The sequence below is a fragment of the Anopheles marshallii genome, chromosome 2 (genome assembly GCF_943734725.1).
Source record: "Anopheles marshallii chromosome 2, idAnoMarsDA_429_01, whole genome shotgun sequence".
Taxonomy (NCBI): domain Eukaryota; kingdom Metazoa; phylum Arthropoda; class Insecta; order Diptera; family Culicidae; genus Anopheles; species Anopheles marshallii.
The window spans coordinates 67,643,839-67,765,939 of NC_071326.1; the positions used below are offsets into that span (position 1 = coordinate 67,643,839).

Sequence of the window (122,101 nt, forward strand, 5' to 3'; positions counted from 1 at the left end):
GGATCCGCTGTTTGCAACCGAATTCCAGCACAACTCCATCTCGTCAGTCCGCCCGAGCGTACGCCGGCGTGTTTGCGCGTGTGTGTGTGTGTGTGAACGGGCGATGCGCACATAATAATAACAATAAAGAGAAAGACACAAAAAACGCAACATAAAACAATCATCAGTCGTTTCAGTGACGGCGTTGTAAAGTTTTTGCTGCCGCTGATACTGTGGCTGCTGCTGCTGCTGCGTTAAAGTGCGTCGGTTTTCGGCCAGTGTGTACCCGTCCCCTAAGTCCCTTCACCCTTCACTCACCCCTCCCCGGGCCACCTTCTCCTCCCGCCCGTACCAAGCGCAAATGATTAATGGCTCCGATAAAGCGCACAAGAAGCAATGATCTTTCGATTCTTTGCTCCGCTTTACCACACCCGGACAACGTTCGCGAGTCGGCCGGTTGTAATATTAAAGCCTCGCACTCGCACCCGATTCGTCCTTTTTGGGCCGGATTTTAACTGCCAACGCGGTCCGTGCGTCCTAAAAGTTTTGCCGATGTTTGCGCCACATTATATTCCTCTCCGCGTGTGCGTGTTTTTTCTGTTCGTTTCCATCAAAATGAGGCCGAGTGTGAATGCAATTTGCAGTCACATTGTTGGGGCCCGGGCATATGGCATGGGGGTCCATTTATGTTAGGAGCTAGATCTTGGAATGCACCGGAAGGGGGGGACGGGGTTGGTAGCGTACGACCGCGGGAAGAGTAGAAAAGGAAAGGAGGTTTTGTGGTGAAGAAATAAAAGAAGTGCGTTCCACGATGCATTTCAGCGGCGTTCTGTACCGCTGGACCGTAACAAATGTTTGAATCCGTGACCGTGTCCGGGTGCGAAACTCCTGGAGGTATGCAAGCTCGTACACCACCACTGCAGTGGAAGGCTGTTGCGATTTGGCATGACCTACTCAATAATTAAGGTCAAGCAATTTAACGAAAGCAGCGGCGAAAGGGAAGAACCACCTTGGAGCGCACGGGTAGATCCTCACCGTCGTCACGAATTTAGCCTCCAGGCTGGCGGGGAGACAAAATGTTACAGCAGAAACATTCAATGCCGCATCGACTGTCCGTACGCATTACCAACGGCATAGTTTCACACTTTTCCCGATGGGTCAAGGTTAAGCGACCACCGAATTTGAGGTCATTTAAAACGCTGATTGTCGCCACCGTGCGTGGATTGGGCAGAAATTCCCGATCACAATCGGCGAAAAAAAAAAAGACACAAACCGAAGGCAGGGAACTCGCAATAAACATCGAAAGCAGAAGCAGTAAGAAGAGGCACCGAAAAGTAGTCAGCACAAATACCTGTCAGCGTAGTGAAGAAATTTATATCCCGACTAACACCCGTGCAGTTTCTCTGTTCCCCCCCCCCCCTTCATAAATGTGTGTGTGGAGGTCCATTGGAGTGAAAAAAAGCGACATCGAAATAAATCTTGACTGGTCCTGCCGTGTGTAGTACCACGCAGCACGATCGGCTGAAACGGAACGACCTAAATTCGTAATCTTGCCGGGGAGTTGTAAATGAAGAAAGCTCGCTTGTACGCGAAGGGAACCGAAGGGGAAAAAAGGGGAAGGGGGGGAAGGGAGAGAGGGGTTGAGACCTGGTTGAGACGACTCCCTTCTCACACATACACACCACCGGGGTTCCGACACTCGGCAAAAAGGGATTGAATTGTGCTTGCGCCCATCATTGGCATCGGTGGCGTTGACTTTAGACATTCGTCAGCGAAAAATATTTCTATTTCCCCACCGCTGTGTGTGTGTTTCGTTTCAACGCAAACGGAAGAGAAGCTCCCGCAGGCAGACGACGCCCGAGGGCATGAAACAAGTTTCCCGACGCTACCAAACACACACTCGCAACATCCCAAACGACTCCCTGTGGCATCGGTGGTGCTTTCTTCGATCGACCAGCGAGGAGGGCATCTGTGCCTCAGACTCCGGGCGCCTACTGTGGGTGAGTGTTTAAGGTTCGATTTCCGAAGAGATTTCCCCATTAAATGACGCGAACGCGAATGGGGAATGGCGCACAGGGCGACGGCGCGTTTTCGTTGAGTGAAGTTGGCTCCACTCCATGGTCGAATGTCGCCAATGGGAAGGGCGTCGAGAGGCTTAGAAGATCACAAAGTACCCCGCTTGCAGTGTGAGCTGACCGAATGAGTTAAAACACCGGGGTGGGCTGAGAGCTTGAAGAAGCTATTTCTATAAATCGTTCGGTAGAGGTTGGCAGCATTCAATTTTCTTTGCCTCTTGGACCTGTGGAAGCTCAGCTGTAGAAGTATTGCTTTCAATTCTCGGGCTTGCGAATTAAGATGGCTTTCTATGTGCCTCGACTACAGACACTCCGACGCGTCGCGAACCTGTGCAACCTGTGGTGTCGTTTAGAGAGGGACCCTTAGACAAGCGGCACTCAAGGCATCACGGACTGTGAGGAGTAGGACAGTATCAATCTCCAATTTCACAGAGTTATTGTAGGTGCCAGACCTTTAATTTCCGGATCGAGTTGAATTGTTTGCAGCAGAAAATCTTAAGGACATCCTGCAGAGTTTTCTGCAGACGATGCTCCATCAATGTGATTGTCAAAATATTGCACACTGTTTGACACTGGGCAATGTATTAAGATACCCGGTAAATGCCATTCTACTCTGGAAATAGCAGTGAGAGTTATCAGACGACGACGTATCACCGTTGCTGTCCCAATTGGCAACTAATTCGAGGCATTCGGAGGTTGAAGGTTCCGCACAAAATATGGCTTCCATTAGGGTGAACTCGACGGTAGTGCCAGAACCACCATCTGGTCGTTAAAAATGTATTCAAACGAAGTCGGAAAACAAGAACCCCCTAAAGAAAAAATCAATCTACCACGCAAAGAAGGCTCATTAAATCGATTATGTTCCATTCCATTTCGCACCGTAACGTTGGCACTTTGATTAACTGACCTTTTCGGAACGTGGGGTTTTTTTTTTGGAAGCTGTGCATATATGTTACCAGCGTGATAGCACCTCCACTACTGGAATCTTCCATTATGCACGGGTTCCGTTTTGCGGTGCGAAAACGCATAACATTGTTTCTGAATAAATATCATAAATTAAGCCATCGCGCGCGCCTCCTCGTGGTGTGTTTTTCCCTTTTGGACGAGTTCGCCAGGAAAGTCCAGAAGCGACAACCCCCGGGTGTAAACCCACCTTCGCCCGGCCTCAACTCGGGTGTTCGCCATTTTAGACTTTGGTTACCAAAAAAAAAATCCACCCTACTTTGGTGAAGGAAGTGTGCTTTGACAGCCACATAATGGCCACTCGTCAGTAGCACACGGTGCACTGCCAACGGGGTGCCCTGACCCGCTAGCGATAATGGTGCTGTGGCGGTGGAGTGTAGCCGTGTGCCCTACTGTGAACATGCACGAAAACTCCCGATGGGGGGAGCCGATCTTCTGTGCACCAGCAGTTTCTTAACAATTGTACCAGCACGTGTCCGCATATGTAACGCGAGCTTCAACTCCGCCATGCCAGCCGAATAAATCCCATGGCGAGATAAGTTAGGGGGAGGGATCCCCTTTGCACCCAGATGCAGTGGCTGTGCCTTTCGACCACGGACCCGAATTGCTCACCGTAATTGGACGTACGGGGTGATTGGGCATCCCCGGTACGGTTGGGTTGGGTGCAGATTTATTCCACGAATCCAACGGTTGCCATTTTTGGCGATCATGATCCCGCCGGGTGATGATGTGCGGACCCAAATGACGTAGCGCGGCCGACGCACTGCTGGCTTTTCGGGGACGCACTACGTATGTACTGGGCTTTGTTGTATATTTCCAACACCGTCCAGGGTGCTGGGACCGTCGGACAACCGCATGCAGATGACCAATCACAACAGCAAAAGGAGAAGATCTGCGCTCCTGCTGCAGGAGTTGGAACGCAAGCATGAAACCTTACACACACCCGAGCCACCCCTCCCAGTGGGGAGTGAAGGGCCGCGCGTTCGCCAAAATACAGTTATTCTTACGGGAAATGTAATGAAAGAGAAATTCGATAAAAGAAGGCATGACCGTTTCGGAATTTACATTATTTGCTGCTGCTGCTGCTGCTGCTGCTGACCGATGTACTGCGCGATGGTTGCGTACGGTGATTTGTGGTGCTTCTGTGCCTTTTTTTTTGCCATACGTTTCAAGGTGCTACACAAAGGAAGGCTCCTGACGACGGGGATGCATTCGGCACGCATACGGTACAAGTGCGAGGTGCGCAACGATTCTTTCATTTTCGGCCACATTCTTCCATTTTCGGCTGCGATGGGTGAGCGTCGAGGTGGCGAGGCCGTTGCAGATTTCGTGCTCCCCATTATTTATGGTTGCATGACCGATGTCCATTGGCGGCAGTGTATCATGCAGCGAGTGTTACCGGTAGGCAGTAAACATTTGATTTTTATGATGCACAGTGTCATAATGCCATAAGCGGCGATCGGTACGATCGGGAGTTCGTTACCGTGTATCAGCTGCAACCAAAAGTGTCCTGTTCGAAACCGCTTGGACATTCGCAACCGGTTGTGATTGTGAGAGATTGTGCACAGAGAAATGAAAAGCGATTTGAGTAGCACCCAGTTCCAGGAGCATAAAACCGCGTAGAAACATTCTAAACTCCCAGGGCTCCCAACACAGGAAGGCTCACTCGGTATGGGAAGGTCATTCGATAAGCTAATTGCTTAATAGGCCTATCGGAGGGTAATCGGCTTTTTAGATACAAACACTGCACGCCACTGCCGTACAGGGGGTTCCCAATTCCATGCCAATTCTGCTCACCAGGGGTCGTAAGTCTAACGCTTTTAAAAGCGCTTCTTACCGAGAAGCATGGACGCTTAAGATGCTGGCGGCATGCTAGGCAACTAGCTACAGCACACAGTAGCTCCCATCGTGGCGTAAACTTATCGACAGTGTGCGTGGGAGCCGTGACGCGATTGTGACTTGCTCGGTACACGGGGATATCGTTTCCAGTGTTTTATTGACTGGAAGGACGTGAAGGGCAGGAAGAATGAACGACCACTTGGCGCATTTGTTCGATGGCCGTCAATATTTGCACCGCGTCATGGTCCTTAATTGTGCGGCGGAAACGGTACCTTTTGGGTACCGTAATATCTCCACACATACACACACACGCGCATACCAGCAGTGTCCTGGCTGTGAAGCAGGAGACACCGTTGCGACACGTTGCAAGTCAAAATAAAGGTTTCAAAATTCAAACAAACACGTGTCTCGTAAAAAAAAAACGCCACTTCTGACAGTTCGTACACCAATGCCCGATTGACGAATCACGTCTGGTCGCTTGAATAGCTGGATCGCCCGTTGGATGACTGCTACAAATTGCTGCAGCATAAAAGACAAGGTCCTCCACTGCTTTGGTGCGCGCACCAAAACAGACCCGGGAGAGCCACGGTGTGCAATGAATACGCTTCCCCGGGCAGGATGAAGCGAACGGTTGGACCAGTGGTTCGGTTTCGTGTGGGCCAAGCGTTTTTCGCGTTCTTTTACTTTCATTAAACAACGCAGCATCGTCTTTTGTTCTGCGGACACGAGAAGAAGGCGAACGCGTTCGGTTAATAATTACGGTCAATAAATTATTAAAGTGATTGTGTCCAATTTTGGACACTCTTTGTTTTGCGGGTAGCTGCGCATCATCGGGAACCGCCACAGTGACATGTGCGGACCGTCACATTTGAAAGCAACGTACGTACGACTGTATATGGGCTCGTCGAACGTTAAGACACGACATCCCGCAAATGTGCATTCAAAACAATCGAGCAAAATGGTTATGGGTCTCCCATAAGGGAGGGAACGAATCAGAATCCGAGCCTCCCCGGGGGCAATTAAGGGTGGCGAAACGAGAATGGTCCGGCTATTGGTGGTGATCCCGACCACTGCTCCACCGTGAGGTAAGGGATACGTAATTTTCATAATTATTTACGACCTGATGGTATTGCAGCCGTATCGTTTACCACTGCTTGGTTGTGATTTGTGCGCAAAAGCGAGCGTTTCACTTTCCAAATATTGTGCAATCACGCACCGGGCGCTCGGGGCCTGCAGAATAGCAAACATTTGAATATCCGCTGAGGCGTAATGGAGCAAATTTGAATAGTGAATCGGTCATCTGGAACCGGGGTACGCCTGACTGACCCACTTCTGCGTGGGTTTTCCTAGCCCCGAGAACCCACCCGGCAAGGGTGAGCGCCTAGCGGTATCACGCAATGTCGATAAGACGCGGGACTCCCGAGACTCCGCATTAATGCAACGCTAATTATATGCCACGCCCGGCACAATCCGCACGGCGACCGGTACATCCTGGGGAAGGGCACGCAGGTCCCAGGCCCGGATGGACGATTCGAACAACGTACATCGAAGCGGTTATGGAATTAATTTTCCCCCGAACAACAGCTCGGCAGTCGATCCCTTCGGAGCCTTTGCCTTTGATGTATCCACCCCCGGACATCCCGGCCGAGTGGACGAACCCGTGGGGGGAAGTCGTACAACATGTTGGCCAGGGTGTCGACTATTATTTACCCAGCGAGACAGTTATGTTAGTGCTTCAACCTCCATTGTGTGTGCGCTCTGTGACCGCTGGTCGTGGAGTCTGCGTTTCGGGCTCATGGAAGACATCGATTCTACCCGGTCGTTGGGGGGGATGGACCCTCTTGTTGGGTGCATAATTGCAATACTGTAGGTGCAGTTGGTAATGTATGGACATGCTCGTTACCTTTGCCGTTTCTATCTTTGATACCCAATTCTAGAATACATCACGCAGAACGGACGGGCAGAGCTTTCTCATCGCTAAGCACATCGCGGATGGAAAACAATAGCAGTGGCAATGGGAGACAGATAATATAGGCCGCCGGGCGAGGTTTAATTATTTGCTATTGAAGTACGGCCGGAGTGCCCTTGTTGGGAAATTTGCACATACGAAGGCTCTAGAATTCCCGTGGGAGATACAAAGTTAAAACTGCGGCCGATAAGGCTAAAGCTGTTGCACTACATTTGGACCACAGCTAAATTTGTTGGTCATTATCATACACCATAAACATGGCGAACCACACCAGCAATATATGCAGAACTTTCGAGCTCGAACGCGTCTGTACACGGTGGTTTAAATTTATTTTCACTCAAATCGCTATCAGCTCTAATGCTGCCATTAGTTGCCCCCGGGGTCAATACACTCGCCAACATCACCACCATAAATAGCATCTCCCGAAGGGAGCGAATACTGGCATGGAGGTGCGCGTGGCTTCTATGCGGTAATGGAGAAAAATTGTTATCATCAGCGCAGGCGATAGCAGGGGTAAGGAGTTTCGGTGCTTTAGTCAGTGACACCCACACGGAGTCCGTTGGTTGAAATGGTTACGGTGGTGCGCCCGGTCAATGTACCACAGGGTGCGCAACTTATGGTCAGGCGCTCCTGCTAGACCCGGACCCTGGGTGCGCCTGCAGAGCCCTTGAATGTGGTTCCGTACGGCAGAGCCACCATGAATAATCGGACGCAGCGCTGATGTGCAATGTTTCTTCACAAACACTTTCCCTGCTCCACCCTTCCAGGTCCCGCTGCTCCGTCATCACCCACCTAGCGGAGGCTTTTGTTTACTTGTTCGATATTTTTCACTCCACCAAGAATTTTCCCTGCGGCCCTTTAGCATCTTCGCGTCCCCATCCTTTAAACCCCCCCCTCTCCCCCTCCCCCCTTCGCTTCTTCCACCCTACAATAAAAAGGTCTTTGACAAGATGGTGGATAAGTACGGTTCAAGCCCGCTTCAAGCAAACAACCGATCGGACGATGCAAACGCGCTTTGGAAGACAAAAGGGCCTAGCGGTTGGAACACCTGGGGTTCCCTACTGCAGCCCAGACCCAAAACGGCCTGGTTGGATTATGGTGGCACGTTTGCAACCAGCCGTCCGGCACGGGGTGAAGTTTGTTTTAACCGCCAGACTGGTATCGTTTTTCCACTTCAGTGAACGATTTTTTTTTTGTTGTCGTCTTGAACTTGGATGCTTGTTTGGCTGTTCGGATGTGGCCGGTGCCGTCGTCAGAAATCGAACTACACTTTGTTTGGTTATCGCAACTTACCAGCCACCAGACCTGGGGACGGGATTTCTTCGGACGCATCTTTATTGCTCGCAATTGCTCGGTGGTAGCGCTCGGCCGTGGAGAGCCCCAGCAAGGCAATGGGAGGCAACATCGTTGCAGACGTGGATTTGTTCGAAAAAGCCGAAAAAGGGGTTGGCCGGATCGGTTCGTCCAGCACAGGACGGGACGAATTTACGAACTTCAGACAAGGCACGGGAGTACCGAAACCGGCGTACGCCAATTTTTCGCTCGTTCAGCCGTGGCTCGCTGTGGAAGGCTTTCCATCTACGGCGCATCGACATCATCTTCATCACCATTTCCGTTTGCCGTTCAGGTGGAGTGGTGGGGCCCGTTAAAACCCCCCCCAACGGGGTTTGTTTCGCGTACCGTACTTTTGCTTTTTGCTCCGTCCCGATGCGCTCGCTGCGGACAGTTTTTTGCTGCTGACAGCATGTCTCGTGTTTCTGTTGTGCCGATTGCTTGATATGGTTATGGCAGCAAAATGCTATATTGCGCGCGCGCAGAATTAACGCGCAAAACTGCTATTGCGTTGTATACTGCGTTGCTAGTAGAAGGAGTTCCATCAGCATGGCTCAGTACGTTTGATACGCTTGCAGTGTTGAGATTTTTGGAGCAAACCACCAACTTGCTTGTGACTTACCCCAAGAGTCCCCGGAAGATCCCATTTACCCGGGCGCAACATATCAGTGGGCATGCATATTTTGGACCCCAATTTAGGACGTCCCACACGTGCACCAATATTTACCAGATAATATTGTCACAGATTACACTATAACGATGATGGTCAACGTCTGTAGGTAGCATTTCGCCCCGGCCGCAAGACTTAATTAAATCCCTTTTGCGTTAATAAATTCGTTCCATTTCCTGCTATTCGCGACGTACTCGGATTTTATGTTAGCGTTTCGGATTCGCACCGTGCGTGGGTGCGCGAATGCTGCGATGGTCGCGCCATTGGGCGACTCGGTTCTAATGAGACAATCATTAGCCCCGATCGAAGCGTAAAAGGAGAAAAAGGAATATGCTGTGCGCAAGGGATGTAGGGTAGCGTTCGACCTCCCGGAAGGAGTCTAATGAGTTCAAAGACTCTTCAATGTTTACCCCCGGGAATGGAATGGAACTCCTACGGCCGTACCAGCTGGAATCCCTGCCGTGGGTCGTTCTCGGCATCGTGCAACGCTTTGCTAAACACCGATCATTCGATCCGTTCGGTGATAGTGACTTTCGCTTCGCTCCATTTGTCAAAATTGCCTGACAGCCCCCCTTCCCCCTCCCCTTTTGGCCGGTCTCCTAAGGAAGACCTAGAAAACGAAGATATCTTAGACGGTTTTGCGAATGTGTGATGACGAATGTACGATTTCAATTTGTTCGAGGTGGCGGATCGATATGCAAATGAGTGTTGCACTAGTTTGACACGTGCTTTTAAACCGTTTCCACCTCGTTCAAGTGGGCTTTGGGCTCGACTCTTTGCCCGGGGAGAGTCTGATTTTCTGAGCTTGTCGCGGAGTAACGGGATACACAGAGGGGTTTTTTTTCGCACCAGCAATCGAAAGTTTAGCACCCGAGCAGTAAAGCTATAAAAAGGAAAGTCCGATAACGTGGGGCTTCAGGACTGAAATAACCGCAAAAATGTACCACTTTCCATCGGTCCCTGAGCCGCATTTGAGGATCACTCGAACACTTCCCGAAGCAAACGTTTATCACAGGGGGAGCTTGTACAAAATAGTACAAAATTATAGCACGATAGAGCTGTCAGGTGGGCAAGAAAAAAGTTACCTTCAAAGATCCCCCCTAAAGCGTATTTTGCTCCTGATATAGATCAGCCTGCAATTTCCCCTGCTTATAGACAACTCTGTGCCAAACTGTGAAAAAAACGCAAAGATAAATCGATCCTGAAGATCCCTCCGTGCAATAGACAATGCGCGGCGACATGCCCAGCCAGCTAGGCAATAAGGGTCCGATAAGGCGCCGGCACAACCGAGCGAAATGGCTTCCGATGCTCGCTAATCGCTCAGGTGTACGGCGCTGCGTCGTACATAGTCCGGTTGTACTTTCACTGCCATTGCCATTATCCATCGTGGAAGGAAGACAACAACAAAAAAAACGGTGAGGCTACCCATCAACTAGCTGTCGGTTACGGGCGCACTATATCACGTCCGCCAAAGGAAAACTACATTAGCGCACAGCGCTAATAACGGCACCGGCGGACGGGTTTTGTGGCTGCTGCTCTACATATTTGGTAGCACCGCCAGTTTCGTGGCAGCTAATGGGTGCCTCGGAGTGGCTTTACTTTTACTTTTTTGTTGTTTTTGGTTCGCCCATACAATTTTCAACTCGCGCACAAGACAACGCAACCGTACAGGCAAGTGTTTGGTGTACTTAGTGGTGCTAAAAGCTGAAAGCTTCTCTTGAACTTTAAAACAACTCGCATAAAGCTATAAACGAACGTAAGATGCGGTTATGTGGTTCGCAAATATATCACGAAGAAATTATTGGAGCGATAGGACACGGAGTAGTGACGTGCACAATGATGCAGAATGCATGAATGATTAAAATCTTTCTAGGGAGTAAGTTATTTCAAATCTCCAAGAAGAATATTCATAAGAACTCACTCATAAAGAATTGAATCAATCAAAATAATTAAGATTTAACTCTTTCTGGCGACCTTCAACTCTCCGGGTGGTCGTTAATGAGTTACACCGTTACCGAGTGAGTTACCGTGAAGAATTAAGCCGCGAGTTAACTCAGGATCTTGAAGAGTGAGTTTAAGAGCTAAATCTACATTCATAACTCTTTAACTCGGTATTAAAACCTTAAAATGAAATAAAATTCCCATCTCTAATACGGGTGCACCATGAATCAACAGTCACCATAGTCACCATCGCGTCGCTTAGTATCTCCCAAGGAGGAGTCGCAGTTGCACAGCACCGCACACAGTCGGACGCAATTTGTTCGGACGACCCATTCCGAGTCATGCGCAAAGGCCGAGCGTGCATGTAAATTTTCACAATTTATCACTCCCGTCAGAACTACTGGTATCGCCATGTAGCAGTCTGCGCATGTTATGTTCTTCCCTATTGCCCAGTCCTATCCCTCTTCCGGATCCTCACCCTACGGACGGTCTCTTTCACGGACGGACCGTTTGTGCTGTGCAAATACAACTCACTTAAGCGCAAGAACTTAAACTGGTATTTATCATAGAAGAAAACACACTCCACCCTGCTTAATGTAACTACCCGTGCACCATAACATCGCATTTTATGAACTGGTTCTAGTCCAATTCTCGTCCACCGTTTGCCCATTTGGAAGGTCTCTCGTCTAGAATGATCATTATGCACCCGGCGGGGCCCGGCTGCGGCGGTGCACATTCCCATCGGGTGGCGAAGGAGAGTGTTTGAATCGTCGTTACCGGGCCAGGCGCCCGCTCTGCACACAATAATCTATTCGCCAGTGACGCGCGAGTGGGTTCCCGCGGGACACACCGGGGTTGGGTATGCAAATTTATACACGATCGTGAGTGACGTTTGCAGCGTGTGCCGATTGGTCGAAACCGACTTCCTGGCAGTACGGTTTGGAGGGTTTGTACAGACTTTTCTCGAGAGCCGGGCTTGAGCCTTCGTGGAACCGTCTCCGTCTTTGCTGGAGTGGAATCGAGTGATGTACATATCTGATAAAATGTTGCATTTTGTGTACTCCCTTTTTTTTCTACCACCACCACACAAGAAAAAGGGGCATTCTTTCTTAGCGCCTGACTGTGCAGCGTACCATAATTAAAAAGAGATTAAAATCTATTTTTCTGCTCACCGACTCTCGGTGGCGTCGAGATTTGGGTGCAGTTGCGGCATGAAGATGATGCATAATTTTGTTGCAAAGCCAGTGCCTGTCCGGAGATGCATAAAGAAATCCATTTTTAGCTAAAAAAAACACTCTGAAACTAACTCAGTGAGATAATCGGCACCTCGGCAAGAGTCGATATCTGACGTTCCTTCCACCTCATCGGTTGGAACTGGGGAACATAAAGCGGGAAACAGATACCACTATGCGAGAGATTGAGAGAGAGACCTGATTAGGGAAATAAGCAGCAAACCAATAAAACCCCACAAACCCGTCCATTAGTGTGTGCGTCTCGCGCGGACGTCTTTCAAACTTCACTCCACTTCACGCTGCCCTCGTTCGCACCAGCAGAAAGATGTTAAAGATTTGATTTTCTTAATTTTTTATTATTATCATAAAACGCCACTCAACGGTGACTGTGGATGCTGGCAGACTGGAGCTAGCCAATAAAACGTACCGGGACGCGATCGAAGATCGATCGTAGCCGATCGGCCGGACTGATTCGACGGTCGTACGGGCTGATGCAGTTTATTGATGTGCAAGCAGCGGGCAGGTGCAGGCGGAAAGCGGTGGTGGAATAGGAAACAGGAACAGACAGTTGAGAAACGTTCCCATCCTGCCGTTGCGGATCACATCACCCGATTGGTGATGGCGGTTTTTGGAATGGATCGCAATCGAACGATCGTCCCAAACGGTGTATGGCACATCGAACCACTCACATCACTCGCGCAGTAATCCGACTCGGGCCGAGCTGGAGGTACGCGCCGGGAATGGGTCTGGCAGTCTACACAAACGTCACTTCCGCCAGCGAACGCTTAAAGATTAATTCATCATGATAAACATTCTTTCTTGTAGCTGCCCGCTGACGTACGGCTCAAGCGGTCCAAGTCTCGCACGTTTTACGCACCTAGACGCAAGCTTCGTCTTGGAGCATCCGACCCGATTGGATCGTTCGGAACCATCCGGCAAAAGATTCGATCCGCAAAAGGGCGATAATCTTGTGCGTGTGCGGAACGATTCTGCCAAGGGCAAGTAATTAAGCACATGCAGACAAGTCGCCGGCCGAACGAGGCCGGCTTAGTCAGCGGTCAGGCCATCTCGACCCATCGAGAGACACTTTCGCAGTTCGGCATGGACGCACATTTGATTTATCAATCACAGCGCTGCGCTGCGGATGCGATGGACGGGCGCGGGAATTGAAATATCACATGCTGCCCGGTGCAGGAATGCCGAGCATGCGCATAGTTTCGCCCATCCCATCCCGTCCAGTCGATCAGCAGTCGAACTCGATTATGTGTACGGTTGCGCTGCCCGTCCGCAACCCGAGCCACCACACACACAATCGGGGACGGATAAGTCTTTGAGGCGTTTGTTTTTTTTTTTCTATCTCTCCTGAATTATTTGCTCTTCCTCTTCGTACCGTCTGCCGGGCAAAACCGTGGCCAACTTCTTCCGTAAGACGGTGGTTGCGTCTGCAGCGAAGCCTTCTTAACCGTTTCTGCAAGTTCGCATGTCTGCCCACTACTGCTGTTTCAGTATGTCCCGCTTCCGATGGCACGATATGCACGAGTCGATGCGATTAAAATGCGTTGGGTGGAAGTTATGTGAAGCGATAAAGGAAGAAGTAAAAACAAAAAATAATACTGTGGACAGCAAACATTCCGATCGTGCACTAAAAGAACGTTGCGTAGGAGACGACGAAACAGTGGCGGTTTTTGTTAAAAGGGATGGTAGAATGCTATTAACATATGCGATATGTTGTTTGATATTAGAGTTATAGTTTAGTTAAAAACACATAAATTCACTTCAAATTAAACCTGCAGCATCACGATGAGGCGTGTAAATTGAAACTATCCGTTTTTAATAGGATGTCATCTTATCTCGTAAGCGGGATTAGTTATTCGAGGGAAACGGGGACATAACCGCGGATGATGAATGGTTCGCCAGCATAAGCGTATTTAAATAAACCTCCCTCCCGGAACTATCCCAACACACCAACACACATGTACAATGTAAGTTCATGATTGTTCGATCCGACAGAACTCGACCGTAAATCATACACAAAGCACTCAGTTTCGGACTATGGGCAGGAGGATAGCCCTAAAAAGCCCATCTATCAAGATCGCCTATTAATGAGCTAGGATCATAAAGGGGATTATAGCTGCTTACCGTACAGCATAGCGTGAGAGGCATTAAACATTCAGTTAGCACCCCCGCAACGCCTGTGCCGTGTGGTGTCGAGTCTCCGTCCGATCTTCCATAAACCGTTTGCATCACTTTGCTCTTCCACACCACCGAACCGACCACCGGACGGCATTTGCCACGCACTTCTCTATTAACGGGGCTGGTATTTGATTAATTCTCATTCAAACCGCTGCACAATGTTGCAGTTTAGTGGCTGCACTGTCATGCCCTTCTTCGTACGATCCGAGGTACAGTGTCGTGGGGGGGGACGTAAACTGAATTCAATCGTCCATCGCGACACGTCGCACATTGAAAGCCTCCGGGGCGAACGGTCAACCGATCTGATACGACGGTTCGGTGCAGGTTTCCTAGACGTGGTGGACGACGCTCGCGAACGCTACAATGTGTGTTGCGTGCCGACGGTCTGGCAAAGCATCATCAACTGACGTGGACACATCGCAGTACTGACGGACGGAATGCGGACCATGCCCGGCTGGACAACGCCTACGGATGCCAATCTTGGTGCGATCAATGCTTAAGGAAGGTATCGAACCGCTTGCCTTGCCATCGATATGTCAGCACACGGACAAAAGGGTGCTGAATTTCGTTGCGAGAACTTTACTTCGGTGCTACAGTTTAGTGTGCTGACAGGTTAACAAAGACGCCAAGCAATATCCACATACTGGGAAGAAACTGGACTTGTTAAACCCGTGGTGCTAAAGAGAGATCTTCAACTCAGAACATAACATTCCTTTAATCGATAAAGTAAGTTATATGTATGTTTCCTATTCCTATTCCTAAGCTTCAGCATAATGAGGACCCTTTGAAACCTCCGAAGTTCTTGGGATTCTGATAGTCGAAACCCAACGACACTACTTATCTGCTATGTGTAGCATCTCCATAGTCCCAGCGTGCATATATGAGCTTCAGATATATGAGTCTTCGTTAAAATAGTAGACGCAGTACTCTTTAATGCCTTCAGCCTGAAAACCCTAGCTGTGAGAATCAGACAATAAGTGTCGGAAAGCTGCATAATGCGTCATTCATCTGTAATATCCCAGGAATTCCTGAATCTCCATCTGAAAGATCCAGAAAAAATCCACCAAAAACCAAATTATTAGTAGTCTTTCAGAGTGGTTGCGATGTCTGACAAGTAAGTCAGTCACCTGAGATGCTGGAAGTTGTCCAAAGCGCCCTTAGAATCATGTCGTGTCTGTTATTTGCAAAGTTCCTAATGTACCTAGTGACGTGACTGAAAAAAATCCCACATATCCAGAGATTCTCAAGACATATTAGTGCCAGTCAGGCATCTTAAGTATGAATAAATGCACATCAGTAAGTAAACTTATCGCATAATAATTCCCAATTTCCCATGCCATAAAGGTGGCGAAAAAACATGAAACGTTTGCGATATCTAATGAACCGTTCTTTAAAGAGCACAGCAGCGATCTTCCTTCTGGCGGAACATCGTCCATTCCAGGTGCGAAACTATGTGTGCCGCATTTCATTTACGAAACGGTTCCTCACCTTACGTGACACAGTAGAAGATGAGTGTACGAGCGTCTGTACGAAACACGGTACCACGCATTCCTACCGACGTCAATAGGAACAACAACAAAAAAAACTGGTTCACGCAATCACTTCCGCCGCACGCTCAGTTTAAACAGGCACAGCATCACGCGCTGGTGTGATTACTCAATGGGGAAATGTATCATATTTGCTGAATGTTGGTGGAAATGGAAATGGAAACCCCAATTGCACACACCATTCCGACACGATCGGGGGTGAAGTGTTTCTTCGTTCGGGTTCGGAGTTTGTTTTGCCTTTTTTTGCAGCAGCAGAGCAATAGCGGTGAACCTTGGAGGAAACAATGGCAACATTACCATGCGTGTACCGTACCGTCCGTGCAGCTTCATCCGCAGTGACTCTCGTTAGATACGGATAATGTAGTTTTGATGAGGTACAGCTCGGCGGTACGTGGACCAGTTGCGATGAGCGATCGGATCGCTTGTTATGTTTGATCAGTTCAACACTACGAGGCAGTCAATTAATGGCGCGTGCGCTGCTTATGCAACTGGTGCCGTGGCCGAAGAGGTCACCAACGGAAGAAAACGGTGTCAGCGGACGCGGCTAACGTTGTTTTCCTCGCGCCTTTAATACCTTTTTAATATCACCACCTAGCCCAATGTCCGGTGGGATGTGTTAAAAAGTGTGTTTTAGGCTTTGGTTGAGCTCGTATCGTGTCTAATTCCGCTCCAGTTGTTCAACCTGTCAGACGCAGACGGCAGAGGGCGCGGACACAAGCGTGGAGTGAAGTGTGTAAAAAAAACATTTGACGAGTCACATAAAATCGCACATCCTCCCGAGCGGATGAAAGTCCGCTAGACGTGCCGTAGCACGTGAACAAATCACCCTTTGCTAATCCAAAAGCATTAAGGTAAGGGCGTCAAACGAGAATTCTCCGGACTCTGGAGCAACACTACACAAGACACACAACAGCTATAGCAACGAAAAAAAAGGGCAAAAACCCACCGAAGAAAGATAGAAACAGTGATCAGTTCACCTAATGGCCGTGCTTGTGCTGTTCGGATGGCTTGGGTACGCAACGGCACGGTGCGTGTGTCCGCAGGACTGCGCACTGCGTACAGACTCCGGGGAGGAACCAGACCGCCTCGGGGGCCTACCCGTCCCATACCAGAAGGGTTGGGGAGAAAAATCTAATTTGCCTCTGAGTGGCACACGGCAATAAACATCGGTCCACGGTTCGTGCGCCTGGCTGTGTTGCGAGCGCTTTCCGTTCGTTCTGAGCCGTACGGGACCGAGATGCACGAGCCACAAACAGTATCACAAATCTTTCGCCACCTCCAGGAAAGTGGTCTGCAGGGCGGCTGCTGGTTCGCACGGGGTGCCTCCGTACGCCGCGCAAAAGTGGCCACGCAAGCGCGACAACTGTAATTGACTGGGGGCATTGATTTTCTACTTTATCGAGATTCCGAGCTGCTGATGTGTTGCTGCTTTCCCATCCCCACCCCCCTCCCACCCCTTCCGAGACGCCGTTAGATTGGGACGTGGACAACAAACATTAGGCGCGAGCGAGGCGTTCTGCCCGGTGGGTGAAAGCGAGCAGCAGGAAAACCGGAGCTTACCATACCAAAGCCGCGACGTAATTAGTACCTCACGTTCGAGGCACGCATCTACCGCGGTCTAGCGCTCCAGTGGTAGCCGCGCAAAGCGATTCAACCATTTGCGCATCGGAATGCACAGAAACGAGCACTAATAGAATAAAAACCTGCAAACGTTTGCCCTCGTTGGGTGGAACGTTTGCGGGCAGCGGGATGGAGCAACCGTGACGCACGCACGGTCAACCCGAATGCGACGACATTCTTGTCCAGTTGTGCGTGTGCTAACGCCCCGTCCGCCGTGGAATAGGTTCTTAGGTTCGCTATCGTATCGCCTAGAAACGGCACATTGGTCCAACCATCATCTTCCACCTTGCAACTTTCACCACCACCGGTTGCCAGCGTTGTCACTGGCAGCGCAGAGCCGCACCGAGAAAATCCGATTATAGCTCGTTTACATATAATGCGGTGTGGAATCGGTGTTGCTCGCTTGTTTCCGTGACCGGTGCTGAAGTCACAAATCGCTCAACGGGACGCCGGACGACTGGCGACAACGGCTTGGAGATGATTGAACCACAGCCTCCTATCACGTGCAGATCGCGCCCGATCGATGCGGGCTTCGATTTGCGCTTTGCTTGTTCTGCGGCAAACGGTCTTATGTCTAAGTCCGTTTGGTGGTCGCTTCCAAGTTTCCCAGCCCGACGCTAATCCTATCAATGCGAGGCGCGTACTGCTCGCGTTGCATGCTTTCACCCGTGTTACGGCAGTTGTCGTTTGTCCGCGAACGAGCTACCGTTTAGCACGAGGCTACCGTCTTTAGCATACGGCCGAAGCGTTTCGGCCGTCTAAATGGATTAGGGAGGTTTATTTCTCAATTTGGAACCACTGCGGCTGGACCGGCTTTTTTTTTTTTAATGGAGCTAGCTACCGGTTTTAGTTTTTGGGTGGGTCTAGTGGATATATCCTGGATCTGCCTCTGTCGCTAGGTGTAATAAGCAGCAGAATAGCCGTAGTGTCATAAGCGCTTCAGCTATGCGAGGGTTATGATGTTTGGGAGATTATTCGACGTGGAGTTCCAGCTCACCAAAAAACTGCTGCTTGGCGGGGTGAGTAGGGTAACACGAGCTTTACACATTGCCATCATCAAGACACCAAACAGGGCTCGGTCCGCTTGGTGTTCCTAGCCCAGCTCATCTGCACCATAACGAGTTCCATTTATTCATCCGCCTGTCAGCCCCGCATCGGTACGGTCGTCACCCAGGGGAAGTATGCAGATTTTTATCGAAACCGATATAAATTGCCCGCGACTTTGTGGGTAATGATGGTCGTTCGGGCGGGCGAGTGATCTATGCGCACCGTCCTCCGACGGTGCAATTTGAGCTGCACCGGATGGGACCGTTGGTGTGGAGTTACAGATACAGACCCCAGACCCCGGTGCACGCTGAATGCCAAACGCTGTTTCTTCGCTTTGGCCATCAAAGACAGACGTCTCCGTTATGAATGGTATCATTGTGCGGTTAGTTTGTGCAAGGCGATGGACTGCAATAGAATTCTAAGAAGCTGCGTCATCAAATTCCCCCCCTTAATCATGTCAGCCTTGTACGGCTATATTAATCAGCTCTCGAAACAACACATCGACACATCCATTGGATTTGCCAAGCACAATTATTGCCCACAGCATATCGATAATCGATATCAACACACAACCTTCATCGTACGATGCCCGTCTAAACCGATCGTGTGGATAATTAGTGCGGGCAACAGCAATCAACACAACACACACACCCTATCTAGCGGCCAGATCGCAACGAGTCGTGTACCAAAAAAAAAAAAAACAAAGTAGAGCTGCGTGCAAATCTGTCCCCAAACAAGGGATGCAAAATTTATGTAACCCAGCAGATTCGAGATACCGAACCGCATGCGGTATGTTGACCTGCTTATGTTTTTTTTTCTGCTGCTGCTGTTGATTTTAATGTCGTTAGATCTACTCTCGTGCCTGGTGCGGTCGAAACGGTCTGTGAATGGAGATCCATTAAAACCAACCACCGGGAGTTCGGGCGTGGAATGGTAACGAATTCATTCGCTGGTATGAAGGAAGAAAACAAACTACACCACCTGAAAAACACCTCGCTTACCGACCTAAACACCACTAAATCGTACGTATCGCCGCCGAGGGGAAACGAAGTGAACCTACCTTGGTGAAGGCGCAGCCTGACCGAATGGTCCTCTTCTAGGTCACGGAATGGGTTTTGCTGCCCGTCGGTTTGCGAGATTCGTTCAGGGTGGAACGGAATACACCGGGGCGGTGAGAAAAGAAAAACCAGGGATCTTTGCCAGCTACCTGCTGCCCAGCCGCGCGTATAAACGCTTTCGTAATACGTTAAAATGTTTTAACACCTTTTATGCTTCACCTTAAAGGCACTCACTCCATCACCACTCACTGCAAAACGGACGCGATATGCACAAAATAATGAGTAATAAATGTTGCCAATTAACGTTTGCTCCCCACCACCCCCTCCCCCGTCGCCTCTAATGTGGATTGGCCCTTGCGCGAAGTCGGGAAATCGCTCACACACTCACACTCACGGTACACTGGAGATTCCAGGTTGGGTTGTTTTTACCTTCTTCTAATGCACTGGTAGACATGGATTGGGCAACACTAACAACGCCGACTGGTTCGCCGTACGCACGTGTGTGTTGGAAACTATGTTACGCGATGTCACTCACGGCGTCTCACGGATATTTCACAACGGACGGACGGAAACTAGATTCGGTTTTTTTCGCTGCTGCCTTATTGTGTTCACTGCGCATCAACTGAGCTGGCAAATGGGATCGCCAATGTAACGTGTATAAACCGCTTTTTGTCGTTGTTGTTCGCGCTGTAAAAATAGACAACAGATTAAAGGTAGCTGATTAAGGGCCGCTGCCACCGAGCGAGTAACGATGTCACTAAATGTCAACGTTCTGGTGCAGGGGAGTGCACTTGCCGTTAAAGTGGCTATTAACTCGCTTTGCTGGTTCGTTACGGTGCAGCTCTCTATGCGCACAGCACACTCAATTTTCCCACAGCAACAACAACTTCCGTTCGATTGTGCAATCGATGTTTGTACTTGAAATTAGGATCGATTTGAGCTTTTTTGTGTGAGTGTGTTTTCGGTTCGGAACCACCTAGGAATCGTTCATCAGACCTGCAGCTCAAGAAGCGGAGCATTTTTCTTCCGATGGTTGTGTATGTTGTAGGTGTTTTTGCTCCTCGCTTGGTACAGAAAAGCTTTTGGTAACGCAACAAAAGGTTGCATCGGTAAGATGAGCGATCGTTGGGTGGGCGAACGGTGCATGAAAAGCTCAGCACGCAAACAAACGCAAAACAATTCGGAAGAAGAAAAACCCAATGTCAACATGTACACTTCGTGGCTTTAATGCTGTCAATTATTCATTTTGTTGTTGTCGCTTTTTTTTTTGGGGTAAGAAAAAGGTTGCCCTTCGTAGTTAACACCCGAGTACATACACAAACGGCACACACAAACACACACACACACACACACACACACACACACATTGGTTGCCGTTGGTAACGAACTCCTTCCGATGATGCTTTGGTTTGGGTTGCGCTGTGTGTGCTGGCAACGCCGAGAAGTCTCGAGCAAATCGTAGGAACCTCTGAACGAAAGACTTGAGCGGGCGCACAGGCAACGAACCCGAGACTGTTTGTACGCTTCGGTACGGTTTTAAATTTGTTTATCAAACACATGCACCATCTTTTACCTGCTGGTGGCTACGGATAGCGATTGTTTTAAGCCACACGGGTAAAAGTGTTGGAAACGTTAGACATTTCACATTGTTTAGAACCTTTTTTTTCATTATTTTAAACATTTTATTGACGAGACGTGAAGAATATCACTTAAGCACGGTTTCAAGCGACTAAAAATTCTCTACAAAACGTCACAATGTTAACATTACAATTTATGTCCCTTTTTTCCCCTTCACTGTCACTGTTCGACCATCATTAAGCACAATCAATTGAAAGATGCTTTTAAATTTTTTATTCTGTTGTTGCCCTCTTTTCTGGTAGCGCTACATGTACATCATTATCTTGTCACGATGTGTCCCACAAAACGAAACAGAAGCATACACAAAACAAACTAAACCAACCAAGCAACAGCAACAAGTTGATTACAAAAGGAACAGGAGTGTGAAGAATGTAACCCCAAAGGTAAACGCAATTTGACAATTGGCAAAGCGCAACAAAACGAAATCTGCAACAGGTACACCGAGGCAAGGGGCCACTGAACCGGCCAGCACACGGCGGCGAGCTGCATCGACGAAGAAGAAACAGTACTTTCGTGCTAATCAGCCATTTTTGAACACCTTTTGGAAGCGCTCGAATGATGGGTGTTGAATGGAAATGGTGTTCATTTACAACTATTTATTGACTGTTTATCTCGCACGAGCATTGCACGATGCACAGTGATTAATTCTTTTCGAATGAAACACTTTGTTCGGCAAGTAGAAACACTTTTGTGATGTTACATTTCTTAACTGCTAAGCACACAAATAAACACAGCTTACATGACAACCACTGCACTGGAATGATTCGGTTCGTTTGTTTTATTGTTTAATGTGTTTCACTTCTTCACAAACTTTCACAATCTTCAATGCGTTCTAGATCAAGCAAACAAAAAAACCCCTAATGCTTTCCCCCAGTTGGCAGAGCACTTTCCACCGCACAGACAGACACTCCCGACTGGCGCAACGCGTCGAAAAGAACTGTAAGCGATCTCGGTCCCAAGCGCGACTGGATGGAGCGAGCGAGCGGGCCCGCTCAATGTGATCTCGCTGAAGTTTATGCTGCGAGCTCCATTCTGCTCTTGGATTCAGCATATTTTTCCCTCACGATTCGCTCCCGCGCTGCGCTCTCGTTCTGCTCTTGAGCTCTCGCCTGCGCCAGTGTGTACTGTTCATTTCTCCGTTCTGGCTTTTTTGTTTAACAGTTGTGTGTGTGTGTGTTTTTTTTCTTTTATCATCGCAGATTCTTTTTCGAAAATGGTTTTGTCCCGAGCCTTCGAATGGCCAACGAGCCTTGCCTTTGCGATGAGGGTCGCGCCGGCTTGTAAACGAGGGCTTAACCTTTCTCTCCAGCGTTTCGAGCGGTGGTTCGGGTTTTGCCTCATCCCGCGGTTTGCTCGCTCTCGCCAGCTTTAGTGGCCAACATCTTGTGTAAGACATTCCACGAGCGAGGATACACTTACCTGTTCCCTTTTGGCTCTTCCGCAGGAGAACGCAATCTTCCGCATTTTTTGACGCGTTCGTTTCGGGCACTTTGGAATGTTTGTGTAGATGTCGATAAGAAATGTTAAGTTATGCTGCTATCTACTGAATTAAAACATTGTGCTAAAAAGTATTCTTAGTGCAAACTGAATTACACCCCCCTATGTTTAGTATGATGTACAGATATTCAAATTGCATCTATTAATATCAAACATGATCCTGAATTCAGTAGATAAACCCTGGGATATGGGCAGGGGTTTAGCTGATACATCATGCTCATCATTTCAATCCCGCGAGCCCATCGGAGCCTTGGTATTGGTACTGGCAACGGTGTTCAATACGCGGGGACATTAGGCTACGCTCAGCAGCGCACTCGCGAACGGGAACGGCAGGGTTCCATGAAAAACAACCTTCTTCAAAACATTCAAACACCACCACAAACCGGTGGTCAACCGCAGCTTCCTCATCTGCAGCATCCCAAAAAAAAAAAACCCAAAGCACGGTAACGCAAAACCTCAAGCAGAAACCACATCTCAAAAGAGAACATCCGAGGAGAAATGAACCGAACGTGAGAGCCGAACGCTCGGAAACGGTGAGAATTGGACACGAAAGCAACATTAGCCACACACTCGCAACTGGCCAGGCACACAAACCATTTTTCTATTGTGTGTGCGTCGACGCCGGGCACCATCTTTCCCTTGGGCGCGCAAGACCCTTTTGCGCAATTGCGTGTGGTGCGCGTATGCCCTGCGCAAAGTGGTGAAGGATACGCGCCAAATTTTTGCGGCCTGAGTACCGCAAGATCATTGCACACCCGGGGGAGTTTTTTTTTTTTGACATACTTGCGGGCCCAGTTTGCCAACGAAATCCGGTGGACCTTCCCCAAAATGTTGTTTGCCGCTGTGGCAGTTACGATCTCGGGCCGTTTGGTTGACGTTTGCGCCTGCGTACAGCATGGTTTGACCCCCGGTGGTGGAGGGCTACCATTCCGGGCAGGCATTTTCAGGCGACGGGAAAGAAGTGGCGGAACAGCGGCGTTCGAAGATTCTGTTTGGTCTGTGGTTCTTCCAAAACCCTTTTTTTTATTGCTCCTGGGAGAAAGGCATCATCGAACCGACCGGACCGATCGACGGGTGATCGAACCAAAGCAAAGTGTGCTTGTGTTCTTGGGGCTTTTTTTGTTTTGTTTCATCATCGGACGTCCCCTTGCTCTCGTGCGTACGCTTAAAAAAGGGCGAAGCGTAAGGAAAAACGCAACAGAAATGATAACTGTCAATCGTTCCCCGGTGGTGACTCCAGGCCGGGCGGGGAGTTTGCTGAAAATGATACATTCCAAACCGGGCGAGCGAGAAGACGGATCCGGGAAAGGACATTATCATAATGCCAAAATAACTCTGAAAAGTAATATGTCATTTCGCTGAGGAATTGGCCCGTTCCGTCCGGCACCGGACTGCTTCACTGCGCCGTTTCACCGAACGGGGGGGGCCCCCGGGGAAAACGGTTTAGAGGGTTTTGAAATATGACGCTGATAGGGTGGCAGAGGCAAACGATTCCGATTCGCGCAAATATGTTCATTTATTATGCACAGGAAACCGACGCGCACGGTACGCCAACTGCTCGTGCTGCGATAAAAATTGATGATATTAATAGTATCGCTACGTTCGATAGGTGTTCGCCCGAAGTGGAAGATGGAAAAGGCAAAGAGCTTCATAGAGAGTCATAGAGCTTCAATGGCTATAAATAGACAGATATATCCTGGAGCGAACGGACCAAGAATGCTTCCTTCAGAACACTTCACAGTTACTCTTTGTGTGCAATCCGTATGGTCCAAATGAACCACATTGAGCACATAACAAAACCGCAATCAAATCAATAGTGGATCACAAATTTACACAATCCAAAACACAAGAAATATGGTTATCAATTTTTTTTGTTATTCATTCCACGCCACAACGCCAAACTATTCACCAGACTCAGACGACCGGTGCGTGGCATACGGAAGTGGAATGCGCGCATTCCAACACATTCTGGCCGCGAAAGAAAGTATTCGCTCCGGTGCGAATGGCACATGCGTCTGGTTGTTCAAGTATAATCTCTTTCGTCAAAAGCAGCCACGCGCTAGGCGTAGCAGTGGTACGGTCGAAAAGCTGTTGGAAACTGTGACGGCAGCGTGTAAGATAATACGCCTGGCCTGGCTGTTAGTGGCCTTGGGGCGAGTTTTATTGTGAAATTATTCCAAAATTTAGGACAGCTTCTATGAGATCTTCTATGAGAGCTTCTGCGGGAGGTAATGCGCATTTTTACGACTTGGGAATATGGAATGTGGCTGGAATCCATTCTGGAGCTTTGTCGTTTTGTACAATCAAGTATCAATTTGATACAGACTGTTAGGGCAAAAAGTAAAAAAGTTATCTGAGAGCATCTCTCGATTTATTCCAAGGAAAACGATCTCGTCGAAAGAGTATTTCAAATAACTTCCGTGATGTAGAATTGCTTATTCACATGTTTGAATTTCACAAAAGACTAATAAATTATTAAAAACCATAAATTTATCGTAAAGAAAACAACCAAACCATCAAGCGAGAAAATATCACCCTTAGTTACTTACAAATTTCGCAAACATAATTTCACCATTTGTAATCATTTTCACCTCGAATATTTCACCTCACTAGGCACATTGCGGCTGTCAAAATTGTAGCGCTGTCGTGTTGGTTGTCAAGCATGCTTTGCGCACGAACGGCGGCAAAGCTAATCAAAACAAACAATCTGGAAGCTCGGCAAAATTTCTTTGCCACAGATGTTCGTCTTGTTGTTCTAGTTTACATCAGTTGATAAGGAGGTACAGGCCCTATTTGCTTTGTATAATCCATCGTCTTAGGTTATCTGACCCGCTTCAAACCTTTATCAGTGGCTGTCCCAGTTGGAGTGACACTTCAATTCTAATTCATCTCTCGCGAAGCACAGATTGCATTGAAATCCACGAGCCTGCTGTTATTCACGGATTGATACGCAACTTACCACTCACATTCTGTAAAAAAAGTCTTTCTTACGATGAGTCAATCAAGGAAGGTAATTATCGATCTGGATGTCGGTACCGATGATGCATGGGCACTGTGGATGCTGCTGAAGGGTGAAAAATTGTCCGGCTACGAGGTGATCGGAATCACGTGTGTGAACGGTAACACAACCCTGGATAACGTGGTGGAAAACACGCTGACCTTACTGACTGCGATGGGTCGAACGGATGTGCCGGTATTCCGGGGTGCCCAGGAACCACTGATACTTCCGGCAAAGAAGAAAGACGTTAGTAACTTTCACGGAGTAAACGGGCTCGGCGATATTCAGTTCGGGCTCGAGATCAACCGGACACCGTTGCAGCAGGAACATGCAGTTGATGCACTGAAACGCTTGGTTACGCTACACAAAGGACAAGTCGATCTTATCTTCATCGGTCCGCTTACAAATCTGGCGCTCGCTATGAAGCTTCATCCTGGGCTCCTGAAGATGGTTAATCATCTCTACATTATGGGTGGCAATCGGCATGGTGTAGGCAACGTAACGTGGTCGGCTGAGTTTAACTTCCACACCGATCCCGAAGCAGCACAAATCGTTCTTCACAAAGAATACTGCCCGGTCACGATCGTACCGTGGGAAACTTGCCAAAAACACGGGATTCCCATGCAGTGGCGCATGGAAGTGCTCGGCAAAAATGAAACACATCCCGTACTGCGCATACTGAATGCAGTCGAGCAAAAGTTGTACAGTAAACGGACGCATTGGATGCCATGCGATGCATATCTGGTAGCCGCGTACATAGTGCCAGCCTGTGTGGAGAAGGCACAACAGTACTCGGTAGATGTGGAGCTTCACGGTGCGCTGACTCGTGGTCAGATGATATTGAATCACCATCAGCAGGGAGCGGGCCACGTGAATATCATTGACGATATTAACGAGGCACAGTTTAAGGACCTGTGCTTGAAAACGGTAGCATAATGCGAATGAGCAAGATACAATGGGAACTATTGTATCAAATTATATTGTTTTAACAATTCTCGACGTGCCTTTTACATCTAATTCTAACTTAAGAATCAATAACATTTGATGAACATAATAAAACACAGCTGAATGGATTTCATTCCTAATTTCCTTCAGATCAACTTGCCTTGGCGAACATTCATTGAAAAAGGCATAAACAAGTATCCCAAGAATAGGAAAGCGGCCAATAGAAACACTCCATAAATTTTGTGAAATAACGTTAACCATTTTTATTATTTTGAATAAAAGACATTTTTAAATCAGTCAAATGTCAACAATTTTATCCACTTGCGTTCCCCAAATATGTTGACAGCCGACACGTCAAAGATGCAGATGTCAAATAGTGGATGATTTTTTTTCGCCAGCAAATTTGTGTCTGACTCGTCCGGTTTTTTGTATTCCGTATTGTGCATATTTTCGGGATTTAATTTGTGCGACCGAGTGAAAGAGAAATCCTTCCCGGCGACGGTGTCAGTCTCTGCGCGTAGAATTGGTAGAACGCTAGTGTGTGGTGGTGTAAAGTGAACCGCAAAAAATCAGCCCATTTTCCTTCCTCTCGCTGGTTGGTTGCGGTTGTCCCTGTTGACACCGTACGTGTGCACAAAAACACAGCAATCTACGTGCAGAAATGGGTACGTCTGGTTGGCAAGGGGTGTCTGAACGGTGTCTGATAAGAGAGGCCCTAAGTCAAACCTTGGCATGTTGGATTGGTGCACGTCGTTTTGCTCTGCGTCCCCGTTTTGCTTTATTGTCCCCATTTGTTGACACTTTCTCATCGCGCTTTCTTCTCGCAGGTGGACTCTTCAGTTACTTTCGGGGGCTGCTAGGCAGTCGGGAGATGCGGATACTGATTCTTGGTCTGGATGGCGCCGGTAAGACGACAATACTGTACCGATTGCAGGTGGGAGAGGTAGTGACCACAATACCGACGATAGGATTCAACGTGGAACAGGTGACGTACAAAAACCTAAAATTCCAAGTGTGGGACCTAGGAGGACAGACCAGCATACGGTAAGCAGAATGAGCATTGGGTAATTGCAAGCAAAGGCGACGTTAAACATTAATATCCCATCCACACACCTTGTTTACAGACCATATTGGCGCTGTTATTACAGCAATACAGACGCTATCATCTACGTAGTTGATTCCGCAGATAAGGATAGGATAGGCATATCAAAAGATGAGCTACTTTACATGTTAAGGGTAAGGATATAAGTGGTACAGTTTCCTGAACGTATTCAACAAAATGTGTTTGTACCACGTGCACCATAGGAAGACGAACTTGCCGGGGCAATACTGGTGGTGTTGGCCAACAAACAGGACATGGAAGGGTGCATGAGCGTAGCGGAGGTGCATCAAGCGCTCGGGCTGGAAGCGCTGAAAAATCGAACGTTCCAAATATTCAAAACATCCGCCACCAAAGGAGAAGGCCTCGATCAGGCCATGGACTGGCTGTCGAACGCGTTACAGGCGAGAAAATAGCTCCGGCAAATAGCGGTCGTTACGTTCGTTCTTTTCGTTCCGCGTCACGTTCCCCGATACGTTAAGTATGTGTAGTTTCAAGGCGTGGACAGCGCCTACAACGCAAGGTGGGGTTGGGGGAGAGATTTCTGCAGAGTACATTCATAACAACGCTATCGCTTGTCGTACGAGAGCGGCAAAATGGGATTTATCCTTCCATTCGGAACCATTCGTTTCCACTGAGAACGATGTCACGAACACACACCCGGCACGTATCCATTCATTGCCAGACCCCGCATTGTCAGGTCGGAAGGTTCCGTTCTGGGACAACAACCTTAGCATATTTTATAGCTTACATTTGGTCTTATGTGTTATTGCTTTAGTGATTGCTTGACCGTACCCGTTCGATGGTGAGCAACCAATTGCGTCCGGGGTATTGGAGCTTCGTGGAGTTAGCATAGTTAGGGTTGTATACGCTACCCCACCCCCGAAATCGATTCCTTTTTGTGTGCCACAGTGCCAAAGGAATGAAAATATCCTGCAATACACCAGACCAATCGTGTACACATCGCGTACAGTTCCGCATTTTCGTGACAACACACACCTTTCATATGCACGGTATATGCACTCTCCTTCCCACGTCGCGGTGGTGCAAAGCGGAACAACAACAAGGTTCGTTAGATTGAAAAGCATTAATTTTATATTTAAAACTGAAAACATGATGTACCATTAAAACAAATATTATACAAAACGTATTAAGTTCAAGCGAACACACGAGAACAGACTTTATTTCCCGAACGAAACATACGTCCCTTTAAGTCGTCGAAGAAATGTTATTCTGCTGTGGCTTTACCATGCCGGCACACCGAACCGTGCCACACGCTTCTCTTGCGTTTCCAGCTCCATCTTGATCTTCGTGCGCATGTAAAAGATCGGACAGTCGCGACTGGTGCAGATGACCTCCTCATGCAGCGAACCCTGGCACCGCTGACATTCCGTCCACAGGCGGCAAAACCTGTCCTCGAGCGTACGTTGCGCTGCCAGTTCCGTCTGAAAGAGCGTCGCTTCGTTCGGTGCACAGTGCTGACAGAGTGCGCGACCCTCCTGTCCAACCGCCAACAGTGCCTTACATCCCAGGCAAGCATCACGCTTTTTGGTGAATGCTGCCAATGCACCCACCTTCGACGTGACCACGGACCGGGTGCGGGTGTGATCGCCGCGCAGCAGAATCGATTCCGCCTTTTCGCCCAATATTGGCTCAAAAATACGCAGCAACGGTTTCGACAGTTGGTTCTCCAGGTAGTAGTTTGCATCGATCGGTATACAGTTCTCGAGCACATAGATCGGATCTTCCGCTTTCATGTAGGCGGGTGTGTTTTTGGCAGCAGCGATGAGCACGTACGGTACCCGATCGCCCAGCTTGGGTGCGTTGCCGGGATCGCGCTTCTTCATTTTGTTCGCCAGCTCAACGTGCGCCTGCTTCGCGGCGTAATCGCTTTTGGCGAGCTCCTTCGTAATGACCAGCTGTGAGATGTCGATCCGGTTGCAGAGCAGATCGGAGATCGTTTGCTTCGCGTACTCGATAGCACCGTCCGGATTGCGCTCGATCAGTAGCTTCTGGAGGCAGTTGTTCATCAGGTTCGCCACAAGCGGCGAATTGTCTCGCCGTACCGTTTCGATACCTTTGCAATCCATCTTATCGTACTTATCGGGGCGCGTAAAGTAAAGCCCAGCGTAGCGTTTCTTGTTGATCAGCAGGTAAGGGTAGTAAACCTTCTCGAACTCCAGCTTGATCGGTTTAACGAACTTCGCACTGACGTAATCGGCCGCTTCTTTGCCCAGCTCCATGCTACGCTCAAGTGTCTTGACGCCGAAGTTAACCATCACCGAATCGGTATCGCCGTAAATTACGACCGCATCGTTTTCGTACCCATTCTCTACCGTGTAACGCTGCTCAACTTCCTGCTTCGTTTGCTCGATCATCGTTCGCCCGTAAGCCGTTACCGAGCCGGAGATTTCCAGACATGGTAGCTTTCCCACCTGTGCACCGGTGAACCCATAAACGGAGTTGGCCGAAATTTTTAGCGCCAACTGTCGACCATCCAATACTGATCGCTTGAATGGATCCGTTTCGACCTTAAGGTCGGCTTTGGCCCGCTTTCGAGCCGACAGGAGAGATTCAAGAATTTCCGGTAATATACCCTTGCGCACGGACGACTTCACGAACACGTTGTTTGCGGGTGTGTGCGTTAGCTGATCCGGACTAAGCCCCAGTTTGTCCTTCATGTTCGGTTGTACGAGGGTTGTGTAGCAGAGATTGTGTGCCATCATAATACTCGGATACAGGGAGGCGAAATCCAGCGTGGAAATCGGATTGGCATAGTAGCCACGCTTCGGCTCTATAACGGTTGCGCCTTCGTACTGTTCCTCCGACCCAGAGCTTTGATACGATGGAATCAAGTACCCGGCCACTTTCGACTTGCGAAGCAGCTGGCTCATAACCTTAATCTGTTGACCGCGTGTTAAAAGGCACGCAAGTGGGACACCCGTCACACGAGCCATTTCCATGTAGTTCACGATGCACATCAGCTTGTTTAGCAGCCGCAGCGGAAGATACGCATCCTTCAGACAGTACATTGCCAACCGGCGGCGCGTTTGGTCGCTTTCATTCTGCAAATCCGTAATGATGCTGTGATGCACATCCTCCTTCTGTTCCTGCAAGAAATGGTAACTGACCGCGTTCAGCGTGTACGACCGGAGTTTGTAGTCACGCAGCAGCACAAACAGCAAATCGAACGGCACACGACCCTCGAAGTTGACGAACTTGTTCTCCCTTCGACCCATCTGCTTCGACTGTATGACGGTGTCCTTGATGACCGATCGAATGTTGGTGACGCGTCCGAGGTACTCGAACCCTTTCACCTTCAGATGGCTGGCACGGTTCAACAGGTACGGCACATCGAAATTGTTAATGTTGTAACCGGTCAGAATGTCGGGATCAAGTTCGCGCACAAAGCAGGCCCATTTTTCCAACAGTTCCTGCTCCGTTTTGTGGCTAAGAACCTGTGCACCAACAATCGGTGCGCATGAATTCAGTGTAAACACGTTGCGCAGGAACGGTTCCTGTTCGCCCTGTCGTATGACCATGTTGGCGATTTGAATTACCGGATCGTGCTGCGGTTCGGGGAAAATGCCCTTGCGACCGGCACACTCAATATCGAAGCTTAGAATACGGAACGGTGCCACTTTTGCCCATTCGCCTTCGGGTTCGTGCGCGATAAACGCACTGTACGCAACGTCCACCTCAATCTGGCAGCGTGTTTCCGGTGCCGGACGATCTCCTTTGTGTCGATAGCTCCATTTCCCGGCGGGTAATTCGATCCAACTGCATCCGACCACTCCAGTGTCCACCATGAACCGGATGTCGAAATCGATGTTGCTTTCGTACACACGACAGTCCTGAAAATCCATCGACGGCATCATCTGTTCCCTTTCCAGCAATCGCTTGACCGCCGCTAGCAGCTTCGGTAGTGTCACCGTCACACGTATGAACTGGAACAGATCCTCACCGTTGTAGCCCATGATAGATTGCCGTTCGACCAGCTCCACGTCCAGCACCGCTTCCTGCACATTATCCTTGTTCGATCGCATATCGTGCAGGACAGCTTTGTCGAGTGCGGCACGGAACTCTGGCAAGTGCGATTTGGTGAAACTGCGCGGTGCCGCCACGTACAGGTACGGCAGAAATCCGTGCACGTGTGCGCACACCGAATTTCCCTCCATTGTAACACCGAACATTCGCATTATCGGAATCGGACCAATCTGAGCACCGGGCATACCGGCCATCGGCTGCCCGATGTAGTTATCGATATCGATTTGCTGAAAAACGAGCGCATCTTTGGTGGGATCAAGCGGCTCCGGTACCGGACGACTCCACTTGGCACAAGTGTTTTCATTCTCCGGTCCTAGACCTAGACGTGCCGTGTCCGCATCGTCATCGAGATTGGCCAACTCTGCTTCGAAGTAACTTTCAAACTCTTCCTCATCGTCTTCTCCGCTGTTGTTATCGGGACAGTTTACAAGCGAAATTGTATGTCAGTTAGGTGATTCTTTCATGAAATGATTCTTCATGCTTACCGGAACTTTTTCGGTCCACTAGAAGAAGCAGAAGCTTCGTTTGGCTTGGTAAAAGGTTTGCGCTTGGAGTTCATCTAGCCGCCGGCATGCAATGGAGCACCACAATCAAGGGCACTCTTCTGTGGTGGTGCAAGCCGAAAAATTAAACAAAATTAACAAACAAAACACAAGCGCCCTGACTTTACTCACCAATTACACAATAGAAGTAGCCGTTAGAACACCAAACACAGTTGATTTAAGTAGAAATATTACTTTTCAAACCACCGGATCACGGTAGCAAGCGTCGGTTTTACTTTGCGCACAATCCAAATGACACAACTACATTTGGCGGTAAAAAGAACGAATACCCACTGGACAAAACTGTGCGAACAAGCGAGCTGTCAAACCGATCAGCCGTTGCTTTCCTTGTGTGGCTATGTGCGTTACTGCGTGGCTGTGTGTGTATCAACAAAGCATGTCATCGTGTTGTTTGGCGTAAATTGAAAGCTACCCAATATTTCTTTGCTTACTTGAATAATTGTAGTTTATAGTGAAATGAATCTGTCTATAAATTATTTGGTGTGTGTTAACTGTACGAGATACGTCAGTTCGAAAGACCAGACAGCTTGCGCAAGGTGTTTTGATCGACAGGATGCGTAAGTACAATTACTACACGTGTTTACTACTAATGGAGTACGGTTGCGCTGAAATCGTCACAAAATATTGAAACTACCCGTTTTTTTAGATTCGTGGCTTGTTTAGAAGAGTTTGGGAAGCCATGACTTGCCTCGTTGTGGATGCTCCGCCGACGGCCCTTGGTCAAAGGCTTTTTTTTAGGTCTGGCTACTTCCGGTGGTGTATCAATCCCCTTGGAGGCTCTGGTTGTTATTGGAACCGGTATACAGTTTAGAGGTAAATTACTGATAGAAGAAAGTGCTTGTTACAGTTGGACTTGCAATGTTATGAATGTTTCGACGCGAGACGATCCTTTAATCTTTCTTTCTGGTCTTGGCAAAGCCTGACAGTATACAATCTCCAGAAAAAAAACATGAAGTGCTGGAAGAACGAATGCAACTTTTTTTTTTGTAACCGACAAACATTGTAAAGATCAATTGCCGATGAGAGAAGTAGGTTTTATATTTGATATTTATTTGCCGTTTGCTTTTATTTTTGAGCCACACATTACCTCCCGAAGGTATACAAATTATTGCTCCGGTGGTCAATATCTTTTTTTTTTTATTGGTTTCACTGCAGCACTTGCTTGAACCATTCAATGTAAGGCGCCACTCGGTTTACGACGCGCGGTGTGGTGGCGTTGCAGCTGCCGTGACTGTAAACATTCACCAGATATTCGATGTACGAATCTGCATTCGTAGAATAATTCTTCCACACGATCGGACTTCCAGCAGAGTAGCATTGATCGGGCATAAACTCCTTCCTTCCATGACGTATTTGCAAATCATAGTGATACGTTTTGCTCAGATAAAACTGCACCCCGGGGTTCATACAGATCATTTCAGGCTCATCGAATGAACGATTTAAAATAGCTTCACAGTCACTTTTGTACATCGGATGGATAGGATCATATCGTGCAGAAACTGTACAACAGGAGGGGAAAATTATCAACAGTCGGTAATTTCGTACAGTTGTCTACATACCAGCATCATACACCTCCTGCTGCACCGGTGAGTGAGTGACATTTTGCCACAGGCAACCGGGAAAAGCATGTTCCGATGGTTCAACGGCAGATTCCAGCTGCACTATTGCAATGTCATGCTGTTGAGTCGATGCGCTGTACTTTGGATGAATGTCAATATTTTGTATACGAATCCATTTAGAACTTGTCGAAGAACCCAAGCCGCCCAGGTGCACAATGTTGGGAGAAGGAAATTTTTCGGTCAGGCATGATGCGGAAGATACAACGCCACGCGTACTGATCAGGTATCCATAGCAATGGAATTCGGTTCGTGTACCGTTTCGTCGACTAATTCTTACCTAAACGGATATTAAGATTAACAACGGCATACTACTTGATGAAATGCCTACCATGATGTAAATAATAATAATAATGGAATGGAACACAGTTTACTATGCAACTAACGTTCGCATTCTTCTTCATCGGCACAACAACCTCAAGAGATCTAGGCCTGCTGCCATTTCTGATTTTCTATGTCTTTTATATACCCGTGTAGCTGGATAGTCAGTTCTATATCGCATAACGAGTCAAATAAATCGGTACTACTTAACTACTCAATAACTCACCACGTGTGACGAGATGTCCTCTTGCCGGATTGCTCTTAGGTGCTTATAACGCTCTTCACATTGATTGAACTCGTTTTCGATTGCAATGCTCTGCCGTTCCAAGAATTCCTTGGGACAACAACAAACAGTATTATTCGTACAGAAGATGAGCTGTTGCATATTCTGCTGCCGTATGTGAATGGCTGGACATTCTTGTTGAGGTGTGCACGTGCCTTTCGTTCCATCTGCATATACGCATTCGTCCGAGATCTCCAAATCAGCATCAATGTATATGAGAGCATCAAGCCTCGAGCGGGGAAGCAACACCGTTTGAAGCCTCGAGCGGGGAAGCAACACCGTTTCAAGCCACGCTCTATGTGCACTAAGCCGTACAGCGACACCCGGTTCGCCATATCCACAATCGCGTCCGAATAGATTGATACCTTCGATATAGACATATACCAAATCATTCCATTCTATTGGGCTCCCTGGTAATGAGTCGCATGCGCCCGGCACAAGAAATGGTTCATTCCCGTAGCACAAATGCTCGTCGAGCAAACCCCGTGGAAGAGCCTCAGCGTATCGCCGAGCCAGATGACATTGACCCTGCGATTGCTCCCAGACACGAGTCGTAAATGTTGCGTAATTCGATTCTAAGATAGAAAAAGGGTTCTACTTTCAGTTAGAAGCGCTAGAATGCACAGCAATCGACATTGTTACGCACCAGGGAAGCTTTCATTCGTTATCACACGTTGCGCTGCTAGTATCAGTTTTTGGGACAGACTCGATTCCCCATACCACCCGCAGAACGGTGCAATAGGTGCGAAGGTTTTGAGCTTCACGACAGCGATGTTGTTGTAGTACGGATTGAAGGAGCGGTTGTAATGCGGATGTACAATGATTTCCGCAATTTCTAGGTGACTCGAATCTGCCAGAAGGACGTCCGTTGGCCATGATCTGCAGTTGCAAAATGCGGTATTTAATACTGAGCTTATTATTTGGACGATGCCACCTACTCTTCGCGTAACATACACTCCGCCAAAGTCAGCACAACGTTTGGTTCGATCAACGTTCCGGAACAATTCCCATGCCGTCCGTTAAGCGAATAAGGCCATCGGAAATTTACAACGTAGTCACTGCCAACGGGGCTTACGTACTTGTTGTCCCAATTTTCCGTTTCCTGACCATTGTATATGGTCATGGCATCTTCTTTATATTCACGCAGTTCGTAATACCGTGCCGCGCAAACCAGTGGCTTAAATTTAAAGCGAGTAGCTTGTTCTCCATGGCTTTGAAGTGTTTCAATAATCCAATCGCCAAATGAAGACACCTTTACGTACACCCCTGGCGCAGACATACCGCACACCTTTCCGAAGGATGTTACGCCCACTAGGAATGGGATGAGTCTCCAATCCTGGAAGAGCTTCACGTGCAGTGGACCACCGGAGTCTCCCTGGCGTGTTTGATAGATTTCGTAAAACTGTACGGACAATCAATAGTAACAATGCTTACTGGACATGTATCCATCTTTTCATCGCCTGCACATAATTGATGATCCATTAGTCCGTTCCGCAAAGTACGCGTGCCTCGTGCATAGTAAGTGGAGCATTTGTCGTTGCTCATCGGGGCCAGCTCCACCTTCAAAAGCTTGTCTGTGTGGTTCTCACCTTCATTCGGACATTAAAGTATGCTAAGTTAATTACGCATCGATCATGTACTGCATGAGCTCACCGATTCCGGTACTGCCCCAACCTGCTGCCAACAGTTTCGGGAAGCGTATCTCATCGTCCAACCAGAGACAGGTCGGTACAACAACAGCAGACACTCTGTAACACAATTCAACCGGTTGGTGTATCGGTATTTACGAGGATCAAATGATCGTTTCCACTTCCCCACAGTATCTTACGTAACATTTTTCTCTAGCCTCATCAGCGCAATGTCGTAGTAGGTCGAACTGAACTGATGTTTCGGGTGGCGGATGATATCCACGATCTTCAATTCTTGAGCAAAAGCATCATCGTGGTCGCTGTTTATGTTGATATCTCCCAATCGGGCTACATCCGGTGGAATGTTGCTTTGGAAAGGGATGCATAAAATGGAGATCTTCAGTAATCCTTAACATCCCTCGTGCAATACACACTTTTCGTCCACTGCACAATGCGCCACCGTGAGGATAAAGTTTTCCCAGATCAATGAACCTGCACATAACCATCGTGTACTACCTTGACCGGTCCATCCGATGGCGGCTATATGGGCAAATTCACGCAAGTACGCAGGCCTTCCTGCGGAGGGCAGAACTCCACTGAATTGGAATTGTTTGTAGAACCGTAAATCACAATCTGAAAACAGTTTTTTTTTAAAGTTTACTGTGAATCTTAAGCTGATTTTATTACTGCCCGGTACGTACCATCTATCGACGACCTTTCGTGGGGGAGCATCCGTTTTGTGTCACCTGCAGAATCACACAATCACATTGTTTGCACTGAAACTATCTACCTCACGCCCCATCCTTTTTACAGAAGCATACTTACACTTGGCGTATCCAATCGCGATGAAGATCACGAGCAAATTGAACGAGTTCATGACCGAACGGGTGCTTCTTCACGACTGACGGTAATTTTGGGCGACTAAGGCTGTTGAGCGAGTAAGTTATGGCTCGGTGCCAAAAATGATCTCAGATAGCTTGATGCGTCCACTGCTATCTACATCAAAGCTGAAACAACACACTCACATTCAACTACATGGGTCAGGTTACAGGCGGTGTGTTGTTGTTGACCAAGCCCATAGAGAGGCTTAAGTCAGGTAAATGTACCAACTTATCAGTGTCTCTACCAGATACTATCCACTACTAACTGTGAGTGTCAGAGGATTTGAGGAACTTGGTATGTTTGTGTGCGTGTGTGCATAGAATAAGTGACAATCTATACTCGTTAGCGAAAGCGCTCACTACGCGATCGTCATTTCGGTTGCATAATTTTAGGCGTAAAAATCACCTGTTCGCTGCAGAAAAACACTAAAACAGACCGATATCGATATAGTTAATTTTCTAACCAGAATATAGATGACATCTTTCTTTCCATTCGTAGAAATCGCCAAATTCCATCGGTGACAAACTGGTGACAATGTTCGTATTTACATCTACACGAGCGTGATAATCCTTCAACGTGTGGACACCAAAAAGTTGGTGGTTGGTTTGCGAGTATTAAATACGCCAAACAGTCCCTTATGAAACGGCTCACTTCGAAACGGTTCCAAAAACACTTCATCTCCATCCATCCATCACTGTCAAACTGAAGTTTACTGACCATCACCCGTTATCCGGGGCCATCGGAATGCTTAGTTCGAATGACGAGAGGGGGTGAAAGAATGTAACACACATAACTCGACACCAAAAATTATACGATTGAATGTGTAACCCGTGTCCCAGTTCCATACCATTGTAGCCCTCTTTGACGTTGTGCTCGGTCGCGTGGAAAGGATGGAGTAGGATCATAAATTTCCCACTAATTTCCTTTGCCCGAGCGTACAAAGGGTTCCCTTTCTTTGGTCGAAAGACGTTTGATTTGGGCGAATATGTGTGTAAGTGTGATGCAGATTAGTGTGGCTGCGGTTCTCAGTGTTAGGGTTCTTATTGCGTGATTTTGTGAGATCTTATCAACTAAAATAGTTAAACGCACAGGAACAAAAATTCACATGTTCGTTCGGCTTAATCCATTAACTTTCAAGCAAAATTATGGGATTGTTTTTTTTTTAAACATGGTTTAACATACATATTTTTATTTGATAACATTAGAGCGAAGCTATTACTAATGATATAATATTGCACCGCTTGTTTAGGTGTAGAGCGCTACGTTCGAACAGATCTGCAAGCTTCTCCCATTGCATGTGTACGAGAAATAACCTTGTTTTCCAGTATTGGGAAGCAAAACAACTCTGTCCACATCTACTCTAGGCGCCAGAACTAATGGCGTGAATAGCTTGTGTGTATGTGTTTGACGAAGTGTTTTAGGAAATCTTCCCGAAAGGGACAAGATTGATGTGGTGGGTGTGCCTACATTTATGTGTGTTTTTGCGGGGTGTTACATAGTACTTTAGTGTCTGCACGTTTTCGCTTATTGTTATCGGGCTTGTTTCAATAAATAATCTCCTCCACTGCGGCGGCACGGCTTACTTGTCCTGGTTGATTTTAATGAAGTTTATCAACCCGTTGGTGGAGGAATCGTGCGTGGTAGTTTTGTTCGGGTCGGCCAGATCGACCTCGATCGCCTTGGCCAGCTGTTTGCCGAGTTCGACACCCCACTGATCGAACGAGTTCACATCCCAGATGACGCCCTGCGTGAAGATCTTATGCTCGTACATCGCGATCAGCGCACCGAGCACGAACGGTGTCACCTTCTTCACCAGGATCGAGTTGGTCGGCCGGTTGCCGGTGAACACCTTGTGCGGGAGCAGCTTCTCGAGCGCATCCCCGGCCATGCCTGCCTTCTCCAGTTCGGCCCGCGCCTGGTCCGCCGATTTCCCCATCATGAGCGCTTCCGTTTGCGCCAGATAGTTGGCGAGCAGTATCGTGTGCATTGCACCGTCCTCTACCGGATTGTGCGTCTGGACCGGTGCGATAAAATCACACGGAATGAGCCGTGTGCCCTGGAACGAAAACAAAAAACCAAAAAATGCGGTATAAAATCATTAGCACGTGCAAGCAAACCATGTATCATTAAAACGCAATTGTATCATATTGATCCATCATCAAACGCCACGAAACGGTCAACGGCCATGGCAAGCAATGAGGCGAAACACGATTTTATAGCCAGTGACCGATTCGGACGTTAGCGCATTTCGTGGTTGTTTTGGGGCTAGCGGTGATCAATTTGCAGAAAATTTCCATAAGCATAAACACTATCGGGTGCTAGCCATCAAGCGGGCTGAAAGGTCACAACGGAACTCTTTCCCCCTCCTGGGGCGGGGTTATGATAAGGAACTTTATTCAAATCACCAATTCTTCTACCCGCCGAACGAGTGGTTCGCATTGGCACGAAAAGGAGTGTCCCCCGCGCGATTGTGTTTCACTGGTCGCAAAGCAATGGAATCCTCAGCCCACAGCAGAAGGAACCTCTACGGGGGTACCATATTTACAGCCAAACATCGGGGTCACCCTACGTATCGCTTGGTCAATCGATGCTGTTAAAGTTGAAATGTACCGAATTTCCTTTTCTCGGGGGCACTTGTATTTCGTTGAGCCGCTTCTCGCGATATCCTTCCATTACATTGTACGGTGGCGTCGAAGCAACGTGTAATTGCCAGGTGGCATGTGTTTTGGTTCTTAGCAGTACGTGTCCAATTGCGACACACGGTTTGAGCATATGGCGACGCTAAATACAAAGTAAATGTACTACTTTCCTTTTAAAACCGTCACTTACAATAAAGATAAATTTCATTTGATCCGGAATATTGCTATTCTGACCTGAACCGTATGTAACAATAGTACAATAATACTTAATGTCAGGCTTTCCAGAGCTCAAGCGGAGGGTTTTTTGTTTCCTTATTCATTATTCCACTAAATGTTGACTTAGCAATAAGGTCAGGCTGTCCATAATGATGGTGCCTTGAATGCGAGAATGAAAATTTCATCTATTCCAAAGTTTATTCGCTATTTGACATTTTAAATAGCAAAAATCCGTCGACAAGATATCAGGTAAGACAAACATTCGGGCCAGTACATTCTATTCTAGAGCAAAAATTGAAATAATAGCTATAGACGTACGCAACAATAAAGAAGAATCAATTGTATGGATTGAGCTCTATTCGACACAAATAATTAACATATTTTGAGTAAATCGGACCGATAGGACATGATTGTTTAATACCCCTGTCTATGCAAATAACTCTTGAAGCACGAATATTCATTCGTGCACATTACATTCGTGCACAAACATTAGAACCGCTACTCTTACTGTTTTTTTATGTTAGCGTTATATTAGCAATAAAAAGGACAATGTGCTGAACAGCAAAAAAAAATATGAGAAAAGATTAACCCATTGAAAGTTGATTGCTGACCGTGAAAATTTACATCTCACAGCAAGTGAGCCGGAATCGTGATACGGATCCCACCAACAACACCACACTTAATTGCAGCCGGTAGATTTGAGCAAGCCTGTCCACACGCGACCATCCGTCGATGTAGTGGCAATCTTCGCTTCGTCACCGGAAGGAAGGAAACGATAAATTACGCAGCACGCAGGGAAAAAGCAGGTGAAATGCTTGGAAAATTAGTGCTGAAAAATATGCTCACGATGTGCCGCTGCCCTAACGTGTTCCGGTGGCAATCTGTTGCTATTTACACGGGGAGCACAAAAGGGAAACAAAGGTGGACCGAAAGCGAATCAGCACTTAATGATTACGAGTCAATTTTGGGTTCGTTTTCGGTTACAGCAAGTCGTTTGCATACGGCACGAACATTTTTTGGTGGACGGCAAATCATTAAACAAGTTCAAATTATCCTTCCACTCGGGACACTTTTTAATAGCAAAACAAATGAGTCTAGTAATGAAATTAATTAAGGTTATAAAGCTAGCTCATTACCTAAAATTGCGTGCCGTGGTGTACCAGATTGTTTTACGCGACGCACATCATCAATCATTTGATCAAAGGTGAATTTTTTAATGATTAAGATTGAATATTTGCGTCTATACTTGTGCGGCAAAATAATATCGACAAAGCGTTTATAGAGCCTTATCATTATTATATACCAATCGCACTTATTATCAATTGTTTGTATTGCCGCTTGTAATCAATTGCGGAATAGATACTTCATATTTTTCAAGATTGATTAAATTTACTCAAGTAACTTGCTGCTACTTCCTTGCTGTTATAATAATACCTTTTCTGAGCATATTTGTTGTATATTACAAGAGCTAAACAGAGGTAACTTTGAACTCACCTGATGAATCAACTGGTAGAACGCGTGCTGACCGTTGGTACCCGGTTCACCCCACACGATCGGACCGGTTGCAAAATCAACCTTTTCGCCGGCCTTCGTAACACCCTTGCCGTTGCTCTCCATATCGCCCTGCTGGAAGTAGGCCGCAAACCGGTGCAGATACTGATCATACGGCAGCAATGCTTGTGTTTCGGCACCGTAAAAGTTCGAGTACCAAATTCCCATCAGTGCCAAAATCACTGGAGCCTGTTGAAACGTACATTATACAGAAAGGAGAAACAAAATAACAGATCAGTCGATAGCGTTGATGATGCGTGGTCAAAACATCTCATTACATTCTCATTCAACGGTGCAGTCATGAAGTGATTATCCATGTAGTGGGCACCTTCCAGCAGCTTCTCGAAGTTGTCGAACCCGATGGCGAGCGAGATGGAAAGCCCAATGGCGGACCAGAGCGAGTAGCGTCCACCGACCCAGTCCCAGAACTCGAACATGTTCCTGGTGTCGATACCGAATGCGGCCACCTTTTCCTTGTTGGTGGACAATGCCACGAAGTGCTTCGCGACATGCTCCTTCTCAGTGCAACGTTCCAGGAACCAACGCTTGGCGGCCGTCGCGTTAGTGATCGTTTCCTGCGTGGTGAACGTTTTCGACGCGATAATAAACAGCGTCGTCTCCGGATCGAGCTTCTTGAGCGTTTCGGCAATGTGTGTACCGTCCACGTTCGAGACAAAGTGCGACCGGATGCCCTGGTTGTACGGTTTGAGCGCTTCCGACACCATCAGCGGACCGAGATCGGAACCGCCGATGCCGATGTTGACCACGTCGCTAATCTTCTTGTTCGTGTAACCGCGCCACGCACCGCTGTGAATCTGTTCGGTGAACTCCTTCATGTGTTCCAGCACGGCATTCACTTCCGGCATCACATCCTTGCCATCGACCAGGATCGGTTTGTTCGAGCGGTTGCGCAGCGCCACGTGCAGCACGGCCCGGTTCTCCGTCACATTGATCCGTTCGCCGTCGAACATGTCGTTGCGCATCTTCACGACATCGCGCGATTCCGCCAGCTCCAGCAACAGATTCCACGCATCGTCCGTCACCCGGTTCTTCGAGTAGTCGAGCAGGATGTCACCATCGGACGGGGTCGTAAGCTTCAAGCTGCAAGCAGAGTAATGATGCGAAAGAAAGTTCCAAAACGCATTAACATCACACTACCCAACTTTAGTGCGCCTTGCGTTGTGAATGAATGTATCGCGTGAGGTACGTGCCCTCTACAGCGTTATGTCACGTGCATAGGAAAGGTGAATAACTCATTGACAAAAAAAAAAGTTGAAAACATTAATACGAATACGAATATTCGCGTACGTTCAGATGCTGCAACAGTTAGGTAATTCGATCTGGGCCAGTTTAAAACATAAATAATGAAATGAAACGTTCAATCGTTTACCACATAATAATCGATTAGCTGAGAAAAGGTATTGAAATTTTATGAACTAAATAACGGTGCTAGGACTAAATTAACGACGACATGGACATACAAAATAAGTAAATTAATGTATGTCCTTTCATAACCCTTCCAACAAAGTTCCCTAAAACCCAACACTGAATTTATAAAACTGCACTGCAAATAATACAATATCTTAATTAATAGGTTTCCAAATAACTTCATTTAAAATTCATTTAAAGCACATTATTCACTTAAAAAGGAATTAATTATTCCACAAATTATTTTGATATGTAATAGTGTCAATGTCTCCCACCCATGCCGTGAACTGTGCCGTGGTATAAGTTATCATTAGCAATTATCAATACAACCCGGTTGTTTTTCATGAATTAAAAATAGCATCAATACTGCTTACATATCAGCAAAATTTCACAACAGACTATATAAAATATTTGGGAAAAAACTTGAAATAAATATAAAAAGCCAAAAATTAAAAAATGATAAATTGTTTTGGAACATGTGTAACAAGTATAATTATTGATTGGATTAAGCGGGTCTGAAGCCACCATCAATTGATTTGATGGTTGCATGCTTATTGCATGATAATGAAAAACGAACGTAATTTTTATATAATTTGGCTGTAGCAACACTTCACAGATAACAACAGGAACATACACTTTTGGAACATCATCGGCCCTTATCTTGCTTTTTCGAAAAGCGAAAACTAATTAAAAATACAAATGCATTGCGACCATCCGCGCAAGCCGGCAATGGAGTGGCAAAATCCTTCAGCCTTACGTCATATTCCCATAATCTTGCTGTATAAGCTACAGTACGTAACATAAGCGGTAAATTGCGTATAATATGCTCGGTAAAATAAAAGTAAGCAACAGTTTGTAACAAAGTGTACTCTAGGTGATTTGCCAACGATTGAGGTTTCCTTTCACCGACCAACTAGTGGCGTTTGCTTCGTTGGCTGCGTTTGACCGTGTCGTTAGAGATCGCGGAGGTCAAGCGTGGTCCGACATGATCGTGAAGAACGCAACCTTTACCGTTGTGTATGCGTATGTGTAGTGGCAAAAGTACCTCTATCGAGCCACTACAACACACTGCCTATTATTATAAAACACTTACTGGAACTTATCGAAACGGATATCATCTTCGTCGAACAGCTTCTTGATGTTAATCGACGCACCGTTGGCGTTGAAATAATCCTTGATCTGCTGATAGACCGAATCTTTCGATAGCAGCACCCGGTCCGACATTTTGCACTTTCAACTTCACCACGGACTTGCTGTTGGACAGGAGAGGCAGGAAATGCAGCTAAGCACCAACTGAAATAGTACGCACAATTGCACAAAACCGGAATTACACCTGATGGGGCACCGAAAATCGAGCGGGAATTCGGACGCGAATGTAAGCTCGCAGGAAGTTTTGTTTGCACTACCGGAGGGCTCGGCGGTCACTGCTTGTCTGACCACAGGGTTCGCAAAGGACACCAAACTGACCTCAGAGAGCGAGCCAATGGAGCAACGGCTAGGCTGGATTGGATACCGGAGTCGGTCGTGGTCGCAAAAACTCACCTACCTTCTTCGCACGGTCGCGTTGGCCAGCGGTAAATGTCTCAATGTCAAATGAAAAACATTCGTAACTTTGAAGCTGGCTTGAGTTCGGTCTCGTAACAGCAAAGGGAAACATGCGTGGATTCGTATTTGTACTGTTTTCAATCCAGCTTCAAAAAAACGCAAGTGACATTTGGTTTTGTTGTTCTGTTTTTCTACAGTAGAGTCCCGATTATCCGGGCATTGTTTATCTATTGCATTAGCCAGAATAACGAACTGTTTCAAGCAAAATTACCAATATAAAGAACGAGTTTGTACGGTTCAGGTTGAAGTTAATATAACAAATGTTTTGAAAACAAATAATCGATATTTCTGTAGCATAAAAAACCCGTACTTTTTGATGATAAAATTCAAAATGAAGAGCAAAGCGAAACGATACTCTACTGTAGACCAACACGAAACAGAGCGATAGAGAGTGAGAGAGAGAATGATAATCACCAAAGGCAAGTTGCACAGTGAGAAATTTGCTCTCGAAATTGGTAACAAATTTTGCTTTAAATCTCAAGTCCCAACCGGTAAAATATTTGAATTATCAATTTTTTATTTCTTCGGCCACGTGGTTTGGGGAATTTTCAACAAATAACAATTCACATTAATTCAAACAAAAACTCAGTGATATTCCTGTTTTTATGTAAGTGTAAATCGTATCTTATGCTCGCGTGGTTTGGTTGTTCGGGTGAAAGCTTAACTTTTTGTACTCTTTGAGAACGACGTAAAGTTTTTTTTTATAATACATCATGAACTATGAATGTATGTATAAATTAATTGTAATTATTATAATTAATGTATAATTTATAATTTAATGGTGGGAAGCCTGCTCGTACACACGAGAAACGAGAATTGCTAATGGCAGAACTCGCTTTCAAATTGTGTAACACGATGAAGTGTTTAGTGAAGGTGAACAAATCATCCAACAAACACGAGATCAAGGGAAAAGCTCGCTCTTTTTCGATGTTTTGCACGTGATTTGTTTACGTAAAGTTTAAGGAAAAATGTAAACCCCCAAGGGGTGCGATTTGCATGTTCGGTCACAGTTAGGTGAGAATGTTTACAATCGCGTCTCAACCAATGGACGAAATCTGGTCCCTAAATTGCACACTCGATAGTTATTGCTGCTTTGGTCATGTCGGGCGATAACGAAAATTCTGGCAAACTTAAAATGTCCCCAAAAAACCCATTATGGGGTCCCATTCCCGGTGGCGAAGGAAACGAAAAGAAAATCTCACTAGGGTTGAAATGTTTGCCCCAATCGAAAAAGTTAATCCTTTAACTAGCCCATTTCATCACGGCAAACCACCTTCAGGGGGGAAGGGGAGGGGGGGGGGGGGGGTGGTGGGGGGGGGGGGGTGGACATCTTGTGAATTGTTATGAATCTCGCCTTTCTCCCCTTCTTGCCTCCCGTTCGCACCTCCCCGAGGATGGATTTTATTCAACCGAACTGTTCTGTACGGTCTTTTATTAATTACTTTACGTCCGCGATTTACCGCCGAAATGGTAAAATGGCGTGAAGTGCCAACTCGGCCCTCTTCTCGCCGCTTTTGCTGATGTAGCTGTAGCTAATTTATGCGTCTTGATTTCTCAGAAACACGACCCAGCAAGATTTCACCTTTATTTAGGCGGAATTCGGTACATTGTGTTGGTCGGGTGGGAGTTTCCCCGATAATACGAGCTCCTACCATGAAAGGTGACTGCGCTAGGAGCTTAGGAGGTACATTTCATTTCACGCAGCTCACTTTATAAGGCAAAAAAACCCCCATCGATTGACCTTCCCGTACCGTTTCACTCCATCCGATTGCGGTCCATAAAGGCCCGGTCGAATCGCTTCAGCGTCTGTTGAACAGTTACAGCTGTAATGGATCGGTCTTGCGTGTGCGTGCGCGGTTGTACCGACGCCATTGTGCAAATCTTTCGGTCAGTGGTCAGTACTAACCCGCCGGAAGTACGCGTACGGACCGCGTCGACATTTGTCGGCACGGAAATTGGTTCTGGTAACGATTAAAACGGGCAATAATGTTCGCTCGTGTCGTTCCAGCGATCGGCGAGGTTAGGCGCACCTACATCCATCCATCAACCGTCGGCGAAGCGCGAGGTGTGCTTTAGACGACACCAGACGATTTATCGCTTACGGCAGGCAAAGCAGCACTCAACACACAAAAAGGGCACCGCCAGGATTCGCGGGTGCTATCGATTGCGATTGTGCTCTTTTGTAAGTAGTTAACGGATTTGTATAATTTACTGTGTCGTTGCGTCTCGTGCGTCTAGGGCGCTTTCCTTTGCGAGCCAGTGATGTATTTGTCTGCAGTCATAATCAATATGTGTGGTGCAATGATGGCAATAACACTGGAAATGCGTGATGGTGGTGTGGTAATCGATCGTAAACTGTAGTGTATTATTGGTTGCTTATGTCATGAGAATGACACCGAACGATCTAGTCCAACCGGTTGGCTATAGAATTTCCCTTTATCGATCATAAATAATCTTGAAATTATTATAACAAAATTTAATTGATTGGAAGAGATTAATTTATTACTTTGCTCCAATTTGTACCAAGTGACCCTGCAGGATAACAGAAACAAATGTTCGGTGAAAAACTGTTAAAACTTACCAGGCGTCTCCATGTTCTAAATTCATAAACGTCCAATAATCGCGCATGAAAAATTTCTAAGAGGAACTAGGAATATTTAATACGTTTTAAACATACTAAGAATCACGGCTAGCCATGTCATGAGAATGACACCGGACGACCCAGCACGTAAAGTTCTTTTAGGTCGTCCACATGGGCATACATGAGAAGGCTTACTTATCCGGCGCTACAACCGCTTGGCCTACTGCAGGAGTCCTCTAAACCGCTCCGGGTCGAGCGCCTTCGTCTACCAATCCATTATCCCGGCCTTTCCCGGCGGACGCATCCATGCCATCACTCCATCTCAATTTGGACCTACCACACCTTTTCTGTCCATGTGGACAACCTAAAAGGACTTTACGGGCTGGGTCGTCCGGTGTCATTCTCATGACGTGACCAACCCACCGGAGCCTGGTGAGTCTAATCTGCTGTACGACAGTAAGTTCACTGTCATTGTTGTGGCTTTTCCATTGTTCACACATACAGAGCCAATCCTTCTGACCATCTTCCTCTCGAACGCGGCAAAGAGGGGTTCGTCAGTTTTGGACAAAATCCATGTCTCAGAGGAGTAACTTCTATATAGTCCCAGGTTCGGTCGTCGCGACAGGTGTTTTTAATGCAGAAGGTCCCTCAGACTGTAGTATGACCGGTTGGCAGTCAGCACCCTAGCACGGATTTGATCATCATTGTTATTGTCGGTGCTGTTGTGTAAGTTAGGATTTGTTAGCAGGACCGTTGGTGGTCCCACCATCAACAACCCGAGGTTTTCTGCCCCCAGCTTAATCCTTTGGTAAGCATCGGCTACGTAGCAGAGCCGTAAACCAAAGATGTCTACGTCATCAGCGTATGCCTGGATCTGGATTGACTTATGAAGATGGTCCCCGAAGTTTCCAGCTCCGAGTCGCGGCCCTCTCAAGCGTTGGGTTGAAGAGTAGACAAACTAGCCCATCTCCTTGTCGCAGACCCCTGGTGGTAGCAAAGGGTTTCTGAGAGTTTCCATGGCATGTGATGTTGGTCCCCGAAGTTTCCATCTCCGAGTCTCGGATGACCCTCTCTAGCGCTGGGTTGAAAAGTAAACAAGCTAACCCATCTCCTTGCCGCAGACCCCTGGTGGTAGCAAAGGGTTTCTGAGAGTTTCCATGGCATGTGATATTGGTCATTGTCATTCGTACTAACCTGGTAAGTTTGACGGGGATTCCAAAAGAACTCATTGCGTCGAAAAGGTTTTGCCCTGGCTATGCAGTCGTATACGGCCTTGACGTCCAATAAGTGATGGAAGCAGTGTAGCATCGTTCTCCAAAATCTGCCACACGGTGAAGATCTGATCAGTGGTAGATTTTCCTTTTCGGAATCCCCTCTGATAATTTCCAACTATCTTTTTTTTACGAATGGGACAAGTCGATCTTGTAGTATAAGGGAAAATATTTTGCTGGCGGTATTCAGCACCGTAATACCACTGTAATTGCTGCACTCCAGCTTATCTCCCTTCTTGTACATGGGGTAAATGATACCAAGATTCCAATCACAAGGCATCGATTCCCATACGTCCGTAATAATTTGATGAATTTCGTCTTCTAGTGCGGCACCTTCATTTGCGGTTACTACACCGTTGGCGGTGCCAGGTGCCTTGTTATTCTTGAGCCGACGGATGGCCTTTCCGTGTTTCGTCAATGCTAGATGGCAGTATCATGATATCATCTGCTGCTGTGGAACCTCTAGCTGCTGGATCGTTTAATAAATCATCAAAATACTGAGCCCATCGCGACACATTCGATCGATGAATGTTCTTTCGGTGAAAAATATTGAACTCGTTTACTTTTGAACAGCAACGATGTTATTCTTAATTTACACGGTTACACTCTTGTTTGCTCACTTATGTAATATGTTAATAACGGCAATACTTATCTAATCAACGTACTTATAAATAACAAAAACAGGTATCGCTATCTAGAACTGATAGTAAACCTCTAGAATAATCACACACAACACGGCTTATCCAGTGCAGCCACCTGACGCTCAATCAAACTCTAGCTTCCGGAACGTTCCTGCCGTCCCGAACAGATCCTTCTCCTCCGCTAGCGGGTTTGTGGTTCTGCGCCGGCTCTCATCCACACCGAGCGATTCCTCCTCGATCAGGTACGCCCGGTTGTCAACCAGCCTCTGTTCCCATTCGTCCACAAACTGTTGAACCGGGCCGAGCTTTCCGCCCAGCTCGGCCGGAAGTATCGACCTGGGGAAGTACTTGTGCAGCGACTCCAGGCTGGAACCGTGCGATACGATCTAGGATGGAAGAGGGGAAAAATTGATGCCCATTAGATAGACGTCCAACACCCACCCTCGTTGTTTGCGGATGGGAAAATGGTGCCTTATCGCGAACAATGGTTACGCACGCGATACGATGGATGCATCCAGAAGGTAGATACGTACCGTGCGTTTGCGATTCTTCTCCGTCATCAGCCCCTTGAAGATGTTCAGCACGATGTCGAAGCTTTTCGGCGTGTTGATAAAGTGGAATCCCTTCTGGCGCAGGGGTGACGCCTGCTGGTTCAGGATGGACGCTTTGCGCAGGAACGAAAGGTTGAAGTTGAACAGATGGCTGCTGGACGAGTGGCCGAGATCGATGATTGCCGCCTGGCCGCAGATCATCATCTGATCGTCGTCCCGCAGCAGTATGTCACCGATCATCGTAAACACCTTCAGAATGTCCGGGAAGTCACACACGTCACCGTCGAACGCATCGCCCCGTATCAGTATGATCTTCGGATCGTCCGGGTGTACCGTGCTCGGCAAGGGCACCGTTACACTGTGGAAATAGCAACACGAACTCGTTGCAGATGGCTGGCCCATGGTTTTGTTCGGCACGCTCCCCAGAAACCTTACCCCATTTTGATGACCTTCCGGACGAACGGATCGAGCGGATCGCGGTGGCGCATCACCTCCGGCAGTACGGACCGGATCGTGTAGTACGTGTCCAGCTTTTCCTTCACCCGCTCGAGGCTGTGCTTGCAGGAGCGTAAAAACCCAAGCAAAAACTGGTCCTCCAACCGGCCACGGATGTGGCCGGACTGTCTGATCCAGGTCTTTATCATTTCCAGCTCCTGCGCAACGGTGCTTTCCTGTTCGTTCAGTTCGTCCGCCGCTTTGCGCTTGAGACATTCTGCTATCGGACGAACGGTCTGGAAAACCGCAGACGATCAATTAGATCGAACAGATCACACAACTTAACACTTCGCTCACTCCCTTACTTACGATCATCTTTCTATCCGGGACAGCCGGTGCCGCGAACACCTCGCTCGTTAGCGCTTCCACCTTTAAGCTCATCTCTATCGGTTTTTTTGTGTGTTGTTTTCGAACTCTTCAAGCAATGCAAACAGTTGTTACCACACGAGATTTCAGTGCGTTACTGAACGTCTCGCCTGCGCGGACCGTGTTCCATATACGCGTTCCGGCGCGCGAAACATCACACGCATTCGTTTGTGGCTGGGATGTTTTGGGCATTGATCTGATAAGATAGGCGAGCCGGCACTTCTGGAACCGTCCAGCTGTCCACGCCCGTGTGGACGAGTTCCCCCTTTGCCGGTGTCACAGCTAGGTCAGGTGCAGCGAGATACGCCCCGGGAATCTCGGCCATCACCACCACCACGACACGAACCGTACATCGATCCGGTTTCGGTTAAGATAACACACTGCACGATGCACGATTTTGTTTTTGTGTTGGGGTGGCTTGCGCCTTGTGCTTCATGACATGGCAGAGTGTGTTTGCTGACGGCGCAGTTTTCGGCCGATAGACGGAAGTTCGGTAATACATTAATGCGTGGCAAATATTATTTTCGGTGCGATAAAAATACGTTCTAATTTCTTCCATTTTATGAATCACTTATCGCCAGCATATCATGAACAGGTCAAGTTGTGTGTGTGGATAGGGATTCCCAATGCAGAAGGTGTAATTTCATGGCAGGAAGAGGTCTTCATATATGCTAAACGAGTTCCTCCATTCCGGAATGATACACTTCAAACGGACAGTCTCTCCACCAGCTACATAGAACGACCAATATTTACAACAGTGGAAAGTAGGTAAAGATACTTTAAATTAACATCTGCACCGGAGAGTGTACTCGACACTGATAAGGGCTTGATAACACTAACAGGACAGGGTGTGTGATTGAGCATGGTTATGAAATGATTGGAAACAATCATTGCAACTTTCTGCATTGATCTGATTTGATCTTGTTGTTCTTGTGGACCAATGCGCCTGAAGGTATGCAATTAATAACAAAAGGTTCTTTTTTGATACTCTACAGAGTGTTATTTGATAGCAATATGGCCAGTCCGTTATTTTTTTATTTCATTAATTTTTTTGATAACTGGTTTACACTTTTAAGTATAACTTTGAGCTCTAAGACTACATATACTACCAAACACTAAATAATATTGTATAATCAAGACAACGGAGATGCAAACCGCAAGGTGGTAAATAACTAAATAAATTAATTAAGAAATAATTAAACTGAATGTTGTAAATATAATAATAGAAGTAAAAATGCTACAAAAAAATAATGAACAAGAATAAGAATAAGTATGAATTATTGAAATCATATAACATTCGAATTGAGCAGAAAATTTGAAAAATAAGTTCGATTTCCATAACTTTATTTTTTATGCACCCACAAAATGTAAAGCTGCGGGGCCACGAGCAATGAGGTTTCCCTCAATACTCTAAACATCGAGTGAATTGAGTTTTGAGGAAAACCTGGCTCATCTACAGAAGTCTCAAAAAATTTGGAGACTTTTTTGACAGATTTAGCCAGTCAGCAGCTCAAAATGTAAACAAAACCTGTTTTATCTGCCGATTGTATGGCGAACCAATGATGTTTTTTTTTTTATACAAGTACACTTTTTGCGTGCTATTATGAATGTAACTACATTCTGAAAGTGTTTTATGCGTAATTATGGTTGTACAAGCACAATGTTTTGGCGTACGGTATGATGTTTTTATGTCTTCGCAACGGACCTTTTGGAACACTGTGTGACAAAAGTTTGTGAACATGTTTTATAATTGAATTGATACTTTTCAACTTACGATTGTACGATTGAGTAATTAGGCTCCTGTAACTAAGAAAATGATGATTTAGTTTTTAATCCACAAATCACAATTTTTTTACCATATTTTCCCTGAAATTATATCAAAAATATAGTATAAACAAGAAATAAAAATACATGAAAAACATTTTAATCGTCACACACTGTGTGTTAGTCAACGTCAAATCCAGTATGAATTGAGGAAAACCTCAAGAGGCAATGGAGACTTTGGTTTTGAGTGACTTTTTGAGGTGAATGAGTGACTAAGGAGATTTGAGACGCAGTCTCAACGCTCGTGGCCCCGCAGCTTAACATAATAAAGTAATCCACCGAAATCGATTTCAGTTTCAATAAATTTACAAACCGCCATATAAAACGCAATGCCGCATCAACGGTTTGCAATTCAAATCGTTACACGCTTGATTACTCGTGAGCGCCATCTACCGTACGGTAGCGCAAGCGGTACGAAAGCTTCGCCCAGCGCACACGTGGTTATCTTTTGCTAGTCGCAACGGTAACCGAATACAATCGGGGATGACCGTGCAAAATTTGACCGATTTCACTTTTTTTTTAAACCATCCACCAAGATCTGACGCCTTGTAAGGTGCGCTGTTTATCTTATCGGCGCAACCGTAGTAAGATCAATAAATTAATCGCACCCAGCAAAAAAAAAAAAAGGGTGGCGAAGGAGATCGATAATAAAGTTCACCATCCCGTTACCAATCGAGGTGTTGTGCGAACTAAAAGGGAGATCCAGTACAGAGGCCACCATTCCGCAACGCGGACGTTCCTTGCGTTGAGTGTTGGCAAAGTGTGTGTGTGTGTTGTGTGATAAGGAGGGTGTTGATTTGCGGAAGTGTTGCGAAGTTGTTCGAAACAGGTAAGATAAGCGAGATCACCACCCACGAAGAATAGGACGTTGATTTGCATAGGTGCAGTGATCTGGGCAGCTGCCTAAACTTTGCCCCCGAAGGCATGACCTTGAAACCACTGTCCCCTGTACCGGCCACGGTGGCGGTTGGAGCATAATCTTACCGGAGCGATTGTTCCCCTTACGCTTTATATCGCAGCTTATCAGTCCCGTTGCCGATACCTCCCGTCGAAAAAAAAAAAACCGATAATGCCGAACATTAGGCCCCTATCTGCCGAGTTGGCAAAGAAGGCCGCGGACGAGCTGTTCGAGAAGCCGGAACGGATCGAAGAGGATCTGGCCGCGTTGCGGACCTGGTTGGCCAAGAGCCCGTACCTCAAATCCCGCGACGATGATCAATTTCTGATGATGTTTCTGCGCGGTTCCAAGCACAGCCTCGAGCGGGCCAAGGAAAAGCTGGACATGTACTATACGGTACGGACGGCGCTGCCCGAGCTGATGCGGAACCGTGACCCGGAGGAGGCGAAGTTGCTGGAGCTGATCAAGCTGGGTGTGGCCGTCCCGCTGCCAAACACGGTAACGCCCGACGGGCCGCGAATCATCCTGGTGCGCCCGGGTACGTACGATCCGAGCAAGTACACCATCCAGGAGGTGTTCCGGTACAACACCATGATGGCGGATATTATGATGAAGGAGGACGACAATCTGATCGTTGCCGGGCAGGTAAGTGTAGCGCCGTGGGTAGGTGACCGGGCGGCACACTAAACCGTTCTAAACCCTTCTCGGCAGATGGGCATTCTGGATCTTTCCAACTGCACCATGGCCCACTTCCTGCAGTTCAGCCCATCGTTCGTGAAGAAAGCCACCATGTGGAGTCAGGAGGGTTCGCCGCTGCGACAGAAGGGTTTCCACTACGTCAACACACCGAGCGGCTTCGAGGTGGTGTACAATCTGTTCAAGAGCTTCCTCAACGAGAAAAATCGTTCCCGGGTAAGCGGTGGTTTGGTCGTGCGGTCGTGTTACAAATTGCGTGTATCAACACCGCTCTCGTTCTCCGTCTCTTTGCAGCTGTTTGTCCACGGCAGCAATCTGGAGTCACTGTACGAGCACATACCGAAGAGCATGCTGCCGACCGAGTACGGTGGTGAGGCTGGCCCGATTCAGGACATCGTCGACAACTGGGCGAAGAAGATTATCTCCTACAAGGAGTACTTCAAGGAGGAGGATCAGTACGGTACGGAGGAAAAGAAGCGTCCGGGGCGTCCGAAGAATGCGGACAGTCTGTTTGGGCTGGAGGGTTCCTTCCGCAAGCTTGAGGTCGATTAGGCACAACGGAACCACGAATGTGTTACGGTGGAAAATAAAGATGTCCTCTTTTGGAACTGGGTAGCTTAGAAGAGTTTTGACAAAATTTGATGCCGGCTCATGCCATCAGAATGTCACCAAACATTCCGTGATGAGAACTTGTAGTCTGACTTATAGGGGCTGGATTCTTCAAGGATTTTGTGGTTACAATCTGTCAACCAGCTATCTTAATCTTATCAGTGACGGATGCTTTGTCCTACGCCTGTTGGCAGTGTTTTAATGTCCGGACAAAGATATTGGCATTGCTTCCAAAAATAAAGCTGGTAAAATAGACGAGCGGCTTAAAATAGCCCCCCCAATAATACTACAACTAATACAGCCTATCTGTATCCATTGCAGAATAATCAGTTGTCAGACGATGTCGCATCGCGAAATCAATTACAATAAGGCAACTTACAATAGATTGCATGTGTACTGGCCGGTACCGGGAATTCCGATTGCGTTTTTGCAAATAGGAGCGACCTTACCGTGCCGGAGCGGCATGAACGCGCAGAAAGCAAAAACCGCCACATCATGGTTGGATTTTATCATCCCGATAAGATAAGCGGCCTCGCAAACCAACCGTGCAAAGAGTCGCACGTCGCACGGCTCACAATCAATCCGCCAATGGATGTGGGTTAGCTTTCGCTTTGATCACGTTTGCATTGTCCCAGGTACAACGGTTGTCTGAGCGATGGACGACGGCCGCATTGCCACACTTTGTCGAGGTTTGGTACGAGCGTGTGGCCAGAAGATGGCGCTTCGCACGGTTCGAACAACGCGCAACGACGACCGGGAGTAGCACGATAAGTGAGCAAGGTGCGTTCCGGGCTTATCACTTGTAGGAAGTGGAGATATCCCACCCCGCAATGGGTACTGGTCGTTGCGAGCTAGCTGAAAGGCGTCAGTAGCGAACCACCTTCGTTGGGAGCTGCCAGGCCGTGTGTGTGTGTGGGTGTGTTTCAGGGTGTTGTGAAGCTCACCATGGTGAACCTGCGCCCAATATCGGCGCCACTGCACGAGAAGGCAAAGCGCGAACTGAACGAGAAACCCGAACGGATCGATGAAGATCTAGCTGCACTACGGCAATGGTTGGCCCGGACACCGCACATCCGCGCACGGATAGACGACCAGTTTCTGGTGACGTTTCTGCGCGGCTGCAAGTACAGTCTCGAGCGGGCCAAGGAGAAAATCGACATGTTCTACAGTGTGCGCACGGCCATCCCGGAGCTGATGCGCAACCGTGACCCGGACAAGGCCCGGACGCGGGAGATTGTGCGGCTCGGCATTGGGTTGCCGCTACCGTTGACCGACGGTCCCGATGCACCGCGCATCATGCTGATCCGGCCGGGTGTGTACAATCCGAAAGAGTACACGGCCGAGGAGGTGATTAAAGTGAGCACCATGATCAACGACATTCTGATGCTGGAGGACGACAATATGGTGATCGCCGGTCAGGTGAGTGGCCCGCCGGTGTCAACGGAGCACGTACGCCCGCCGTACAATCCCGACGGGAAGCTTCTAGGTGTTCGCAAATCGTTTGGGACGGAATGCGTTGAGTGAGCCTTATCGCGCCCAGTCGCGTGTCGTCAGGTTGGGTGCAGCGAGCGGTGCCACGCCGCTCAGGTGTGTTTGTGTTTTGGTTGGGGGTTTTTGGGGTCTGGTCCGGTGATAAGAGGTTCGCGGTCGCGATGCCAAGTGCGGTTTGTGTTGTTACTCATCGTAAGTGACGTAAGTGACGGATTGTTGTCAACGCGAATGATAACAACAAGCCTTTTTAAGTGCGGAAATCCATTAACGTGTGAAATGAGCTAGGCTGGTTAGTTGGCAACTTACTTCTGGGGGGTGTGTATGTGTGTTCAAGTGCTGGAGATAACATATGAAAGCCACTTCTAAGCCCTTTGGGGAAAGTGTTCTTGAAGCGATCTTCAGAGAGATGTCAGATGATTTCTGTGTTCCGGTGATCCTCGAGCAATGTTGATCAATTTCAGAATTTTACTCGGAGATGTCAACATAATTTAAAATGAGCATTACCTCATTAATTTTTTACAGATCCACATCCACATTCTAGTTTAAAAAAATGTTTAGCATCATTTAGAAAATGACCTCAGGAATTAGAATTAGTATATCATTATTAGAACACGTACTAGTACTAAAGCGCCCACTGTAAACACAAATGTTAGCTAGGACACGAACAAGCGCCACCTGGGGAGATTGGTGCGTACTAACAAGATGTTAGTTGGGAAGTTTCACAGGAAAAGACAAGAACATTGAGGTCTTTGTTCAATGGTCGATGAGACACTCGACTAAACTAGAACAAAAGGACAGGAATTTACGGAACAACAGTTTCGCGATAAAATTGACACACAAACGAGGCGATAGATAGTTCAAAAAAACAATATGAAAACGGTGCCACGTCTGTACCCAAAATAGTTAACGGTAAGAACTCCGACGGAGAGTTTCTGTGCAGTTGTCGCTCGTGGACAAAAGCAGTGGTTAAGTGATTAAGATGTGCAGTTGTGGATCCAACTTCGGTTGAAAGTAATTCGTATCAATGGTGGCCTCAAAAGACTAATAACTGCCCTTGTGTCTGAGTGGTGAAGTTTGCTAGAAGTTTTCCCTAAGAAGTTGCTTTGGAAGTACTTGAATATTAAAGCTCAGCGTGTTAATTGGAGAGTTCTTCAATGAATTTATGTTGTATAAACAATTATTATCAGCTGGTCGAGGATTGCTGATAGACGTAGACATAAACATTACTAACCACTAATCCCGATGGGTCTCAACAATAACGCTTTAACTTATAAAGAGATCACTTACACTATTCCTACTAAACGAGCGTTGTGTTTATCTCCCACTGAAGGTTGGCATTCTCGATCTGGCAAACGTGACTAGTGCCCACTTCCTGCAGTTTACACCGACGTTTGTGAAAAAGATGACCATGATGAGCCAGGAAGGTTCGCCACTGCGCCAGAAGGGGTTCCATTACATCAACACACCGACCGGATTCGAGACCGTTTTCAACATGTTCAAATCATTCATGAGCGAAAAGAACCGATCGCGGGTAAGTGAATTTTCGACCCAATGTCAAGACACTTTTATCCACGCGGAAAATTTCCACTTTTTCCAGCTGTACGTACACGGCAGCAATCTGGAAAAGCTGTACCAACACATACCGAAGCGCCTGCTACCGAAGGAGTACGGTGGGGAAAGCAGCTCGCTGCAGGAGATTACGTCCATCTGGGAGAAAAAGATCCTGTCCTATCGGGAGTACTTCCTGGAGGAGGACCAGTACGGGACGGACGAGCGGAAACGCGTTGGCAAGGCTAAAACGGCCGAATCACTGTTCGGCATGGAGGGTTCGTTCCGCAAGCTGGAGGTGGACTAAAACCATTTGCATACATCTGTGGTGTAATGTTTGGAAGATATTTTGAGTGGACTGAGATTGCTAAACAGTGGAAGATTTGCTTTTTTACTGTTGAGGGAACATAAATAGGAGGAACATTTTGTTGTAAGCTTTTCGATCTGGTTCGATTCGTTTTAGCAGTGGAACAATTAGCTTGAAAATGTGGGAGTTGTACCGTTCTGTGTAGAGTTTAAGAATGAGCTAATGAAAGCTGTGTCGATAATCGAACCTTACCGAACCCAGCAAAAGATGCCCTGTCGAAACTGTTCGGATGGGTGGAAACGCTCCATTCACGCTGTGACTACTAATTGATTTACACCAATACAACCAGCTGCGTCCGGCTGCTTTACTCACACGACCGTGTCACATAAATCCATCCGAAACGATCGTCGAGTTGCGGGGCGTTTGGGAATCTCCACCGAGTCCATCCGTCGTCGGCTTCAGCTGGGATATCTTGGTGTCCTTCGATGGGCTGGTCGGTGGATTGTCGCGCCGCGCCTGACACACGATCCAACTGGACAGGTTGGCCATCTTTTCGTTCGTACCACAGGGAGCTCTCGGTTGCAAGCGACCGCCGATCGTGGCAATGCCGTGTGCGCCATCCTTCCCGCCGTATCCGGGCTTATTGTCGCGCGATCGGCCCTTCCCACCTGAAGGCCGTTTACTCGCAAGGGCCGGAATGCACAACAGTCGGGAGAGGCTTATTTTGCGGAAAGCTTTGCGGAAGTTTTCATTCGTCAGCCCGTAAATCACTGGGTTAAGGGCAGCGTTCAGATACATCAGATAGTGCGATACGTACCACAGCACTAGAAAATCATTACCAATCTGTTGAAAGAAAGATGGTAAAATTTAATAAAATAAATTAAACATCAATCAATAGAAGAGTTCTTAGAGTGTCTTAATCCTTATTTGTCTCAATTACGGATGATATTGTGTGTAGGATAGTTAAATTGCGCCACAGCTTGAAAAAAACGCCTAAAAATATGCAATTCCACAAATTCCATCTTCGCCTGAAGGTATGCAATCACTACGATAATGAACGTTTTTAACAGGTGTCATTAAAAATATGCTTCAGGGTTCAGGGTCGACTGACAAAAGACATTCAATCACGTCAGTGGAAGTAAAGGAAAATGGGCAATAACTGCGTTGGGAAGTTGATATACAGATTAAATTACTGTGTACTTAACAGTATCACACCTACCTGGTTCTGATTGTCGTTCAGATACCGGTTGTAACGAATGAAGACGAGCGTGGTAAATGGAATGCGCAGCAGCACGAACACGATCAACACGATGAACAGTGTTTTGGCGACCTTTCGCTTGTAGGACACCGAGATTGGATGTTCCTTTCTTAGCACGCGCCGCTCGTACCGATCCAGCTTCAAGAAGATGAGACTGTAGCAGCAGAACATAACCAGCAGCGGGAACCAAACGAGCGCACCGATCAGCACGTGCCAGTAGCTCGGCAGAAAGGTCGTGTTTTCCGCGCAGTACGTCTCGAGATAGTTTTTCCACTGACGTTCCCGGTACGCCCGGTACATGCTGAGGGGCAGTGCGAGCAGGAAGCCACCGATCCAGGAGGCAACGATGAGCCCGGCGGCACCGCGCTTGGTGAGCCGCGATCTCGTCGGAAACACGATGGCCGTCAGTCGGTCGTAGCTGATGGCGCACAGACACAGCACGGACGTTATTAGCAACGACCCTAGAAAAAAATGGGTAAGTAAAGTGTTTTATAAAGAGTTCTAAAAACAATTATTAAAATGAGTTTCAAACTTCCGATTTTCCAGTCTGGTATTTGCATGCACTTCCGATCGAATTAACTTACAATCCAATCCTACTCACCCTGAAGAAATCCCTCCGTCTTGCAACCGATTGCACCGAGCACGTAGTTCTGGTAGAAATCGTGAAACACAAACATCAGCGGACAGATGAGCAGTGTGGCCAGGTCGGCCACGGCCAGATTCACTATCAGCAGGTTGGTCGGTGTACGGAGGGCACGTATCTGTACGAGTATGTAGCACAGGATCGCATTACCGAGCAGACCGAACAGTACCAGCGGCAGAAAGGTGATCGTCTTCAGTGCCACTTCCCAGCCGGGCTTGAGCCGCCAGATCTCGCGCGGATAATCATACACGGTGAAATCCATCTGGAAAAGAAGATTGGTTGGTGTTGATAAACGGCGCAAAAGTTGTGTGCGTTCCCGGGCTTTGTGATAACCGGGTGTACGTTACCAACGGCGACTCGTCGGAGTATATGATTAGAATGTTTAGCTTAGCAATAACTTCCTGAATAATTCGAAACATTATGCAAGATGATTAAAATAAAATGAGAATTGCACTTTGAAGATTAACGATCGACCCAACCACAAACCGACACCGTTCAATATAAACTGCCACTAAATGGTCGACACTTACTTCGAGAAGCAAACTTTACAATCTGTCAATTTATCGATCGAAGCGCAGTGCCGACTGTCAGCTGGTTATGTTTGTATCCTCCTCTATCACTCCCTTTGTCACACTTCACTTGCAGTTATAAACTCGACGCACTTGAGGTTCGTAAAGATTGTATGAAAATAAAACGGCTGCATTAACTGCTCGCCAACGTCATGTATCACTCACTTTCGTTAAAGGTAAAGTTTTGTTGCTCGGCTCCGGTTGAAGTGCATCTGGCCGATCAGCTCGATGCTGACCCTGGGGCCAATCTGTTAGCTTACTCGCAGGAAGGCAGCTTTGGTACGTATGAAAGTGTAATAATTATCTTATCCCTCCATTTCCGAACCTTTCCTCGTTTTGCCCTTTTTTTTTCTCCCGCAGTGGGATTTTGTTTTCGTTACAGCCAATTCAATCACGGGCAATAGGTGCCGATAAGCAGCGATTGATTTTGTTCCCTTGTCGCTCTGGCAGCCAGGTCTGTGAACGTTGCCGTGTTGCTTGGATAAGCACCATGTTTGCTGTTTGTCGAACACGTACAAAACAGGAAGCCTGCTATGTTTTGGGATGGATGTGTAAGTTTATGGTGCTTAGAAACGATAAGTCAAATAGATTTATATCTGAGCGATTGGAATTAATATCCTGCTGATATTTGGATGTGCGTGAAGGCACATTTTTAAATGAAATTCAAAGATTGAAAGTGCAGCCCAATCAAATATTTCCCCACACCGTATTAAAAAAAATCAGCTGCCTAGCATATTTTAAAATTGCTCTTTTCATTGTTTCAATATCATATTAGCGATGTAAACGCTTTTGAAATTTAATATTACTAACAAATTCACTAGTACGCATCGAAACGAACGACCAGGCGCCTCCATCTTCTTGCACCAGGCGCCTCCATCCAGAAATACCATGCGCCTCCATTGCAATTCAATTTACGTAGCTTTTTAAGCTTTAAATTAATTTAGCATGTGTTTTATTTCGTGCGTCTACCTACATTATTTATTCTTCTTTCATATTTTAACTAAATTCACCCAGTAACACACGCTCATCCGAAACCTGAAACGACATTCCTCTGCGGTTCGATAAATACATAAACTCGATTGGGGGGTCGTTTAATCGTACACTTCATGATACCACGCGAATGAATTATGACGATGGTTTAATGATATATAGTGGGCAATATGTCATTTGTGGGCAGAAGTGGTTGGATGGCGGCCGGCGTTTGCGGCAGTTTTTGGTGTGGGTTCAAACTTACGAGAGTTAAAAAAAGTACTTGTTTCGGTTGTTTTATTAAAGTAACAAATAAACAATTTTTTGTTTCACTAAATTATTTAAATGAAAGCAAATAAAAGACAAAGTACTTACTGATAAACGGGAGCGGTCGGTGATGTAATGGTAGCGGCGTCAGTCCTCACACGACAGGACCGGTCTAAAATACCATTCAGACCAATCCCCGCGTAGCAAGGACTTACTACCCGTCTACTAAATCAGAAATGGCATGCATGTCCTGGAAGGTCATTACGCCAAGCAGAGCGAGACTGTTAAGCCTATTTTCCCTCTACCATTTCGAATAATATTGAAACAATAAAACATGGCACCATAACTCCCCACAATGCGTACTGTAGTATCATATTTTTTTTATTTTCAATAAATATACATTTCTCATTACTCCGTGGCGGTTGGTAGGGGGTATGGCCCCGGGAGCACTCTTTTTTTTTAACGTGAATCATACACTATGCACTATACAATGAATGATTTGATAGTTTAAAACCCGTTATGTTTATGTTAAAAACACGCTAACCAATGTTTTCTTCTTCTGTTTCTTGCTTGCGCCATTATGCTGCCCACAAGTCTCGCCCTCGGGCGAGATTCTACTTGCTTTCCTGCTCTAACAACGATAGTTTGGTTGGATACACGTTTTAACGGCTCGGCCCCAGGTTGGCCGCCTAGTTTCTTGGCCGTTGCTATAAAATATATGACATAGAGTAATATTTCCAAACAATTCCCTTCCATGCTGACTGATACACTGATGCCGTGTAATGTTGCACGCGCGCGCGTTACATTCTGTGTAATATGGTTGGCTGCACTGCACAGCTGTTTTCTTTGAACAGTTCTTTTTTTTGTGCAATTTGTAAATATAGTGTTCCACAAGGTAATGACCGTTTGATCCGCTGGAACGCTCGTTTTAACGGCGACCTTTTGTTGCTGTGTTGCAGACGAAATTGAACCAAACAGCTACTACACGACCGGTAACGAGATTCATATCGTAAATGTTATGTTATCGATATCTCTCTGTGCATTGCACTTTACGGAGCTTGTGTATCAGTAGTACCTGGTTGCGGTTTTCTGATCATTCATCCGTCTCTGTTTTGTATATTACTTTAGTGTTGTGTCACTTTGTAGTTTCGTTGTAAGCTTCATAAAACAATAAATTCTTCTACTAATGACGGTAACTTTTAATCGTGCTGCGCGACATTTACCCTTAGCATTTCACACTGGACGAACACTGGCCCAGCACACAAGGCATTTCAATTACAATTTACCTACACGACAAACATTACACATATGCTTATGCTCATTTTGAAATGTTGCGCTTTCTATATGTGAAGATTTGTGTTTTTTGTTGTTATTATTGGTGCTATACAAACCCAATGACCCCGCCTACAATTCACACCTCTACACTCAGGATGATAACTACGCACAAAGACGCGCCTGGTGATCATTCATGCCGATGCCAAACACTCGCCTGTGTGCGTGCGTGGATGCTGCGCACATTGTGTGCGTGTGTGCGTGTATCCTTCCCCCTATGCCGATTATACGCTTGACACATTTTTTGCATACATCATTTAAAGTACATTTTGCACGAAAAGTAAAAAAAAACCCAAGCACAACGCACCTGTACCTGTTTCTTCGAGGAAGAGAGAAAAAGGGACGCGTTGCCAGGCCGGATAAGCAAACAATACGACCAAATATACATATACATCTACATACAGGCACATGTACACCGACGATACACCCAGACGCACACGCACACACATATACACGGAGACACCGATAAGGGGGACGACTAGTTGTGGCGCACACCAGATCATACACCCAGAATCACATGAAGTATAGTTTAAGCTCACCCACGGCCACCACCCTAAAGTCCACGCTTCCATTTGCTGACACTCGGACACTCGGAAGAAACAAACAAAATGTGCCACTAATGCTTACACGTGCTGTACCGAATTTCCCTGATGTGGCCATAGCAATGAGTTCCGCTTAAACTGCTAGACTGAGGGCTGCAAAATATGCTAGCCTAAAGCATAATGCATCTGGAACTCATATTCATATAGTCACCCGCAACCCCCGCTCCCAAGCGCATCCTGACCGTCGTCTCTGGTGAATCATAATTCACTCGGCGCGCGACAAAACCCGGTCCCGGTGCCAGAAAAAAACGACAAACATTCTTAATTGATTAACTTCTATTTTCACAGCCTAGTTGTATTTTTTTCCTCTCATTTCCATCCCTTTTTTTCTGCGCTGTTTGCTTTCCATTTATTTCCCTCAAATCTCAACTTCGTCTCTTCATTTTGCCTTCATTCGCTTGTTTGCTATCTACTCACGCGCTTTTCACCAAACCCATTCCTGCAGTACCGCACACAGTGTATCTACTGGTCTGGTTTTCAATGATATCGCATCGCTATCAATCTTTCACCCCCGTCAGTTGTGCATCATTAGTATGATGACTATCCGATTTTGCACTGTGCTTGAAATCGTTGGAAACGAACCTATAGTTTTAATTGGTTTGGTGCGTAACTAATGGATTTTCCACCCTTGCTCACCCCGAAATCACCTTTTGCCTATCTCCCCCGGTCGAGGCGGCACAATACGTATGAATGTTCATTTTTATCATACCGATTAAAAATTATGTGAATGGAAGATACATAACAAAGGTACAGTTGATTCGTTGATATGGCTTTACCATAAAAGCGCACACATCTACGCGTGCTTACGTATTCATACATTCGCCATTCGCACACACTCTCATTCACACACACATACACGCAAACATTTGGATCCTAAAAGATCCGTTGCAATCTTGCCTACACACCCCACACCGTCTGTTACGCTTATTACACACTGTTCCGTTTTGCTAAACGCATGGCACTCAGATTACAATTCAGGCTAAAATACATGAGGAAAACAAACAAACAAACAAACAAAACTTTTAAAATAAAATATAAAACATCGATACACGGTTGCACGCAAACGCACATTGCCGAAATCTTCCCAGACAGTGACCGCACGGTATATCAGGGTTTGGTAAGCCGGTTTAAAACAGATCCTCCATAGCTGGTGGGACCTTTCGGGTTCGGGTGGGAAAGGGGTGCAGGGGTGGAGAGGGGGAAATGTTTTGTATTGCAGCTTCTGCTTTGGATGTTGCCCGCAAGATGGATGGATTTGACTGGTGGGGTGGGGGATGGTGAAGCGAGTTATCCGTGTCGCGAAATCACGCCTCAAACCATGCTTTCCTTTTCCGGCGTTGGTTGCAACTCGCCAAACCCGGTAACTCCACCGACACCGACCGGCAGGACGCCCACCTTGCGCAGCGAACTGTCGCTCGATTTAAACCCATTGCCGTGTATGAAGCCGACCAGCCAGGATTTGATCGAGCTGCGTGTCAGGGACTTTTTGCTACAGCTATCCTCATCCGGCATGCCGACATGCTCGAGCGAGTACCAGCGCTTGCTGCTGCTGTTGTTCGTGTACAGTCCGGGACAGTCGTGTTCCTGCGGGGTCGTGAGAGACGTCTGCCGCGTGAGCAGCGGACAGGTGGCCTGCTCTTCCGCTGCCCCATTGCCGATCGAACCGTTGCAGTTGTTGTTGTGCAGATATTTGTGGTATGCCGCCTCACTGTGACTGTTGTTCGGTTCCGGTACGCGACACTTTACGTTGCCCAGGACGGTCAGTTTGCCCGACCCGAGCTGCAGCTGTTCGTCGTGCTGTCCCCGGACGGAGTCCACAATGGATTCGTGGCTGATCGTGGACACAACTGTCGGGGCCGGTGCGAACGTCTGCGAACCGGTGCGTGACGGTGCGGCAATCGTTTTCCCCAGCCGGGGTACGCGTTTGGCCAGTGCGTCCAAACGCTTACGTCTAGGCTCGATCGTGACGGGGAAGGGATCGAGTGAACGGCTCTCGCGTAACAGTGCCGCTTCCGGCGATCGGCCCCCATTAGCTGGCATGTTGCTGCAGAGCTGCTTGTAATCGTCCGCCGACGTAATCGAGCGCAGTTTGTGACTCAACCGTTTACCAGGACTGTTGCCAAATAACGCTCGCTTCAGGTTGTCGCTGGAGGCAATTTTACTGCTGCCGAGCGCTGTGGTTGCTGTGGGTGCATTAGTGACAGTCGGTCGCTGATCCAGCGTACACTGCGAATCGTCATCCGCATCGTCCAGCGCTATCGAACCTTCGCGTCCGGCCGGATCTGGTCGGCGGGGTGGCGGAGAATCGGCACGCAACGGTACCATCGGCCCGAACATGGATCCCTGCAGGCTATAGCTGCTTTCGTGATCCGCTCCACCACCAACACCGACCCGATGGGCGCACGATTGACGTCTGCTGCCCGGCATGTAGCTCCCCATCCCGCTTATGTTGCTGATCATGCCGCCTCCCGGCAGTCCGATGATGCTCGGATGTCGCGAATCGTACGTCATCTTAGGGCTACGCCGTGGTCGACAGAACAGTGGTGGTGGAAGATCTCGCACGTCCACCGGAATCTTCTGGATGGCCTGTTCCGTTGCGGCCTCGAGCCAGTACGTCATCACTTCGCCCTTGCCCTTCATTGCGATCAGACCCCGCTCGATGATCACGTATCCGCCCAGCGTGTCGAGCGCATCCTTGCACTGCTGCGAGATGTGTATCTTGAGTGCCTCCCCGTTCGATTCCATGCGTGACGCTGTGTTGACTGTGTCACCGAACAGGCAATAGCGCGGCATAGTAAGACCGACCACGCCCGCCACGACCGGCCCCGTATGGATGCCGATGCGCAGTTTTAGCGTTTCGTTAGGCCGATGTGCAATCCGGTGGCTGCGTACCGCTTGCAGCAGCTCCAGGGCCATCGAAGCGATCTCACCGACGTGCCGGTTTCCATTCGTGATTGGCAATCCGGATACCTGTGAAGTGAAGTGGAAAAGTGGGATAAAGCATGATTATAAACCAAAAACCCGAAAACAAAACAGGATGTCATGTGAACTGCACACTTACCACCATGTACGCGTCACCGATCGTTTCCACCTTGTACACGTCGTAACCCTTGATGATGCGATCGAACACCGTGTACAGATCGTTCAGGAAGTTGACGACCTGCAACGGTGTGCTTTCGGCTGACATCGCTGTAAAACCAACAATGTCACTGAAGTAGATCGTCACCGAATCATACGATACTGGCTCGACGCCGAGCCCTTTGGTCAGTTTCTCTGCCACCGGCTGGGGCAGCATGCGGTGTAGCAGATCCTCCGTCTTGCGCTTCTCCTCGCACAGCAACCGCGTTCGATCCTGCACGATCTCCTCCAGGTTGTTTGCGTACTTTTCCATCATTTCCATCATCTGGTCCATGATGTTTTTCGACTTTCCGCCACGCATACGCTTTAACCGATTCCTGCGTTAAAACGAAACGTAGATTAGGGCACGATCACCCGGCATGATCTAGCAGTGGCGAACCTCACTTACCTAATGTTGGGAAAATCGGGCCGCAGATCGGCATTTTCGTCCCAGCAGTCACGTATGCAGTTGATCACATAGTCGGACACATTTTCGTTCTCGATCACGCTCTCGATGTCGGGCCGGAACGGTTCCCGGCCCGGTTCGGGCAAACCTTTCACCCGATCGATGATTTCTTTCGGTTCCAGCTCGGTGTACCCGAACGGACCCCTGCGGCCAATGATTTCGAACAGTATGATCGCGAACGCGTACACGTCCCCCTTCTGGCTACCGTAAGCGTTCGGTTGACGCAACAGCTCCGGCGACTTCCAGAACAGATCTAAAACGAAAATAAAGAACAGATGTAGCGGGTCCCGTTTGCCATGCCACTTGAAGTGTGAAGTGATGAGATCTTACTTCGATAGTGCTGATGTTCACCGATCGATTCGTTCTCCGCACAGTGGCGAAGATCGTGCAAACCAAAGTCCGTCACCTGCAGCATCCAGCGCGACGTCACGACACAGTTGGACGATTTCAAATTACCGTGATAGTTTAAAGCTGAACTGTGAATGTAGATCATTGCCTGTACACGGAGAGCACGCACCGGGGACCAATAAAGGACACAAGAGCACAGCGAATGAACGAGAAACTAGATTAGCGAAAACTCAATTGGACGTTTACCATCGTGCCCGGTACTGGTTGCCGCGATGGCTGTGCTGGAAATCGAAACGAATCGATTCGCTCACCTTAATTAAATCATGCACCAGTGATGCAATAAATAAATCATCTAGCTTGATATCCTCGTTCTCGATGATATCGTACAGGCTTCCCTTGGCACAATAATCAGTGACTAGTAATATCCGCATCGGTTCCACGCAAGCCCCGATGAAGCTATTGATGTTATCGTGCCGGAGGTCGCGCAGCAGTCGCATCTCCTTCATGATTTCGCGCGAGATGTCCTTGCGGCGGGAAAACTTTAGCTCCTTGATGCGCACCACCACACTCCGGAAGCGGGCGGTGGGCGTGAACACCTGGTTCGAGCACCGCGATCCAAACGATTGGGCGCTGGCCAGGCTGAGCTGTACGGCGTCGAACGGCGATGAAACACAAGAAAAACGGACGAGAGAACGGAAAGACGGATAAATAAGCAAAGAAGCAACAAGTTTCACGACGAATACCGGTGGCCGGTGCCGAACATCACGTGCCGAGTTTTACGCCCGGAAGCATTGGGAATCGTTCATCAAATGCATCATGTTTTATTACCGCTTCCAAGTATATCAGTGCAAGTGCAATGAGCCGCTTGCAGATGCATTTGTGTGCCGGTAGAATGGAATATGAAAGTGAGTGAGCAGTGAGCAGTTTGACTCATCAATTAACCATGGCATCCCATGAAATGAATGACTTGGTCCGTTTTGCAATAAAATGATATCCCATTTCCGTTCAGTAATTGAAAAATTCAATCAAACAACCAAAATTAGGCCCCTTTTCATGTTTCATACCTTTCGAAATACTAAAAGCACACTGTGCATATCGAATGCCATTAAATCCTCCAGCTAAAGTGCAAACTAATGGCAGTGGAATGGAAGGTATCAAAATGTTTTACAGCTAATGGTGTTTGATTTGAAGGCAGACGTCAACAAGGAAGCTAATTTGCACTATGTACCATTTAAAGCAGCCCTTTTCCACTATACGATGCGAATGCGACTGCGAAATCCATCTTGGCATGTTGACTTTTCAATCAGTTTCAAGCATGGTTTTAACCGTAAACGTTAACGAGATGTAACGTGCGAGGAACTGGAATGGCTACTTCACTGCCAATATGCTTGCCCCGGAGAGCGTAACCGCATCCCTGCATCCCATTTACCAACCGAACTTACCTTGCTCGGTGAGGACACAATTTCCGTGTTGAAGTACCCCTTGATGTCGCCCGGATCGATCTTCCACAGCAAACCCTCGATTTCTAGCTCGATTTTCCATTTGCGATAGATGCTCATCGTGATGACGCCCGCACAGAAGAGTATCAGTGCGAGGACACCGGCCACCACCATCGACATGATATGGGTGTCATCTTTCATGCAGTGCTCGTTCATAAAGCCACAGGACGGCTCATCCATCGGTCGGTCCGATCCGGGCCAGTCGATCGCATTCCCAACCTTGGACAATTTAAACTCCTGCAAAGAACGTACGCGAAGAGGTGGGTTAAGCCAATGAAATGGGGTAGGAGAATATTTATTTATGACGTGCAGAATGTCCAGCAAGAACGGATCGCTTAGAATGGGAGCAGAAAAGGATGGATTATATGTGTACACCCGTATATGTCGAAACAAGAGCATCGGTGACTAACCGAACAAAAAAAAATATCATCCTCTCAGTATGACAGTGATTCTACTTTGGCCATGACCGAACGGAAGCTTTTCGATTTGTATAACCGGTGGATTTTTTTCCCTCCTTGCCTATCCATAATTTCCACACCACCTACAATGAGCCCCCGTTTGATTGCGCGTGATGCGATGGTACAATGGGTAGCTTAACTACCCGCCAGTCGGCCAAAGAGTAAATCCGGCGTGGAAACCGAATTCGGACAATGCAAAGCTCGTTACTGCTCGCCTGTTGTGCTGTGGCCCGAGAGTGGAGTTGAAAATAATTGATAATCCTTCAGGACTCGTACAAAATCCCCCAACGGCCACGAATGAGTACCATTGTGCGGGTGAGCGGGGACAATCATTTACATTCGGCGATCCCTTCCGCCAATTGTCATTTCCTTTTGCGTTCAACTTTGTCGCTAGCGTGCGGAAGGGCTGGCACTGGACGCTCGTTTGTGTGCTTGGTCTGTAAGGTGGGTTTGGCGCTGACGGAATGAAGTAGTCACTGATTGAGTATATTGAGCTTTTTTTCTGATTGTCCTTGCGTTGCGGTTGTCTCTAGATACGCATCTGGAGCGCTTTGGGAGGAGTATCCTGCTGAGCACAAGATTACGATCAACGTCACGGTAGCAACTCAGCACATAGTAGCAATTCTTGAGGAGAGTAAACAAGGCGCATTGTCCATGAATCAAATCCTGGTGGGTTGCAGGACAATCAGCAGTGTAACCAATTGTTAATAAATAGGATAGAATAAAAAAACTGATTCTATTCGACTGCGGATGGAAGCTACGGGCTATCCACAAATAGACTTGCATAGAAGTCTAGCCGTCTTCGGCACATTCGTTACACAACGTCACTTGTAATTAGAGACGCTAAGCAAACACACAAACAAATAACCAACATGGCCACTACATTCATTATCGTATTTCACTTCCAGACGCAAAGCGAAGCAAGTACGTTTAGCACGTGAAAGTGTTTAATTTCACAAACGCAAAAACATTTTAAATTACATACAACTTCCGTTCTAGCATAGTTTGGGCATGTGATTGCTGATGCACTTTAGCAGCACAACAATTGAAGCGCGGTGTAGACCATTAAATACACGGTGCGGTGTGCGGTCAGCATAAAAACTTTAAATTTGTAACAAAAGACAATTAGTTCGCTGTTTGGAATTCAACCAGGCGAATAAATAGACTATTTGGATAATTTACGCTTCATTTCAGCACTAAACAGACATAATATACTTTCAAAATGTTTGCATCATGCGCATGAACTGGAACATGTCAACGGGTTTCATGTTCCTCCTAATAAATTTGGTGTCCGTGTAGCAATATACTACTATGCCAGTAGGAATAGATCTTGCATACATTCTATCCTCTGCCAGTTCTCCATGTCCACAATACCTACAACCAATGCATAGTGAAATGAATTGTTCCCTTCAAATAATTCAAATTATTTAAGATACTAACGATGAGTTACGCGGTAGGTAACGCTTCGATACTGAGATTCGATATTGCTACCCAGTCTACACTACAGAGCTAACGGCCCAGTTAATCGTAAGTACGGAAACAATCACGACTCACTCACTGGAATTTCATCGTTTCGATGCTGGTTCGTGTCGTTCAGTTGTTGTGGTTGCCGCATCTGAAAGTGTGCAACCGGGCGCATCTGGTATATGCAAGAAAAGTTGGCCTCCTCGTAAAACTCTCGCTTAAGTGCCAGCACGGAAAAGTTACCCTCCGAATCGCCATATTCGTCGATCTTAATTGTCGCACCAGCAACACCTACAAACAGCACAAAACGAGAAACATTTTAGATATATTATCGCCACTTTCAATCGCTTACAGCTTAGTGGATGGTTTTTGCACTTACTGTGGTACGTTCGGTTGTTGATGATGGTTTGAATGATCTTCGTACCGTTGCTGGCCACGTCCCGGATCACGTCGCTCGTCAACGGCCGATGCTGTTGTTCCTCCTTCAGCAGCTTATCCAGTGCCCAGGCGTACAGCTTCACCGAATCGTACAGATAGGCGGCATAAATTGACACGTACTGTGATGTGAACCGGAAAAACGGATACAAATAAGCGTAACAGTACTGACTCCTTATCCAAATGTGCAAAGAAAATGGCGTAAATATGCTATTACTGTCGAGCGAAAAGGGAACAAGAAAAATTCTTCTCCGGCAAAACCCACCGCAAAGAGATTGCTTTGATCCATCAAAAGGCATTCTACGCTGGAATGAGTTACAGCCTGAAGCTATGCAATGTTTGACGTTTTTTGTCTTACTTCGGAACAACCAAAACCGACCATTTTCAATACCAGCAACGCAAGGGAAAAGGCTTTACAAAGGCATCGCTTTTTTTTTTTTTTTGAAACCCAGAATAACGAAACGTAAGAAAATCATTGCACACCATCATTGAGCAAAGCGTTAAGGGCTTTGGATTCGTTAGAGGAAATTAACCTTCACAAACTGATGGAACAGCGACGGTTGCTTGAAGAAGAACGGCTCCTTCTGTGTGTACTCGCGCACTTTGTTCGTGAACGCTTCGAACGTGGGCAAGGGTTCGGAGGCGACAACAACAAGCAAACTTTTGCTACGCCGCTCAAAGTGCCCCGGCAGGTCCATGCAGTTTCGCACGTTCGGTGGCTTTTCCGCCCGCCACAGATACTTGTTCGACAATCTGCAAAGCGAAAGAACAGAAATGAAGATACAGGCATGATTAGCATGAGAGTGGAAAATTATTGATTGATTACAATAATTGAAGATTATATAGTTTTATAAAACAATGTATTTAAACAGTTAGCTTAAGAGCAAAATAGGAGCAAAATTAAATACTAAATTAAACAAAGAAATTCTCTAGTATCTTCCCGTTTCGTACCTGCGAATCCTACATCGGCTGAAAATGAAATGGGTTAGCCTGAACCAGAAGAAATTTGAAGATCTTCTGAAGTTGAAATCAGAGAGCATGGCACTCGTGGAAAGAAACCCCTATTATTTTTTTAAGGAAGCACAATCCAAAGCACGACAGCACTAAAATAAAATTCCCCCAACTAGAGTAGAGGGAAGCAGGCGAGAAGTTTTCCCAATGAGCCTATCACCCTAAACTGCTGGCAAGACAAATAAAAATGCTGTTTGTGAGGTTGGGGTTCGGGGTTTTGGAAATTTAATAATATCCCTTCCATTTTCATACGATGTTTGGAATGTAGCAATATGTTCTAGAGCACTATGCAAAGCGTATTGCCGAAATGGACCCCTTTTACGTAAGCTTGACCTACACACGAAGATAAAAACCACACACACGCAACTTACTTCTGCGAATAAGTCATCATGTCGGCGGATATTACGAGATATTCGCCTTTGGCAAAGAGCTGCATACCGTCCATGGTGGCCATCATGTCAACGAGCTGATTGCTGTTGCCGAGGAACACATAGATGCGGGTCCTGTTCATCGTTTTCTGTATGACCTGTGAACGAGCATGGAAAGTGTAACCGAAAAAGAGAAGAGAGAAAGAAAACAAACAAACACACACGTTGAAATACGAGGTGAACGAAATGGTTTGAAGTACATATAGAGGACGATACACCGTTCATATACATTAGCAGGAGTAGGAGATTAATGTTAGTAAGTGAATGAATGTTGTAGTGAACGTTAAAACCAAAATTAAGCACTCGTTCAACGTAGATCCACTATGGGAAAGGGAGGGAAAAAAACTTATAAAAGACCTATTAATAAAACTGGATTGTACTTTAATTTAGACCTTGCGGTTGTGAGAAATAAAAGTTTGCTACTCCCACCGTGGATAACCCGATTCAATTATCCCGTGTCCGTTGGCGCGCTCGTGAAACGAGGGAACATTTAGCAACCATCGGAATGCGTTGCTCTAACTCGCTTGCCTCGCGGCAAGGCGGAATGAATGGATAAGGGTTATCTGTCCGAAAGAACAGATCGAAAGACACCCGTCAACCCTATTCAAACGTGCTGGGGCGTAAGCAAAACAAACATTCCCTTGCCATAAACAAGGGCCAACGGTACTACTCGTCGGCGTACTACTGTCGGGTGGTGCAAAGTGGGCGCGATGCGTGCAATACGTGCGGGGCTGAATGGTGCGGATAGTTGAACAACAACCGAAACTTTCTGCTCTAGACAACATTTAATTATTTATGTAATAATATAATACCGTGTACCAATATCCACTACGGCAGCAGTCCATATCGTCCTGGCAGCACTTGTAGTTGTCGAACACCATCTCGACGTGGTTGACGGACAGGTTGTTGCGGGTGGCTTGCGCTTCGAGCGAGGTCGCCACGTTCTTCCACAGCTGCTCGTGGATGATGGAGAACTTGCGCCAGCCGTAGTAGGTCAGCAGGGAGATGATGGATTTGGTAACCTGCAAAAGCGAGATGCGAAACATGCATTAGCCGTGCTTCTGTAAACGCGAAACATTTAATTGCGATGGATGTTGCGGATGTTGTTCGTTTGTGTGTCTATTACACGATACCTATTAGACGACCATTTAACCTTTCGCAAGGAAATTATGTTTGGAAATTTTATCATTCCACGTCAACCAGAGCTACAGATGCATATTATCAAAGGCTGCAAACTAGTTTGATGAATTGAAATGAAATTGAATTTAAATAGTCCACTCCTTACGCCGCTGCAGTGCATCCGTTACTGCAAGAACTGTCAAACATCAGAAGAACTGCACGAAAAGCTACTGCAGACAAGGAGTTTGCATTTCGTTCAGCTGCACGAGTTTCGGCACTTGAAAAGAAACCTAAAATAAAGCATAATTTACATCCAACAAAGCGAGTCCGAGCATAAATATGTTGGTCGTCTCAATGTGAAATGCAGTCAAGGTGAGTTCGCACAGTGGAGGGTAGCATGGTAATCACTCAAAGGCATCACTATCACATTCTCCAACACAGCACACAGCCCGACTCCAACTATCACATGTTGAAATAAAAACCAGCCACAACACCATATAGTATTGAAATGTAATAATAAACGCTACAATTACTGCTCGAAAACGATCCAAATAGCGTTTGTTATAATGGTGCCGTGACCAGGATACTAACGAATATCATGTTTGCAACTTGAATTTCGTTCGATATCTAACCAAGACGTAATTCAAATGAATAAAAAAATGTATTTTGGGTATCAGTTTACCTATTTTTTTCCATTATTTCTTTTGCCATACAAGAGAAGCGTACGTGACAAGCAAAAAAAGTTGCCCAGGAAATTGGACCCTCTGCGTAAAACCGGCGCGTGTGCCACCCGTGCCACCTGACACCAACATGAGCCCACACGGCCCGACGCCCGACGCACGCAATTTTTCATTCATTCAACAGCTTCAAAGCTGCTGGATCAGTACTTCCGATCACGAGGCTCCAGTAAATTCCGTGGTATCAACTTTACCTTCTTGGAATCGAAATCCGGAAGTGATAATTGCCGCGAGTGAGCAACGCTAATTTGCAAACGCTTCGTTTTTGCTACTGTTACTGCAAATGTCATCACACCGACGGCCACTGGTCGCCGTTTCACCTTCCAAAAACACCACGGACGGAAGTATTATTTTTAGAGGAACGCTTACAGGAAGAAATTTGCTGACATGTGTGCCGGTTACCGGCACCCGAAGCAACAAGTGGTGGGCTTCCATTGAAGCAGCGAAAATAAAACAAACCGTGCCGCTGGTCCATGGTGTCAGCGAAATTGAACGCCACCAGTTTGCGCCCTTTTGCCCGACAGGAAATATTTGTACCCCAATTTGCCGGCTGCACAGTGAGTCAACCGGGCGAATCGGGGTAATCGGAAACGCTCTCGTATTGGCAGAAAAAAAAACGAAACAGATTAAAAAGATCTTCGCTGACAGAGTGGTTTAATTACATTTTCTTCTTCCGTGAAGGTGTTTCTTTCGCTCCACTTTCAAACGCAGGCAAATCGATCAATATGCTAAGTACACGCTTCCGTTAGATTGGTTTGACGTTTCGGGATTGGTTTTCACCATTCGCTTTGAGTATCCAGCTTTTTTTTTGAGGAGGATGAACGCACAACGTTCTGCTGATAGCGTACGAAGACGAACCATTTCGTGAATTATCTAACGTTTTGTCTATGTTGGTTTGTAGATTTTAATTTACTTTAAATCTTAGACAAGGTACATCACCGAGCAGGATTGGTAAATTTGTTGATTTAGGACAGCGTCGTAACGTAGCAACTAAAACACAACCTTGTCACAAGCTGTTTTCTAGCGCAAACATTACGATTTAGAGCATCCTAGCAGCATCTCGTTTCAATTACACACAACCCCTGGTGCTGTTTGGTGCATTACCTTTTTCTTGCAATGAATATTGCCCATTTGTGGGGGGAAAATTGCCGTTACCATCAGCGAGTAGGAAGGAAAATGTGTCCCACAGCTAGGAGAATCAAATGCAAACAGAAACACCCCATTTTCACGTACCTGAGTATCGGGTGGCTCGGTTCGGGCGAAGGTAGGAATTGGTGAGCTGCGTTGCAGCTCGGAACATCTCTGCAAATAAAGGCAAAAGTGGACGTTGTTAGATTTTATTCGCCACATTAACTAAAGCTGTGAATGAGTCGAAGTTTGTTAAAACAAAAATATGACTTAAGAAAGTGTGTTATAAAAAGTAAAACCGATGACAAAACAGCTACATTAAATAAAACATTCATAATAATAACGAAATACGTGAAATGGATGTTAACTTTCGACCCGTGAGCTTGGTAAGTTCAGTAAAATAAAATACAATACAAAGTTGCATAATCAAGCATTAAACCAGGTACCATAACCAGTGTCCGTTTCCAATCAAAAGATCATCACCGATCCCATATCTATGTCACGCAGCACGATATTCTCGGTGACAGAAAACAGCGACGGTATTTACTATTCAGCAGAGTTAATTAGCAATCATCAATTACCATAACCGAATGCTTCACTGCGCCTTGCCAGGGTAAAAACACCAACACAAAGCAACTGTCGCTCGATCGAACGCACAAGAATGCTGATAATTATGCAGGAAGACGTCCACCACTGTCATCCAGCAACCAGCCACCCAATCAAACAGCACCACCACTGTGTGGACCGAACGGATCGAATGCACTCAGCGGCACTGCGTTTATGAACCAATTCATCTTTCTCCTCACTTATCGATGACCGTTCCGCCCGTTCAAACACACATTTGACGCGTCCGTGTGGCAGCGCATGAAATACACTTCCAGATGCCCATGGTGCAAACACAACAGGCTGGTGTTATTTTTAGAGCGACATTATTCATTTCGTGCGACACTTTTCGACATTGTTCTTGATGCAGTCAGCCCCGGGCGCAAAAGGGTCAACTACGGTGAGTGAAGATGCTTAGATAGGGCTAGATAGGACGTGTGCGCCGTCACTGCAGTCCAACCGCTGCCGCTCGTGACAGCATCGTTAAAGCCACGTCATGTCAAGTACAAACAAGCGAAAGGTCGAATCAATTTTTTATTTTAGTTTTGCACGCCTTATCGGTCGATGCAATCGGTGTTGATGATGAAAGTAAAGTAACTGTAGGCAGATGGGTTGCATTAATGTGAAGAATGCATCCACTGATTAGAAAAAAACGCTTTGAACGCGTAAATCATCGTCAGCGCAAGTCGAAAGTCACCATCACTATCGTGCAGGATGACGAAGATTATTAAACATACTTTGTGAAAAGCACTCAATGAAATGAAGAATGAAATTAATTAGGTGTTAAGAATACTAAAGCTACCAGATTAGGATTTATTTAAGCATATAAGGTGTGCAAGTAAGTTGCCAGAGTTTAAAAGAAATAAGAATTCATTACATTACGGGCAGAAGATCCAAAATATGAGTGACATCTTCCGAAAACCCGCTTGAAACTTATTTGCACATATGCAGGGTTTACACAGCCAATCGGGCATCGTAAATCCCATTGTGTATGAAGACCAGGTGGACTCATCCCATGTAAATTGACGACTAAATTTTGGAAGCAGCTGCTTATAAGTTCTACTAAAATCGTTTTTTGTATTATTATCTGTGTTATCTGTGAATGCGTGTGTCAATGATTTCATCCGTTCTGTCAAATGTGACATCCGTTCTGTAAAATTGGTTAAAAGATAGGCTATTGTCTTCTTACACTCACGACATTGGTAAATCCACTAAATGTCGTCCTCAACCGTCACTTTGCCACCGTAAAGCTAGCAATGGCATTGAGAACTTTGAATCGGTCACCGTAAATACCTTATTTAAGTTAAAACCTATTAACCTGATTAAACGTACCTGATTAAAAATAAAATTTTTAATGGTTAATATTAAAAAATATAATTTAACAAACCCAGATATACTAGAGAATTCAAAACAAATGAGATAATAATACACTGGATACTATTTGTATAATTGCGCTGAATAAAAAAAAATGTTGTATTTTGTCATTTTTAACATTAAAAATTATAATTTTACCAATTGTAAATGAAATCACAACAATTATTTCACCTTGGATCTCTGGAGCCAATTTGATAAACCAGAATCAAAAGAAAACGTAACGACCAAATCAGGTATTTACGGTGACCGATTCAAAGTACTCAATGTCATAGTATGTTTACGCTGACCGATTTGCTGTGTAAACCCTGTATTTATCATTATTCTGATTGTATGATACGTTTTACATCAGCAGTATGCTAAAGAATTGAACGCACTGTGAACGAGCTTAACCAGTCAACTAATTACTAAACAAAAATCCTCAAATAAAACTATTTAACAATAAAACGCTGCCCTTCGCACTTTTTAAAAAACCAAACAGAAGAACTGGGACGATATTAACTAACTGATTGTATATATTAAGAGTTACTTTCACTATTTTCGGCATACTTACATACGAGATCATTGGTATGTCGCGACTCTGTGAAACGATCGCTTCGGTCTGGCAGGTACCCTCTGGTCCGAAGAATGCGGCCACACCATCACAAATCATCTCGGTGATGACACGTGTGGCGACAACCGTTTCGCCGCGCGTATCGTTCCACCGCAGGGCGAGCGTCACGTTCGGCAGCAGCTCCGGATCGTTGTTGATCTCGTCCAGGGCCATCGTGAGGGCGCCCGAGATGGTGAGGCCCTGCTTGTCGATCAGATCACCCTTGACCGCGGTCAGATAGCCGAGCGTCAGCACCGTCCGATTGTTGCGGAACTTCTGGTCCGGTGAGTTCTCCGGCATCTTCGTAATGTACGAGCCGGACGAGTGCGTTTGCTGCTGCTGCTGCTGCTGCTGGGTGGATGACTGATGCTGAAGCAGCAGTGACTGAGGTTGATACGGGTCATGATAGAGCGGTAGGGCCGAGGATGCAGACGCTTCGGGGACGGTCGGGCTCCCGGAGCCGCCGGAACCGCCGCTCGGCGTGAGACCGATACCGGCACCATTCGGGCCGGAATTCAGGGCCACCACGGCCGGGACATGACCGAACGCCACCGAGAGCAGTGCAAGCAGTAGGACGGGCCAACGCGTCATGGCCCCCTCGAATGGGGCCGATCAGCGCGACTCCAACCGATTTCGAACACCGGCTGTGGAAGAGAAAATCGAACAGAATTCGTTTAGCAATCGATGAAAGAAGGTATTATCAACGTTTAAAGACGCTTAGCACACTTAAAGCCAACCTTTAAGGGTTGAGTCGCTTCAACACCCCTCTAATTTGCTCATTTCCTACACTACATTCCCCTATTTAATGTTTAAGGCCACCGCCGGGGAATACATTCCAACCTTTCGACCGTCTAATCCACCGATGAATCAAAAGTCAAAGTACATCGCCGTACGTAACCAAAGCGTGCGGCGAACTAAACCATGGTGGCGGTACGGGAATTACACTAACTAGCAACGCGAAATAACCTTCGCATGAAGAAAGCGTTTTTGATTCGCTCACTCATGCATCTAATTATGTTAGGCGGCTCTGTAATCTTTCAGCTCTCGTTAGCGATCCAGTGTGCGGCATGAAACAGGACCCCAAAGCGCAGGTAACCCACAGGACGTTTGGGTGAAAATCGTAATTAATCAGCTTCCATTCCAGCAGGTTCGGTGCTGGTACTATCGGGTTTGATGGATAAGTTATTATAAACTTATGGCAGTAATAAAGGTAGAGAGTTGCGACTGTTTAAGCTGAAGTATATTAAAGTGATTTACTATTTAAATGCTTCAATTATTTGGACGCAATTTAAACACATAGCCACTGTTCAAAAGCTCTCGATTTACTTATCAATCGGCAACCGGTTGCACAACAGAGATGCATAACTCTAACGCCAGTGGCAAATTCACCCTCCCATCCTTAGAACTCGCGTCAAAACCCGCCTCATGATGGAGCTAAATGGATGCGCGTGCAAATGCATGTGGAGCTGCCGAGATTCATAGTTCGTCGTCCATCGAGAGTTATGCTCGGAACGAACACACGGCTTCTCGGTGAAAGGCTGCCCAGGGGTTTCCGCACAAGCACTGTTAGAACGTATCGTGTGCGCTGTTCTCACCTCACCCCATCGCCCGGCTAGGTCACGTGCCTGGATGATTATTCGATCAAATGTCATCCGTTGGCAAATAGTAGCACACTGCTTAACGCCATCACGTGGACGGCACTCTCACTCTTACCTACCGTAATGGAGGTGCTGTTTTAATTCCCGAAATTAAATGTGTACGTCCAATGGTTTATGATTTGTGCACATGTTTAGAAAAAAGTATGACTGTGTGGCAAACATTAGTATAATTATCTAAAATAATTAAATATTATTACATTAACATTAATTCTAAAATTAGAAGAAGTAGACGAAGAAGAAGATCATTAAATATTCTAATAATGTTTTCAATTTAACATTATTTAATTATTATTTTCAAACATTGTATGAAAGGAGAGTCTATTGTTTATGTGTTTGCTTATGTTATCACACCACAAGTATCGGTTACATAACGAGATTCTTAAAGCTTTCGTCTACCACGACCATGACTAACCTTTGCCTAACCATCCCTTCCACCAATGTATGAATCGAGCAATAAATGTCATTTATTCTAACTTATGCTCAGCAAAAAAAACGTTATCAATAGCCAAATGAAAACGATTTTGCACCACGGTAAATCCACCAAGTGGCGATTCGTGTCGCAAGGACCGATCCGCACTTAATAATCCATCTTCAAAACTCCAATCTAAAACTTTTGATGGCCTCGGCTACTCGGCCGATTATCACCATCATCGCCAAATCCCCTCCAGAAGCGTTTATTATTTTTGTGCTGATGAAAAGTTATCCACCAAAATTACAAACATTGATGGAAAACTGTAACACCAACGGTAAAGTTGAACAGAACAGATTGTTTGTAACTCGACCATTGGCAGCACTTGAGCACTGACAGTGTGGGGAGCGTTTAAAGATCAATACAATGCTAAAGGATAAATACCAAAGCATCAAAATAATCCTCTTTCACCCGGTTGGCACACCTTTCGTTGGGATCGTTTCACCCAACCCGGCATCACCTGGAATTGACGATTCATCCCTACTGGTAAGGGAACACCGAATATTCGCACAAAATTATCATTGGGGGTTCAATTACAACCGATGTAAGTCGAGCCGGATTATGCAAATTTTGCGATTAAGGAAACATTCGGCGTAGATAAGAGCAATCCTTTGAAGTTACGGGCTGAATGCCCGTGGGAGCCAAGGAGCTGTACGCACGCAAGAGCCTCCTGTGAGTGCGTGTGCGTCAAGACGTGCAGTGATTTTTGGTACGGGCGAATGCTCGTACAATCTCGTAGTGAAAATAATAAAACATACATCCTGTAAGGCCAATTTATCTTTCAAAACACCCACGCGTCTGTTGAATCGTACAACGTGAAAGCTTCGCTGTCATATGGAAAAATACCAACACAACTTTCCGCCTCAGACGATACGGGGGCACGAAACCGAGCGTTTTATGATGTTTACTGTTCATGGTATTAAAAACACAAACACGGTTGAGTTAAACACCGTAAAGTTGATCGTAAAATATTTTCATTGCTGACTATTCCACCGTTTTCCACAGCGCACTTTTCACCACAAACAGAAAAGGAGAAGATTTTTTTTTTCAATAAAACAAGATTAATTATTCAATTAGTTCTCGTGAGAGAAAATATTATTTTAACTGTTCAAATATTGTCTCTTCCTCTCGCTTTCTCTTTCTCTCTTTGTCTCTATCCCTTCTGTTCATCGTTGTAGATACATAAAATAAACAAAATCAACGGAATATTGCTTCCAACACGGCAGGACAGCGCAGTACAACACGCGTACCACCCTTGGCACTGAATAAACACATCCGACAACAACATTCCAACCCCGTTCATCCTGTGCCGGCCAGAACGGCAACCTTGACCCATCGGGTGTGCTGTGCACGCACATTTCGACAAGTTTCACACGTAACGGTGATTAACTGCCGCCGGCGCTCGGAGGGTGGGAAGACTAATGGAAAAACCTGACCCGACTTTATCGAATTTCGGGTATTTGTTCCGGTGACATTTTTAACGCATTTTGAGACAGTGTTTTTTTGTTTGGCGGAAGAGGGAGGGGAGGAGGATGGGGAGTGAGGAAATCGGTTCTCTGGTACACCCTGGCTGGCCTCAATGAGGATAAGGGGAATTATGTAATGGGGGTAGCAAAATTTTGCAATTATTTCCCAAAACAACAAAAAAAATCACAGTCAAGTCTCCCTAACCTGCTAGATGAAGGGACCGCGATCTTAGAGAGCATGGCAGCTTTGGGCAGCAAACACAATGGGATGGTACACTATTTATGTATGGCAAAAATATTCAACCACGCTTTGTAAACGCAACCATCACGAACAGCCTTAGCTTAGTGAGACATTGGTGTACAAACATCAGGTGCGGCTTAGAGAAAGTGATGTTAGGGAGAATTTGAGAGATATAAAATGTATTGAAAACCAAGTTCAAAAACAGTCAAAACTGCTCATTTTAGAGAGATTTACTATCTTTAAGAGAAATTACCTTAGAAAGGCTTGACTGTATATTATTGGAACTATTGCGGAATCCCGCTAGACGGCGTTAGTGAAAACAAGCTTTAACAAATGTCAAATCAAACAGCGTTGTTTTGGTAGTGTCTTTATATGCTTTTTAGTATCCTTGAGAAAAATAAAATGGTGTAATCTCTTACAAAAAAAAGTCAATTGTTAAATACTTAAACCCCACGTAAAACAATGTCAACACGATTGAGACGCGCCCAGAAAAACACTACCTCAATAAAAACATAATAATCGTCCACAACAAATACGCACCACACTGTATGCGCGATGCCGGTTCGACGTTCCACTGTGTCCGAAAACAAAACAAAGCAAAGCAGGAATGGCTATTTGGCTCCGTTGCCATGACCACGAAATGGCACGCCGGCGACAATCATCAATGACCGCTAAAATTCGAAACACGTTGATGTAGCGCTGCCGACGTCAGCGCTACAGGAATGGGACGCAGGCAGTTCTTTACAGCCCTGGGGCATACAAAGGCCGGGCACGTTGCAGCATCGGGCAACAGCACCAGATCGGACCAGAAGCTAAAAACCGGATTTATAAAAATAACATTTCCTCCCGAAAACTGAAGGGCGTCCATTCGGGATATTTTTTCTCATTTCTTGAATTCTTCGGCAAAAGGTAAGAAAGTATGAGAAAGAGGTTGTGTGTGTGCGTGTTTTTTCTGTTTCTCTATATGTTTTGCTTGTATAACCCACAAGCTGGGCAGCAGTCAATGCAAACAAATTCATAAATGTTTCTTTTTTTTTTTACTCGTCCAAACAGTCTGTTTGTTTGCCACTGTTGCTATTGTGTTATTCATTTCGTTATTAATTACCTCACTTACTAATATTGCTACATACAGCAACAAGCAAATGTAATAAAATTACCTATGATCTGGAACCTTTCAAAAGATCATTAACTAATGCACAATCACATCGTTATTACCACTTCAGTTTATACAAAAAAAAATACTTCAAATGTATCATTAATTGAGAACCATTTGCTTGAACCGTTGTGTGGTAATTATCCGCTAGATGATCATCAACCTGTTTGACGTCACAAAATGATCGAAACTAGACGCGAAAACAATCATTAAAACTATATTAAGCTTAAAACTTTAAGTTATATAGTTGGCTTTATTTCCTGTCTAACATATGCGGCCGAATCGGGGAGATTCCTTTTCTCGATCACTCCCCGCAAGTGTCTCTGCGGCCTTGGTTTTGTGGGCTCTCTGTAGGTCGTACATTCTTTCCGGTGATGTCCCAACTCATGTCGCATCGGATGGACAGCGTATTAATCTGGCAACGTCAAAGGTGTGTGACGGTGCAGGATTTCACGATGTGGACCACCTGCTGTGGTCCTGCGTGGAGTTTCCGCCAAACTTTCCTTGTTGGATGAGGTCGTGGTATTCAGAAGACTCCCAGGTACTCCAATACGCGACATTTTGGCAGGTAGGGACCTCAAGTTCATGAGACTCATTTTCTGCTTTGCGCGAGATAGCAGACTTATCCTTTGAATCCTATCCTTAATTTCCATTTTTTCCCATATCCCTTTGTAGGCCATCCCTTATTATCTACTAAATTGTTTGATGTAGTGCCACAATAAGCCGACGAGGAGTCAGTCGCGTTCGAAGGTAACGCCAAAACCACAAACAGGGAGGCAGACTGACAGGTGTATGCTTGTAGTCCATCTAAACCTATTTGTTGTCTGTTTTGTTTTACCCCCGTCACGGCTCGGTCAACGACGAACACAGAAGGTGATGTCAGAAAAGAGGGACGTAGTCTCATATCTACAACACCATAAACAATAGCCCCAACACGGACAATACCGTCATCGGCAAAATCGAAAAATTAACCGAATAAGCACACGAAGCTCACACAAACCGGACACGAAGTATTTATTTATTTAAGTCGGGCCTACACTTTCCAGTTGTTTAAAATCCCGTTGCAATCCAGGACCAAAGTGAGCGTCAACCGCCCTTGACATGGAGAGCAGACGCTGACTACTCTCACTCCCCTTAATTTAGTCATGTCACCCATCCTCCCAAGAATTTGGGTAAGGAATGGAGAGTCTATGTCATCTTTCTAGAGGCTGCGCATCCATCCCCGTATCGGTGGAGTATCGGTACTACACTGCCAACAGACCTACAGTCAAGTCAAACCCCTACCCTTGTTCTGCCAAACCGAACAAAAACGCACAATATCACACTACAATATCAAGATTTCCTTCACGAATCACCCATCAATCACCAACGACAATAGAGTACGTTGCGCTGTGCGGCCGCGCGCGATCTCTCTATGTAAATCCACTCGGGACGGCAACAGCACAGCATCGGCGACGCTTTCCCCACACATCCTTGCAGACACTACGTGCGGGTGCGAGTTTTGCGCTGCTGGTCAAATTCCGTACACCACGGTACACACGGTCACTATTGTTTTCGGTTTGCCGCGGCGATCGGGAGATCCGTTTTGTGGGTTCCCGCGTGTCGTTGACAGGAATATGAAATGAAGGTGCGCTACAAATATCGCCCGTGCCTGGTGACGTTTCTTTACGATGCGGACGTGTGTGCTCTGTTTTGTTTTGTTTTGCCATTTTGTGTGGGCTAGTTCCCATTTCAACACAGCTGTACAAGCAAACAAACAAGCGAAGATCCATCGAAAATGGGTTGCACGAAAATTTGTCAAGACAAACCATCGATTCATGAGTAATTACTTTCAAACACATTTAACGCTTCATTATCATATCGCAAAACTGTTGGAATATCAAGCAAGATATCAAGAAGCCTCTAGAGAAGGTTATATAAAAAGGGCTATTGATGCAGGCGTGAAACTCAGAATCTATCGTTAAAAGGCCTGGGAAATTCGTTTTATATTGGTTTGCAGTGGCATGAAAGGGACGGCCCGATTGCATGATGGTAGCAGCGCCAGTCTTTATATGAACGGACCGGACCAAAATCCCAACCAGACCAATCCCTCATAGCATGGACTGACTATCCAGCTAAGTGGTAACATTAAGTCTAGTAAGCCAAAAATGACAGGCATGACCTACTAGGTCGTTATCCCAAGAAGAGAGAGAGAGAGAGAGTGGTTTGCCGTGTGTTGGCTCGGTTGCGTTTGCTGAGCAAGAAGAATAATTGAAAATGTCGGAAGTCAAGGTGAATTTCCCGAAATAAATCGGACCGAATTGGAACAATAGGAAGGTAGAAATCCATAATTTATTAGAACGGGACGATTTGTGGGAAGTGGTTGTGATTCCTATTCTCGAAGTGCAAAGGCAAATAACTGGCGGAAAAAGAATCGAATTGCGAAGTCGAATATACTTCAATTCCTTGTAGTTAGCCAACTACCGATTTTTAAGAATCAAACTACTGCGAGTGAAATATATAGTGCTTTTTGAAAACATCATGATTCCCCCATCATTATCATCATTATTCCAAAGCAAAGCAAAAGTACCAAAGCTTGATAGGTGCTTTGTTGTATGTAACGGTAACCAGACCTGATATAATCATCAGTTTATCAATATTAGGAAGAAGGGCGCGTTTATGGTGATGAGGAATGTCCAAGATGTTCTTCCATGATCCCATTTGGTGTTCCAGTAAATACACACATCACTGTTAGTACACACACCTTTTCCGAAGGTTCCATTATAACGTTACCGCGAACCGTGTCCCAGAAAACATTCGACACCAAAGGTTTTACGCGCTTTGCATAAAACTCCAAGCTACGTGCGTACGGTTCGTACGCATCTACCAACGATCGACGGCGGCAATCTCCCGTTCCGGCAGTCCCCGTTTGTGCGTGGCGCGGCAGGGGCCACAATGCAACAAAAGGTTCCCATCATCGGCAAACGTTAATCATTCGGACACGACGACGGCTACGCTGGAGGACGACGCCAGCCGTTGTGGATGATATATTGTAAATCGGACGTTTCTTTCTGTTTTACTCCAGCAACAGGTCGCCACTCGTGCGGCCCCTTTTTGTTCCGTACCCCAATAACAATGCAATGCGGGAGGCACACATACAACCGCGCATGCACACACACACACACGCAACCGTCAGACAACAGTATCAGTAAATAAATAAATATTATTTTCCGTTCTAAAAATAGCCACACCGAAACCGCCGGTCGTGACTACCGGATCAACCGGTTGCTGGACTTGCCCCGCGCACATGATGGATGGAACGAGATCGACGCACTGCATTGCTGCCATTCGCATGTTTGCAGCCTCCCCGGTACGATCGTGTTGTTTTCCACTCTTTCTCGTTTGTTCTTTTCACTTCGGAGGGTTTCAACACTTCATCCAATCGTTCGATTGTTGTTACAGAACTGGCACTGGCGGCCACCGTACAAAACACTCGGCTTAACAAGCGGAAGTGGTTTTTAAAGTTGTTTTACATGTTTATTTTTAAATTCCAACATTCTGAATCTCACCGGCAAATTAAATTAAAGGGTCTTTAATAATTTGTGTAGAATTATTCTCCGCATGGTTTTTTTTAGATCACCGATTAACTCTTAGCCAACTTAAGTCGAACAAGTACTTATGGCTAGTACTGAATAATTGAAATCTGATTTTAGTGATCAAACGCTAAAGTGATCCAACTTCCATACATTATTCTAATTAAATTATTGCATAAAAGCTTGGGAAAGATTGTCTTTTGGAGTCAGATGACTCAGAGCAATTATGGTTGGGAAATCTTCAACACTAATTTTGAAACCTAACCTAACTTAAAATGTTCAGTTTTTAAATTTTATATCCACAATAATTTAATTCAGCGGCTAGAAATATAAGTAATTAAATGAAAACAAAGGAATAACAAAAGCGTCTATTGCTGAATTAGGTTAGGTTGCCAGTGGTTATTGAAGTACATAGTCACACAGCGACCGTCATTGTTGTGCGTCCGCAACAGGGTAACTGAATCCGGCAACAAATTCTCAGTTACCTCAGTTCATTAAAGTGACTTCGTCACCGAAAATCTGAAACCACACAGACAGAAACAAAGCACGTACCTTACAACGAGCAATGTCGCGACGTAAACTGAGCTCCCTCGCTGTGGCTTCTGCACACTCGCACCCGGTGCTTTATTTCCAATCTCTTCCTACTTTTGTTGCTTCTACCATTCCACGATCGCAATGCTATTGAGTAGTTTAATTTATTCTGATGAGCCGCGAATGAACACGACATTGCATTGCGTTCTTTTACGCACGATCCCATACTTCCATAACCGTGGATCCCTCTTCAGCTCACCGAGCGCCCTCTTTCAGCCTTAAATCATGGCGTTCAGCACGTTCCGTTTCGAAGCGGTACCGGACCAACACGATTCGAAGATCGACCTCTTGTGTGCCGTACGTAGACTTTGGAGAATCTTGCCAGCACTCGAAAGCCCACCATGCTGCAGCTCGTTCCGTTGGTGGTTAAGCGTACCACTGGCCCAAGCATCTTGCCGCGTAGAACAACCCGCACAGAATCGTCTCCATTTTCTATACTTCAATCAAAAGGTCTGCCTCCACTTCCCCGTAGGCTCCCCCCCTGCTATACAAACAAGTTGGCCAAGCAACTCGCGAAGTGTCGAAAGTGTGCGAGAGAGTGACAAAAGGCACCCTAACAAACAACGAGACACCACACCGAACGACAGTGGGGAAGGAGGCAGGAATAGGGTAGATAATTTATGAAAAGTGTAGCTATTTTTAGCCCAACCGATAGCGTATAAATAACTGGCCTTGGATTGCGCACCAGTTGCCAGTAAGGCGGGCAAGTTATCGCCGGCACACACGATCATGTTGTCGTTGTGTCCAACCGATCGTTGCACGTTCTTTAGCTAGTTTTCTAAGTCCCTGCCTCTGGTCGAATAACCACCTCCCCCCTCCCCCATTCTACGGTTATTACATCGTTGGAGTTGCATGAATGGTACAGGTCTGCGATGCGGTTCAATGCATGCCATGGTGCCCTGCCCGAGCGTGATAGATCGTGATTTTGTTCCCTTACGCTACGTTCTTTATCAGACAATTGGAAGGAGAAATGACGTAATAGCTAAAAATAAATTCAATTTTGTATATTCTCTTGAATTAAGTGCAAATTTTAAGCACAAAAATATAATTTACTAAAGCCGAATTACGTTTGCAACAAATATACTTTGCCTCGAGAAAAAGTAGACGTTACAACCATCAATGATCTACAGAAAATAAGTGGAGAGATTTTAATATACATATGGTGGGACTAGAAAAAGGTTTTGCATTATGAGTCAACATGTTGCAGTTCATAGTGAACATGTTAGTAAAAAAAGACAAATAATTCAATTTTCTATAGCAAAGCATAATAAATTTAATAAAAGCCATCATTCTTGACCATTTTCTCTAACGTTCGTACAACAATCTCGATCGATAAAAATGTAATAAATATTAATAGTAATACACCTAAATTGATGTCGATCAGCTAATTCAATTGCTTTTCCGAATGTCAATACTTTTCTATTGACATATTTACTCATCATTCAATCTCGATCAAATCAGTGCCATCAGTGTATAACAGAACTGCAGCATACGAATGGCGTCGTGTTCAAAATTAAATTGTCAATCGGTCTTCTACTAAACGGTACACATCTCTCTCACTCGCACACACACACACACACATAAACCTTCTCACCACCTTCTGCTTCTACCCCATCGCCTATTGTCTACACTTAATTGGTGATGACGGGGTGCACCACCCCGTTCCGGGTGGTGCTCGGAAGGAAAATGAAATTTAGTGCAAACATTGCCGGCGGAAGACCCATACGAATCTCTTTGGCCCGCTGCCAGATGAGTTTCGCCGCATCGAACAAAGTTGAACCGACCGGAGGTAGCGCTGTTTAATCAATCATTGAGACCGTCGGGAAGGATGCAATGATCTCCACCGGGCCACCGGGCAGCAGTGTGTGCGCACTGTGTTAATCAATGAAGCGCGCGCGAACGAAGGTCTCGTCGCGGCAGAGGATGGCACAAGTACACGGAGGACGCATGGAAAAATGCCGACGGTACGGTTTCCGGTACAACCTGTTGATTGAACAGTGGCCTTCCATTTTGCACCCTATTACAGACCCCCCTCCCGCCCTCCGGGTTGAATCAGTGTTAATTAAGCGTGGAACGAATAGCTTGCAATAAAACGATCTAACGAGAGCAGATCGATTCTTCAAACGACATCTTCAATTCAAATCTATGCCGTACATTGAATTAAACCACGCCACACACAACCGAACAGTGCGAATATGGCAAACATCTGTACCACACTGTACGCGTTGGCGTTTGTGCTACACGTTTGCATGATGTGGCCACGGGTTGCCGGCATTAGTCAGCTCAATCCGTTTTGCCCATCATCAGCCAATAATTCCGTGTCCTGTTGGTGGCAATGCTCGTGGCTATTAGCTCCAAACGGCTTATTGGCAGACGGCATACGCTGGTGCGAACAGCGCGTGGTATATCGGATTGACAACACATTCCAATCCAATTGCAAAGAAAAGGCACAATGCACTATTGTCTGGTTATAAAGCACGTTCTTTGCTGTTGATGTGGCATCGCTGATGGCGTTGCATTTCGACAGTTGGCAAATTAATTATTTAAAAAAATGTGCATCGAGAAATGGTTCGTGATCAAAAGTTTATTCAATTATTTTTTTTTCATTAAGACGATTTTATTAGGTTACCATTTGTTGAATCGGGAGGTGTTCACATTTGCATTAGTGGTCATCAATGCGCTTCTACGACTTCCGGCTTTATTTATCATTCGTTTACAAATGTCAAAGGATGCTCATCACCACAGAGCACTTGCAAATGCAGACATTTCCAAAAAATAAATATCTATTTTAAATGAAGAGCTAAAAATTAATGTCTCTTTTCAACCCGAACGCCTTCAATCAATGGTTCGTCAGCATGATTATAACAATATGCATCAGTAGATAACTTCGTCCCGTTAAACGTCGTGGAAATTTTATGCAAAATTCATTGCTGAATATGCTTTGAACTTTACGTCGTTAACTCCGCTGCAACTATTACATCTTTCACACACATTCTGCTAATGCAGGGGTCGGCACACCTATCACGCGAATAGGGCCAGATAGTGGAAACAGTTCTGAAGCTGCTGAAGCTGAAGCTGTCAGACACTCCAAACGAGGTTTTAGGACACATGAAATAGATGACATTGATAAACCTTTGCTAACATTTTGTTATAAATTATCCAATCGTATTGGGTCTGCTAGAGTGCACGTAGGGCTTTTTTAAAAATTATGGTTGCAAATTGTCCATAATGTTTTATACTTTTTCTACATCACTTTTTTGCCTGACATTAGACATTAGACTGACATTAGAATGCCTACGGAATGTAAAAGTAAACAACGTTGCTATTCAGTAGGATTTTGGAATCATTGACTCTGTCTAAACCCTATCCTCAAGAACTATTACATGGTAAACGATAATCGTTTCTTTGCCACATTAGGTTTCGATGTGTGCGTGGAACACAGCTTTCATTACCGAACGCGTTCTGGACTTCACACTGCAGTAGTCTTAGGAAGCTTTCAGACCAACCAAGCAGTAATTGGTTGGGAAAAGACAAGCAAAAATTATTTTTTAGAAAAAGGTGAATGATGCCGATGATGTTTCACCGACATGTTTTGTTAGTATCGTGGTGGCGAGATCTAGTGATGTTTGTCAGGTCTTTCAATTTTTTTCATCGAACTAGGTAACATCTTTTGACGGGCCGCACTTTGCCGACCCCTGTGCTATAATGGATCAATATTGAATCACTACTTGCATGCAAAATGGAACTGACGCAACGGTGGAAAACATGTGGAAAATGAAACATTTTTCACATTCGCCCATCGTGCTATCGTAACAGGTGCTACCGCACTATAAGCATTTATCTAACGTTCGGGCAGGCAACTGCAATCCCTGCCATCCAATCGTGACCGGAAGTTTTCGCTCAATGGGCAAGCATATTGAATGATTCGTCTTATCAACCGTACCAGCTCGTAACGTCTGATGCTCAATCCCAAGAAAGCCAGGATTGATTCGCAACAGTAGTGTACTGGCAAATTTATGTTTTTATTACTATTTATTCATCATAAAAGTTTCTCACAATGTTTTTCCATCACCCGATTGTGGATGATGTCGTTAGAATAAACGTTATCAATATTTTGATAACGAAAGCCATTTGTTCGCGCACATGATCATTGCATGTTACGCCACCCGTACGCACTGTACTTTCGTACGGAAGCCTCGCACAAAAAAGCAAGTACAGAGCACTGCAAAAATGGAAATTCTTATCCTCGCAGCGTTCTACGCCCGTGTCAAGGCGGCCGTTAAGGCTGCTAGAGGACAGCTCGCTCCCTGCCTGTTTGAATGGAATTCATTAAAACCCGATGAGCTGAGCATACAGCGAAGCCGAAAGGTAAAGGTTCTGGTTGATGGATTGGGTTCGCTTCCAAAAACCCTACTGCACTGACATCTTTCTCTCCCTGTCAGCAAAGTTTGCGGTTCGCTTTCGGATCTTTGCGTTACAGGTTCAATGAATGCATCAGGCGCAGTTTCCTGCGAGAGATCGAAAGTATCGCTACAGCGGGCGTATAGTGGCATATGCAATGGGTTTTTTTTTCTATTTCACCATGTTTTTTTGTAATCTATTCAATTCAAATGGAGAGTTTATGGGTGGTGAATCTTGAATAAGGATGTACTGCTATTATTATTGCATGCAAATAGGTCAAGTGAATAGCATCACGTGCATGTTTTGGCGATACATGTAGTCCCCTAGTTATGCGCTATTTGAATATTGGGCAGCTGAGTTAGATTACAGCACAAAATATAATCAAAAAGGTCGAAAAATTGGTTGAAAATATCTGCCTTTGTCACATAAAACATTTGTTATTTTTTAATATCTGTTAATGTTTTCATTCTCAATTGTTGAATAAATAAAGTGCGGAAAAGGAAGTTGACTCTGAAACATTGAAATATAAACGATATTGCACCAGGATTCGACATACGGGGAGATCCGAGATATGCGGATCTTTCCCCGGATTATAGCCTTCCGGAACAATGGTTTATTTCGGGAAGTGCCTGTAGTTTCATTCATTAGCGTGGTTCATTTTTGGTTCTTAGCAACTATTGGAAAACTTTTTACAACAAAAGATTAGCCGAAAAAAGCATATAGAACATCAAATAAATCCATAAATAAATGCAAATTTCACACCGTTTGACTACATCAATTCCACTTGTTATAAGTAACCATTGAGTATACAATGAATTTTTGTAATTAAAGTATCGTAGGTTAAAAAATATGACATGTTTGGTTAAACCATATTAAGAACTTCAAGTGCATAATAACGATGCGGATGACAAAATGTGAGGGCATTCACGTGATAACTGCCTCTATAATGTATCAAAGCAGAAAAACGGAGCAAATTAATTAATGAAACGAACAATAATGCTGACAATGTTATCAGGAATGTGTTAAACGCACCAAATAAACACTGGAAATAATGATTGCACCCAATGTGTGTCGATATTGCAGATACTTTAATAAGCATATGTGAATGTAAACGTACTTCAATCGCGGAGTTTTATCGCAAACATTTTATCCATTTACATGCCACAATTGCACAATTACCATGGTCTATCACTGTTTGGCCTCAGCGCATCGCGAGATTTTCTTCGAGTACGCTTACTAGAGGTGGCAAATTTAATTCATAGATTTCATTTCGTGTTAAAGAGTTATGAATGAAGATTTAACTCTAAAATTCACACTTTGAGATTTTAATCATTTCAAATAAGCAAAGGGGGGTTGCTGCGGCTTTCATCTCATGATTTAAATCGTGAGTTAACTCGCAATTTAATTCTTCACGGAGACCTGTAACTCACGATTTAAATGGTGAATTAACTCATGAGGGAGCTACCACACGAATGAAAACGGTGGTCGCCGTGAATGATTTAATCGCGAGTTAACTTCCACAAGAGTTTTGACTTAAATCGTGTGGTGAAGGTCACCGTCAAGAGTTAAATCTTAATTATTTTGAATGATTTAATTCTTTGCGAATGAGTTAATTCGCAAAGAGTTATAAATACTCTTCTTCTAGATTAGAATTAACTCCCTCCCTGGAAAGATTTATATCATTCAATCGTACTGCATCATTGTGCACATCACTAACGCTTACCCATCCCTCGCATGGATGGTGATTCAATTATCACACCCTTTCTTTCCCACCAACCCGGAAGTGGACAGCGTCAGACGGTGGTCCGAACCGTTGTCATAGTTTGTCGTCGGCAAAGAAATTATCGTCGCGTGCATTTTGTGAAGCGATGCTGCAGTGATGCTTCAGCAGGCGCTAGCAAAACCCGAACCTGGTGGTGGTTTGTCGCTAATTAAGTAATAACTGTGCTACATTGCAGTGCGCCTTTTTTCGCTATTTCTACTCCCCTAAACGGGGATTTGCAACAGTGTGAAAAAAAAACAATATAGAAAAAAACAACGTCACCTTCAACTGGGTACGGTCAATGATTTCGCACCCGGGCGAATTTGTGGCTAGGCCATCGGGGACCTTGGACCCAGCACAACCCTGGTACATGAGATGATGTACGTTCGTTCGTGGTGGTCCCCGATCGAATTAAAAACCAAACTACCCATCGCCGTATTGCTACCGTTCCTCCGGTATGTCTTGCCGCAAACCTTATACACACACACACACACACACACACACACACAAACCTTCCTCAGGTGTCTTTCCTGCGCGGCTGTGTTAAACCGTCAAACGAAACGGAATGTTCGAGCCAATAATTTATGCCTGATCATAATCGATCGGACCGCACCACCGGTGGTGAAATGATCGAAGGAAGTAGTTGTGGGCATGGGACTCTTCTTTGCTTTTTGTTCCTGTTTCTTTGTTTTGTTTGTGCGGCTTTCTTTTGCTTCCTTCTTAACTTGACTCATCAATTTATGTTGTGCCAATAATTGCTTGCTTGAAAAGTGCCAACCGTAATGTGATGCCGTTTTAAAAATATATATAATTGCAATGGAAATTCGGTTCAATGGTACTTCAATGGTAGCACATGATATCACAATCGCAGCGCACCTTACCACAAAACCAGCACGGCGGTATCAGTCAAGTACAATCCGACCAGTATAAATGCGCTCTGGGAAGCATTTTGGACGACCCCCAACCGATGTTTGTTTCGCTCCGAAGAAATGTTTACTGCATTTATCGAATTAACTATGCTTTAAATCATGACAAACACAGTAAATGTTACCAACAATCAACGTCTAGCTGTGCAAATCCATCCTGGAACACGTTTACGTTTGTGGTATCTTTTAAGGCCGTTGAATAATGTCATGTGCTGCCCTTCTTATGGTAGGCGCTTGCGTTGTTATGTCATCTCAAAAATGCTGCAATGTCGTCTTTCACAAAGTAGCGATGGCGTATGAGGCCGTACTTATCACCATTTTCAACATCAATTTCAGATATGAACACGCGATTAAGCGAATATTCCGAAAAAATCGAAGACGAGATGATGTATTAGGTGTATTTATTAGACTTAGTAGTACAGAACCTCTTGTTTCTACTCTTGTATGTGTGAAGGATTGATAGACAACAAAAGATGTTAACTGTAAAGTGATCGAATAATGCCTTTAAATGAAAATTTCTCCCGGATATCTCGTATACAGGATACAGGAATTTTCCCATGCTGTCACCAAGATCTCTGAGATGTTGATAAGAATAACAACTCAATATCGTAATTCTGCAAGACATCGCAAGCTCAACATGTTGTCTAGATGTTGAGATCTCATTTTTGCAAGAATAATTTAGTTTTCAACTTTCTATCGGATGATATTTAACGCCATAACTTTGCATAAAGCATTTGGAATTATACCAACTCGTGCCCAAAAGTCAAAATCTTTTAAATCACTTATCAATCAAGCACCGGTTGCGTTTTCTGCTTAGCAAAACGACCACCGCGCGCCCGGAGATCAAACCACGGAGATCCCTAGGTGGTCAAGTTCAAGTCGATCAAAGTCAGCCAGACCTCGGGGAACCAAAAGGGGTTCCCGTCGTTGGCGGCCCGTTTGTCCAAACCAGCTTTCAGCGTCCCCACCGTTATAGCCATCCATCGACCTCGAGTCAATCGGGGCACCCTAAGCAAATGGGCAATTTTGCAACATTGTCCGCAATGTCTTGATTCCTTCGCTGGCTCGGCCGCGAACCGATACGATGCGTACAAACCAGTACCCCTCGCTGGAAGACAGAAAGAGCTACACCGCCTTGCGCTGCTTTACTCTAAATTAATTGATTTGCCAACAGTGCGTGCGTAAGCTTTACATGCAAAAAAAAAGTGTTACCCTCTCAAAGAACATCGGCCGAAGAGGAGGAGAAATAACATTTAAGCGAAAAAAACGATGCAAACAACAGCAGCTGAAGCGAACCAGCGGGAGCACGTTGTTCTGTCGATGATCGATAGTGGAGGGCTATACGCTGGGAAGGAAATTTCATGGTCATCCAGAGATCGGTGATCATCAGTTCGCTCAGCTGGAAGGGAACCACAAGAAGCGGACAACCCGTAACCGGAAATCGGCCCCACCAAATGGTAATGAGAAGGTTAAGAATGTGTGCTTGCGTGTGTGTGTGTATGAGTGTATGTTTGCTTTTCATGCCGATTTCGTTTCGAAAACTGGTGCCAATCAGTCAAACAAAGTAGTATGATAGATCGGTGTTCAGTTAGGTTCTGTGAAATTGTTTGCTAGGATGGTGGGTCATGGGTGGTTTTGGCGAAGCGGAACGAAAAGTTTACGCGGTCAGGAATGGGTGATGTGATAATTGACGACTTTCGTAGCGAAAAAAAACCGAATCGGTAGGCGATATTATTAACCAATCTGGTTCGGCCAACCCCTATATTAGCGAGGTATGATTTTATTGGCAAATAAATTGGGCTCTTCGGTGCTATTGAAATAAAAATAAACAACATTGAAAATGGACCAGTGCAGTTACAGTAAAATTGTCGCTATAAATGTATTGCTCCCCATAACAGGCTCTTAAGTCGGATATATTTGAAGATAACGAGTTTTTAAAAGTGTCACAATTATCTAGTTAAGAATGCTAAAACTATTTTTAAATTATCCCCTACCGGTACTAGACGAAAACTTTTGCCGGCTTGTCGTATTCTTTTGGTTTCAAATATCGCCTGTTGACTTCATATGTCCACCGTTTTGATAAAAAATTTTAATTGTTCGAGTCACTATGTGCAATACTATAACACGGTGGAGCTCCGATTATCCGGGTGTCATTTACCCGGGTGAATTTTAATAGACAAAAAAAGTTCAAATTCTAAAAAGACAAGTAAGGTTTCTTCTGCAGCAGTAAAATACGCAGTAAAAATAAATTATACACCAAAAAAGTCCTACCCATGACACATTGTACACTATTTATTATAAAAAAAATGGAAATGCCCCTTCTACCCGTTTTATCCGATTATCCAGCAACCGTTGAGTCCCGATGATCACGGCTAATCGGTCCTCCACTACATTTACCAGCATTGTCAAATCTAATGATACGTTTGGAATGTCAACTGACATATTTGTCATCAGTTAAAGCACATACTTTTAGTAGAAATTATTACACCGACAATATGAATCGTTCCTTATGCTTATTTGAAAGCTACTAATGGCTTTTCAATCAACTAATATTGAATACCCCACAAAATTATCTTTAAAAATGACAAAACTCATGATGTTTCGTAATCCACTGTCATGTTTTTAAGAATATTTCTATTTCACATCAAAAAAGTGTCCTGTTGCGCTTCACTCCTTGTGTACCACAGTGCATTACCTTACCCGTGGCTTGGCTTGAATCACGCAAAACAACAGGAAAACGGTACGCCGCATGCTGTCACCGACACGCGTTGCATTAATGCACTCCCACCAAAAGAGGATGCAGGATGGAAACAAAAAAGCGGAGAGAGCAAAAAAAAAAAGCACAAAATGTGTTTCATTTGTACCGCACGAAAGAAACTGCATGGGAAAAAGAACTTTTCGCACGGAGCTTGTCAGTTCCTTTTCCGGTGTGTGTATTCATTTGCGGTCTGGCCAGGGTGCATGAGAATATGGTGGCGAAGAAGGGAAGCAAAACCATCATCCAGAACACATCCTGTGTGTGTGTGTATCGGAAAGGACAGCTTGTCTGAAACTCGCTCGACCGCACTCGGGCGTCGGTTTCATTTCCAGTCGCTTCTTTAAGACCGCTCCCAGCCATCTTGTCAGGCGCTATCATAAGACTATATTTTATCGCATGCTAGTGCGCAGTAGTGATACGGCATTTTTTCTCCCGCTGCTATCTTTCCAAATCACATTTTCTTTTTTCCAATCACGCATCACGGTCGTTGGCGTTGTTTCGGGGTGGGTTTGGTTGGATGACTGAGCAGACTGAAATAAAGTTCCAATCTGGAGCCAATAAATTTCAACCTGATTGTAATTAGTAGCGTACGCAGGGTGTGAACCCAGGCTTCCAAAGCCGCTTGTTGCAGTGAATTGGTTTGTCCATCCCGGTTGTACCGTTCTAGTAAAGTTTGAATCAGTTGAACTCGGATGGAAAAGTTAGTATGTTTTTTTTTCTACAAGCATCTTTAATTAAGCAACGTCGTATTAAAATAGCCATCACATGCTGTGCTGGGCAAAAGACACCGTTCACAGCGCAGCAGATTCACCGTCTCGTTGCTTAAGTAAACCAAACCACACCAACTGCACCTCGAAAAACCACTTAGCCGTGCAGCAGTTTCATTGACCTACGCCGCGCATACACCCAACCAGATGACATCTTCTTGCCCCGCGTGAGCGTCACCGGGAGTCACAACACCACCGGAGCGGTTTCGGTTTGCCCGGGCCCGGTCTAACCTGTTTCATGGAACAGCCAGCGGACCAGCTTCTCAAGGCGGTGGTCCACGCTCATGCGACAGCGACGACGACATCGTCGACCCGTGGTGTCTCCGACTTGTACGGCCGCTCGTCACCGGTTTGGACGGCGGTGGGCGATTAATTTCTGGATGCATTTTGTTGGCCTTGCCGCGGTGCCCCGTGGGTGCACGTACGAATCGGCGACGGAGTAGGTCGTCTCGTAGCGCTCGGTACGGGGCATTAGACTTTCTTTCTGCTTCAGTAAATGTGTACCTTAATTTCAAGCATGCATCGAAAAAGGAACTTGAAACATTGAGAAGATCCCTTTGATATTTCGAAATGTTAGACTTTCAATGAAACCACATTAAAGACTAACTAAATGGAAATAGATCGATGAAGAAGAATCAGGCAGATATTCAAGAACCAAAAAGGAATTAAACATGTACATAATACGTCATAACGAAAAAAAGTTTGGGCGTTTTTCGAAGAAGCATTCTCGTGCATCTCGTGGAAGCCAACATTAATTTCCGTTTAGACGATGCGCAATCTTGCACATCGCATTTCTTTACGTCTAAAAATTACAGTTCTGTTGCCGCCTACATCGAACATCACACATTTTTTGCAAAGTTTGTTGAAGAAAGACGACGTATAAAGACGATATTTTTTAGAAAAGGCACGAATATAAACAATTTCCAAGCTATCGCAACTTATTTCCGCACATTTAACGCTCAAAAGCTTGAAAACCAAAGATGTTCCTTCACCCGCTGTGATTTGTGGGTGGGTAGCTAAATTTGTTATCAAAGGTCATGTTTACTGTAATAATGTAAACAAACAAATTTAACGAAAATAACTAAAAAAGTATTATTTACATAATCAGAGCAATACATCGTTTCAAATGAATTGAATTTGAGGTAAAATTTCTAAACTTTTGTCGATTTTTCTCAAATTGCAGTTTTGCAAAAATAATCCCTTATGTCATTATTTACGTCAAAATGCTATGTCCTTTACGAATCTGTACATAAATATACAAAAAGAAATACATATACAAACAATCGAAAATAGAGATACAAATAGTCGATTATTTGAGAGATACAGGCTGAGAGCTTAAGCTTTTTCTACTGATGGTATGATGTGCACCAATTATTTCTTCCAACTGATAGGTTGTTTATTATGAGCTGAAAACCATCAACACGTAAACATCGTGATCTTAGACAATTTAGCATGAAAAAAACATGGTGATAACCACAATATTAAAACAAAAAAAGCATTAACAACATTAATTGCTATTTTAACCATTAAACATTAAATATCCCATCAGAGGATAAGTTTAGTCGCATGAACGCACCACATTGGCGTGGGGTCGATTTTGCGCAGCAAATTCGTTATGATGCTAAGCGTTACTAGCAGGCAACAGAGCGCCGCTTTACCGCTAATCAAGATCGTTTGCATTCTTCCAGGCTGTCCGAAGCTACTAATTGCGCGTCCACTTATCGCGTATCGCACCAAGTTTGCATTTCATTCGTCGTTCGATTATTTTTTTTATGAGCGCTCCCTGTCACTAGGGCCAGGAATGAATGTTTGTCTTTCCCTGCGCCGGTCGGCAACATTTTTAGCTTAGCATTTCAAACACAAGTGCATACAACCCGACACCAGTAAAACCTGCAGCAAAAGAAGAGTAAAGCAATCTTACGCGTGTGTTGTAAAACTGTAGACCAAAACGATCATCACTGTTCAGCGCTTTAGCTTACCGTACGTACCGTATATTAGCGTCCAATATATCGGAACACTGCTGGAATACAGTGGTGATACTGCGACGAAAAAAAAAGCCCAACAACACTCACCCCACAGCGATAACCCACGACGCAAAAACCAATTCGCGAAACATGTGCACCAACAGAGGTGCTTTTAGATATTTATCTCCTCCATTCCCGTGCTGTCGAATGTGTTAATTAAATATTTACCCCCGTCCATCACGATAAATTATCACCTACCGGGAACAAACCAAACAACCAAACAGCCACGTCCGTCCGTTGGATTCCGCGCAACCCCCACGGTGTGTCGCCACAGCTTTCTCGGTCGCCTTTTAAATATGATGATTGGGAAGCTATCAAAGCCGGGAAAGGACGTCTATTACGGGGCATTGTGTGTGTGTGGGTGTCTGTCTCCCGTCTTGCTAACTGCGTAATTAAACACACCAAAATAGTAGCGCAAAACTCATCTGCCGAACGAACCGCGTGCGTGTGGTTTGCGGATGTGAAGAACCATTAAGAACATGCCACGAGATGAAACGTCGTCGTGTGTCACGTGCCGATGATACCGGTGTCGTTGACATGATTACGAGTTGACAAATATATAGACAATTGTCAGTGTGTGAAAAAATTACAAAAAATATTAGACTAATCTTTTGAATATCGTACAACAATCGTATCGAAACAATACAAATTGTTAAGCAAAACAGGCAACCCCTGGTATTTCCACAAGCGCCTGAGATGTGTTTGCCATCATAGGGAGCTTTAGGATATCCCATCGACACCACACGTCCAGCGGCTTTTTATTTACCTACCACAACGCCAACAATCGGGCTTTTTACTGAATGTCTAAATATTGGCAAGCCAACGGCCTCCGCCATCTAACCTAGGACGGAAGGAAAAACGATCCTGGTCGAACCACGATTCAGCAGACCTTTCGCTCCCTTCCTTCCTTGCGCTTTTCATCAACTCCTTACACCGCGAACGATAAAACGGTTCGTTCGGATGACACAACTGGCAACGCCGGGGCCAACACGACCATTCCCGCATGCTCGCCCAGCTGTTTAGCCGGCAAAACCCTTTGGCCCCTTTGTGGGTTGCTGCCGATAAAACCAACAATTAGCCATTAATTTATGCCGCCGACGGGCTGACAGTTATGTTGTATGCTTAATACCGATCAGCGCCAAGCCTTCTTTGGGCCGATCCTGGCCATTTGCCATGTTCAGCTAGTAGTTGTTGTGTAGCTTACGGGGTACGGCAAAAAAAAAACGGCAAGACAAAATATGACTAGAACAAACTAAAAAACTCCCCAATACAACCCGGTCGAATGAGTAGGTCTAGGGTTCAGAATATTACCCTTTGGAGGCGGTTTCATTACTTAAGTCGTACCGGTATATTTCCATTCGGCATGAAGGAGATTCTTTGGCATCGCATTTGTCCTCCACATTTTACATGTAAGCTTTCAACCCTTTCAAAGTTTTCATTTTCAACCCTCTACTCCTGTGCGCTAAGCACTTTAATGTACCAAATCATCTGTAGCGAATACACAACAGGTTGTTTGAACTTTGTTATCACTAGCTCACAAGGTGCATTCTGCTATCATCTCACTTTCCCGATTGCTTTACCGCTTGTCAGGTAGAAGTTTTTCACATCGTGTAACAATGCGTGTAAATTTCCTTCAAGCAATGGAACGCGTACAAAACCTTTGATTAGGTTACCCTTTACCACGAACAAGAACTATGCTCGCAAGCTCCGAAAATACACTAAAACGTTGTTCCGCTGTTTGAACCAATCATATTGTACAGGGTTGATTTATCAAGTAGATAACGCAACCATAATATTGCTTGTAATAATGAACATGTAAACTGCAAATTGGATGTATAATTGTGTGATTGAAGCATCTTTTTAAAACGTTTTTATATAACTCTCTACGCGTTAGTAATGGGAGGAAGCAGTATTTTGCTTATCGAATTTTCGCAGAAGAGTTATTCGGGTGCATTTGTTCTATGACGATTGGATTAAATGCTGTATACTTTGTTACACTTACATTAAATGTTAATTTATTAACACAGTTTATTAATCATGTTTTACGTGAACATATCTTTGCTTTTGATGTGCATTGCATTTCGTAACAACGAAAGTGCTGATGATGCGTAAAATTATATCTCCCTTATACGGGTTCTTACTTGCGGCCACCATTTGTCCCTAATTTTCTAACAACTTTTCTCAACATGCCACAACAACATTTCCCGTACACAATAGAGTAAAAACATTTTATGCGTGCAACGTTCCCCGGTAGCAACGCGAAACAGCCGCAAATTTTCACGATCGGCTTGAGCTTTTGGGTTTAAAGTTTTGCTTGGGAAAATTATACGGATCGGTTGAAGGGATGTTTCGCATCCATGTAACGGCTGGTATGCGGCCAAACGGTGCCCAACAGGCAAGAACGTTAACGCGTTCCGCAGTGGAATGATTTATTGTCACGTGGCATCGCTTTGCTAAGGTCGTCCCGGTTGGTAAGCATGAAAGGGCATAGTTTTGCATAACTTCATCACCATCGAGGTAAGTTACTGTGGAAGGGATTTTCATTCCGTTTTCTTGCAGGTGACGCTTTTTGCTGCGATACCGCTCTGGAAAAGGTTTCCCAGAACAACCGTCAGATAAAATTAGCTAAATTCACCACAGAACACTTGAAACTGTCACTAAATTTAGATTTTCTACAGAACAATAGCCATCGGGGTTTCCGTTTAAATTAGAATTTTTGGAATACCCTATTCCTACCCAAAATTCCAAAGAAACGATTGCGACTTATCGTAAATTAAAGCATCCAAAATGCTTGTTTGATAATTTCATCAAATGCCATAGCGTGGTAACGTTTTGTTCGGCAGTGTTGCAAATCGCATTTTAATTGACTGCTTTTCTATCCTTTTCCCTTCCGTATTTTTCAATTCGGAAAATACGGTCTAATCGGTCGTATCCAGGGCAACGGTTTTACAACTGACTAGGCGACTCCATTGCGAAACAGAATGATGAAATCGAAAATTGCGCCAAAATTACGAAGCCTAATGTGCTATCACGCCAGTAGGCAACTGTTGTGTGTGATTATTATGTATAATTGTAAATCAAATTGTGGATTTCTTTTAAATTTGAAAAATAAATATTTAAATTTGCTAGGATAAAATATGCTGAATTCATCGAATTTAATTAATATCTGAAAGGATAATATATTCGTTGGGAGTAATATGACGTTATTTATTTACTTTTAACCTTTTACTTCCTCAACAAATTTAGATTGTTTTTTTTTTTCATTTCAAATCTTGTTGCAGAACAGGAAATAACACAAAAGAGTTCCGAACCATAATTTATCTTTACGATTGAATGTTGCAGAAGAAGATGGCTAAATGGTTCCGCATAATGGTGATTATTACTTTTAAACATTTGACTTCCACATTTCGATCGTTAATTTGGTTTATCTTTATCAATCATTAAACTCTAAACGGAAATGTGATAAAGGGATTATCATAGAACAAGTACTATACTTAAAGGTAAATCAAATAAACTGAGTGAGTGAGATGGTGGCGAGACTTATCCTGGCATTGAAAAGCTTATCAATACCTTTATATATTTAGTGTTTTAAATGGACCCTTCGGTTTCAGCGATCAAATGGTGAATAGTCCTTGCGGAAAATTTCACACATTGATCTTGATCACACAATTTCCATGGTAATATGACATGACCAAAGGTCTTTTCAGCTATGCTAAAGTCTTGGACGTCCTTGAGTACATATTGGGGAGAGGGTTTGCCGAAGAAAATCTTACTATTGATAAGATTCCCCATATCATATTAAAACAGAACACCGGACGTCCTGCTGTCATTTTACAGTCCAATAGCTGCCAAAAACCCTCCTATGGCGAAGCTTGTACAAACCTTGGCCAATGCACAAATGAATAAACAATTGCCAGTAAACGTTTGAAAGAAATCCCTATTGGAAAATCCTTTAGTTTGCTTCCATTGCATGATCGTAGAGGTAAGCAAAGGCTTCGCAATCAAACGCTACAATGAGGCAATTTAACAAACTTCACTGTACTATAGGGTCTCTGTTTTTTTTCTCTCCATCCACCCCAGCCAGCCACCCCACAGTGAAAGTGAAACGCAATTTTCTTTTCTTTTTTACTTTTAAAACAAACTTTTGCCCGTTTTCGATCGTAAAAAATCCATCTCGCACCGGATTCTTTAGCACACCGAAAAATGTGTAGCGTAAACAGATGCTTTTCCCGTTTTTCTTTTTGCCACAGCCCAAGTGTACACAGCGTACAGCTACAGAGCACATCCTGGGCACGGCACCAGGCAGCAAGTTTTCCACCGTTGGTCTGTTTGCTTTTGCTTTGTTTCAGCGATTATACTTGTTGCTGCAAATCGAATCGGATGGGTGGGAGTGTAAATATGTGCACCGTGCCGCAAATAAACATGCACGAGCCAGAACAGGGGCACTAGCGAAGAGAAAAAGAAGCGAAAAAAAAAACAACAGAAAACCAAGTCCGCTTGTTGCTGTTCGGCACCATAACTGCACAAACCGTTTCTGGTGCAGTGCAAAAATATAAACAGACACCCCATTCATCCCCTATCCCCAGCCGGGGTGAGTGGTGGAGTGAACCGTTGGGTGACGCTTTCCCTCTATTTGTCCGACAAGGCGTAAATGTTCTGCAGCACGAGCTAAAAATAGCGCCCTCTCTGTGTGTCCCCTATATGTGCCCTAGCGACTTACCCCGTGGCCCCTCTAAACCCCCCCCCCCCCCCCCCCCTCCCTGCTTTTGACTTCCCACTTCCTGCATCGTCGCGTCATTTTTTGATTTCGTTGTGCTAATCTAGAGCCGCAAAACCAAACTTACCATGTGTTCGAAGGCCGAACTTAGAATAGTTTCGCGCTTCGCCTTGAACGTGAAATCGTCGTCCTGTTGGGGTGCCGGATTCGTGACGAAGGGTTGCAGACAAAGCGAAGGGGGCAAACAAGAATGGAGCGGGGACGTATTCCCTTGCGCCAAAATGCCGTGGGAGAAACCGGGATGGAAATGCCTGTAATACTTTTTCTGAACCGAGCAACCGATCGTTGCGTACGTTAAACACCAAATATTCACTAGCACTGTGGGTTAAAATGTGAACAAACGCTCTCAACCGCCGGGCAGGGGGAATGTGTTTCACTTTTGCTCTTCTGTCAAATCTTCGCCTTTCGTGTGCTGTTGTGAGTGCTCCGCTAGCTCATCGCCATTTTTTTTTTTGTTTCGTACACACGTTCGGTTTTGCTTCCCACCACGCCGCGATGAGCCGGGCTTCACTGACGCGTCTCTAAGAAGGAAGAACACAATTTGCTGATCGCCGCGAACGCGAGAATTGACGCTGATACGTGGCACTTGGCTGATTTGTGGAATATTATTACGTTTTCTTTTTCTTTTCTCTCTCTCTCTCTCTTTTTTCGCCGATCCGTGCACCCTTCTGTGTACCGCTTCTTTTGCCGCGCAATCCCAACCTTTCTTCGCGGGCACAACACAAAACAGGAGCTGGGAACTTTTAAAAGCTATATCTTCGTTTTGTGATATTTTTCGTTGTTGTTTTGCACACTTGTAACCACTCAAGATCAAGCTGATTGAATAATTGCGCACCACACACGATGCACACACCGCGGACACATCTATTCGTGGGATTTGTTAGCACACTGCCTCAGACACCGAGCAACAACAACAGGAAAAAAAAACTCCTCAAAATCAAGAATTTCAACACTTTTCGTTTCTGGTGTACTTTTTTTCGGTTTCGGTTATATTTTCACCACAATGATTGCATTGGATCGTTGCACTTTTCCGTATATTACACACGTAGTTAACACACACAAATACAAGGGCGCGCACAATCAGGCGCGTGATCATACAGTGATCGTACAGGAACTCACACCCCAAACACAGCTTCCGGCTGGGGTTTTTTTTGTTGCGAATTATAAAAAGAACAACACTTGCAAAACTGACTTCACAATCAAAAACACACACACATACAAGAACAGTGTTGCTGACGTAACTGTGAGGGTGGAAAAGAAAAAGAAAACAATAGAAAACGGAACGAAGCGCAATAAATGATCGTGAGAAAATGGTGCCCAATATTCGGTTGCTTTGTTTCATTTGGAAAACATATTTTCATCACTCCTCGGGACAGACACATCAGTTGTGGGGTGGGGGGAGGATCGAAGAATAGAATTCTAAAGGGAGAAACGGCAAAAAAAACCGCGTTCTCTGACGTGTGCCCGTTCGTTCTCACTCTCTTTCGCTTTCGGTTGGTTCCTTGTGGGTTTTTTTTTCTTTTGTATGTTTGTTTGGCACTCAGCTGCTTCGTCTGCAAACGATGATAAACTTAGTATGCGCCGCTGTTTGCTTGGCCTGCTGTAGACTGCACACTTTGATTAATTTGCTGCACGGAGGGATTAAGATAACGATCTAGTTGGCGCTGGACGCTGGATTAGAGCACGGCGAGTGCAGCCAAGTCTTCCCCAGCGGGGGGAATTTCTTATTTTTTGGGCGGAAGAAAGTTGCTTCCCGCCCAAGGTTAATCTTTTCCGGCGCAATATTGCATTCGGTGTGCATTATCTATTCGTGCAGCTTCTGCTGATGCGTTTATTCACCGCTGTATATTAATGTGTTGTTGTATGTTTTGTTTCGCCTTTAACCCAGTGAGTTACTGGTTAGATACGTGGACGCACACACTTCACACACTTGAGACGAATTGCGCACGTACATACGGTTACACAAACACGCAAAGAGCGCGTGAGCATACCGATAATTTGAACTTGTTTTTTTTTTCTTTCTTTCTTTAACTTTTCCACCCGACGCCTAGACTCGAACCGATTCCCCGGCGGCTCTGCCGAGGTGAACGCGCGCGCCAAACGATCGAACGATCCGTTTCCCACGGGAGATGCGTTGCTTCTGCTCCGTGCACGCGAGAACGCGAGTGAACGCGCTTTCCGACGGGGTGCTGTCACTTAGACGCAGCCACTGCTCTTTCTCTCTCTCTTTCTCTTTCTCTATCTCTTTATCTCGCGCTTTCTCTCTCTCTTGCACATACACTCTCTCACTCGCAATTTGGTTTGTGTACGTGGGGTGGAGTGGTGGAGGGTTGGGTGGTGATAGGGGTGCATCTTCCCGAGCATTAAACCGCAGCGAGCAGAGAAAGAGAATTGTTACTGTGCGAGTCCATCGAGAGCGAATTATGTTCAAAATGGAGGAAGGTGAGGCGTTACGGTGGAGGAAAGATGGGTTTCCTTTAGCAACAACCCTCCCAAACCCCATCGCAGCATCACAACATGATAGGGGATCAAACACACGCACACGCCGAAAGGTGGCCGATCGTGCTCGGTAAGCAAAAACTTGCGAGCGACCCCCCTACCAACACACACACACACTTTCTCTCTCGTTTCGGCCGTTCGGTTAGCTCATTTTCGGGGGCTCCACGTAGCCCTCAGCCATTGGGGTCCTCCTTTTCCTCCTCCTGCCGAAGGGTCCGGGGTCGGGATGGATCTAAAAATAAACCACAAAGATGGAAAAAAATAAGAGACAACATAAATACAACCGCGTACGAGAGCGGTAAGAACACGATCTTAAGCCAAGCCCAAAACAAAACAACAACAACAAAAAACACTACTGCCGGCGGATGATGATGACACGATCCGGGTGCGATTAAAGCGAGAACGGTCGACGTGTCGTTTCGTACCGGCAAGTGTTTATTGTTTGTACCACGCTTGGCGGTACTGCCCGGTGCGTTCTTTTCCCTTCATTCCAATGGAAAACGCTATGATAAGGAACGCGGTCGCCGTACGATGCGATGATCCGCCATTCGTGTGCAGAAAGAAATAAGTAAATTTGTGCTAAAAATGGGCTCTTATCAACCGGTAAAGGATTTCTGGTTGCTTTGCTAATTAAATATGTGATCAGCGATCGCTTCGCTTGCGCACTGACCTTGAGCTGATAAACTGGGACTAAGTTCATATTCGCAAGCCGTTCGAATAGAAAAATAGCATACCGAAGTTTATAAAACTCCCTTTGATTTGACGATCCAGTGCTGCCTTGCTTTGACATTCGACATTGTGGAAGAAGATCGTCTCTTTAAGATATTCCCAAAAAAAAATTCTCAGGTAAAACTGCCATCTTGAAGAGTGCCATCTCCGCGAGTGATCTCTTCACATGATGATCTTGGTTTGTCCAAAATACCACTTGCGCATGACACTTCGTCATGTAAAGAAAGTCAAAACATCCCGTTATCGATTGAAAGATCAATCGTCAGAATAAATACTTTCACCAGCAGCTTGAAGCGCACATTTTGGGCGTCAATGTCTATCTCGTCTAGACACTTTTAAAATGTTTGTTAGGTAGTTCTGACGTTACGGGGGAACGATGAGGTCAGTTTGCCTTCGATCGGCGGACTGTTGCGAAGACGTGTTTTGTCGGTGGATTGCTCCGGAACACAATTGATTCCGATCCGTTTCTTCAATGCCTTCATGCTTTCCACATTGCCTGCTCCTTCTTAAATTTCCATCTCTCCCCTGTAACTATCCGTTGCCTTTTTTCAGTTCTTTGATTCGTTTCTTGTTTTGTTTTTTATGCTTCTTACTAATAATCCCACCATTCGTATTATCTGATGTTCTCCGTTGATTGATTTACCTATCTAGTATAATATTGTTTAGTTTTATTTGATATTATTATCATTTAATTTAGTTTTTAATCAACCTATATTATCTGGCATTACGGTAGATTATGGCCGTTTATACTTTGTAATAAATAAATTGTAAATAAATAAATAATAGCTAACGACCATATATGAACTTTAATTACGCATTATTGGGATGCAAGAAAAGGTTTAAAAACAACTAAAGATAAAGACGTTTAAAGCTAAGAGATAGACACCGCCTGTCCTGACCTGTCGAGCGAATAACAGTGCCAGTAACAAAGCTTTATATCTAGACCATTCATTTCATTCAATAACGTTAATCCGTAACGGCCGCACTTGTCGTTGGGTTCTGTTTTGCATTTTCATTCACAAACACCCACCACCAGTTCCAAAGCGGACGACCCAGAAAGCAATTTACTGAATGGAGCCTAATTATAGCATTCGTTAAATTATTTCATCGACACGCGTTCCAACCGATCAAAGCATTGTATTTAATGAAAAGCGCCAAACAAAAAAAACCAACAAACCCTCAAACGATGACAACAACCTCATCAAACGGCTGTTAAACTATCGGGCAACGATACATAAATTTCCATTTGATCAAAACCGTAAGGTGCGCTATTCGCAATACGCGACGCATTTTTACACATGACCGGTCGTGTTTGCTTCTTGGAGGCGAATCGATTGGGAAGGAAACCAAAACAAAAAAAAAATATGGCAAAACATTTGCATCGACGGAATAATCTCATTTCCGCTCCGGGCTGAATTTCTATTTGTGTCGTTTGTGGGTTTTTGTTTCTTTTCTTTACACGCGACGGAAATCGCGAATCGGAACCCCATTCACATCGCGTACTCAGAAATGAATTCAAAAACCAAAAAGAAACAAAACACACAAAAAAAACACCGTACATATCACATTAGGGAAATAACATGGCATGGGTTTTATGCATTCCTGTACCATAACCAAAACAGCAAAGACAACGCACAACGAAATGTGGTTCGTGGGAAAAGCAGCAGGACAAAATAGAAGTCCAAAAACGGTCAAGCCGATTTTATCATTTTTAGAGACTCGCGTTTGTGGGCCTTCTCTCCTATAACCGCACACCATATTCCTGTCTGCTCCCAAGCTACACCGAAGGATTATTCAAATTTAATATCCGTATGAAGGCAAGCGACCGAGAATGTTCCCATCATCAGCTCCTCACTAGCTCCAGCATCTCCAGCATCTCCGCGGTTCGCGAACCGGTTCCGGAAACCGGGAATCGTACACTTCATCACGATGATAAAAATACAACAACATTTCATACTATAATACGAACGGTGGATTCTCGTAGATGCTGGTTTTAGATTGGGTACCATTTTTGTATTTTTTGCGAGATTTTTATTTCAAATATTCGGATATAGGAGGGGTAAGTGTACTTTTTACGTGCTGGAAAAGTTAAAACTACAACAAATGGTAGATTTTCGAAAAAATATTCCGATTTCTTTACAATGAAGAGAACAATATGCCCAAACTAATACATTTCCTTCTGCGATGATAAAGGAAAAGTACGAAAAAAAAATTCGACGATTTGTCGTACTGTTCACTTCCTTCTCTAGATTCAATGAGGCAAATTGCAATAACAGGGTTTTGAAAGGATTCTTTTTCATCGCTTTGCTATTGAAAGACTGCCCAAATAGCGAGACATTTATGATTTTCATCAGAAATTGTAGGGTATGTGACGAGCAAGGAGTCGAACACAGTGAGAACGGTAACAGTGTGACTTACTTCCCCAAAATGGATTTCCCATATTGGCTATATGGTAGAGAACGCAAAATAATTAACTACAATATCCTTCGCCTTGAATGTTGATTGATTTACCAAATCATATGAAACGCGTTCATGTCAATACGTCTCTGAGACGTGGACTTCGTCCAAAACAGAAAGATTGTGTTGAGGGACAGCCGCTATAATGATGTGTGGTAAGATCATGGTGTGGTAAGACTCACTATCATACAGCAAATTAGACTCGCCAGACTCCTGTGGGCTGGTCATGTCATGAGAATGTCACAGGACAACCCAGCATGTAAAGTCACAACCCAGCAGCATAGAGCAGCCTTTGGAAGGGCCAAGCTGAGATTGAGTGATGATCTTGTATCCGCCATAAAGGCTGGAATAGTAGATTGGCAGACAAACTCCTGCAGCAGGCAAAAAAAACTATAGAGCCTAGAAGCTTTTCAAGAATAGAAGAAAATTCGAAGAGATAAATTATGATGTGGTCGAAAATAATCAAATAAAATAGTAGAGAACCATCTTTCGTACGTATTAAACTATACGAACGTGTTCGATTAATGTAGAGACTAGCTGTAAACTATAGTAATATGATTAAATACATATCATAAAACGATAATGTATTAAATATCATTTTGAAGACCAATAAACAAACCAACTTCAAACAAAAATCTCACTGGATGGCTCGAAATCCATAGTCTTGAACGTCTTGTTTTTTTTACGCTAAACTTGGCTGGCTGAAAACGTTTTCCATTATAAAAAGTCCCCATTCCGATAGTATCATCAAGATTGGAAACAAATTTCACCCCATAACTTAACAACCATAGTCGTAGCTAAAAACCAGGAACACCACGGAACCGTAGATTTTAAGCAACAGAAACCACCAACAAACTAAGTTCGCACTAAGCACCGGCATCGTCATACCGACGATACGGTTTAGGAAAATGAACAAGTTCCTTTGCGTTCGAAGAAAGTTTCAGCGAAGCAACAAATGCGCAGCGCTAGTGGTGAAAACTTATCGGTAGCAGTAACACTGCCTTTACCATTGCACAAAACGTTGGGTGTCTTGAGTTTGCTCGAGTGCGAATAAAGTTACACTAAATGTAGTTCCTTCACAGTGCGCTGACTTCCCTTAGAATAGATACGAACGAGGGAAAACAATGATTAAGCAAGTAGTTTGGAGAGCTGGTGCATTAGTTACAGCTCGCTGAAAACTAAAGTGAGTGCGTAACGAATTATTTGATTAAATTTCAACTGTACCAACTACTTTCTAGGTTAAAGAGTAGCATAAATAACGAGGCGTAGAAAGGTACATTGAATAAAACAATATCAATCAACCGGAGGATTGCATCGGGCAAAAGCGGACAGAAAGCAAAAGCCTAAAGATTTTCAATCAATTTTTCATCCAAGACTGTATCCCATCCTTTACTTCATTATCTATTATTATCAACTTATGTTTTGCCTCGGGTTTTCCTACCTAGGGATGGTTTTTCTTGCAGGTAAAATGGTAAACGCAGCTCCCAACTGTCTTTTTCCGCAGTATTTTTGAAGCTTAATTTTTCTGTTAAATTGAAGTGCCGGAAAGCCTTATTGATGTATAAAATATCCAATTTATGGAACATTATATAATTCAAACGATATTTTGACGGGAAAATCTCTAGCTGAAAAAAAGGTCCGCCCGCCTCACCACCATTTGCTAAGTCCATCTTACAAACAACAACGCGAACCCATGTCAGAATCGTTTGCCATCTTCACACTCGTAGAAACAACAAATAATTTCGCCAGCCATGGTCAACATTATCTTCCTGGGGACATAAATAAAAATGGAAGCCGAACAAACCCAGCTCGGAGACGGGCGGAATGAAACGGGAATTGCGGAACGATTAGCCGATTGGGAAAGGGAACGATTAAAAAAGCTTACGCTTGGCTAAAAATAGATTCGCAACGACAACAACAAACACTTGCATAAAAAAAAGCTTGTTTAGAATGCGGTTAACGCGGACGGAACTCGTTCCGGTGCCATCGCATATGGGCTGACGCCCATAAAAACGTGTCTCTCGAATGTTCAACCGATTGGCTTATCGCTCGGGTCGATTCCACCACTACACACCAGTACAGGCTGGGTCCGCACGGTCCGGTTCTCGATCCGGTGCCCAACTGTACGGTCCCCGTGGCGGTACCACCACCATCGGTTCGAACGCTAGCGCACTAGAATAGAAGATTAAACCGCGAGAATGGAGCGAGCGTAAGAATGCGCGAGCGAGTGAGAGCGCGAGACACGGCGAAGACGTACGTTCGCGGCACGCATTAGCGGTGTGATCGCGCTTTTCTTCGAGAGTGCAAGTTTCTACGAACAGCTAAACCAGTGTGCAAAGGTTGGATGCATGGACGGATGCACTTGCAATTCAATATATCGGGGTGCAAACTTTCAGCACACCTGGCATCAGAACTGTAAACGACAACCATTCAGGGTTTATCACCCGCGATATGAACTCGGATCGATCCGCATCAAATGAAACCATCTTTCTATGATTTTAAGGGCGTTCAAAGACAAAATAGACGTAGCAGAACGGTTGATCACGTCATAAGCATGACACCGGACAACCTAAAGAATGGTCAAATGAACTTCTTCTTTATCGGCGCAACAACCTCAATAGGTCTAGACCTGGCCATTTCTGGCGTTCTTTGACTTTATTTCCCCGTAGCGGGATAGTCAGTCCTGCTTGCCGGGGATTGATCCGGTCGGGATTTTGGACCGGTCCTGTTCTGTGAAGACCGGCGCTGCTACGAACTCCCATCATCCATCCCTATGTTCTCGACCATCAACTTGTCAACAGAGTGACTGACATCAAAGCCCGGGATATCTGGTTGGACAAAGCTTTCTCCTTCAATCGCCAAAACAGATTCCGTGGGTACTAGCGCTTGGAGAGCTCTTGGTTTGCTCAGATGTGGATGAAACGATCGTTGACCGTTGAGTGTTCTTTACGCAAACTCCTTGGTGAACTATACAACTCCAAGATACAACTCCAAGGTGGCAGATACCTGGTCTGGACTTTCGGGATATCTAACGTGATCAAATTCAACCCTTCTTTACCAATCTCCCAGTTTATGCTCAATCAATTGATTGTATACCCCATGCTATATCCCTCGTAATCGTTCCCCGCCATCGATTCCAAATCGTCAAAGTTCGGTCAAAGTCGGTTATCAACATAATGGAAAAGATCCTTTTGGATCTGCAATTCTTTATTTTAATTCAAAGAGCGAACTCGTGCATGCGAACAGGTTGCTAAAGTTAATTATTTGTTATTAATTTTATTTATTCAAAATTCGATGGACAAGCACTATGGATTATGTTTTTAAACATGATCAACTTCAAATTCTCCCAAGTGTTCAACATAAATTTGTCAATTTACGTAAGAACGAAGAAACAGCTAAAAACAGTTAAAAGCTAGGAATGAAATCTAGGAAATTGTCAACTGCTGTACATCTCACTGTTGGAAGCAAAGCTACTCGAGGTCTAATTTAATAAACTAAGAATATAAATAAACATGTGTCACTGAAGTTGAGTTCGCCCGAGCATAGAACAACTCCCACAGCACCACAGCATTCATTCCATTTTCCATTGTACTACTCAACGGGCTTTCGATTTTCCATGTCATCGAACAAACATGAAACGTTGAACTTTTCGCCACTGCCTTCATGTACTGCCGAAAGTAAATTAATGTGTTACCCACCCACGATACGAACCTGGGCATAGAAGACGATATAACGAACAAAACGACGATTTTCCCTGGGGGGAATACACGAAGCTCCCATTGCTATTCAGTATCGCTGCGAGCTTCTAGATGAGCTTAAAGCGGTTGCCTAGAATATGAATTTGAGTAATAGCCATACTCGTTCGTAAGTCCCCTTCAAACACGCTTCATCTATGGAAGGCATCTTTTTGATCTTCAGGATGCTTCCTTAGAACTCAATCATGCTTTAAAGACTCCGTTTCCCTCGCTTTGCATCAATGGGAGGATAGAAAGAAAGACCATCCGTTATTGCTCACACAATCGGTTCATCTGGCAGCGGAAGGTGGACCAGGACAGGTGGTACGAAATAAATCGATGGCCGGAAGCAATTGACCGGTGACCTTCTATGGAAAATCAGTCGGCCATGATTCACGGATGACACCTAATGATGGTTGCCGCATGTTGAGCATAGCTTCACGGTTGAAGTTGCAATAAATACCGACAGTGCCTTCAGCTGCCAGGCGTTACCATGGGTGTGATTCAGTTTGTTTTACTGCGCCACAATGGCGAATAGAAATAGACTTTATAGGCTGTCCCCGACAGCTATTCCCCCTTCCTAACCTGGTGAAAAGTTATTCCAGCATTTAGCATATCTTATCAATTGTTGACAGGTTTGATTTTGACAAACCTATATCAAACCGAAAAGCCGAAGAATTTCGTCGGAAAGTCATTTTTGTTTTGTAAGTTTATCAAAGTTTTCCTAAGAGCCTTAACAATCGGGTAATGTTTCCAAAGCTGGTAACGTTGGAATTTCTTTGTGTATGCAACTTTGATTCTATTTTTTGGGCTCGGCAATAAAAATGGCAAATTTTCAATACTTAAGATGGCATTTTGTAAGCTTTAGACCAGTAAACTCAAATTAAGCTTCTATTAGAAACCTTACCAACATGGTAGGTTGTAATAATCTTTTAGAAAAAAGACGACATAAACACAGTTCCATCCTCGATTTCCTTGTCTCCCCTACTGCTCTTGTAACTGCCATCAACCAACAGTAGCAACGTGTACTATAAAAAAAAACCCCACACGCTTTAGTCCGTCAAAACCACATGTTGCTAATCAGCGTCCCATTAAGGCTGAACCTTAGAGTATGGAATTATCTTCAGCAACGCCCCGTACTTGCATTGTTGCCTCGGACAATCGCTTTTGCGGTACAAAATTACAACATTACTGCCGGACACAAATGCCCCTCCCCTTCTCCGGACAAAAACATCCTCAGCCCATTCCTTCCCCGCCGGCAGTCACCCTCCCGAGACGATTACCTGTTGGTTTTTTGGTACTAAAAATAGCCCATTCCAAATGGGTGGCAGCGCCTCATAACATGGCCAACACACACCCGGTGCAACTAAAACGGAGTGCAAACAAATAAAACATGTGACGCGCGCAAACCGAACGGCACCAAACACTTGACGGTACGAGGTACGTGCAAACAAAAGTGGGATGAAATTTATACGCAGAAAAGCACAACACGGTTCAAATGCCACACAAACTCATGCAGATACGCGAGCGATAACCGAAGACAGCGAGTCAACCGAACGGGGCACGGAAAGCAAATAGGCAAAACCCCACACAACCACATGATCTGCGGCCGCGCGTGTTTCAACCACCAGCGTGCGTATGCTGCGCGTGTGTGAAACAATGTCTTCAGCCATCGGCCAAGAACGCACAGCAATCGGGTCGGGACGCGATCGCGTACCTTTTTTTTTTTGGACCACCAAGCCAATGTTTACGCGGATGCTTTGCACCACCAGCACACGCACACACACTCTCTCGGGGGTCGAACAAATACCGGCCGTGACGTCACTCGCGGTAGGCCACGATCAACGGGAGCAGGTTAAGCCACATGATGCGGCGCTAATTTAGCCGATTCGTTACGCCGTTTCGCAAACATATGGCTCATGGTGTGGTGCAAGCAGGTTAAGATTGTGTTCTAGCATGAATTACAAATAAGGTCGTGCGGATTTTAGATTTTTTTTTGCGAAATTGAAAGCTTTACTATGAATAATTGGTAACTCATACAATGTCCATAGTATTTTCCATCGTTGATTATTACCTTTTCCCATCTTTTTTTGCAAATTACAGATTCCATCGAGAAAACAAGATGGTTCTTTGGACGCTATCCATTTATTGATTCCAATTTTTCACTTCTCTACAATTGGACAAGTGCTGTTCAGCTAGACCATGTCCTGCTTCTTTTAATGCATGGCTCAAACGCATCAATTATCGTCTATAGACATCCCCTGTGATCGCCATCTAATACACGATGACATTCGACGGCCGATTTGTTCCTGCAGAAGTAATGAAACAGCACTCCACGCAAAAACACTTTATTCGGTACAAATGTTGCCATTTTAGAAGCTCATGAAAACTACTTATTTTACACTTCAGCAAAATGACAGCTAGCGGAAAAGAAAGGCTAAAGATGACACTTCAAAATGGCAGTGTTGCCAGATTCCACCAAAATATAATTGAATAAGTAACGACGCTTGTACTATAGCCGCACGATCTTATTGATAGTCCTGATAAAATATTCGCTTGACTTGAAACAATATATTGTGAAAAGCGCTTATTGTTCTTACAATATAGAAATGCTTCACGGTTGGACAACAAAGTAAAACAGAGCTGCAGCATGAGCAACACGGTACATAAACGGTCAACGAAATAGATTCTGAATCAAACAAACTTAAGAAAACGTACCCTGCGGGTAGCAATTAAACTGGCGCTCACTCTCCAACAATGTTAAATCTGTTCCACCCTGCAACCCCCAAAAACATATCCACCCCTCCCTCTCTCCTCTCCCCACACACTATAATACTTTGCGTTCGCGTCATTTGCATGTTGTTTGCCGTACGGAAGCAACAAAAAAGCAACCAAACAACTGGATTACGCTGTTATTGGCTGTGGATGGTGTACGGTGTGCGATGGGGTGCTGGTTGATGGTGGTAGGTTACGGTGGTGGCAATGCCCCAAAAACACACATACAGTGGCCCGACGGGCGTACGCGGCGGTTGTCTAGCCGTGCGGATAAACAAAATGCGAGATAATTCGCAAGTAATTTTCAATTTCCTTCACCGCAGACGTTCCGATCATGCAACCGCGTACGCAAGAAACAGAAAAAAACACATGAGCACGAAAGAACTAAAATCAAAGCGGTTGACTAACCCCGTTCAACACGACGCATTCTTGCATGTTGCGTTGCTTTTTATTGTTGCCACTTTCATATTATTTTAAAAGTATTTTTCATTAGCAAATTGCATTTTAATTTGATTTGAACTCACGGTTTGGAAGTTAGGGAACTTTGAAACTATACAATATTGTAGTAAAAAACATTCTTGTTCCTTAGTCATTTCATAAATACTGACACATGATTAAAATACGAACAATATATCTGATTTGTACCGCCGTAATCACTAAAATAAAGTTGTGTAAAATATTAATTTTCCAACACCTACATAAACAACCATGCGCCTCCATTGACAGGAGATTGAAGTGAATTTAAGGGGAAGACTAAAAGGTGTTGCATTTTTTCGAACCTTAAACCCGTATTACACGAAGGTTGGCTTTTTGGTTGGTTTTTTTCTGTCAAAATCCGCACTTTGACGCAAAGTTCTTCCTGGACCTTGCAGTACATGGAGCCTGTCCCAAAGGTTTTTTTTCTGTCATTTATTTATTATTATTTTTTTTCTAACTAAAATCATGGTTTATTCACATCTAATTGAACAAAACATCACTGTTGAAATAATCGGCCTGAGGACGACGATGATTCCCACACGAAACAGTGGATGCTTACACACAATTTTAACTTTGACAGAAAAAAAACCATCCTATGGCAAAAAAGAATTGGTCAGTCGATATGTTTTTTCGGGTTGGCTAAAATCTGTCAAACGCGATTTGACAGAAAATAGCCAGCCAAAAAGCCCTCGTGTAATACGGATTTTACGGATGCAGGAATATGTAGTGAAAATCAATATGCTGGTTTATTGCATAGGCATAATACTGATAAATTAAGAGCCAAAAATAACGTTTTTCCGCTGTAAACGTCCTTTATTTTGACACAAATTTAAAATTCCAAAAAATTGCCACATTTAAGCATCTTCTTTCTATATTCCGATGGTTTTTGGCGAATCGTCAGTGGGTACTTCAAACTTTGATTTTTTCACAGCACTCCGAACAAAACCTTCACACTTTTTGTCAAATATTGTAAATTTTAATATCCCTTCATGTCCTATGGATTTTTGGCAGTAGAATAGGATCTTAACTCGGATTGCTTTCAAATAAAAAAAGAACACTTTCCAAATTCTTTTTAACTCAAAATACTCCATTAAAATAAACCGTGTAATGAAGCTACACTATTGCATCGTTATTTTAAAAACATTCTTGAAGTTGAATGTAAAATTCTAATTTCAAACTACGAAACGCATTGTATAACAGCGAAAAAATCCAAGAGCTTAAATTGCTTTCTACATTGTAGTTTTGTACATTGTTGAAGAGTGTATTTAAAAGAAAATCGTCGTGTTTACCTTGCTATCAATGTCGCACCTGCCACCATACATCATCGGAAGAAAGAACTATTATCCCAGAAACGTTTCCCAAGCGCATGACAAAAACACAATCCACAATCCCGTTTCCTTCGTTGTGGTCCATAAAATGGTTCATTTGAAAAAAAAAACACATTCAAACTAACAGCCGTGCGCCGGGTGTAAATGAATGACCGTATCTCTTTCCTTTCTGTTGCTCGATTGCTTTCGAAAGACAATGTGCAATGCTTTTATTTGCGGTTAATGAGCGCACTGTTGTGTTGCCTGCTAATAACCAAGCAGCAAAGCCGCCCAAGGTCACTTTAGAGCCGGACACTGATAATACACATCTCCGTGGGCTACATTGTACGTATCGCCCCATCGCTGCTACGGTGTCTGGGCCGGTTTGCTTGATGTTTTAAATTTACTCTTTTATTACATCGTACCCCGACGACACCGACGTCCCTTCATGACCAGCGCCTCAAAGTAAAAACTATTTCTGGCCCAAGCCCTTATCACACGTAAGCGTTCGCTCCCGTGCGCTTCACATCGGAACCCGCAGAATGATTTCATACAGAAAGTTTTTGATGCCGCCTCAACGATGGATGGCCCAGGGTACTGTGTCAAACTTGAACGCAATCCCGGCTGATAGGAGAAGAAGCGATATCGATCACCATGTACGAGTGGACCGTCGTTATACGCACCGAAACTCATCTACCATCACTCACACAGCGACACCGCGCGGCACTAACGTGACGCAAAACGGTGTGCATGATCGTCGAATGATCGAACCATTAGCCGTAGCGGCGACATTTGCGTCACAGCGATCGGGGAGCGAGCTTTGCGGGAGTACTAACCGGCACATCTGATGCATGACGAAGGAAATTTGACCACCGGACGGGAAAAACCCGCGACTGTTTTTGTTTAGTCGCGGATTAATTTGAACTTGTTTATCGACATAAATCTGTTCGTAAGGTTGTTTTGGATTGCGAGAGTGTATATGTATATGTAAGTACACGGAAATGGCACAATGCACACTTTGCATTTCGTTTTAACCTTCTGCGGATTTGTATCGACAAGTTCCGTCCATACGTCGATTTGATATCTGTTCTAATATGCTATCTGTATAATACCTAAAAATATTATAAATTTTGATCGAATTTACACTCCAATAAGCTTTCTATGCTTAGTTTGAAATGTTTCTGTTGTCAAATGAATTATTGCTCCATTCTATTTCTGAACTGTGTGGAACGACTAGCAGCTAATGGCTTTCGAGTTTTAGACATTCGAATATGGCTACTAACAGTTTGATTTGAACTACGTTTTGGTACTGTTCCTACAAACCGATTGCACCGAAAGTTCGACCTTCCATCAATAGATTTTCTCAAAAGTTACCATATTTGTCTACCAAAACTATCATCTCAATTCTATTTACAGCCAGCCGGATAAATAAATAAATTCATCAAACATTAAAGCAAAAATTCTTGCTATGTATAACATGTTTCCATGTTATGTAAAACATTTGGGTGATATTTTCAGCAAATACCCAATAACCGGTGTCTATTTTCATATTTCATATTGCCATCGATTTGGCATCGCAATTTCGCTTGACTTTCCACTCGCAGTATGACGACATTCAAAAGTCGTCCTTCCATTTTTGTTTTGGATTGAAACTCTTTAAAACTTTCACTCTTGCGAGCAATAGGTCAGAATCCAAATTTTACGAATGGGTTATCCCTTCGTGTATGTAATGGAGTAAAGATGAACTTATTGAACTCATTGCTTCTCATGACGAACCAGCATCAAAGCATCGTTTAGCATAAACAACACATATCTGTCGTGTGTAAATATTCTCCAAATTTGTTAAGTAAATTATTTAACGAGTAAAACCGAGAGCAAAAGAAGGACAATACAGTGTGATAACATCACACGGTTAACCAACCGGAAGTAGATTTTAACTGCATCCGTACCTCAAAAGTTAACTGGGGCACAGGAAATTCTAACACTTTTCCAAGCATACTAACTTCAACCCATGCATTATTGTACGGAGCACAACAAGAACCAGATCGAGGTTATACTTGGATACAGTTTTATTGTACTAGGAAACCCAGAATACGTCGCTACCCGACAGAAAATATTCTCCAAATGTAACTTATTTTATAAACCTTGACAGTTTATTCCAGAAACGTAATGAAAACAGGCCAGATAAAAACTGTACTACGGTCATTTTCACATCTAGGGTTGCAAACCGTACCGTATTTCGACAATTCACAACATTCTCAAACGCAAGAAAACTCTTGAAGTAGGAAAATGAACCAGACAACGGCAACAAGAAACACTCTTAATCACACAAACGTGGCATCATTGCAAATCTATTGCCGTGGTGAAAATCCGCCGCAAACAAACGCGCACAAGCTGCGGATTTTGATAAGACTTGGGCGCTAGTCACGTTGCAGCAACATCACTACACCGATGCAGAAGATTACGGCCACAGCAGACCCTCACGGGCAATGGGCCGAAGTGAATGTACCGAAAGCAGCCGATGGAAAACCAATCTCATCCATACGGGCACAAGTTGTCACACTTTTTCCATCCGGAAAATTTGCACAACACATCATCAACACAACACCCATTTGTTGCGCAAATTTAGGGTCGAGAGTTCTACCTGAGCCATCTCTTCCGAGGACAGATGATACGGGGCTCAATGGGCGAATGGTTGCTACTACCTGTTACTATGAAGTTCATGTGATATAAACGCATTACGATCGAACGCCAGACCATGAGCATGCCAACATGATAAGCATAACGACAGAAACTTGCACCAGAAGTGCCTCGGACCCTGGTGGCCGCGAGCTGCTCGCGTTGATTGAATAATCGATGATGGATTTGTTTGTGTTCGTCCGCGTCCATCGTGCGCCCTTCTACCCCACCGATGCATTCCACATTCATACCGCGTGATCATACACACATATATTTTGGCAAATCGCTTCGGCCGCTGCTCTTCCAAACCCATCTGATCTCTTCCAAACACTTGCCATCCTACTCACCTCGCTCACACGCTCGCTCTCCTTTCGCTCACACAACGATGATCGGTGCGCTCTCTGTACGACACCACCACCTTCCCTCTCGCTCGCTCGCGATCGCTCTCGCACGCACACACTCACTCAGCCAGCAGCGCTTTCTGACGTTTCGAATCGTTCTTCTTGGCTTCTTTCGCCTGCCCCTCCCTTCCCTTCGATGACTGCTTCTTACTCACTAACCCTTTGCACCGCTTCTTTTCCTAACACACCGTTGCTTCTACGCAACTACTAAAACGTGCTATCAACACTACCATCCTAGTCTTTTCCTTCGCTCGCTGGCACACACAACGTCCGTGCTGTTTCGTGTGTTTCTCGTTTGCATGTGCTTTGTTGTCGCTGCTGCTGGTGTTGTGCTCTGTTTTCGACTTCCCTTCCGTGTCCCTG

At 45.2% G+C, this 122,101-nt stretch overlaps 10 protein-coding genes across 10 annotated transcripts; 4 read left to right on the plus strand and 6 right to left on the minus strand.

Annotated features, from left to right (window-relative positions):
• Nucleotides 1-25,592: 25,592 nt before the first annotated feature.
• Nucleotides 25,593-26,534, plus strand: LOC128710284 (inosine-uridine preferring nucleoside hydrolase-like). The gene has a single exon (XM_053805330.1). The coding sequence runs from the start codon at nucleotides 25,593-25,595 to the stop codon at nucleotides 26,532-26,534; it is 942 nt and encodes a 313-aa protein (XP_053661305.1).
• An 841-nt stretch (nucleotides 26,535-27,375) lies between these two features.
• Nucleotides 27,376-28,058, plus strand: LOC128710289 (ADP-ribosylation factor-like protein 1). Its single transcript, XM_053805339.1, has 3 exons — nucleotides 27,376-27,587; nucleotides 27,668-27,779; nucleotides 27,849-28,058. Exons 1-3 carry the CDS (start codon nucleotides 27,415-27,417, stop codon nucleotides 28,056-28,058), a joined length of 495 nt encoding a protein of 164 aa, XP_053661314.1. The 5' UTR covers nucleotides 27,376-27,414.
• An 828-nt stretch (nucleotides 28,059-28,886) lies between these two features.
• LOC128710277 (DNA polymerase delta catalytic subunit) lies at nucleotides 28,887-32,248 on the minus strand. The gene is made up of 2 exons (XM_053805323.1): nucleotides 32,175-32,248; nucleotides 28,887-32,094 (listed from the first exon to the last, which is right to left on the minus strand). Exons 1-2 carry the CDS (start codon nucleotides 32,246-32,248, stop codon nucleotides 28,887-28,889), a joined length of 3,282 nt encoding a protein of 1,093 aa, XP_053661298.1.
• Nucleotides 32,249-33,398: 1,150 nt separating this feature from the next.
• Nucleotides 33,399-36,977, minus strand: LOC128718438 (uncharacterized). Its single transcript, XM_053812062.1, has 11 exons — nucleotides 36,926-36,977; nucleotides 36,802-36,846; nucleotides 36,535-36,733; nucleotides 36,301-36,468; nucleotides 36,126-36,220; nucleotides 35,907-36,061; nucleotides 35,411-35,847; nucleotides 35,119-35,351; nucleotides 34,416-35,047; nucleotides 33,812-34,148; nucleotides 33,399-33,751 (listed from the first exon to the last, which is right to left on the minus strand). Exons 1-11 carry the CDS (start codon nucleotides 36,975-36,977, stop codon nucleotides 33,399-33,401), a joined length of 2,706 nt encoding a protein of 901 aa, XP_053668037.1.
• A 1,584-nt stretch (nucleotides 36,978-38,561) lies between these two features.
• Nucleotides 38,562-44,040, minus strand: LOC128710280 (glucose-6-phosphate isomerase). Its single transcript, XM_053805325.1, has 4 exons — nucleotides 43,910-44,040; nucleotides 41,667-42,489; nucleotides 41,332-41,577; nucleotides 38,562-39,038 (listed from the first exon to the last, which is right to left on the minus strand). The coding sequence occupies exons 1-4, from the start codon at nucleotides 44,038-44,040 to the stop codon at nucleotides 38,562-38,564; spliced, it is 1,677 nt and encodes a 558-aa protein (XP_053661300.1).
• Nucleotides 44,041-49,036: 4,996 nt separating this feature from the next.
• Nucleotides 49,037-50,341, minus strand: LOC128710283 (alpha-tocopherol transfer protein-like). Its single transcript, XM_053805329.1, has 4 exons — nucleotides 50,270-50,341; nucleotides 49,901-50,196; nucleotides 49,448-49,823; nucleotides 49,037-49,300 (listed from the first exon to the last, which is right to left on the minus strand). The coding sequence occupies exons 1-4, from the start codon at nucleotides 50,339-50,341 to the stop codon at nucleotides 49,037-49,039; spliced, it is 1,008 nt and encodes a 335-aa protein (XP_053661304.1).
• A 2,878-nt stretch (nucleotides 50,342-53,219) lies between these two features.
• Nucleotides 53,220-54,296, plus strand: LOC128710286 (retinol-binding protein pinta-like). Its single transcript, XM_053805335.1, has 3 exons — nucleotides 53,220-53,693; nucleotides 53,760-53,960; nucleotides 54,039-54,296. The coding sequence occupies exons 1-3, from the start codon at nucleotides 53,220-53,222 to the stop codon at nucleotides 54,294-54,296; spliced, it is 933 nt and encodes a 310-aa protein (XP_053661310.1).
• Nucleotides 54,297-55,298: 1,002 nt separating this feature from the next.
• LOC128710287 (retinol-binding protein pinta-like) lies at nucleotides 55,299-57,699 on the plus strand. Its single transcript, XM_053805336.1, has 3 exons — nucleotides 55,299-55,772; nucleotides 57,175-57,375; nucleotides 57,442-57,699. Exons 1-3 carry the CDS (start codon nucleotides 55,299-55,301, stop codon nucleotides 57,697-57,699), a joined length of 933 nt encoding a protein of 310 aa, XP_053661311.1.
• A 381-nt stretch (nucleotides 57,700-58,080) lies between these two features.
• Nucleotides 58,081-60,019, minus strand: LOC128710281 (neuropeptide FF receptor 2-like). Its single transcript, XM_053805326.1, has 4 exons — nucleotides 59,948-60,019; nucleotides 59,559-59,862; nucleotides 58,919-59,418; nucleotides 58,081-58,542 (listed from the first exon to the last, which is right to left on the minus strand). The coding sequence occupies exons 1-4, from the start codon at nucleotides 60,017-60,019 to the stop codon at nucleotides 58,081-58,083; spliced, it is 1,338 nt and encodes a 445-aa protein (XP_053661301.1).
• Nucleotides 60,020-64,650: 4,631 nt separating this feature from the next.
• On the minus strand, nucleotides 64,651-104,838 carry LOC128710276 (receptor-type guanylate cyclase Gyc76C-like). The gene is made up of 14 exons (XM_053805322.1): nucleotides 104,748-104,838; nucleotides 78,077-78,759; nucleotides 75,655-75,723; nucleotides 73,378-73,587; nucleotides 72,509-72,663; nucleotides 71,660-71,879; nucleotides 71,071-71,248; nucleotides 70,786-70,982; nucleotides 68,713-69,006; nucleotides 67,582-67,914; nucleotides 67,253-67,418; nucleotides 66,866-67,175; nucleotides 66,401-66,794; nucleotides 64,651-66,309 (listed from the first exon to the last, which is right to left on the minus strand). The coding sequence occupies exons 2-14, from the start codon at nucleotides 78,704-78,706 to the stop codon at nucleotides 64,651-64,653; spliced, it is 4,815 nt and encodes a 1,604-aa protein (XP_053661297.1). The 5' UTR covers nucleotides 78,707-78,759; nucleotides 104,748-104,838.
• Between the last annotated feature and the right edge of the window lie 17,263 nt (nucleotides 104,839-122,101).

Coding starts and splice junctions, on each gene's coding strand:
- LOC128710284 (XM_053805330.1), top strand. CDS start 25,593: ATGAGTCAATCAAGGAAGGTAATTATCGATCTGGATGTCGGTACCGAT.
- LOC128710289 (XM_053805339.1), top strand. CDS start 27,415: ATGCGGATACTGATTCTTGGTCTGGATGGCGCCGGTAAGACGACAATA. Junction 27,588..27,667: donor GGAGGACAGACCAGCATACG/GTAAGCAGAATG, acceptor CCTTGTTTACAG/ACCATATTGGCGCTGTTATT. Junction 27,780..27,848: donor AGCTACTTTACATGTTAAGG/GTAAGGATATAA, acceptor CGTGCACCATAG/GAAGACGAACTTGCCGGGGC.
- LOC128710277 (XM_053805323.1), bottom strand. CDS start 32,248: ATGAACTCCAAGCGCAAACCTTTTACCAAGCCAAACGAAGCTTCTGCT. Junction 32,095..32,174: donor AGTGGACCGAAAAAGTTCCG/GTAAGCATGAAG, acceptor CGATAACAACAG/CGGAGAAGACGATGAGGAAG.
- LOC128718438 (XM_053812062.1), bottom strand. CDS start 36,977: ATGAACTCGTTCAATTTGCTCGTGATCTTCATCGCGATTGGATACGCC. Junction 36,221..36,300: donor AGGCTAGAGAAAAATGTTAC/GTAAGATACTGT, acceptor ATTGTGTTACAG/AGTGTCTGCTGTTGTTGTAC. Junction 35,352..35,410: donor GAGTGTATGTTACGCGAAGA/GTAGGTGGCATC, acceptor TTGCAACTGCAG/ATCATGGCCAACGGACGTCC.
- LOC128710280 (XM_053805325.1), bottom strand. CDS start 44,040: ATGTCGGACCGGGTGCTGCTATCGAAAGATTCGGTCTATCAGCAGATC. Junction 41,578..41,666: donor CTGCACCGTTGAATGAGAAT/GTAATGAGATGT, acceptor ACGTTTCAACAG/GCTCCAGTGATTTTGGCACT. Junction 39,039..41,331: donor TCTACCAGTTGATTCATCAG/GTGAGTTCAAAG, acceptor TTTTCGTTCCAG/GGCACACGGCTCATTCCGTG.
- LOC128710283 (XM_053805329.1), bottom strand. CDS start 50,341: ATGAGCTTAAAGGTGGAAGCGCTAACGAGCGAGGTGTTCGCGGCACCG. Junction 50,197..50,269: donor TCCCGGATAGAAAGATGATC/GTAAGTAAGGGA, acceptor GCGGTTTTCCAG/ACCGTTCGTCCGATAGCAGA. Junction 49,824..49,900: donor CGGAAGGTCATCAAAATGGG/GTAAGGTTTCTG, acceptor CTATTTCCACAG/TGTAACGGTGCCCTTGCCGA.
- LOC128710286 (XM_053805335.1), top strand. CDS start 53,220: ATGCCGAACATTAGGCCCCTATCTGCCGAGTTGGCAAAGAAGGCCGCG. Junction 53,694..53,759: donor ATCTGATCGTTGCCGGGCAG/GTAAGTGTAGCG, acceptor CCTTCTCGGCAG/ATGGGCATTCTGGATCTTTC. Junction 53,961..54,038: donor ACGAGAAAAATCGTTCCCGG/GTAAGCGGTGGT, acceptor GTCTCTTTGCAG/CTGTTTGTCCACGGCAGCAA.
- LOC128710287 (XM_053805336.1), top strand. CDS start 55,299: ATGGTGAACCTGCGCCCAATATCGGCGCCACTGCACGAGAAGGCAAAG. Junction 55,773..57,174: donor ATATGGTGATCGCCGGTCAG/GTGAGTGGCCCG, acceptor CTCCCACTGAAG/GTTGGCATTCTCGATCTGGC. Junction 57,376..57,441: donor GCGAAAAGAACCGATCGCGG/GTAAGTGAATTT, acceptor CACTTTTTCCAG/CTGTACGTACACGGCAGCAA.
- LOC128710281 (XM_053805326.1), bottom strand. CDS start 60,019: ATGTTTCGAATTATTCAGGAAGTTATTGCTAAGCTAAACATTCTAATC. Junction 59,419..59,558: donor GACGGAGGGATTTCTTCAGG/GTGAGTAGGATT, acceptor ATTTTTTTCTAG/GGTCGTTGCTAATAACGTCC. Junction 58,543..58,918: donor TGAACGACAATCAGAACCAG/GTAGGTGTGATA, acceptor TTCTTTCAACAG/ATTGGTAATGATTTTCTAGT.
- LOC128710276 (XM_053805322.1), bottom strand. CDS start 78,706: ATGACGCGTTGGCCCGTCCTACTGCTTGCACTGCTCTCGGTGGCGTTC. Junction 73,588..75,654: donor CCGAGCCACCCGATACTCAG/GTACGTGAAAAT, acceptor TCGCTTTTGCAG/GTTACCAAATCCATCATCTC. Junction 66,310..66,400: donor TCGGTGACGCGTACATGGTG/GTAAGTGTGCAG, acceptor TTCACTTCACAG/GTATCCGGATTGCCAATCAC.